This window comes from Lycium ferocissimum, chromosome 10, assembly GCF_029784015.1.
Source record: "Lycium ferocissimum isolate CSIRO_LF1 chromosome 10, AGI_CSIRO_Lferr_CH_V1, whole genome shotgun sequence".
NCBI lineage: Eukaryota > Viridiplantae > Streptophyta > Magnoliopsida > Solanales > Solanaceae > Lycium > Lycium ferocissimum.
The window spans coordinates 26293375-26434761 of record NC_081351.1 but is presented as its reverse complement, the minus strand read 5'-3'; the positions used below and the strand labels follow the sequence as shown (position 1 = coordinate 26434761).

Sequence of the window (141387 nt, the reverse complement as noted above, 5' to 3'; positions counted from 1 at the left end):
AGGTTTGGAAAATTCCATAAACATCGACAAAGTGAAGAAAATCATCTAAAAGCTTCTCAACCAAATCAGAATGTCCATGTAAAGATTCACGTGTTTGTGGAAGTTGAAGCAGATCATCAAGACTCTCGTGAACAACTTTAAGTTGACTCAGCCCATCACAAAGCCAAGCACAAGTTCGGTTTTCGGGCTTACAAGCCCATGTTTTGAGCCCGTTGAGATCATCTTTGAGCTGAGAAATTAATGGATGAGATCGACATGGAAGACTAGCGGATCTAACGTGGAAGCTTTTTTTGGGTTTGTTTGAATGGTTTGGATGATTTGGAAAAGAAAGAGATCTGCGAAAATTGGCCACCATTCTTGGAGCCATTGTTCTTGATTTTGATAGTGTTTTTTCTTTTCCCATTTTTTGGAGAGAGATGGGAAAATAAAATTTGTGAGGAGAAATTGTAAGGAGTTGGACAGTTGGGTAGTGTTTATAAAGGAAGGCAAGAAGTGGATCTAAATTTTCAATTGAGTAGGTGCAAAATAATACTCCCGCGGTCTCAAAATATTTACGTAATCAATCACTTATAGAGTAACTTTTAATTTGATAAAATAACACGGATAATGTAATTATTTTTACATTTTGAATGGATATTATTTAAATTAAATTGATTAGTAAAAGAGCAGAAAAGAGAATAGATGAGGGAATAAATCCAGCTGTTTTTTGGGGAAGCAAAAAAGGCAAAATCCCGTTAGAAAGGGTGGCTATAGAAATCCCAAATAAATGATCTGTATTTTCTGTAAATCACAGGTTATTCTGGTTTTCCTGTTGTGCTGGAGCCTACACACCACGTGCCTCTCACACCCTGTCCTCTTTAATTTTACTCTCTTCAAAGTTAAGAGCCCAAGACTTTTGTTGCTGGTAGAGCAAACAAGTCAAATTAATTTCCAGTATGACATTCTTGTATTATTATACCACTCGTCTAATCATTATTGGCCTTTGCGTTTGTATAATAGTATTTCTGAGTTTTTATTTAGTTAGTGTGGAATATGGATACTGCCCATACAACTATGTACTTATAAAATTTATTTTGTCTTGATTTATTTGACATTGGATTTGAACCGGGTAGCGGAGCTATAGCTGGTGGAGAATAGATAGTTGAACATCATTAAATTTTTTCATATAAATATATAATAATATATATTTTAAATTTTCTTAGCGAAATTTCTAATTTCACAGATTTGGACAGTAAGAATATCTTAGTAATTTTTTTTATTTTTTTATTTTTTTGGTTTAACTTTCGAGTTGATTTCCTAATCACTAGTGAAGTTGAAGCCCCAATAATTTCAACCGAGAATTATTTGAGTCTTAAGGTATAATCTATGTGTCCTCTAGGACTTTGGTGTAAATATTTGCTCCACTAATTGATGTTGCAAAAATTTCTTTTAATTGAGCAGTGCTTCAATTAACATGGAATAGGACCGATATATAATTGATAGGAGAAAAAACTAGTAAAAGAAAATAATTTCTGTTTTGCACATAGTTAACATGGAATAGGACCGATATATGTTTAATTGAGCAGCGGTTCAAAATTAATGTCTTGATTGTGAGTTGTCTTTTCAAATTTGAATAAGCTTGGTATATTTACGGGCTCAAGACTTTTATAACCCAAAAATAAATTTTTTGAACTAAAATAATCCATTAAAAAAAAAAACCAAAATATGCTTTACGCACAGATTTTGTGCGTGAAAGGACCAAAGTGTAGTTTTACACTTAAGTTCTTTTATGCACAGAATCTATGCGTAAAAGCCCTGAAATAAATCGACCCCTTCCTTCTTCCCCATCACTGCTCCCCCAATTCAAAAAAGAAAAAGAAAATCAGCCATTAAAGGTCGCTTTCCAAGGTCCCACGCGATCAAAAACATCGTTTTCTTGTTGATTTCCAACTCAAAAGTCAATATTTTTGGTACATTGAAGTCTAGGAATAAGTTTCTTCGCAATAAAGCGGCGTATAATTCAATTCAAAAACTCAAAATCAAAGCTTCAATCTAGGTATTCTACGACGATTTTTCTATTACATTATTAACCTAAGCATTACTATTGTGTATTATTTGCGGATACGGACAAAAAAAAAACTTTTACGCACTTTTTTTTGTGCACAAAAGTGTGTTTGTTGCTTACTTTTTCATATATTTTTTTTATTTGTTGTTAATTTATTAATTGTTTATTTAGTATTTGTTAATTGTTAGATTAGTTATTTCAATTGTTAGACTAGCTAATTATTTATTTAGTTTTTCTTAAGCCAATTGTTTACTTGTTAATAATTTGTTAATTATTTGATTAGTTAGTTAATTGTTTATTTATTAATTATATGATAATAATTTGTTAATTATTTGATTATTTAGTTAATTGTTTATTTATTAATTATATGCTAATTGTTTGCTAGCTAATTGTTAATTTTTTGATTTGTTAATTATTAATCTTTATATCTTTAATTGTTAATTTATTTATTTGCTAATTAGAAATTGAAAATCCTTAGTTTAGGATTCAATCCTTTGTATAATTTCTCGGTAAAAAATTACATAACTAATACTACGTATTAGAGATTAATTAAAAAAATAATGATTAATTTAAAATGCGTAAAAAATATACCACTTTAATCCTTACTTCATGTATTAATGATTAATTTAAAATGCCTAAAATAGATAGGACACCTCCATGAGGCGGGCCCCGACGACGAACAAGGGTACTTTATCTACAGCATGAGCATAGGTCCCAGTATGTATGGGATGCATCGGTATCCTCTAGTAGAGTGGTTCGTACCCGTTCGGGGGAGTCAGCATGGGATATTCTAAAGGCTATTCCCCCACATCCTCGTGTCATAGATATACTACGTCGGGGCGGTATCTACCGGTGCATCGAGGTTGGTCGGCTTATGCACGATAGGGCTCTAGTGACGGCCATGATTGAGCGCTGGCGACCGGAGACTCAAGCTACCATCACCCTGCAGGATGTCGAGGTGATTTATGGTCTACAGATTGATGGACAGGCATTGTATATAGTGGAGCCTCCGCAGATGCTGCCGTATCGCTAAGAGTTGACTAGGCTCACTGGTTTCGTGCCTCAGCAAAGGGATGTATGTGGACAGAGTCGGTTGTTGCGGTCCTCCATCCATGCTCACTTGCGCCTCGTAGATCTATAGGATCCGATTGACGAGGCGACGCCTCAGGCTGATATTGACCGACGTGCTCGCTTATATCTTCTCATCATATTCGGGGGCATCATGTTCCCGAACACGTCGGGTGCGGATATGAGCATGAGGTATCTGCTTCTTTTATTGAGGATCTAGACCAGATGCAGGATGTTACGGTTAGGGGCGCCGCCGTCCCGGCTTACATGTACGAGAGGATTTGATTGAGCCTCTGCGGGCGAGAGGCTTGAGATCGCCGCATTTAGCCCTCTTTTCAGGTAATATATTTAAGTGTGTGTAATAAAACACTAAATATATTTTTTCGAAACAACGACTGATAAATAATTTTTTTGATGACTATGACAGATATGGGTGTGGACTAGGTTGAGACCTTTTCCCCCCATGCCGGCCACCCCTCCCGATGACTATGTTGCTGAGGATATACCATACGCGCGGAGATGGTCGCGAGGCCGTACCAGAGGTGTGGAGACGCACCATGTTATTCTCCCGTTTAGGGATCAGTTAGACCGTATGACGGCGCCCGAGGTATGTTTTTTTGATTTAACATTAGTTTGTTATTTTTGTTAGTCTTTTATTGTTAACTAGTTGATTTCTTTTTATAGGCTTTTCTATGGACGCCGTATGATCGCATTTTCGGTCGGTGCCGGCGTTTCCAGTGGGGCCGTGAGCACGTGTGGATGGCACGGTGTCCACCGATCCATATGGATATCGTTGAGCATCACGCGCCCGGCCGCGTGTTACGCGCGCATGTACGAACATACCGCGGCTACACGTCGGGGAGCACACCCACTATACCAGGGACGAGCGTTCGATCGACCAAAGGCATGGCGGCGCGTATGCATCGAAGGAGTCGATGCATGGAACGCGAGGACGACGACTCTAGCGGCGGTCTCTGGGACATGCACATTCCGGTCCATGAGTGGCACGACGTGGTACGCATATCACTCGCTCCTTGATTGCAACCCCCGACGCCTCATCCCGACGGCGGGGATACGCATCACTCTCGAGAGCGTGATGGCGGCGGCCAAGTTTTATTAGTCTTAAACTTAATCCATCGTCTTGTTATGTATTACTTTACGAATTTATTCAATTCTTAAAATTTGCAAATATATGTAGCTACGGATGACTCTGATAATACGCCATGAGAGCATTCCCCGTACGGAGCCCACCGACCCCTGGATAGCGGCATATGCAAAGACGGATAGTTCAGCTTACCGCCACTGGTATGACACGGGCATAAGAGTGGCATCGTGTCGATGAGGATGTTCCAGAGCCTGTACCAGAGGGTGTTCCAGAGGTTGGTAGGGCTGATAGAGGTGGTCGGGCTGGCAGAGGTCTAATAGATGAGCCTGACGATATAGCCCGTCGAGCTGCGTCGGCTACGGAATATCAGGGCGACTTCACGGCTGACACGGATATACGCCGAGATGCTCCCACATTATGATCCTTAGTCATCATTTCCACAGTGCCGGTTAGTGATCTCATATGGGAGACGGAGATGAGGACATAAACTTGGATATTATTTTCGATGACTACTTTCTTCGTCCTACAGCCAGGCCTACGACACCATCTGCATCTCCGGCTCCGCGGGCAGCTCAGGAGCCCGTAGACACACAGGTTTACTTTTTTACAATAAAATAATGTATTAATTGATTATTTTATTAATCTAAACTAAATTATTTACATGTATTATAGGTTCATTCTTCTGCGCCTGTGGACCCGTCTCCTCTTGTTCAGATTGACCCGTCTCCACCTCCAGCTATAGCTCCGAGTAGTGCTAAGGAGATCGTTGAGGAGCCAGCTAAGGAGCCCTCTAACCAGCCATCTCAGGAGGCCGTCGATACACAGGTTTGTTTTTTCACAAAGAAATAATTAATTAAATAATTGTTTATATGTTATTTCATGTTTAGTTTATGAAACATTAAATTGTTTATATGTTATTTCAGGTTCATTCTTCTGCTCCTGTGGTCCAGTCTCTTTCGATTGAGTCATCTCTTGAGGCATCTACTGAGGATACTCAGGCGGAGACCGCCGCCGTCTCCCACAGGAAGCATATTTTCACCCGAGGCCTGAAGAAAGGAAGAAAGGATGATCATGCCATAAATCATCCTGTCATTAAGAGGAGGAGAGAGGATCTTGATGATAGTGAGGGTGGTGGGGTTAGGAGGATCCTTAGGCCTTAGGAGATTGTGTATTTGTAAATAAAATGTACATTTTATGTTAATATTATATATATTTTTGGGTATTATTTTTTTAATGATAATTAGTTATTTTAGTATTTATTGTCAATTAATAATAACTTGTGCAACGTCCTATATTAATTAGAACCCTATAACGACAATCTAAATGTATATGTATAACAAGTTTTCAAACTTACTTCGGAGCACTTTACAACCCCTAAAACGACGATCTAAATGTATATGTATACTTGATGTAATGAGTCGATATTATTGTACACTAAAAAAAATATTAAGTTCTATATAAAATATTTATATTCCGGTGTTTTGAAACGTGACTAATTTTCGATCAAAGTATGGAAAAAAGCTTAATTTTGAGTTTGATTTTCAAAGAAAGGCTGGGGTGGCCCGGGAGAGGGTTTTACGCACAGATTCTGTGCGTAAAAGAACTTAAGTATAAAACTACACTTTGGTCCTTTTACGCACAGAATCTGTGCGTAAAGCCTATTTTGATTTTTTTTTTAATGGGTTATTTTGATTCTAAAAATTTATTTTTGGGTTAGAAAAGTTTTGGGCCGGTACATTTATGTGTTGAATGCGGTGAAATTGATTGCGGAAAGTAGAGTGGACACCTACCTCGCGTGTCTTTTTAGAAATGTAGCCGCAATCAAAGGAAATTGAACAGCATCATAATTCATATTGAAGCCCTTTTTATGAAATCTCTTTAAAACTTCAAATGTGTACTAACGTTGAGCAAACGTTTTATTGTTGAATATAGTAGGAGTTGTAAGCACGGCTAGTGGATTTCCGCACCACTTCAATTTACCTGTGTCAGTTAGTTCACATTGTCAAGGGGGAGAATTGCAGTAAGCTAATAACCAACATAAAATTAGTTAATCAAGATGATTTCTCATGATACAGATAATGAGATCGGTATGATGATAGTTGAATTTAAAAAGAGAAATATAATCAGTGAGAATTCATATAATCGGCTCCATTTATGAAAAATTTAGTCGTAGTTGCTATTTGTTTGGTAGTGGATTAGAACAATGCATGGAAATTAAAGAATAAAGACAGGGTTTGCGCTTTGCCGACGTACATATTTTAGGTAAAGTGTTTATTGATAGAATGTATTTTGTGTTATCAACAAAGTCGACCGGAAATATATATGTTACGTACTTACTTGTTTGAGAATATTGCGCTAAATTATGGTAAAAGTAAATGAATATCATTCCTGCTGCTGTTTGATATGAAAGAGAATGTTTAGCGAGAATTTTTTACCAAAAAATTTGACTTCACTTCTTTGCAATTTTTTATAAAACTAAAATTTGTAATATATCCTAAAAGGCAATTTCGTTGTTACGCGTACAATCTAGAATTTACAGCAGGGAATTTAGGACAAGTACGTCAAGCCATCATTTTATGTCTATTCATATGATTATTGGCTCCCATGCAATAACAGACGATGTTGCATGCAACGTGCAGTTTAATAATTGAGTTAGGTACGTAATAAAGACATTTTTTTTGGTTAAAAGGATCGTTCTTGAAAGAAATCAAGCTCTTTTAGAAGACATTCTTTTCTTCTTCTTTTCTTCTTCTAATTTTAAATTGCTTTGCCTAGTAGTTGAAATTAATAAGCAAATACTAGATGATAAAAAACCATAAAGTAAAGTTTTGGGGATCCAAAATGTAGAAAGGAAAATTTTCCGCCTCGGCAAATGATAAAAGGTTTAGATCACACAGGCAAATATAAAAAAAGAGCCATATTATTATAAGTAAATAAAATTAAGCGTGAAAATCAAGTAAGTTCTTCCTGATTTTCCTTGTCTGTACGTAGCCTGATTGTAATGCTCTCGTTTATTAAGTGTGTCAGAGTTTATTGATCGACATTTATGATGGCAGGAGACAATAGGTCCTACAACAACAACACTCAATGAAATCCCACAAAATGGGATATAAAAAGGTAAATTGTACATAGATCTTATCCCTATTTTGAAAGGTAAAGAGACTATTTTCTCGAATTGTCCTTTATTTGGGGTGGTCTTTAATTTTTGCCCTTCAAATTGGTGGTCTTTAAATTTTACCCTTCGCCTAACAATCCAAGGTTGTGGATTTGAACTCCAGTTAAAAAAAAAAAAAAAATCGTAAGGTAGAATTTTACAAATCTGTCCAACTTTAGGCCGCACATGCAGAATTTGCATGGGCATAAATTCTGTCTGTACTGCCCAAATTCTACCTGAAGGGCAGAATTTAAAGACCACCATTTTGAGGGGTAAAAATTAACAGGGTTGGCTCAAGACCAAAGCCACTAAGGCAATGGTTTTGGGCCCCTATTTTTTTGTTAAGTTTTATGGTTAATTTGTTAAAAAAAAAATTATGACTCATAGTATTTTTATGTAGTTTTTAAATATGTAAATTATTTTAAAAAAACTTAAAAATTGTATGTCCAAATTCACAATAAATATAAAGAAGTTTGACTCTCGAAATCCGAATTTTATCACATAAATTGAGATAGAGGGAGTGCACAATTTATATATATAAAAAAAGGAATAAATTATTTTAGTCGTGTGATAGATTAGCTATATCATTAGTTGAATTTTTTTTAGAATAAATTCATTTGGAAATTTTTTTAACAACTTTGCGCTGTTCTTGAAGATTGTAAAACGGTAATTAGTAACTTCGCATCTAAAAAAGTTTAAAAAGTAGACTTTAAATAAAAATATATATGCCGATCTTTCTTTTTAAAAAATTAAAAAATTTAGGACCTCTCTCTGAAGTTTGGCTTTAGGCCCCAATCTTGTTGAGACAACCCTAGAAAGTAAACACATATGTCAAGAAATTCTAAGGATTCAACACATTTACTACATATATTATAAAAATATTTCTTATCTCGTATATACGACATAATTTTCCATTGAAATGGTTCGGATGAGCCCTTGCGATGCTCGTAATCCCCACTCCTACGCACAAACTAATCCGAATACCACCATCATTAAAATAATTTTTTTTTTTTTTTTTTTTTTTTTTTAAAAACGTGTGTTTGGTACGTGGAGTCATGCATGAATTGCACACTTCCCTCCATCAGCCGAATGACCGTTAATGCACGAAGATCTTTTGGGATTATGTTAATTAATGCTCAAGTTGAGGCCATTAATTCCCGTAATTCGATCTTATCTTAGCAGCCACTTTTCATGCCTTTACTTCTTCTGTAGGTTTAAGTGCAAAGTATCAGAATAAGGACAACCTGTAACCTCAGAAATAGTACACTAGAAATTCTTTTTTTTTTTTTTGGTGGAATGATCATAGAATGAAGAGGCATGAAATATGATTTACTTGAATTAAATTAATTAGTTCGTTTTCAGTACAATATGCGTAAATTGTTGAGTACCACCTCTGTCAACACGTAGTAATTAATATGGTAGCAATATGTGCGCGCAAATTCTCTTACCAAATTCGTTGTAGAACGTTAATAGCCAGGGGTTTAATGTTTAAGCTACGGGGCTCGATTGAATTCAGTAATTTTTATCAAACTAAATTTCATCTTAACAAAGTTATTGAATATATAAATTATTAATTTAAAATCCATTAACTTAAAAGAACTAGACTCTTAAACCATAAGCTTCAAATTTCCAGCTCCTTAAAAAAGCTCGTGCATGCAATGACCACGTGAAATACTCGTGTTCCAAAAAGCATAAATAGATATATACTTCCTCCTATTCCAAATATTTGGTAAATTGAATTTATTTCAAAATATTTGACAATTAGAAACACAAGAAGCAATTAATATTCTGCTTTTCTTTTCAAGTTTAACTCACCCTTGCTCCTAGCTGATTACTCCTAATCAAGGGAGATATTTTTATATAAATAATGTTACTATTATAGTTATATTTTTATATAAATAATGTTACTATTATAGTTATATTTTTATATAAATAATGTTACTATTATAGTTATATTTTTATATAAATAATGTTACTATTATAGTTATATTTTTATATAAATAATGTTACTATTATAGTTATTTAAATATATTTCTTAAAGAATGTAAATGGGTGAAAACTTAGTGCATTGGTTTTAGCCTTAGGTAATTTTGACAGGAATTTTGTATATGTAATATAGATTTCGAGTTCAATAAATAACCAAATAAGCTGTAATAAAAATTTAAATCAAACACATAAATTACAAATCTTAAATTCGCTCGTCAAAATGTACAAATATCTTAAAAGTATCTTTAAAAACAGATATTGATGAGCTAACGAGAGGTTGAAATGAGAATTAGTATCAAATGTGTTCAGAAAGAAACAAGTGATACAGAGCTCAGCTGTCAATGTTGGCTAGTAAGCCCACATCTATTTAATGCACACATGGTGGATCACCCTATTTCATTTTGTTTAAATTAGGTGGTTAGAGTTTGGTTTTGTTTTGATAATTGAAAATTAATTCATAAAAAGGTAATTTAATTAATTTTCATGTGTGGATTAGTAATTGAGACAGATATTCACGTTAGTAAAAACTTTTTTTGGGGCTTTTCTTAGTTTCCCAGACAAACATAACTTGTTTCTTGAAAAAGCTAAGTCTCTTTTAAAATCAGTCACATTTTAGATTAATAGTATTTTTATTCCTCAGTTATTGGTAAATTCTTATTTTAATCTTTATGATACCCGAGTAAGCATAATTAACCGTTAATTTATTGAACTACGTACATGTTTTGATCCCTTTATCTGGGAAATATGTTAATATTTGGTAATTTTTAGAACTATACTACTGTTATTGTGGAGTAATATTACAAGCTTAATATAACATGTGTGGTAAATTAAATTGTGGAAGGATCGATAATTATGATAAATTTGTAAATATTCACAAGTACAGAATCAAAAGTGCAGGTTTCAATTAATTGCAGGGCAAAGCTTAGTAAGATATTACAAGGCTTAAAATCAAAATTTATCAACATCTATGGGCTAAAAGTATTATAAACCCATGTAAATTTGACCAAGATTTTTTTTGGAAAATGTATGATATGTAACCAATTTTTTCTTCCTCTTTAAAACAACTAATGCTAAGGGTAAAGTTGAAAAAACAAACCAATTCTCTCTTGATTTTCTAAAAAGACTAAAACAACTATTTTTAGCAAATATGATAACTTAATAGGAACAAAGGGAATATATCTAATCTATGTTTGGTAATAAAATATCATCTTAATCAGTTGTTGACCTTGAAATAACTGAAGAGCCGCATCGTCCACGAATAACCAAAGGTTGGAAATGCTTGGTAGTTGTTTGGTTTGCGTTATGCCTTAAATCCAATAATATTCTAAATAAGAAGTAATTTTTTCTTCATATAAGAAATACGTACGGTTGATAAATCACGTTTTTATTTCTCTCCTTTTCACTTACTTTATATTCTTACTGTATGAATGTTGAACGTGCGAATTACTTAGTTCCATTACTTTATAATCTTCTCAAAAGTCTTTACACTCTGGAGTAGTATGTAGCCCTTTTTTTTTTTTCTATATTTTTCTCAAAGTCATTATGGAGATGCTTTTGAGCCAGCTTATTTTTACTTGGATTATTGAGGAATTAGAACTGTCTTTATTCTTCTGGCGAGAACACGATGAATTAACTTGATTTTATTTCTTCATCTTCAATTCTATTTTAAAAACTTTTGACATTGTGAACCAATTAATTAACTCGAAGATGTTAGGTACTTGGAATTATTCTCCTTGGGAGAGTATGGGCTGGCAGCCTACCTGAAAAAAGGCAGGCAAATTTTTTCTCTCTTTTTACAAAGTTAATAGTAGAGAATAATAGAAGATTTAAGTAAGCAATAATGATTGGGAGACCAATACGATTTTTTTATTGTTTCTAAAATATCCATTACATAGTAGGATCGGGAAGGGAATAGTGGAAAATGAATTCACAAGCATTATTGTGTGTGAGAGAGGCGGAGTCAGCATTTTTAGTTTATATACATGTTTTGGATTATAATATTTTTTGTTTACTAGCTTCTAGATATATTAGTTATACATATCAAATGAATTTTTTAACACAAACACAAAAGTTGAGCCAAAGCTACTTGATTTTGTTGAACCCGTAGTTAAAAATATGGCTACGCTCATGTATGTGAGAGTAACATATACCGCTAAACTATAAATCTTGGTGGTCAGACCAATATGATTCAAATTAAAACAAAAAACAGAACAAGGTATACAGACTTTTTCTTTCACATAATTAACTAGGACCGTCTAGGAGTAATGAAAATTGAATAATTGAACAATAGCTCTGAGAGATTCCAACTTGCAGTTTACATTATCCTATTTTCTGCATGATGTGCAACTTGTTCGTAGTTTTTGATTATCGTCTATACCCCAGACTACACCTAGAAGGACTCGTCTGGATCCGCCCACCCTTATGGGTCAAAAGTATATCAAAATATTATACGGCTAGCATAAAAAAAAAATAAAAAAAATCCAGAATATTAAAATATACTGATCACTGACTAGGGATCATATAAAGCCCGGTGTTACCAGAAAGGGCAATCGTGATGCCCCTACATTGGTGATATATAGTAGTCTCATGTTGTAAAATCTGAATTCATGGAGCATAAGTTATCCATTGTTTCAAAAGATTTAAAAGGTTAAGAGAATGTTCTTCCTTCACCCTTCTTGCATAGTATCACCTTACGTCTTGGAGGTTTTGAATGTCAGATTTATACCAATTTCAAACTTGTGCTAGTGCCAACTACAGACATACGGCTCTGAAGTTAGGGAAAACTAGGCTCAGTCCAATGCAAGACTCAGATGTCTGAAGTTCAAATTGTATTAGCAATATGCCAAACTTTAAACTCGTATGTCTGAAATTTGTAACACCAGACCCGAATTTTAACTTCAATCTCGTAGGTCTGAATGAAGCAACTAAACATGAAATATTTTATAATTTTATGTTATGACTTCGATAGCGGTCCTCCAATCGACTATCCGTGCACTTGCCCACCTCCCCCCCCCCCCCCCTCTTTTTTTTTTTTTGTTTAAGGGAATTGCAGCACCTTTAACTCCAAATTGTAGGGCACAAGCCTTTGCTTTTATCGTTACAGCTACTAGTCATCGACTTAGAATAATCCTTGGAGGGCCTTCGAGTGGTTGGTCGAAGCTTTTGGATTCAAGGCCCAAATCAAATTATGAATTTAGTAGCTTTATGCATTGAACGGATCGACATGGCAAACAACGTTGATGCTAACATGCATGTCAAAACTGAATCTTTTCTCCATTTCTCTCTCAGCAAAGCTAAGCAATAGTATCCATGAGATATCCAAGAAAACCTGCGTCGTCTACAAAAACATCTAAGGTAATTTCTATGACTCTTGTTGTTTCCTGAAGAAGGAAAAATGAATAAAAAACCTGTAATGTAGAAAAAACTGCTTGGAAGGCTAGAAAACTATACATAGTAACCTATACTATAATGGATTTGCTTTGAATTTAAACAGACTTTGATAAACCCGATCGACAAATTTGAGACACTGGAGGAGCCTCCCAGTAAGCAGTCTTCTTCATCATTTCCGCAAAATCTTTCACACACTGCTCTATTTTTAGTTCTTCAACTCGTTGTCTCGCTGCAGCCAGTTTATTACCTGCTACGTCATCAAATATTTTCTGCCACCCGCCCTCCCACCCGGCATGAGCATCACAGAGCTGAAGGGTATTATTGGTCCAATCTGTCCAGCTCCATCCTTTGTATAATTTATTCATCACGAGCCCAACGCAGTGGTCAGTACATGAAGGCGTGCAAGGCCGGCACTTTGCCCCACTTAATGGGCCTGGACTAGACAGCGCTGCTACCGGAACACCAAAATGGGGTGGTGGAAAATCATAGCTACGATCTGATACAACACAAAACGGGAGGCGTTTAGTGATGTGGGGAACTCTGTGGATAGTTAGTTGGGCCTTGAATGCACTTTCGGAGTTGAGGAGTTGGTAGCCAGCTGTATCCAGCTCGGGAATTAAAGAGAGGCGAGAAAGAGCAACTACGGAAGTGTTGTAGTCGCCGAGGCCAAAGCGGTCATTTAACCCACCGTAGGATGAACCAGAAGGGACTAGGTAGGCACCCGGAATGAAGTCGTTGGGTGATAGTGGGGCGTTCCAGTAGCCATCAACTCGGGTACGGATTATCCAGTCATAAGTGAAGTTGTTCTTGCGTTGGTAGGCTTGAATCATCGTCAAGCAGCCCTCAACCAGGTTGAAATATTGCACCAGGCCCTGCCATACAGAATTGTAAAATTTTGGTTGCAATTTTTCGGAATTATAAAAGCTAGTGTAGATTATTAGCATTCAGGCCTAGGCGCCTTGCAGAGCCAAAGCATTATGAGCAACATATGAGAGCTTTTATTATTTACAAGGATAGTTTCCTGTTATTAAACTACATCCGTAAAATTTTATATTGTACTTATTAGTTTATTTAACTTAAGTCGATCTAATAAATCCTCCATTTTGACATATCACTAAGAAACTGCTGCCCACTTGAAGAAGTATCCAGGGTCAATTTGCTTATATTTGTTATCTTCTCTTTCTTTAAAATAAGCTATTTATTGAATATACTGCTTCATAATAAACTACCAACCAGCCGGAAAGATTTCCATATATCCCTCTTTGCTTTCATTCTTAATGAGATTCTAAACTCTGTAGGAAACTCGTGAACAACTTTTCAACCAGTATTTATCGATTTTCATTTTAGAAGATCCAAACATTTTTTTCACTTTGGAAACCATGCGGAGACAAGTATAGCGTATACTAGTGGGGCTCTCCTTTAGTTTATCTGCTTCTAAATGTATTTTTCTTTCTTTTGGTGAACTATACAGATGCAGTAAAAAAAAAAAAAAAAAAAAAAAAAACTCAATTTTAACCCTTGAATTCATGTCTGCAATATGAGCTAAGTGTTAATAAACTAAGAAGCAAGGATCTATCATAGTATATCTCACAATTTACAACTAAACAATGGGCCCGTAAATCTATACTATGAATGGCAAGAAAGACACAATGACACAATAGCAATTAAGTCCAACCAATGTAGACAACAGCACTGGTCCTGCTTTGGATAATTAGGTAATGGTATAGATGTTAGACTTGTAACCATATTAAATGTCAAGCCTACTCTTCAAGAGTACTTAATTATAACAGCGGATTATTCAATGGATAAAGCTCATGAATTGGTAGACCATTCAATAGTGTTCCTCCTGAATAATTTCATTTTTTCAGTTCCCCTTCTCAAGTAACTATACAGGGATTATGTCATCAGATTCTTCAGCATTTTCTTATTTCTTCCCCAAAAACCTGTAATGGTTTTAGGCTAGATTGTAGAGCCCACAGAATAAGTGAAAAAGCTGAGAAGGTAAACCTATAATACAATTTGTACCCAAAGTACTACGCCATCCAATCCAAATTTTACCAAAAATTACCACCTTTCCATTATTATCCGTCTTTCCTTCCCTCTGTTCACTTTACAAGAGACGAATTGAGGTTCTGTCCAGAGACTAAGCCAAGATTTGAATCTTATGGGTTCTGGATTATAGGACACGGCCTCAAGTGCTAGTAACAAGGTTCTGAATTAAATTTTTGTGCATATTTAATGATTTTTTAAACACAAATACATGATTTAAACCAAAGCTACTGGATCATGCCGAACTCACAACATGTTATATACTACCTCTGCCCCTGATCCTGTCAGCGGAACCGCAAACTGCTCCTCACCAATGATAATTCAATTAGGAGCCGGATTTCTTCAAACTATAGCTAAACTATATCACAATTCCAAACCTGTTGACGTTAGCTATATGAATCTATTTACTTACTCTACTCATCTTAGTATCCTGAGGATTCATCAAAAGTACACCTATTTTTGTACATGACTGTAATGCAAATCTCATCGCCTTTATTTGAACAAAAAAGGACAAATTTAGATTTCACCAAATCATAAGCAACCAAATACCAGAACAAGAGTCAACTATACTAACTAACATGAGCCGCCAGCAACAAATACTGCTAACAACTTCCCAAAATTGGCATCACGTTACAACCAATACACCATTAATATCTAAAGTATTTGTTACAAGGGAAGAATTCAGGTTCGGTCATGTTGGAACTACATACTTCTCCTCAACAATGTTCGTTATATTTTCTTTATAACTGTGGCATTCCAGCCAGCTTATGAACATCTCGACTAATAGGTGCCAGATTTCATCAGATCGTATATATCTCACTCTCACTACATCTCAACACCAAACGTGTCGAGGTTAGCTACATGAATGTATTTACTTACTTTACTCTATCTTAGGATCCTGAGGATTCATCAAACCGTAAACCTACTGGTATTTGAAATTATTAATAAAATCAGCTAGTAGGCTCACACGCCTATTAGCCAATTAATTTTATTATTTAAAAAAAAACAAAATTTCACCAAATCATAAGGAACCAAGTACCAGAACAAGTGTCAACTACTACTAACTAACATGACCCAACAGCTACAAACACTATTAACAACTTTCCAAAATTAGCATCAGGTTACAACTAACACACCATAAATACCACCATAAATACCAATTTGTTATAACACTAAAAAACAAAACATTTACTTCACATAACATTCCCTTATTGGAATTTTGCTAATTAAAGCTAAAAGACTAATTAATCCAATCAAAACAAAATAAACACACATATAAACAAAAACAAAAAGAGATTAAAAAAAAAGATTATACCTGTATACCGTTAGGTGAGCCACGAGCACTAAGAACTCGAACCTGAAACTCAGTCGTTTTAATATTTTTAGGCTTAAAAATTTTAATACCACAAATTCTTGGAGCAGCTTTTAACAATGAAAGTTTATAAGCATTAGAATCTAATGGGCTATGAAGATAAAGATCAGAATTTGGGTACTCTTTTAATATTTTCTGTATAATTGAAGGACCAGTTAGTTCAAACCTACGGGCCCCACCTACTATACATACAGCAATTCTAGACCGATCTAACTCGTTTTTAGTAACTGATCTATTCAAATAAACCGGCGAAATCAACGGCTCAGATTGATTCGTAAAAACCGGTGGTGGAGGAACAGAGGGAGGGGTATTGTTGTTAAAAAGAGAGTTGAGAGGGTTAAAAGTGAAAGTGTGAGTGGCTATGGTGGTAATGGAAGAAAGTGAAATGTAAAAAAGGAAAGAAAGTGGTGGGAGGATTAAGAGTAAAAGTTTCCAATCAAGATCTGAAGAAATAAATTTTGAACATTTTTTAAACAGTATCATCATTTTTGGGTTAACTTTTTTTTGAGATCTTTGGTTTTGTTTCTCCCATAAATGGAATAAACAAAAAAGAGAGAGTTAAATCTTGTTCTGCAACTTGTGCTACTGCTACTACTGATATTGTATAAAGATAGTAGCAGTTTTTTTAGGCCATGCAAGGCCAAATGAAGAAATATTGGAGTTTTCAACTGCTACTTTAGTAAGGCTGGTTGAATTTTGAATGAACGTTTGAGTAACTGTTTTTTCTTTTCTGGGTAAAGATAATTATCACAGTGTTGATGATGATGATGAATCTCGAATGTGAAAAAAAAAAAAAAAAAAATCAGAAAAGAATATGATACTACTATTAATCTGTATTTATTTTATATAATATATATTACTCCATCCGTCCGATAATAAGTGTCTTAGCCTCATTTTTTTTTGTTCCATAAGAAGTGTCATCTTAGGAAATCAAGACATAAATTAGCTATTTTTTTTTTAATTCTACCCTTAGACAATAAATAACATCTATATGATGATTGGAAAAAACACATAATAACTTGGTATTATTGAATTTTCAATGTCAAAAAATTTACTTCTTGTGCATACTTTAATCAAAAGATAAAAGTTATTTATTTTTATTATATGGGAGTAATTTAGTAAACTTCACAATGTATTATTAGTTTCTTAATATGCGTATTTTTGGCTAAGTTGACACTTATTATGAAACGGAGGAAGTAGTACATAGAGAAAAAAAGGGAGTGCATTGCATCCTATAAATTTATCCTGTGCTCGGTTGACTGTATAAATTTAGAGTTAATCCCTTGAAAGGTCACCCATATTTTGACAATTATCTATAAATATCACTTATGTTTTTTTTAGGACTAGAACATCACTCAACTATTACGATTTTTCGCAAAATATACTTAACACCACAAAATCTTCATTCTTTTCTGGCATATCATGTCATATTAAAATTTTATTTTTTTAATAGTAAATTAATTTAACTCATCAAACCCATTTAACCCAACTCAAACCATTTTACCAATCTAACTCATGTCTCGTAGCCATTTAAACTCGGTTAAAAAATATCTAAAAAAGCGTAACTTTCATACCCAATTTTCTTTTTGGTTCTTTTGTCTACCAAGGACTACATTTTATTCCGAGCTTAATAATTTTTGGCTTGGAATATGTAGCTGAATTGTCAATCATATAATGACCTAATAATGGGTTTAATTTGTAGATTGATAGATCAAAATTTTACGTTGACAGATGCTTCAAAACCAAATATAAGTACACAACTAACTGTTTTATAGTGGACTATTAACCTCTGCTTATAATGACTAAACTCGTTAATGTGATAACGTAAAAATTAGTTACATTGTCACAGAAAAAAATTCAAATCATATGATAATTTGCTGTATTATTTTTTATCCAAAGAGTTGGAGTATATATGGTCACAATAAAGCTTGTTCTGATCTTGATTTGGTTTGTCTACAGTATTTATACAATTTGTTTTATTAAAAAAATAAAACATACAATTTAGTTGGATTAAATGGATTTGATGAGTTAATAATTTATTATTAAAAAAAAACAAAGTTTTAGTATGACATGGCATGCCAACTAGGAGAGAAAAAGTGTTTTGTGGTCTTAAATATATTTTGAGGAAAATAGTGATATTTTAGTCCAAAAAGAAACATAAGTGATATTTGTAGGCAATTATCAAAACATGAGTGACCTTCTAAGGAATTAACTCTGTTATAAATTTATCCAACCAAACACAATATAAATTTTATTTCAAACTTAATCTTGAATATCTCATCAAACTTGAGATTATTTTGTTCCATCACCCAACTCCCAAGTGAGATAAAATTAGTCTCACAATTATAATCTCAGGATTATAATCACAAAATAATTTAATTCGCCAACCAAACAACCTCTTATGCTATTAGGTAAATACTTTTTTCACCCTCAATGTTAATTGTAAATCACTTATTATATATATAAAATTTGAACTAAAATGTATAAATATACATATTTTATATTTATTGTAGTTTGATATGAATATCAAGTACGAATAAATTTTTACGGTAAATGAGTAAATAAGTTTGAAAAGACTCTACACATTAGTAGAAGTACTCATGCTAAAGATAAATAAAATGATTTATTTTTTTCTAAAAATTATTACTCCTTTTGTTTTAATTTATGCCGCGATATTTGACTTGACATAAAATTTAAAATAAATTAATAAAAAAATATTATCACATAAAGTAGAATAAATGTAACACTCCTTTCATTCACTTTTACTTCTCCACTTTGGACTTTTCACGCTATCTAAGAAACAATAAATGAAGTGAATAATTTATCAATGTGCCCATATTAATTATTACATATTTTTATTGGATTTAAAAAATGATTTGAAGTGAGTAATTAATACTATAGGTAAAATCGAAAATATAAAATTGTCTTCTTTTGATATGCTAAAAGTGACAAGTAAAGGTGAAAACTATTTTTGAAATACTGAACAAATAAAAGTGAACAGAGGATTATTATATTTCTTTTCTTATATTTATATTATATTTTTCTATTATATTATATAGAAAAGTGGAGGTGATCGTCCAAGGGCATTCCTGTCATTTTGCTTATTTTAGTAGCCACCTCTATTTTCTACTTTACGTGTTCTCTTTAAAGCATGGATTTTCTCAGTGGGGCCACTTTTGTGGCTGACAACTTTTTGTGCCCCTAAGTCCCAACTTATTCAATCCCATTATGTATTAGTTAATTTTTAATACTATTACTCCTAACATCTAAATGTATTTTCTTGCCAACTTTTATTATCAAAACTATAAAACTTCTTCAAAATTAATTCTGTAAATCATATACTTAAAATATATATACTTAAATATATATCTACTATATATGCTAATTGATTTTTTTACTTGAAACTTAGTGGACTAAAGGTTTTACTCAGTTGTTAACCTATTTCAAGATATTTCTTTATCAGTTATAATAAATTTTTCAGAAAATATCATTAAATCATTTTGTAAACCTTTTACTATGGTTAATTTTGTTCTTGTAGCAAATATATAATGCTCCTTGTTTACTATTTTGCGAGTAGTTTGGTTAAGCAAGTTATCAAAAAGTTGTTAACCTATTTCAAGATATTTCTTTGTCAGTTATAATAATTTTTCAGAAAATATCATTAAATCATTCTGTAAACCTTTTACTATGGTTAATTTTGTTTTTGTAGCAAATATATAATACTCCTTGTTTACTATTTGCGAGTAGTTTTGTTAAGCAAGTTATCAAAAATAGCTCCTTCTTTCATTTTAGCTGTCGTTTTAGTTCTTCACGTCCATTAAAAAATAATAAATAATAAGTTACCTTATTTATTATATGATTTTTGAGAATAAAACAGTATTAAAAAGAACGATTCAGTGTTAAGAGTATGGTTGAAAATAATTAACAACTTTTATTTTGAATTGCTAAATTGATAATTATTCTGAAACAAATTTTCTAAACTAAAAATAACAACTAAAATGGGACGGAAGAAGTACTTTGCAAAAGCCAAAATACTCTTATATGGGCACTTCCATTTTTTGTGATCCATTTAATTGGTTAGAAAGATATGCTTAGTTAATCAAAATGAGTTTTCCCATGTTTGATGCTTTAAAGTTTCGATTAATTTTTTCATTTTTCACAAAAGATAGTTCTCCATAGTTGATCCCTTGCAAATTTGAACAGATAAGTTTCTCTGTACAAAAGGTATTGAGAAAGTCTTATCGCATACAAACCTTTATCAGAAATGGCCTATTAAAACTATTGTCAGACTTCTAGATCAAGTATATTGTGCCTATTTTGTTATTTGTAAAGCTACTAATCTTCATATTAACGTTTTCATAGCTAAATTTTAATAGTTTAGTAGACAAATCCACCTCAAAATTTATCTATTAAAATAGTTCTCATTAGATAAATGAATTAGTATTACATGTTTACGTTTCATAATTTAATGCTCATTTATGTTAATCTCATATGATTATACAATAGCTAGCATAATCAATAATTTTTTTATACTCCAAATTAAAAATTCGACAATAAATACAATACTGTAAATATTATTAATCAACTTATTCTTAGTTTAAATATAATTTATGTATATTTGCTTGTAAATCAAATAATTTTTAAATGTTTCATAACGAGGAACCTACTTTAGCGTCCTTCTTCCTCTATTTTAAATGCAATCTATGACTTTCTTTACATGTATAGGAAGAAGGACGAAAAGTGAAACGCCACTATTTTCCACCTTTCCTTTCCCTTTCCACTTGCCACCTTTGTTAGCGATTATCTTCTTTAGACCTGATTTACTTTCGTCCATAGACCAAATCCTTAGTACAAAAATTGCCATAACTACCATAATTATTAATAACAAATTGAGTCAACATCCGGATAAAAAAAAGAAAAGAAAGAATGGAACGAAAACAAAGGACAATAGTATTGTAGCAAAACTTTAACCTATAACTTTCCTTTATCCTCATCATTACTACCTACCTAACAAATTTATTACTCCCTCCGTAAAGTCCAAACAGTAGAACCAAAATTGTACACAGCAACATTCGCTCTATTATTTTTTCAATTCCTAGCAAATCCTCATTCTTTCTGTCATTATTACTCATCATTATACAATGATTCTTCTACCTTCTTTAGTAAACAAATAAAACTTAAATCAAGTATTATCATACTTTTGATGAGCCTTACTTATTTGATGTACCCCTAAAATTGATCCAAGAAAAATATATTTCCTTCGTTTGTTTCGTCTATTGTTATGCCCGTGGAGGTAGGTTTCTATTAACTTTGCTTCTTTCTTTCACAAATTAAGAAAATCAATTACCTTGATATTTTATTTCCACAACCACTATAACATGGTTTCAGCCAGAATAGGCAATGGGCTTGGCCCACTTCTTTACCAGAATAGCCTCCCTAATTCACTTATTCAATTAACCGCTTTGTTTTATTTAAAAAATTAAACACTTCGTCAAATACTATATTTACCAACTTATACCTTAAATGTGTAAAACTCATATTCCTATAAATAAACTATTCACACATATTAAATAAATATTTTTCAAAAAAAGTACTCGCCAATTAAATCACCGCCACCATTCCCTTAGTCAAGAATACCCTTTAAAACTACGAAAAGGGTATTTTAGCGAAACGAGTTCAAAAGTGCTAAACGACCAAACGGGTCGTTACAAGTGCAAAAGGGAAAGTAACAAGTAACATGGGACAGAGAAAGTATATATTTTACCATAATATTCATATTTATTGGTTTAAGTCTCAATAGCCTTTGAAAATAATTTGAAAATGAGTAATTAAAGGGTAAAATTACTAGTAAGAACACACAAATATTCAGTCATTAATTCCATGGAAATTAATGGCCAGCCCTTTCTGCATGATTCTCCCCACTCTTCTTGCGTTTACTTTGAACGATGGTCCCATGATAAATAAAGGAATATAAGAAAATGGATGACATGTATACAAATATGTACGCCTATAGTATATGCGTAGTCATTATCTTTATACACAGTCAACATAATTGAAGTTTCATACTGATTAATAATTACCATATTGGTTTCTTTCTCTTGATATGTTAATGTGGACAAGTAAAAGTAAACAGAGGGAGTGACTTTTATCCCCATTTTACTTCTTTGTCAATTCTTTAAACGTGAAGAGAGGACGAATAATAGAAATGCAAATTTGCACAAAAAGTTATTTTAATTCTTCTACACATAAGTTGTTCACTTTTGACTTTTCACATTCTTTGAGAATTAATAAATAAAATATATATTCTATCATAATGTCCATATTTATTGGTGTATAGTATCACATCAATAGCCCGTAAAATGATTTGAAAATGAATAATTAATGTGAAGGGTAAAATAAAAAGAAGAATTTTTTTTCTTAATATGTTATCGCCTATAAGTAAAAGTGAAGGGAGAGAGTGACTTTTATCCCCGTTTTCCTTCTTTGTCAATACTTTACTTATTTACTCTCCTTTGCAGTCTTTGATTATTGTTTCTTTACATTTGTAAAATGTATTACTTTATATTTTCATTTCAGAATTAAAATTTAGTGATTTATGATATAACATATATCTTTCTAATTTTGATTTCTTTGTAACAATTTTTTTTTATCTATAATTTTTAATATAAAAAACTATAATATATTTTTAATTAATTTAATAAAAATATTTTATTAATTTTGCTTTCAAAAAATCCAATATATACAACAATGATTCTTATGTTTGGATCTGAACAGTTACTTAATTGAAATAGATATCAACCTGTCGGTATACATATAAAATATTAAAGAATTTAAAAGAAAAATTTAGAATCAACATATTAATTTTCCCTCATATTCTTACTAATTTTCTTTTAAATTGATAAACAACTTTTATTGTCATGATAGGAAAAAAGTCCAACTCTTTCCATCTCAAAGACTTAATTCCATCAACTCCATTTTTTAATTATAACTAAAGTGATGATACATAAAATACATTTTATATATGTTGCTATATATAATAACAATTAGAATGTTTTTAAAAATTATTTTCAAAATACAAACCTTAAAGATTGGCTAATTAAAGTGAATAGATATGTTTGGCCCGTGCGCATATCGAAGGCATGTATTATATATATTATGTATATATATGGATATATACTTTAATTCTTCATTGCCTTTTATTCTTCATTGCCTTTTTATCCTCAAACTTTTCATACTTGTGTAACCTTTTTATAAAGACACGTATAGTGTACAAAGTGTATTGGTACACGTGTTCCATTGTGGATGGCCTATTTGCTTCACTTCATTTTTCCATTGCTCCTTCTTAGCTTTGTTAGTAGGTTTTCTTTTCTATTATTATTATATATAAGTGTTCAAGAGGGACGAACACAGCAATGAATGCTTGTACCAAAAATTATATAAATTATACACTTTAACCAATTATTTTTTTATCTCACGTGGACATATGTCATAATACTGAATATTTATTTTCTTCTCATGTATACACGTATGTAATACAATTTTAATTCTCCGACATATTTATTTCCTCCGTACACTTTTACTTGTTCACATTTGACTTTTCAAGTTCTTTAAGAATATATAAATGATGTACTCCCTCCGTCCCATATTATTTGGGCACATTACTAAAATACTTTTTTATCCAACATGGACATATGTGATAGTACTGAATATTTACTCTCTTCTCATGTATACACGTATGCATTTCAATTTTAATTCTCCGACACATATTTATTTCCTCCATGCACTTTTACTTATTCGCTTTTGACTTTTCACGTTCTTTAAGAATTAATACATGAAGACTCCCTCCGTCCCATATTATTTGGTCACATTACTAAAAATATGCACTTTTACTTGTTCACTTTTGACTTTTCACGTTCTTTGAGAATTAATAAATGAAGTACTCCCTCCGTCCCATATTACTTGGCTACATTACTAAAAATATATGTCCAAATTACTTGTTCATTTACAAAACCAAGATATTTTTAATTAAATCTTTTCTATCTTACCCTCTCCATCACATATTACTTGGCCACATTACTAAAAATATATGTACAAATTACTTGTTCATTTACAAAACCAAGATAAAATTAATTAAATCTTTTCCATCTTACCCTTAGTAATAAATGTTCTTGAAAATAGTTAATTTTAATTAGAATGTATTTATTGGAGAGAGATAGGAGTAGTAAAATACATCTTTTATTTATGATTTCTTAAGGGGCGTGCAAAAGGGAAAGTGGCAAGTAATATGGGACGGAGAGAGTATACATTTTACCATAATATTCATATTTATTGGTGTAAGTCTCAATCGCCTTGGAAAATGATTTGAAAATGAGTAATTAATGTGAAGGATAAAATTAATAATAATAACAAAAATTTGTTTCTCTCGATATGTTAACATGGACAAGTAAAAGTGAATGGAAGGAGTGACTTTTATCCCCGTTTTCCTTCTTTATCTATACTTTAAACGTGAAGAGAGGACGAACAATAGCAATGCAAATTTGTACCAAAAGTTATATACATTGTACACTTTAACCAACTACTTTTTAATCCCACTTGGACATATGTTAGAGTACCGAGTATTTATTCTCTTCTCATGTATATACATATGCACTTCAATTTTAATTCTCCTACACATATTTATTCTTTCCGTGCACTTTTACTTGTCCACTTTTGACTTTTCATGTTTTCTAAGAATTAATAAATGAAGTATATATTGTATCATAATATCCATGTTCATTGGTGTATAAGTCTCAATAGCCTTAAAAAATGATTTGAAAATGAGTAATTAATGTGAAAGGTAAAATAAGAAGAAGAAAAATTTCTTTCTCCTGATATGTCAACGTGGACAAGTAAAAGTGAAGGGAGGGAGTGACTTTTATCCCTGTTTTTCTTCTTTGTCAATACTTTACTTATTTTACTCTCCTTTGCAATCTCTGATTATTGTTTCTTTACATTTATAAAATGTATTACTTTTATATTTTCATTTGAATTAAAATACGGTGATTTACGATATAACATATATCTTTCTAATTTTGATTTCTTTGTAACAATTCTTTTCATCTATAATTGTTAATATAAAAAATTACAATATAATTTTTAATTAATTTAATAAAAATATTTTATTATTTGCTTTTAAAAATCCAATATATACAACAATGGTTCTTATGTTTAGATCTAAACAATTAGTTAATTGAGATGGATATCAACTTGTTACATATAATAAATTAAAGAATTTAAAAGAAAAAATTTAGAATCAAAATATTAATTTTTCCTCATATTCTTACTATTTTTTTTTTTCACATCGATAAACAACTTTCATTATCATGATAATGAGAAAAAAGTCCGACTCTTTCCATCCCAAAGACTTAATTCCATCATATGTTTTTAATTTTTAAACTCTTTTTTCTAATTATAACTAAAATGATGGTACATAAAATACATTTTATATATGTTGCTATATATAATAACAATCAAAATGTTTTTAAAAGTTATTTTCAAAATACAAATCGTAAAGACTGGCTAATTAAAGTGAATAAATATGTATGCACGGGCATACATTGCTAGTACATGATCTAAAGGAGAGAGTAGAAATGCTTGTTCAAGAAGGGCCACAAATTAGACCATTATATTACCCGTTTGAATCCACTAATCTTCTAACTAATGCTGTCTAAATGGAAATTACCTGTGTCTTTTTTTAATTCTATTAAATAAAACTTGAGTAAAAGAAGAAGAAATGAAGTGGGTGCACATACTGAAAGCGGTAAGAGGAATCAATTATCGAAATCGAGGAGGATTTGAAAAGTGAAAACATGTAAAGCAGATCGAGCAATTGGCATAATTCTAATATCTATATCTACTCCCTCCGTTCCATATTAATTGGTCACATTATAAAAAATAAGTCTCAAAATATTTGTCCATTTATAAAATCAAGATACAATTGATGAATTTTTTCCTATTTTATCCTTAACATTAATTGTTTTTCGAAGTAACTAATATTGATTAGAGTGTAATATTTATTAGAGAGAGATAAGGGTAATATAGTAAAGATACACTTTCATTTATGATTTTTTAAACGGAAAAGGGCCAAATATACCCCTGTACTATCGGAAAAAGGTTAAATACACCCTTCGTTATACTTTTGATGCAAATATTCCCTTCATTTTAACAGAGAAACACATGTTATCATCCTATTGGTCCATCTTAATTATCTCATAATTAATAAAATCTAACCTATAATTAATATCTAACCCATACTCCATATCCAATTAAAAGGCCTATATCCATTTCTGAAAATTAAGCCAAGCTTCGTCAGCAGCAGCTTCCAATACTCACTGACCATCTGTGGCCATTGCCGATAACCGGAGCTAGTTACAGTTTCCCAATTCATCTGCCATATTCCTTTATGCTGAATTCTCAAAAACCCCGAAATCAACTTTGATTATTTATTTAACTTTGATTATTTATTTATCTATAGTAGTTAATCTTTCTTTTTTTTTCATGTCTCTTAGTATTTCTACCTTTTGGTATTAGTGTTATCATATTGTTTTTGATATCTTGGCTTCGACGCTTTTGTCTTGTTTTCCTCTTGTCTTCCTAACTTCTCTATAACTTGGCCGGTGTTTCAACAATAGCCACTCGCTTTCGAATTAGTGGGGGTTAGGTCTCTTGTCTCATTCTCTCACTCCTCGAATACGCATGGTGGGGGGTATCTGGACTTGTTCTTGTTGTTGTTGTTGTCGTCGTCGTCGTCTCAAAAACCCCGAAATCAAACAAGATTGAAATGATAGCGAAAACTGCAAATTGTTTCACTAAAAAGCAGAAAAGATAGCTTCAAGTGATCATTTCGGGAAGAAAATCTAGATAAAAATCACAGCAAGAAGTAAAAAAGTAACAGAAACAAATCAATACAATAAGCTTTGACATTTGAACAGACCCAAATGGATAATAAGATGAAAATTCCCTTCTCTCTATCTCTCTCTATTACAGCACTTGTTCTATATACATGCGGCCCTACGGGTCTTCGTCTTCAATTTGTGCAATTTTAATAAAATGATTTTTCGCTTGTAATAATAAAAATGTATTGTTAGTTTTATAGGGCTTTAATTTTTTAGATTACACAGTGAATAAATTAAAACGCAGTTGTTCCTTTTACATTCTAATTTTGCTCTGCCTTATTTTTACAGTTCTCACAGAGGGAAAAAGAAGCTTTCATGTTCCGATAGACTCGTTGGGATTTAGCGTTTGCCTCGACGGATGAATCACTTGCAATTATCGAAAATTTACAGCAGCATGGGACACGTTTCAGTTAATTTACATTTTCTGCTGTCACTAGCACCGGGGACGGATGGTTAGTGAGTATTGGCAGCCACCATTGATGAAGCTTTGCTTCAATTTTCTGGATACGGGTATGGGTCTTTTTTAATTGGATATGAGTTATGTGTTAGATTTTAATTACGAGTTAGATTTTAATTAATCAGGAGATAATAGGCCAACAGGATGATGACGCGTGTCTCTCCGTTAAAATAAAGGGTATATTTGCATTTAAAGTGTAACGGTAGGAGGATATTTGAATCCAAAGTATAGCGAAGGGTATATTTGACCCTTTTCTGATAGTTCAGGGGCATATTTGACCCTTTTTCATTTTTTAAAAGGTGCGTAAAAGAGAAAGTGGCCAACTAATATGGGACCGAGGGAATAGCTAATCTCTTCTTAGTTAATTTAATACTTATTTAATATTTTTTTTAATCTCAATGAAGACGACACTAGTCATGGCTTAAGACGTGTGACAAATTTGGTTTGACCAAACACCATAACTTTATTGGTGGATCATAAATCTTATACTTGGTTCTGCTCCCACGTGTAGCTTTTCATACTGGACGTCATTTTTTAGGCAAAATACATTTAAAACTTGTAGCTTATCAAGAAATATCGATATCGCGCGCAAGTTATCTCTGACGACAGCCAGCTGTGTCTTAAAAGTAAATTTAACCACCACAAGGTATTATACTGCTAACGGCGTGTGATGTTCCGCGCGTCATGCTGTCATCGTGCGTGAAAATAAAATAAATTTTTATTTTCAGTACTTTTCCTTTTTTCTTTTTAATTTGCACTATTTTTCTTTTTCCTTTTCTTCTATACTCATTAAAATCTACCACCCGCAATTTCACCCGCTGTATCATCATCGCGCCCAATTTGCCACCACCCATTTCACCACCACCATATTCATAGCTACCACCACGTCAATTTCACGCGCGTATCCATCACCGCAATCAAACCCGACCATCGAAACCCGTGGTAAAAATAAAAAAATTAACCACAATTTCACCGCCTGACCAATCAACCGTTAAATGGAAACTGTATACGCCACTATAAGAAATTGCAAACAATCATAAATTCAAGATCATAACTAAATTCACCACCAAAGTACATCACCCGTCAAAATTCAATTTCTTAACAACATTCATTGCAAATATTGATGTCTTGTTCTTTATTCTTTTAACTGCTGCCCCCCCCCAGTGTTGTTGTTAACTGCGCCCCCCTCTCTCCTTCCCCCCCCCCCCGACCCTTCTCTTCCCACAACCATTCATTCTGAAAACCTCGATTATCTTGTTGGCGTATCACCGTCCCCGAACCCGATCATCAATTCCATCACCACCATCAAATTTACTAGCTATAAACAAAGATGTCATCACCACCATCGAGATTCATGTTTTGATTTTTTTTTTTTTGTATTACTATCCTAATCAACAAAAATTGATTAACATATTTATATTAATGGTGTTGGGTTTTAATTTTTAATGGTGGGTCAGGTGAGGATGGTGAAATTGATGGTGGCAATGTGATTATTTGTGATGGAAGGTATGACGAAGAAGAAAGGGAGGGGTTTCGAGGGTGGGGTGGTTTGGCGTGAAGATGGAGGGACGGCGCGGGACAGCGGCGTGGTGAGGGGATGGAGCAAGCGTGAAGGGAGGAGAGAGAGAGAGAGCGAGGGGTGTGAAAAAAAAAAAAAGAGAGAGAGAGAGAGAGAGAGAGAGAGAGAGAGAGAGAGAGAGAGAGAGAGAGAGAGAGAGAGAGAGAGAGAGAGAGAGAGAGAGGGAGAGAGAGAGGGGGGGGGTTGGAGTGATAGAGGGCGGGGCGGGTGGGGGGGTACAAAAATATTTATTTTAATAAAAAATGGAATAAAAAAATAATTTTTTTATAAAAAACGCGCCACTTATTAATTATTTTTTATTTTGTGCCGCATCAGTTTGTAGGGGGGAATTAAATTCACTTTTAAGATATTAAGGTGTGTAATAGGTCGCTCGTATAGTTTAGGTGTAATATCGACATTTTGGGTATAGTTTAGGGGTGGTTTGATGTATTTTGCCCATTTTTCATAAAAAAGAAGTTTCTTCAGAAGTGCTTAGTCATGGGCTCGTGGCTCACATGTTTCAATCACATCTGGGCAATTCGCAGAATTGCCCTTCTTTTGGGGTGGTCTTTAAATTTTGCTCCTCATATTTGAAATCTTTAAATTTTGTCCTTCGGTTAAAATCCATAGGTTCCAGGTTCGAACCCACACACAGTCAAAATTTTAAAAAAAATTCGCAAAGCAGACTTTAAATTTCGCTATGCTTTTTGTACACACTTGTGTAGGAATTACAAAGTTATCTTTGGACCCGACATACTTATGCCTTGTAAAGCGGAGACTTGGCATAATTATCACTTTTTGGTCGCAGCAACTGATAATTCCTTCACAAGTTTATGCGGTCCGACATAAATTTTGCCCGTTAAAAGCATACCCCCGACATAAAAGTTTGCCCATTAAAAGTATGCCCTACCGGCGTAAACTTGTGAAGGAATTACCAAAGTTATGCGGACCGGCATACTTATACCAAGTCACGTAAGGCATGGTATCATAGGGGCCCCTAAATTTTGTAATTCCTTAACAAGAAGTATCGGTCGTCTCCTTTCCTTTACATGAAACAACGGAAGCCTTGTAGTCCGAGTGTATATTAACCCATAACCTTGCCTTGTAATTTTTTTTTAAATTTATGCTTGATCGGGGGTTCGAACTCGGAAGCATCATGATTTTTAAGTTGAAAGTTCAAAGTTGCAAAAGGCATTTAAAACATGTTTTATTGAAAATTTAAAGCCTTTGAAAAAAAGGGCAATCCGCGCAAAAAAATGATCACATCTTCCATTTCAAATTTGTTATTTTTATTATATTTTATTCACCTATACATGCACTCCCTTTGTTCGCTATCTAAATTTGGAATATCCTGAATAATAAATTTTAATAATTATATAAAATACCAGTAACTATTTCATAATAAGATCTATTTTGTACCTAAACTTTTTGGGATTTGATTGAACCCGTAGCAAACATACTGCATTGGCCTCTACATTTATAATACAAATAAACCATCATATTTCTAATATAAAAGCTCATTGATTTTTTATTAACATTTGCTACTATTAACAATGAGGATCTAAAAGGAATGCCTATTACTCCAAATGTAATAAAACTGCATACCTCCTTTCAACCACAAGCTTTGTTAATATATTCATAACTTGAGATCTTTAAGGGTCTATTTGGAAAGCCACCCAGGTAATTGGAATTGGGTGTAATTATACAGTTTGGCCTATTTGTTTGATCAAGTAATTACACAGTTAGATGGGAATTGGGTGTAATTGACAGGGTGTAATTACACACTCCAATTCTCAAGGGGGGGGGGGTTGAGAATTGGGTGTAATTACACCTTGTAATTACATGGTTACTTTTTAGTTTATTTATTGATTTTTACTTTAATTTCTTTTTATTTTAAATTTCTATTATTTTAGTTTTTTTTTAATATTTTTTTATTTCTATTATTTTAATTTCTTTTTTATTTCTACTTTTGAATTGTTTTTATTTTTTAAAATGTATTTTTCTTTTTATATTATTTATTTTTCATTTTCTTTCTTCTCATTCCCAACCTTTACTTCTCGTGGTTCCATATAATTGCTCGTATTTTTTTATTTTTTTATTTTATTCATTTAGCATAACCTTGTTATTATTCTAATATTTGAAACTACACCTCTTAATATTGGAAAGAATGAGTCATTAACAAACTTGACATATAACGAGTGACGTTATTAAAATAGAATTTCATTGTGAATGAGGTTATAGACTTATATTTTTCCTTTCTTTTGAATTATTTACTTAAGTTACGTTGGAACTTACTTATATAACGTTGGAATTTTACATAAGAGTATTATGTTGAACTTTTTCTTTTGGATTTTGAATTTAGGTTATATTTCCAATTTTAAGTTATTTGCTTTCACATTGCATGTTGTTTATTTTTCACTTACATTTGATGGATTTTTTGTGTCAAACATTTGAATAATGTTATGACATTATATTTATTAATATTAGTTTTTTATCAAACATCTAATCCATGACTTTCTCACAAAAAAAGTCTTCTTTTAAGTTTTATAATTAATTAAAATTAAATATTAATTTGAAAAATATATATCAATTATTTTTGTTACAATATTAGTTACAAATATATGATTATTAATTAATGTATTTTCAATAAACAATGTATTATTAAATAACTAATTTAATATCATTTATAAAGGCAATATTTTTTAAATATTAATTTTAAATTTTTATAACTAAATTTTATTTTTAAATTAAAAAGTTGTTACGTGTAATTACACCGGTACAACCAAACAACGAAAGGTTATAATTACTTTGTAATTACGTTATAATAAAAGCGGATCGTTGTAATTACTAGCCGTGTAATTACTACCCTAAAATAATTACACCAATTCCAATTACCATGTGGCTTTCCAAACAGGCCCTAATTAGTTCTAGCTTATTTTTTTCTTGCCGAGTTAGTTTTTGGAACTAGACCCAAGTTTACCAGTATTATCATCTTAATACAATTTCATCTAAATATGCTCTACCAAGTTAACATTATTTTCATGTGACACTATTTTCTTAACCAGAGATTTTGGGTTTGAGCCCCAAAAACAAAATCTCCCAATAGATCCCGAAGACCAGCCCGTGTGGGTCAGTATAAAAGTTGCAAACTTTTTGCTAGTAACATGCCAATCAATGAAGCAATGCAAAAATAATTCCTAAAAGAATGAAATAAATGAATAGTAGCAAAGCAAGTTCTGTTACACAACGAGTTGCCAATTACAATCAAAGTTGGAAAATTTGCCAACTACCAACATTCATTTATCAACCTTGTTCCAAAACAAACCAACTTGTCATTGTGACAAGGAGGGAGGCAACTCATCTTCTGGAGGCAGAGATGGACCAAAATCCATACTTGGGAATACACCAGGCGGTCTTTCTCGAGGTTGGATTGACAATAATTGGTTTGAATCTCCTACAACATCTGGCCATCCATAGTGAGGTTCAGCCCTATAAATATTAATACGTAAAATCATGTTAGTTCAATATTGTATAAAAACTATTCATGACATATGTTACTCTTATATATGAGTTTAACTTCTGTGCACTGACTTGATAGACACAAGTAACTATCTCACAATAAATATATATTGATAATGTCAGTGTATATAAATTAAATCCTACTTATATTAGAAGTAACTATGACTTACTCGTAATAAGTTCCTTCATCCACAACAATGTCCCAACTTTCACCTGTTGTGCTCTTGCCATACTTGTGCACTTTGCTGATTCATGGAAAACAACGTTATTTCTTTTTAGGTTTCTAAACTGTAAAAAGTACAACCAATAAATTGTACTTTAATTGACTGACTTTTATACATACCCATTTCCAAAGTGCTCCTCTCCCCATGTCCTTGACCATCCTGGAAAATTGGGAAAAGAAAATAAGTACAAGAGAATTGGATGATTGATTACCTTGAGACTCAACCAAACACAGTAATACATATTTTTTGAGAAGTGGTAAATGTAATATTCGCACGCAGGTGCTCTTTCCACATATGTTTGCAAAAATATACCATTTAAGATTAGACAATTTATTGTGCAAGATAGTTCGTCAAAGTAATTGTATTCAGAAAATACTACTCTTTTGTTATGTAGTTGCAGTAGTTTTAAGCTGCAACATGTAGTTGCTTACTTATGCATAATTGTATTGTTTAACCTTTACAATAATTTTCAAAAAACTATTTCTTTCTACTTGAGGGTGATGTACAGAGTGTTGTAAATGAGTAAACTGATCACTGATTCTTCTATGATAGCTGGTAAATTTCTCTTTGTGGCTGAACTTTGACCAAGGAAAACTTTGTAGTAATTGGTTTTTATGTTTTAGCATGTAAGTCCTTTTGGAAGGTAAAGTTGTAATTCAATAACAAAAGGTAGACATACTATCACCGCTGGGTGACATGTGCCACGTCTCCCCTTGTCGCGAACCAATTCCAGCAAAAAATTTCTCTTCCCATTTGTCTCCCCATTTTGTCCCAAGCTCAGTTTCTGCCCATTTGTCTGTCCTGAGAAAAAGGAGCATGGAATGATAAGCAACATAAACCACCTTCTCAATTGCAATTCAAAAGTGTTAAGGATCTTCTTTTTTTCCAAAAAAAAGAAAAGGAGTGCTAAGGAGGTATTAACAAACATTTTGTCCCTTTCAGAAAGGGAACTCTCAAAAGGTCATAAACAAGCGGTTATAAAATCATGAATAGGAGAGAATAAAATAAGGTGTTCAACAAACCTCATACTACGACTTTTGTTTAATTTCGGTCAGTTGTATGAAAGTCCAATTCTAGAGGGTCCATCGGTTAGGACATACAAGGATGACTAATGTCCAGATCATCCCACTATCAAATTCTGGAACTTGATATTATGTCCAATAACTAATGCAGTAGCAAAACCAGAGTTCAACATAAACACAAAGCTTTACTAGTATGTTTTGGACAAACATATTTTAAAGATTTTTTGCTTGCTCAGGTGACAGGATGTATAACACCATTTAAAGTCAAAAACTGGTCGTAGGACTTCAAAGTGCCAGCAATTTAGCAGTACAACATTATTAGTAGTTACAAAAGTGCATCCACCAAAACTCCACTATATCAAGCAGGCAGGAGTCCGGCGCTGAAAACTTAACACAACAAGATAAAGTACGTACCATTTAAGAACAGATCCTCTTCCATCATAATGTTCTCCCCATTTCTCCCACCACGACTGTTCATTTAATCTGCCATACTTGTGGGCCCCTTTCTCTGTCCAACCCTTCGCATCATATTTTTCCCACCTGCATATAAAATATCATGTTTAATTAAATAATGTGCAGGTAATTTCACTGTTCATGACTATGTAAACTAACTATTCCCTCAAAATCTCTTACCAATTTTCGTACCACCCAGCATTCTCTGTGCCTGATTTCGCTTGTTTTTGTGCACTCCTTTCTATTCTAGCAAGATTACTGCACATAGAAAATGTTGCATAACAATTTTAATAACTCTTCCAGAGCAATAAAGCACTACTAGACAGCTTATAAGATCACAAAATCTGAGATAGAACATGTATAACCTCCATTCATCTTGGTGAAGAACTTCCCGCCATGTTTCCCACCATGAGTCCCCTTCAGCATTTTTACCGGATTTCTCTACACCTGTCAATTATCCAAAAAGAAACTTTAATGTTTCATGAAGTGCAAAATATAAAAAACATTTGTAAGATAGAAACTTAAACCAAATGCAGCGAGGTGATACATACTTAAAAATAAAAAAGTCATACCTAGTTCTTTGTATCCGGTCCAATCACTCTTCTCCCACCACTGTCAAGGAGATCAACAAATCCAATTAAAAGCATCCACCTGGGATGGTACTTGATAAGGTTATAAAATACTCCCTCCAGATCAAAAAAAGTGTCCACTTAGCCTTTTTTTTTCTTGGGTCAAAAAGAGTGTCCACTTATCAAATCAAGAAAGAATTAACCTTGTTTTTCCAGATTTTCCCCTATTAAGTGTTATATGATCAAATCCCAATGCCTATTTAATTAGGGGTAGTTTACTCAAATTACCGATTTTTGTCTAGGAGTTAGTATTTTCTTAAGGGGTGGGCAAATGGCTAAGTGGACACTTTTTTTGATCCGGAGGGAGTAATGTCTACGATGAAACTTAATATTCCAAACAACAATGACGAATGACAAGCCCTATTTGCTTATCCTCTTGCATGCTCCACGTACTAGAGTTTAAATTCGAAGTATTTCTTCAACAATGGTTTGTCAAAGAGGATGCAAGAACTAATTATCAGGGTACTTCATCAATCAGAATTAAGTATTCATGGTTAACCAGGTAACCTTATAATAGTCCATGTATCATATTATTATAGCCAACAAAATAAAATCTTAGGAACTAGTTTACTGTAAATAGCCACGATCAATAATCAATAATCCGAGATGCATACCACTTCGAACTATCCATGGGCTCGATAAATGATAATACAGAAGTTCCTTATTTAAAAAATGATTATACACAAGCAGGCAGCAGCCCCAAACTCCAACCAAAAAAGTGCACTGCATTCAAGTTCATGACAGAGTTAATTTTCTGATAGCTAAACATTCCTCATATTCTAGATGCTTATCACTGGATCAATAATCCATAAGCCTAGCCAGAGGAAAATATGTGCATTCAAGTCCAGCAAAGAAACTTAACTTTCTGTGATGACTAAACATGAAAAAACTCCAGTAGTTCTTCATTGACTAAACCTCTACTTATCTTACGCGCATCGATGTAGTTAAAAGCATTACAGTTCTGTGTTAAGTTATTTTTTTTGATGAAGTAGTTCTATGTTAAGGTTTTTGCTTCAGTTTAGTACGTGACATTTATTCTTGAAAAAAAAAAAATCAAACTCTTGCTTCAAGTATAATAAACACAGATTTTGCCATGACTCGGAAATCAAAGAAGATAAAGCATTACTCTTAATGCATAACAGCCCATCAAGTTAAATTCTTTTGAACTCTGATGTGTACAAGCCTACAAGGCACCAAAATTAGAAGGATCTCGGAATAATACTCTTGAGATTGTACATCAGGTAAATATTCATGTATGCAAAAAAAGTGAGATTTAGTCCTTGGAAAAGGTGTTTTCATATAATAGGTTTTTGAGTATAATTTTACAATACAATCTTCAACATTGACAACAACACAACCATATACTAATCACAGGATTAAGAACATGTGTACCGTTTCTTTCCATTCTAAGGTACCATCACTGCTCTGACCACCCATCTTTGTCCATCGGCATCGGTATCCATTGTCACCAAGGTCTTCCCCACTCTCCCGATACCATGTACTACCATCTTCGTTTATTCCGGTTTCATTGACATTATCATTTAATAGACTGATGCCCCAATCTTTCTCATTAGCAATACCAGTGTCTATAGAACGGAAGGATAATCAGGAAATTTATCATCAGGTGCACAAAGACCATTACATATGTAATGCAACTAATTATTAATATCATCTGAAAAGAGCAAGGCTCTTATAAAAGCCAAGGTAGGAACTACAAATACCTCGTTTTGGTGGAGATTCACGAGACTGAGGGCCTGGATTTCGTGGGATGCATCGTGAAAAGAACTTTTCTGGCTTTGAAACAAATCTAGACCTGCATAACGAAAGTTGATGACAAGCACAAAGTTTTTCAGAAATAAAAGGAAAAAGAAACAACCACTTTCAAACAAGTATGAAGGAGGCACAATGTGGAAAAATTGAGTTGGAAAACCGTGATTTTTCAAGATATTCTACGATACTAGAAACTCAAGCACTAATTTGGAATTCACATCATGATTATCAAGCCTATAATGAATGGCTTGTTATTGGCGTCCAACAACAATTAGTAGCGTAAACTGAGAAGCTATATTACCAGGATGTAGAAAATATTAACAGTAGGATAACTCTTTTTTCTTCATACCTTTACAATGAGATAAAGAGAAATCCAAATAAATAGTAAAATTCATCGTACGAAACGAAACAAGCATATGTTACAAACTGCTTAGAGTTTCCATTGGTAATACACTCACTTGAGATAATATAAGACTTTAGCTAAGTTATGTGGTAGAAAGGATCATGGACCCAACTTGCAAAGTTCAGCCATTGAAGAAAAAAGATTATCCTATACATATCGGTATAGAGATTTCTAAGAACATCATATTTGAGAGGGGTTCAGGTGTTAATAAGCAAATACATAAACAATTGTCTTTTGTATTGAAATCATAAAGAACAAAAAATGTAAATACCTATACTGTATCAATGCAGTTTAAGCATGTATTAAATCCAATGCAATAGAATGTCTTACTTTGAGTATGAAATTGTTTAAAAGTTTTGCAAGTGGACATAACAATAACCTACTAAAGAGCTCAAAAGAACCCCAGTATAATCCTATACAGATTGGTATCCAGATTGCTAAAAGCCTCATATTTGATAGGCGTTCAGGTGTTAATAATCATATACATAAAACTTCTCTTTTTTATTGAAATGGGAAAGAACCAAACACAAAAGTTCTCTACACCGTATCCATGGCAGAAAAATCTTTTCCTATTGTTTCCATTTAGAAAAACTTGAATGCCTATCCCGTAACATATAAAGTTAATATCTTCTTTTGATAAGGAACATGTAGAGTTATTTTCTTTCATAAACATATATCACAATACTTCTAAAGCATCCTAAAAAGCTAATAAAGGGTGCTTGAAGTAATTCAACTTAACTTATTAATCAGTCTCCAACGTTGAGCTTGAAGTAATTCAGCTTAATCATGTATAATGCATTACTTTGAATATAAAATTGTACTAAGGAGCTCAAAATAACCTGAGTGTAAATTCAACAACAAAATATAACCACCACCCCCTTTAAGGTCAGCTATATGGATCTTCAATATTCATTTCATTCCATTACTCATTCAGCGTTCTAAAAATATTTCAACAAAATCTAGTGTTTCCTTTGAATTCAACTCTCTACCCATGTTGTTTGTAACAAATTGATGCCGACCTACCAAACAATAAAGAATGGTCGGAAAAAATGTACCCCCTCCCCTCTCGAAATATTTATCGTCCTTACTAAAAAAAAAAAATACTTATCTCAAAATATTTGTTATTTTATTTACCCGAGATAAAATTAAGTAGCTTTTTCCCATTCTACCTTGTATTAATTACATCTGGGCTGATTTTGTAAGTTCACATATCTAACAGTTAAGAAGTTTCATCATTAATGCAGTAAATATTTATTGAGAAGAGATAATGAAATATGTTAAGAGGGTGTTTGTTATTGAGAGTCTAAATGAAAAATGCGACAAATATTTTGAGACGGAGGGAGTACTAACTATTAAAATGATAAAATTTTATTATGTGCGACGACTTACTGAGGAGATGCAAAGGGCATTGCAGAAGAAGCTTGAATCCTCATATAATTAGCACTAATCTTCTTAGCATCAAACCTCCAATCATCACCTTTATCAACACCATTCCTTGAACCACTGCCGCCTCTAATTGGCATTGTCGAGTCTGAACAACAACATTTGACACTAAAACAAACTCCACTAATCAACCTCCTCTTCTTCTTTCGAAATTCCACAAACCCATTACGGTAAGCGTGTGATACATCAACCCTTGGCAGCATGGACGTTGTAAATTCTCTAGAAGAAGCCACCATTGTTGTTCAAGAAAATGCAAGTGAGGTTTTTCAGGAGAAAACGGAGAGTTTAGTTAGGTGAAGAATTTGGAAGTGAAATTGAATGGGAGTGGAAGAGAGAAATTAGGAGGATTTTTAGGTACTTATAAATAAATATTGTTGACGGTGAAGGGACCAAAAAGTAAGAAAGGATAAAGTAGGAGGGATGATCTAGAGAAAATGTGGGGTCGTTGCGAATTTGCGGTTGGGTCCATTTGTCTTGTGATTTGTATCCATTTTGACACAGTGGATTTGCCACGTGTCTTTCATAATGAATCAGCTTTTTGGGACCCACTTTATATTTCAGGTACAAATATGAATAAATAACTCTGAGTCTGTGACCATTCACCTGTTATATGTACTAATGATTGCTTTTTTTTGAAAACTTATCTTTGTTATACGAAGATATGTTATGGTTTTTTAGGTAAGAAGATGCGGTGTCGATTTTTTTTCACAATCGTTGTCCATTATAGGTATTGGGATCCCAACTCATTTAGTAGGCGTTTGGCCATATAAATAAAAAACTTTTTCATTTTTTTTGAAATTTTTGAGTTAGAATTGAAATTGTGTTTGATCATAATTTTTGTAAATAGTATTTTTTGTTGAAATGTACTTTATTTTGATTGTGAAAACTTATTTTCTTATTTTTCAAATTCCAAATTGTCTTTGGAATTTGGAAAAAGTGAAAAAAAATTTGGAAAAAAAGTAAATAATTCTTATGGCCAAAAAAAGCGTGTTACAAGGTCCATTAAAGGGGAGAAGCTCCCTATCAATTTTTTTTTCATACTCAAGGTTCGAACTTGAAACTTTTAATTAAAAGTGTAGGGATATATATGTGTGTGTACACTTGTGTTTTGTTCATTGAATATTAGAATAAACAACAATTTTGTGCACTTCAGATGGTTTTCTTTTTTTTCTCTTTATTAGAAAAATATACATATAAAAAAGGTTGACCATATAATGGAATCATTCATTTTTTAGCCGAGAAATTATTTGAATTATTTTAAACTTTTAAATTTAAAAATATAAAAAAGAAATGTATATTTATATTAAAGAAAAAGTAGGTTCTAATTAACCAAGTGTAATTTTTTTCTTGGGCATTGTGATTCGCTTTTCCCATAAGTTTTCTTTTACTTTTTAGTCATGCCATTTATGCATTAGGAGTACTCACTAAGGTGCCGTTTGGCTATAAATACCAAAAATAAATTCACTTTTTTTGAAATTTTTGAAGTTGGAGTTGTGTTTGGCCATAGTTTTTGAAATTGTAGTTTTTAGTGAAATGTAATGTAAAAAAGTAAAAAAAAATTGAAAAACAAGTTTTTCTTGTTTTTGGTATTCCGGAATACAACTCCGGAGTTGTATTCCGAATATTTATGGCCAAACGCCTAAAAGTAAAAAATGTGAAAAAAATTTCTGAAAAAAAGTGGATAATTTTTATGGCCAAACGGCTACTAAATATTTACCAGAACCAAGATATTATTTTCACCTGATAAGAAATGTGAAAAGTGCTGTAATTTTTTCTTCGGCATTGTGATTCGCTTTTCCCACAAGTTTTTCTTTTACTTTTTAGTTATGCCATTTATGGTATTACTCATTAAATATTCACCAGAACCAGGATGTTTATATTTACCTGATAAGAAATGTGAAAATTGCCTTACACGTAGAGAGTGAGACGGAAACAAAACTAAAAATACTAAAGACAAGAAAAATAATCCCTTTAATATTGCTTCCATTTGTTCATGTCATATTTGCTTATTCAGGCAATTAAATAAGGCATACGCGAGTTATTGCATGTGAGAGTTGGCAAAGCATAATATTGTAACCAAATCAAGGCAGGCAACAATATAACAAATGCTGAAACGGTAATACATTTCTTTGAATTATCACTTCCTGTGTCTGCTTTCACAAAACTAATCAAGCAAGATACCATCAGTAACTGAGATGTGATTTTAGTTATCAATGAAATAAAATAAAAATTATAGGAGAATAAAATTAATTTTCGGTAGAGACGAAAAATAGTCATTTAGCTAAGTCTTACTGGACAACAAAGGCAAATCAAAGATTTAAACTTAATAGGCTCAATCTTAAGAGTTTAACAATAAACTCATTTTATGTTTAACATTATATAGTTCATAACTAATATATGCTGAATTTTTTTGGGTTTCCACGTTAAAAATTCCGTTAAAAATACTAATTTCAGTTCAACTCGTAACTCAAAAACTCCACCCGCCACTAGGAGACAAAGTTGTCCTACACCCGCTTCCTCGCGGTTGCTTTCTTAATTGCTCATTCAAAAGTCTTCAGACTTTTTCTAAACAATTGTATGAGGTAATCCATTCCCATCCCGATTCTTCTTTAAATAAAAGATCTGATTTGAATTTGGTCTCACTGTGACCTTCATCAAGCTAAATTGGTATACTAAATTTTGAAGAGAATACATACTTAACAAGAGCATGAACATGAATGGACGAGCCGTCAAAGCTCAGGGAGTTTGTTTTACTTTTCAAAATATGAGTCACCCACATGCAGGATTTGAGACCAATACAACTTACACTAGCCTATTTCTGGTAATATTCGCTGTTTCGCATCTCAAATGGTACATACTCCAAACCTCACTTTTTACCCCTCTATTCTCGCTTTTATCTATCCCTCTTTGTTATAATAAGAAGGCCTAAAAAAGAATGTCAGTATTATTAACTTTGAGGGAAGAAGTATTTACTTGGGGGTAAAAACCAATGAGATTGAAAAAAAGGAAATATGCTAACGAGACAACAGTAGAACCATACGCTGCTCTTCACGTGTCGACAAGAAAGTGTCCGATGACATGGCAAGAGGTACATGCTGACGTTGAAATCTGAACATTGCGGATAAGCTGACTCACCATATCATCCTAACACTTGACTACTGACACACCTTTCATGGTGGAAAGCAGCTCCACGTGTACATGAAAAGACGACTTTTCTTTTAAAATGATTCTGTCCCTAACTTTTGCTGTTGAACTAGGAAACCGAATCACTGTTGACAAGTTGTAGATATGCTATCCCTGTATGCTTGGATAAGCTTAGAGTCAATTCAATAACTATTAAGGGGCAACACATTTCCAATTTGGAAATCTAATGATTAAAACTTTTAGAGCCACATCCTCCCCTCCATTTTCAAACATTATTTGGCAGTTTTGCATCATCCACGAATCATACACATTGTTAACACAAATCAGATGGTAAAAACGTGTTGGACTCAATGTTTATGCCAAATCGATAAATGCATACTCAAATCATATGATAGACAAATCAACTAATCAGCCTGAAATACAAACTGCAATCACAAGGGGAGGGTCTCATGTTTTTACGGAATATTAGCATAATATATTTTCGCAAAACTAAACGAGTACAGTAAAAGATTAGGGCGTCATGGACCAGGTTCTCTGTGTGTTCAAGGAAAAGTGATCGTCAAAATAGAACTTAATACTTGGCCACAGAAGAATAGTCTACTTTAGTGACCTTGTGACATAGTTGGATAATAACATTGACTCATTGAGTGGGTCCCATTATGAGTACCTTGGTCAGAAGTTCATTGAAAAGAGAATCGAAAAGATGCGAAGATGTGACATTACTCTTTTCTGACCCTCTAAAACGTGCAAAGATAAAACGACCACAAACTAAAGTGAATGAAAAATGTAAATGACCATGTGCCATACGTTTAAGCAAATTCAATCTGGAGTGAAGTTGCAGGCTTAGAAGCTCCCGCATAAAAATGAACTGCAAACGTCATACTGGATAAAATCAAAGAGATCTCCTGCAAGATTCTACAACACATGGTTCAATTTCAAGAATACAGGTTTGGAGGGGGACATAATACTGGAGTGACACAAACATAAAAAGAGATGAGTAATGGCAAAGGGATAGTGAGGTCAAAAGATGGATCAAGAGTCGATACTTACTTCGGCTTGTTCTGATTCATTTTCTTGGAAGATGAGGCTTTGTTGATTCTACAACCACCTGCTCAGAAGCTACAATTTCAGTTCCTCATTGATAACAAGACAAACTCTTAAAGACTTTTTTTGAAATGGAAGACAAAACTCTTCGAGTATTTAACATGTACTACAAATAATAAGCAAATTACCAAAGTACACATACACTATCGTGGGAACATTTTCTATGTCATCCTGAAATCTGGACTCAAAACTCCAACACAAGAAAAGACACAGATGCAACCAGAAGGAAAATTATAACTTCACTTCATACTCATTATAAATATTTAAATAATAGAACGATGATATTAAATAAATGTACTAATTGAACAAGCTAAAGACGGCTATCAAAACTTTTTTTTTTTTTAATTATCATTAAAAAATTTATTATCGCCTATTGTCCAAAAAACCCAATAGCATTTGCAGCAATACCTCCTATTGTTAATGCAAATCGAAGCTAGAGTAGTTCAAGACTGCAAAAATATGCTGGTTAATTTCCACAGACATGTATATTTTCTTCTTGGTTCTGACAAATACCAATAAGAGGTCTTACCCTTCCATCATATGACAATGATGCAAATATCCACGGCTCTCGACAGCTCCAAGCAAGTCCTACAACCAAGAAGGACTAGTCAAGTGCTGCTTAGAAGTTAGCTGATAAGACAATAGCAAGTGCGTACTTACCATATACACTGTCTTCATAGTCACTATATGAATTAAGCAATGGATCCACTGGCTTATAAGGGGAGTCAAAGCTGAAAATCCACAAACTTTATGAGATACAGTGGGAGAAGTTCTTTTTCAAGTGCTTTTTTTTTTTGGCTTTTCTTTTTGCAGAGAAAGGATGGAGGGTTTACGGAAAGGACCTCTCTGTAGTTGGTTTGTCACCACTAGGAGGAGAAGCCAGCCACAGATTGACAGCAGAATCAGTTCCAGCACTCTACCAAAGATTTTGTATCAGCAACAAAATATCAATGATGAAAGTAGAACGCGCAACTTGTTCTTAATACTAAACCATATGCATAGTAGATAAGACATGGCATATGCTGCCATGAGCTTTCAGTTCAAGTTACAAAGCTAAAAGAAGTTAGACATCCTATATCTAAAGAGCATCAGATAGGCTGCTTTTATTTTCTGGAAAATTCACCACAGAAAACTGTGGCTCAGAGGGTGTGTGCACAAATATGCTTTGTACATAGATAGGATAGACAAACAAATACAGGAAATGGAGAGAGAGAACCAGAATTAAGTCTTCATATTCGGGATTGCACTTGACGGTCCATGTCCTGTGAACAAAGATCAACAGCATTTACTCAATATGGAAACGGAAAACCAAAGAGAAATTTCTAAAGTAACCAAAAAAGTTGACATCCATTAATTTGTAGGGCACATAGTGAAAAACATACTGAAGGACCAGAGAATAATCTTATATCAAGAACTCAACTGATTAAAGAAATGGTAAGCAGCTTCATTATTGCCACAAAGTAGTACCAGTGAGTATGTCCAGGGAGGTCAAGGACTGGAAACTTCAGCATTCTAAGATCCCATATATGTATCCCAGATTCATCTTCAGCTGTTATCTGCAGAATTCAACACATCTTCACTGACACCGAAAGCCTACTTTCTCCCAAGGAAAAGAAAAAGAAGCCAAGACCGAACTAATTTGAACCTTTTAAACAGACAGTTCAAAATTAAGATGGCAAAGTTATGATAACAATACCTTGCACATAGAGTACTATTACCACTTTCTCCTGTGTGTACCCAATTTGAATCTTATTAAAAAAATGGAGAACCAAAAGCATACAGAGGTGACAAAACAAGATTCATTAAGTCCAACTAACAACTCATATTTCACTTTGATGTCTTACTTGGTATCTTCTTATTTTCTCTTAAAGAAACTAAAAGCAGTGTTCCAAAAATGACGGAGAAATTCATCAACTAGGTCATTGTTAACGCCGGAAAAAGTTAAAAGAACACATAGGATAATCATCTTCATATTCAACTGAGCATGTTAAAGGTAACATACTTCTATTTAGGTAGATGGAGATATTAAAAAACACATGTGACTTCAGAAGTCTACAACAAATCATTGAGCAAAAACCAGAAGCCTGAAAGAGAAGTAGAGCCATCCGAAACACCAGGCCACAGCCATACACTTCAAAGGAAGTACTTTCCATGTCTTGACATTCATCTCATGCAATCTGTCTCCATATAATGATCGCTAGTAGGAAACAGAAATTAGAAAGTTGAAGACAGTATACATTAAAGAATAAAAATAAATTCTTTCCTTCTTGCAGCAACAAGAGTACCTTTCCACTTTCCATATTGGAATTGAAATGTTAGTATGAAAAATCAAAAAGGAAAACGAAAAAAAAATGTTTCCTAAGATGGGTCCACATTAGAGTGTCAACTCCTAACATTGTTAATGTTAACACATGCGCATACAGGCAAAAAGCTGAGATACTTCACACATTCAAAGACAATTACTCAAAAAGGTCATTTCATTTGCAAATGGCCAACAAATCAAGGGAACGATGCAACTTAATAACATCACAAAGCTAACTACTTACTAGCATATACTTTCTCTTCACATTGTAATCCAAATTACGGACATGGGGATGATCAATTGAATTCGTTTTCCTGCAGTAGAATTAACAACAATGTAAAATTGTGCAAACATTGTGGGATTCAACTGGGTATTTTGTTGTTGTGGTAAAATTGTGCAAACAGAACCCTTACTCCTTGATAATCATTCAAGTAATAGGACAAAGCAGAAATTGCTTTACACGTACATAAAAAAGCAATTACATAATGAAGTGGGCAAATTTTGTGCCTTAAACTCTTACCCTTTTTGTTATAAGCATGCACTATGTTATCTTTAGGCCCTTGAAACTATTCAGTCTCTTTCTTAATCTATGACAAATGATTTGGACCTATAGTTTATAACACTGGATTCTATGAAATAGATGGGAGTCTGTTGTTTATGTGGCTTTTTTTCCTCTTATAGATTAAGGCATACCAAGTACATGAAAATATTCTCTTTTGCACCCTATTTCAAAGTATATTTTGTCCTAAGAGACATAGTTGTCCATGCCATGCTAGCTACTTACCTTCCAAGTACTTTTTACATTCTTTTCATGTATGATTTATCTTGAGCTTATTCACAAGTGAACAGTGACTTAACAACAACCGATGAAACAGAATATAGAAAATTAAGTACCATGTTCACTTACTTCATTGTCCGTAGATCCCAAAGTTGGACTGATGATTCAGATGTTAGTGCTAGAGCATTATAATCATGAGGATCCCAGGCGCCCCCAGATAAAGAATGTAGCACACCTGCTGATTCTTGTGATTGTACCTAAATTTTGCAGGAGACCTGAATAAAAATTAGCCCCACAAATCAGAAGTAACAATACTTTTACAACTACGCTTGAAGTTCTCTGGAAGCAAAGAACAGTGGTATCCGAAGATGAGACACATCGAAACCTAAGGTAAGTTACAGACTACCTTGCAGTTCAAACAAGGGCACGATGATACGCTAACCAAAAGATCAACAACAACCCAGTGAAATCCCACACCGTGGGGTCTGGGGAGGGTAGAGTGTACGCAGACCTGACTCCTACCAAGGTAGGACGGCTGTTTCCGAAAGACCCTCGGCTCAATAGAAAGCATAAAAGAGGTCAGATAAGGCCAAGAAAATTCAAAGCGATATGGAAATGAAAATAACGAAAGCGACTAAGCCATGATGAAGCAGTTTGCAAAGGGGCAGTGGCTATCACAGATAAAATAAGATAATCAAAGTACAGAATAACAGATAGTAGCAGAAATCAAAGCATAAGAACTTATATCGCGATAATGTGACTACTAATATGAAAGGATAAACGATACTATCTACAAGCCTTCTAACCAAAAGAACATCATCAAGATAATATTATTTCCAGGCCAATAATCTAGGTTTTAGCTGTAATGGAAGCACTCTATGGAATGCAAATGACATGTTTATTTTGAGCAATCTACTTCTAGTAATCAAACAGATCAGTACTTAGAACCTCTAACGATGACCAGTGAACTTTTAGCCAACATATATGCCATTTGATATGATTCATCAGCTTTCATCCTATATGTGCTCACAAGAGCATTAGTATGCCTAAGTTCCTAGTTCACAGCATTTTCAAACTATCAGAAGGTAGACACTCATGCACAATTGTAGTATAATGTACGGTGGCTTTGCTTCTCCAACCCCTTCTCATGCAAAATAATGATATACTTCTTGTAGTAGCATAAAAGAAATGATTGTTCAAGAAAGCATGTCCGGGTCAAAAAATTGTAAACTGGAATACCAAACAAAAGCAGCACTAAGTATAGCCATATTCTGGAATATACCTGTGCATTCTTCTTTGAAGTATCAAAGCTCCAGAGGAAAAGATTCTGCTCATCAATGCTAACCAACTTGTCATGCCTTCCTGTTGGCCACCAAAGTGTGCTGCCCATCATTTGCAATACATTTTAGTGTCCGAGTAAATGCAATAGATAATTCTTCGATTTAATATGTAACTCCGTCAGGCTCACCATTTTAATAGAAAAATTAGGAATAAAAAGCATGAGCCTTTGAAGCATGATAAACCAAAAGGGAATTATCTTAAACTGTTAACTACTTAAAACATCACAATCACGAAATAAAGAACCAATTTGTTAGTAATTTACAGCAATCGAATTTTAATTACTTGACCACCATCTCAAAGAGCTCACGGTACTTTTAAGATTATGCACTGATTTGATTATGCAGTAGAACTACTAGTTGAGACCAATAACTTTTGAATTGCTTCATTTCGGAGAACAAATCAAAGAAAGGGAATAAACATGAAATGAAACACAGAAAGAAATTATGACTTTGAAGTATTTAGGATTTTCCTCCAAAATCAAAGGACTGCATTTCTGAATATATTTGAAGCACTCATGAATCATGGCATTCCACAACTTTTGGAGATAGGTTAGCTTTGTCGAAAAGTAGTGTTAGAATTAACATCAGCAATCAATGTAACAGCTGGAAATCATATCATCAATATATCCAGCATAGGAGCTAATGTAGCATTGGAAATTAGAAGAGTTAAGGTAGCACAGGAAATGATAATAGTAGTTTTTTTTTTCAGAAGGAAATGATAATAGGAGTTAATGCGACGTGTGAAATGATAATAAGAGTTAATTAGCATAGGATTTCATAGGATCGTAATTTCAAGCTTCTTTTTTCTTTTTTGTAAAGTAAGATACAATTAATGTGAATCTTCCTACCATCCCCAGACCCCACTTGTGGGATTACACTGGGTATGTTGTTGTTTAATATGTGAATCTGCTGTTGGTTGAATAAGTTCCAATATTAAGCATTAAATATTACAAGGGCAGCATCCACTGGAATGATTAAATGAACAAGCAAAGTAGAGGATGACCAAAGTAAAAGTAGAGTTTAGGGATGACCGAAGAAAAAGCAGAGTTTAGGATGACCAAAGCAAAAGCAGAGTTTAGGATGACCAAAGTAAAAGCAGAGTTTTGGACAACAATGCGTCTTGTATTTCTTCTCTTAAGCATTCATACCTATTTTTTGTTACAAGCATGTAAATCTTTTGAGCTAAGGGGCCATGGTAAGAGGTTCAAGTGTACCATATTAAAAAAAAAACTTACCACTTTATCTTCGAACTATGAGCATCAAGAGACGCAATCCTCTCTAGTTGTGGAGAATTAAGCTGGCCATACAACTCAGGGATCTGCCATATTGCTGCCCCGTATGTTTCCCCTACAAATAAAAAGAGCATATCAAACCATCAACACCAACTGCAGTAGCATTCTAACTTTGAATGAACACTGTGAAAGGCAATTCAAATGCAAAGGACTTCCTTGTGATCTTGCTTAAACAGACAGTTACACAAAATCAACATATGATCTGATTATAAAAACGCTACAAAATCAAAAGAAACAAACGAATACTCCTATTATCAAAAATATCAAAACACGCAAAACCAAGAGCAGTGTAATTCAACCAATCAACTTGAATTAACTATGCATCAATCCCAAATTAGTTAGCTCAGCTATATGAATCCTTTGTATCCATTCCACTCTATCGACAACATTAACTTCTAAAACAACAAAGATAGAACTTCCTCATGATCAAGCTTTACAGAGAACTGTCAGGTGCAGATAATTATTCCAATGCTCTTAAAATTAGACAGCAAACTAAGAAGAATCATTAATCTAAGATATTGTAAAAGTTACCGGAAGAAAAAAAAAGTAGAGACTCATTAACTATGCATCAATCCCAGATTAGTCAGCTCAACTATATGAATCCTTTGTATCTGTTCCACTCTATTGAACAACATTAACTTCTAAAACAATGAAGATAGAACTTCTTTATGATCAAGCTTACAGAGAACTGTCAGGTGCAGATACTAAATTCCACTTTTAATCTAACAAATCTAAAAGATCAACAGAAGATACAATAAACTATGTGCATTCAGATCAACTCATTCACAATGCTACAAAAACGAGACAATGAACTAATTAGTCAAATATACGCTAAACTTACCAGACGAAAAAACAGTAGAGAATATACGTTGATCGAATGGACACGAAGCCAGGTCCCAGATCTCATTAGGATGAGAAAACAGACCTTCACAGATCAATTCAGTGCCAGTTGAAGAAAGCCTAATCAAATGTACCTATAAAATGCCACATGACAATGAAATTAAAAATAATTATGGAAATTAAGGTGATTCAGTGCCAGCTGAAGAAAGCCTAATCAAATATACCCATAAAATGAATTAAAAATAATTACGGAAATTAATGTGATTCAGTGCCAGTTGAAGAAAGGCGAATCAAATGTACCAATAAAATGCCACATTACTATGAAATTAACAATTAATTAGGACTAATTACAGTTATTAAGGTGATTCAGTGCCAGTTGAAGAAAGGCGAATCAAATGTACCTATAAAATGCAACATTACTATGAAATTAACAATTAATTAGGACTAATTACAGTTATTAAGGTGATTCAGTGCCAGTTGAAGAAAGCCTAATCAAACATACCTATAAAATGTCACATTACTATGAAATTAACAATTAATTAGGACTAATTACAGTTATTAAGGTGATTCAGTGCCAGTTGAAGAAAGCCGAATCAAACATACCTATAAAATGCCACATTACTATGAAATTAAGGATGATCTAGAAATAATTACGGTAATTAAGTACCTCATTTTCTTCTTTGAGGCTGAGAGTTCCGGTGAGAAAACTGGTGTGATCCGTATCGGCTTTCACATCAGCGATGCATCGTGCCTGAACAGAAAAACGAGATTAATTAGTGAGTAATTAGGGTTTATATGAGAAATTAAAGTATGAGGATTAGGGATTTAACCTGATATTTGAGACCATAACCAATTCCATTAGATCCTCCTTGCATTGAATCGCAGTGTATAGAGCTTTTAGCGGTTAAAATTTTTGGCAGATCTTAAAATGACGATATTTTGGAACTTCAACTGCAGCTCTAACTCACTCGCGGCAACTTGCGATATAGTTAAATACTTCTCCAGTTCAATTTTTTTTTTTTAATTATTTCTTCATTTTGTTTAATTTTCTATTTTCTATTAATCCACTTTCTAATTTTTTGACCTCTCTTCTCAATTTATGTTACTCTCTTTTATTTGATGCTTCTCAAATTTCAGTTTCACATAATTTTTCTATTGAAAGATGAAAAAAGCGGCGCATTTGTTATATTTCTTCTTCTTTTTTTTTTTTTTTTGGGTTAAATACTTTAAACTTAAAAATCAAATTAGAAAAAAGAAATATCGTTTCCTTCCTACAAACTTGGCTTGTTTGGCGTTTTGAGGCCAAAAATGCTTATTTTTTTTAGAACAAACACTTTTTTAATATTTGAGGTGTTTGACCATTTATTAAAACTGCTTTTGAGTAGAAGCATAAGCAATTTTCCTGAGGTTGAAGAGAAGTAGAAATTTCTGATTCTTGAAAAAAAAACAGAAGCAGAAAATAATTTTTTTCAAGAAAAAAATATCTCTACCATAAATACATATTTACCAAGTATATCCCTCATTAATCCATTAATTTCTAATTAATTATTCTTTGTGTTGAATTAAAATTTGTGGAATGACTTTGATTTTTATTTTGGTTGTAGTTTTCTAGTATATTTAAATCATCCTATTGATATTATATCAATATCTAATTTTTTTTTTCTATTTATCTATGTATTATATTAATTGAAAATTTTAATATGTACTTTAAAATTTTAATTGAATAAAAGTAAAAACTTTTCATAATAGAAATTCAAAATAGTTTCTCTCTCAGAAAATAATCTTGATAGTAAACATTCATTGATACTTGTCATTTTTTGTAATTTGACACTCAAAAGTACTTTTTTAGAAGATTAGCCAAACCCAATCTGCTTGTTAAAAGCACATGTATGACTAAAGTTGACATATCATTCGTGCAATTCGAATTTCAAACATTTAGATGTATGACGTCAAGTAGTACGTAGTCTCCAACTCCAGACTTGTATATATGAACTTTGAACTACTAAACATAACTTTATATATAAATGTCTAAAGTTACCATGACGTAAATCTTAAATTGGTTTAAAGGAGATAAAATATTTAATGTGTCGACTCCTAATTTGGTTAATTGCATAACAATCGTTATGACCTACTTGAGTGTTGCTTGGCGCCATGCTAGTTCCCAATTTTGATTTAATACGTTGTTCGTTTTACGGGCTGTTGCACTTCTTAAAGAGGTAATTTGCTTCGTCTTTAGTATGATATGTTGTATTCTTGGCGTCGTGGAAATTGATGATATATGTTGGTTTTGCATAAGTGAACTTGTATTCCTACTTTGAAATCACGATTAGTTTGGTTTGTTTGAGAATGATTCTTGCTACTTACGCTTGTCTGAATGCTAGGAAAAAAAAAAAAAAAGGAAAAGAAGTAGAGCAGGAGCAGACAGAATTTTGTTTCAAGTGCTTAAATGTAATAAACAATGTTCTTTTTGAAGAATTTGAAACGTTATGCTATTTACGTGCTTAATTTTAATATCGTGACTTGTGGTGTAATTTTAACTTCTTCTTTTTTTCCTTGTGCGGATTGCCCTTCATTCGGACTGGTCTTTGATTTTTGCACCTCAAATTTTGGTCTTTAATTTTTACTCAGCTTCTCATTTAATGAAAATTTGTAGGGTAAGTATCCTTATTCGGTGGTCCGCGAAACTAGAGATTCTGAGTTCAATCCCCAACAGAGTCTGCATAAAAATTAGCAAGGGTCGGGAAAAGTTACATATAAACTTTGTCTTGTCCGGCATAAGTTCTGTAGAAATGAAGTTATCCAGCATAAGTTGTATAGTAACTTATTTGCTCAAAGATAAGTTTATAGAAACTTTTTCTTGGTCAGCATAAGTTCTGTAGAAATGAAGTTATGCGGGATAACTTAATTCCTACAGAACTTATGAAACTTTTCCTTGCGAAATTAGGTCAAAGGTAGAGCAGATTTTTTTTCTTTTCGATGTCGGGAATATTTTCAGCTACTTTTTTATTACTTAAAGTTAGGGGCGTTCATGGGTCGGTTTTGGGTTAAAACCAAAACCAAACCAATCTAGTCGGTTTTTAAGATTATTAAACCAAACCAAACCAAATACATATCCATCGGTTTGGGCCGGTTTTTCGATTTTTAAGAAAATTAACGGTATTTCTCTCTTTCATGATTTGTTCCTACAATTAAGAGAGAATTTTCTATCATTTTCCAATTTACAATCCGTTATCACCTTTTTATTGTGGTAGCTATAGTTTCTTGCATTATGGAGAAAAAATCTTAGGATTTACGAGTTTAATAAAGTGAATAAAGTTTATAAGAAATACAAAAAATAAATTTAGGTAAATCTCATATAGTTGTTTCTTTGAATAAATGAGTTTGAATTCATGAATTTCTTTTTTAAAATCGGCTTAAGTTATAAAGTTCATTAGCTTATTAGAGATAAATAAAATTTTGCTTAAAAATTATATAAATTTTTTTAAAGAATTATAAAAATTATGTATAAAATTTGTCGGTTCAGTTCGATTTTTTCTTCGGTTTGCTTTTAGTAAAACCAAAACCAACCCAAATATTATCGGTTCTTAAAAATTCAAAACCAAACCAAATCTAACCCATAAGTAAATATTGGTTTATTTAATCGATTTGATTTTAATTTTCGATTTGAATCGATTTTTAACCAAATCGTGAACACCCCTACTTAAAGTGCTGAAGAATAAAATTACATACCAGCGATTTGAGGACAAAAATTAAAGAGTAATTCGTGCGAATTGGCCATAACAAAACGGATAAGAGTCCAAAGTCTCACATAGTGGAGTGAGCCCAATACAAATCAGAAGGCTACCTGGATGACCCGACAGGCCCAAAATCATCACTCACTCACACAGTAATACTACTTGGCTCATTCCTCTTCCAATAAGCTTTTCATGTTATCGTTAATGGAGATAATAGGGTTTTAACGACGGACAAAACAATATATTATCCAAAAAGAAACAATTGAAAATGTCGTCGCTAACGTTGAAACCAACGTTTCTCTTACAGTCTTATGTTTCTTCGTCATCTGTCAGTAATCGAAGGCTTTGTTCTTTAATTAGCTTCCAATCGAATTTTCGCAAACAAAAATTCTGTTTGAGAGCTCAAAATAACAACGAAAGTGACAGTAAAAATGATTCTAAAGCTCCCAATGGCACTATGGTACACTCAATTTCTCACTCTTTGTATTTTACTACTACTCCCTCCGTCCCAATTTAGGTGGCACAGTTGAAATTTTGAGAGTCAACCATTTGACCGGAATATTTTTAGCTGTCAATTATTGTGATTTATAGTATATAGAATTTTTATTTCGAAAAAATTAAAGCTTTATGTCCAAATTCACGGTCAAAGTTTGAATCTCGAAATTCCAACTGTGCCACATAAATCGAGTAAGAGGTAGTACTTTATTTAGAATTAGTGGAGTTAGTGACAGTAATTTTTTGAAGATTTTTTACTTTAATAATGTTATTGGCTTATTGCAGCAAAAGAGCAGAAGGGAAATTTTATTGGAGTATGTGCAAAATGTACAACCAGAATTCATGGAGTTGTTTGTCAAAAGGGCACCGCAACAGGTATTAGCAAGAAAGTTTCATACTTTGAATATCTTTGTGTTTCTTAGGGCCCGTTTGGACATGAAAATTGTGACATTAGAAAAAAGTAGTTTTTGTTTTCAAAGTGAAATATGGTATTTGGAAATTGGAGTTGTGTTTGGCCATGAATACAATTTGGAGTTGTTTTTGATTTTTTGTGAGTGATTTGGAGTGAAAAAGGTGAAAACAACTTTTTGGTGTTTTTCAAATTCCTGAAAATTCTGGAATTCAGAATTTTATGGCCAAACATGGTTTCCAGAATTCGACTATGGAAAAAAGTAAAAAATTTTGTGGCCAAACGGCCACTTAGCACTAAAGTTTCATACTTTGAATATTGTTATATACAAAAACAAATAAGTTTTGGCTGAATGTGATAAAGATACTAATTAGTGTTCCAAAGACTTTACCCCTTTTATTTATGCCAAATAGCTCAGGAACAAATATGTATGGAATAGAAAGATTCCAGCCTGCCAAGTAAAGAACTGTTACAAATAATGAAGAAACTGGTAGATTCAGATATGAAGCAATGTAAAATAAACCAAATTTATTTTTGGCCATTACGTAATTGACCCAAATATAGCAGAATGGATATCGAGGACTCATATTGGGAACTCAACTAGTTTCAGATTGATGAATAGCTATTGTTTTTGTCGTTGTAGTTGAAGTATACATAACTGCAACAGCTATTGTAGCTGAGAAACTTGCCTGAAATTTGAGGTGGTAATGTAAACATGTTCTGATAATTGTTATCTGTGGTAGGTAGTTGAGGCAATGCGCCAAACAGTGACAAATATGATTGGAACATTACCTCCACAATTTTTTGCCATTACTGTAACCTCGGTAAGTAGTTATGATCTCAAGGCTTGCAAGCCATGATATTTGAGATGAGCCGTCCTTTTATTAAGGATGTATATGTCATCTCAGGAGCTGATGCTAATTTTGGGCGATGGTGACTTTTCCTTAGGTCGCCGAAAATCTTGCTCAGCTTATGTATAGTGTGTTGATGACTGGATATATGTTTAGGAATGCTCAATTTCGGTTAGAACTGCAACAAAGCCTGGAACAGGCTGCTCTTCCTGAAGCACAGGAGGAAAAGGTAAGTTCTCTCTGGTGTGTGTGCTGCAAATTGATTTTGTTGCCATTTTCTGGGACTAAATGAATTATTCTGTTTACCACCAATTAATGTATCATTTTCAGTTTAGATAGTTATCTTCAACCTGTCTTGGTTTTTTGGAGTTACTCGTGCCTTTTCATCATGTAGAAGCCTCTTACATCACTTGGAGGATAAAAGACATTTAACATTAAATAGTAAAAAGACAAAACAGGCAAATGAAAGTTTAGTGATATTACCCTACATACGGCTGATAGGAAGAGAGCATCCATTGTCTTATTTTAGGAAGGTGCACATATTCCAACTCAGAATGGTAGTCAACTTGCTCTGCCTAATGCAAGAGACGGAACGGTAAATGATATCAATAATCAATCTGTTCATAGAGCTATTTCTTTTTTATCTCTCTTTGTTTTCCGGAAAAGTTTGATTGGAAAATCACATCGTTTTGATTTAAAGATCACGATGTCACAATAAAATGGTGATTGAATATCAGGGAAAGGTTTTATTAGATTTTGAACTTTCAAACCTATTCATAGAGAGAGGCTATCAGTTTGTCCCCACGTCTATGTTTCGCTTATTTATTGTATTTTCCCTACCTTTTTTTTTTTTTTTTTTTAAAAAAAAAAAAAAACTTATGTTGATGGAAGGTAGGGTGTTATAATCTTTGTTCCGTTTGTTCTAAAACTAATCAAGTCGAGAAATAACTGTTTGGGTTATGAATATGTTTGAGAATCAAGTCCCGACTCTTCACATGTCCTTTGAGCCAGGCTGCCCTTTCACTATACTTTTCGAACCTTAAAATCCTTATGAGTGGGGTTGCTGCTTGTCCATCGTGCTTCACAAACTTACTTAAAATGAATGCAGTTGAAGCTATAATTCCTTGGACTTGACATATCATACTATCAACTAGAAGTCTCTAATGAAGATGTTCTTACATTACTGGTGATTTTACATTCATGACTCTTCTTTCCCGCCTTTTGTTTTCTGGTTCATCTGAATACATTTGCTTTGCTTGAAAACGTGAAGTCCCTTCTGCCATTATCAGAACATCTGCTTAAATCCCTTTTGTCGCAATGCCAATATTTCTGCTGAGTAACTTAGCACTCTTTGACTGATCAGGATTCACCAGATTATGCGTCGGGTACCCAGAAAAAGGTGACTGGAGAAGTCATAAGGTGGAATAATGTTACAGGTCCTGAAACAATAGACGCTTTGAAGTATATTGAGTTACTTGAAGCAGAAGTGGAGGAATTGAATCGTCAAATGGAAAGGAAATCTGGTAATGGCTATAATGAGCTGCTGGAATATCTAAAGACACTTGAGCCCCAAAATCTCAAGGTAAGAGGGCTTGCTACTTGAATTAGGGGAGAGGGTATTTGAACATTCTAGGATGATTTAATGTAGTTGGGGAGGGTATTTAAATGCTCCAGGATGCTTTAGCGTAGGTAATTATTGCTTAAATGTTGTTTGTTTTGTATTGGTTTTTCTGATTTTACATGACCACTATAGACGAGTTATACCTATTTCACAAATCTTGAACTGCTGCTGAACCCATGGACAGGAAAGATACAACCTAGTAATTGAGTGTGTTTATTTATTTGTATAAATTGTTGATTCTAAATGGAGGAGGTTATTCATTTTTGTTGTATAATGATATATTGCAGGAGCTAAGCAGTACGGCTGGAGAAGATGTCGTGCTCGCCATGAATGCATTCATTAAGCGTCTGTTAGCTGTTTCAGATCCTAGTCAAATGAAGGTATGACATTTTCATAGATTGCTTGTTGAACTTAACAAATGGTATATTTGTGTTACTGCTTTCTTTCATTTTTAAAGAAATATCAGTTGAACTGGTCATTGTCTTGACTCATATCTGCAAAGATTCTTAAAAAATTCAGGCGGGCATGGCTTTTGTACGAGAAAAGGCCATAAATAGTCCTTTATCTATGGGAGTAGGTCTAAAATGGTCCCTTAACTATACACTTACCGATTTGAGTCCTTTAACTATCCAAAAACTTGCCAAATTTGGTCTCCGTCTATTTTTTTATACAAACAGGTACAAACTCATAAACCTTCATGAGATTAATCATTAAACCATTCCTCAGACCTATATTTCTCTCTCCCTGCTTCTTTTTCCTCAAGTTCCTCTTGTTTTTTTTTTTTAAAAAAAAAAAAAAAAAAAAAGAGCATTCTGGCACTGGTGTCGCTCTCGAGTCTCTAAAATTCGAAAAGACAAACTCAGGCACAAAATTTCTATAACCATTCTTCTCAAACACTACTAAAAAACTGGTAAAAACCGATGGAAAAAACCAACGGAAAGACCGACAGATTTTGTCGGTTTTTTCAATAATTTTTTTAAATCTTTTTTTTTTTTTTAAGAAAATCGACGGACTGCGTCGATTATTTTTTGCACAAAAATGCGCGAAAAAATATAATTATTTGTTATATTATTTTCTAAAATAAACCGATGGAGTCCGTCGGTTTTTTATTTTATTTTTTATTTTTTTTATAAAAAACCGATGGAGACGGAGTCCGTCGGTTTTTAGAGCGAAAAAACAAAGATAAATTAAATCAATGTAAGTATATGAACAAAAAATATCAGTGGTCTAGTGGTAAAGCCCTTTAATGCCAAGGAACATACCCGGGTTTGACTCCAAGTTCCTATGGAACATAAGGAATGTAAGTCCGGTTTTTTTTTTTTTTTTTTTTTTTAACAAGAGGAACTTGACGAAAAAGAAGCAGGGAGAGAGAAATATAGGTCTGAGGAATGGTTTAACGATTAATCTCACGAAGGTTTATGAGTTTGTACGCTATTTGTATAAAAAAATAGATGGAGACCAAATTTGATAAGTTTTTGAATAGTTAAAGGACTAAAACCGGTAAGTATATAGTTAAGGGACCATTTTAGACCTACTCCCATAGATAAGGGACTATTTATGGCCTTTTCTCGCTTTTGTACATATGAAGGATGTTTACATATCAGCCTTATCAAAAAAAAAAAAAAAAAAAAAGATATTTAGTTTTCACTTCAATCAATATGATTAACTTGTGTGTCCTCAGATCTTCTATGATGGAGACATGTTCAAAACTTCCCTCTTCTTGTGCCTATTTTGAGCAAAGCAGATTAGCTATCAACTATTGAGATTGTTATTCATAGGATCCTACAAAGAAGTGTCAAAGCCTAATTAACAAAGATTACAAAGAAGTGTCAAAACCTAATTAACAAAGATGTTCTCCTTAAAACTTTGTAAAATAAGACCAAGCGTATTTACCATGTCTTATTGTAAGATAGCAAAGGCAAAGCCCGCACAACCCAAGTATGTATAGTTTTGCTTGTTCTAACTTCTATAATATGCAGCAAGTATTGGAATGTAGATATAACAAGGGTTGTTGGTGTGCTTCTCTTTTTCTTTCATATGGAATGCAGACTAGTGTAACGGAGACAAGTGCCCCAGAACTTGCCAAACTGCTTTATTGGCTCATGGTGGTTGGTTATAGTATACGGAATATTGAAGTCCGCTTTGATATGGAACGGGTACTAGGTACTCCTCCAAAGCTCGCTGAGCTGCCTCCCGGTGAAAATATTTAGGCACCTCTGAGAAGTGTCTATATAGCTAGCATATCAATGTTGAAGCGACATGCATTTTCCATGAGCTTTTGTTGGTGGAGGGGGGTCAATAGTAAAATGTTATCGAACTTGTACGGCTATCTGGGAGGACAAGCGGAAATTGCTTTTAGTGCATTTTCTGCATTCACCTCCCAGCCCCACTCCCCCTATTATTCTCAGGTTGAGCGCGTCATTTAAACGATGATACAAAGATAACTGTACTAAAAATTGATACACAATACAACTTATGTGAGTTATTCTGATTCCTCGCCCTCTAACATGCACCTGTTGTTTACTGGAATTGAAATTTTGTGGTTTCCAATTCATTGTTCGACAACTTGATTTTTTCAGACTTTGATTAGGTTTTCAACTCATGTGAGTTGTGTTCAAGAGGCATTTGGACATTTTTATTTTTTGAAGTTTGAAAAAGAAAGATATTTGGAGTTGGAAGTTGAAAAGGAATCCCGTGTTAACCTATTTGAGTTACAAAAAATAGGTGCCTTATATTATATATATATGAATAGTTTGCACGTCAACCATTACAAGTTTTCAAATACAGGAAATATTTATTTTCCTAATTCTTCTTACCGTTTCAATTGGTAAAGTGTTGATTAAGATTTAAGGGAGACATTTTAAAAATATATACAGTAAGGGATATTTAGATAAGGTTTTGGCACACACCATTAAAAGAATCATTCACTAGCATTAATAATAAAATTATTTAACTAGATTAACCTTATCTCTTCTTCCAGTAACGAATGACAATAGCAAGGGTGGAACTCAAAAGAATAAGTAATGCTGGGGTAACAAACATTTTGAAGATTAAAAGGACAACAGAGACTATTATTTACTTGGTAAGCTGCTAAAATGAGGTATTATTGGCTGTTAAACACTAATGTACACTACCTGTTGGTACAACAAAATAAAGGGATCAGTCAGTAAGATCCTGCCAAAACTAGATTATTTCACAATCAGAATTTTCTCTATTTTTCTGCTGAAAACCTTTAGCTGCTATTGCTGTACAATCAGCAAGGCATAGCCCACAAAATTGCCAGGATTTCATACTAGGGAAGATTCTGACTTGACTACCTGGTATTGAAATGAGGACCATATCCTCATTAACCCATTCCGATCATTAAAAATGTCACGAGTTAGCACATCAGAACTGAGAACTGTCATACCAGGTGATTTGCAAGATCAAAAGAGTCCATCAATGTGGAACCATGAAACCTTCATAAAGCACCGCTTGTTGAAGCAAGATTACTCGAAAGTCTCCTGGCCCATTGACTGTCCGAAGGTGACCAAGAGACTGGATATCCAAGTATTGCACACCATCTTAATTGTAGTAAGGCAACAGTAAGATATTCCTTCGAGTCTTTAAAAGGCTCAAGAATCTGGGACTCATCTTCCAAGTCTTCACCAAGAATTAGATTTTCAAGTTCAGTTTGTTTTTCATCATTATCTTTGTCACTCCCAGCAATCATTCGCACACTCAAAACTTGAAGGGCTTCCATGGCAGTATTAAAGAATCCATTGTCTACATAAGCAGTGAAAACGTGACTGCAAGTTGATGGATCTGGTAGAACTCTATTGAGGTGCATCTGCTCCACAATGAGCTCGATGACATCTATTCTTCCCTGTAAAAATAGTTTCATGACCTAGTTAGAAAGAATACTGATTTTCTTCGAGCAGTAAAGGGTAATGAATACACCTGTACTTTTTATTTAACTTTAGAAGCGGATGGGTTCACGTAATTCTCCTTGTTTCCTCTTTCAGTTATTCAAGAAGTCCTCCCCTTTTCTAGTACCCTAAACTCGAAACTGCATAACAGGGTAAACGGGGCCTTTGTATCATTTAGTACCTCACATTCCCCACTGCAACTCTTCAAAAATTTATCCCAACTCCTCTATGAGGATTTCCAGTAAAATTAACATTCTTCTCCGCTCCCTGCTACCCGTCAAACAAGTTTCTTCCCCCCACCCCCCTCCCCCCCGCCCCCCCAACCCAAACTCCCCAGAACCCTCCTTCCCATTTCCATCTATGATTAACATTTCTATAAAAGTGATCCAGCGCTTTTCTGGAGAACAGCAATTATCAGCAAAAAGAGCAAATGCAAACAAAAGCTAAGGGTCTTTTGCAAATTTAATCATGAATTGATCAGCTTTCCCATTCTAAAGTCGGCAAATGTTGACTTCGATTTTGAGAATTTTGACTGAAATATGTCAATTCTTCTGTCTTCTCCACAATTTAGTTCATACTTATTCAATAACATGATTTTTTTATTCTAGCTAAATTTTACTATTAATAATGTTACAATATCTCGATGGTTGTTTTTCTTTGTTAGTTACCTTCTCCGAAGCCACGCGAAGAATGGTGTTATATAGTTGTACATCAAGCTGTATCCCTTCTGAAATTCCTTGATTCAACAACTTTAATGCTCCATCAAAGTCCTCCGATCTCAACAATATCTACAGCAGGAAAAAACTCAGTTTCAGTTGGAGCCATTTGCTAATCTAATAATCATAGAGGGGTGAAAATAAACTGGTGAAAAATAACTATGCTTCCACGAAAATAGGATTAACTATCTATTAGTTCTGTTACTACATTCACCTGAAGAAAGGCAATGCTTTTTATTCACCAACAGCTAATATTTTCATCCAAAGATAACTCCTTCCAGCTCAATATGCAGTGTCCAAAAAAAAGAAAAAAAAACCTACCTGTGGTGGTTTTGGATTTCAAGGTTTAGTAAATTATTTGACTGATTTTCTTGGCAAAGTTTCTAAATGGTCAAAAGTTAGCAGAATGAGTGCTAGAAAACACATACAGTCCACTTCATGAAAAGCCCTTTTAACCAAATAAAGAAGGCTAAGTCAGGCTCAAGTTTGTGTAAGTTTTACTTTTTATTTTTCAATGATCCAGCTTCCACAGATTAGTGAGAATAGCTACACAAGGCTAAACTAATACCTTTAACAGACCAGTTAAAGTCACTGCTTGAGGATTGAAACCATTGCGGAACATCATAGAGATCAGGGCAAGTGCAGATCTGAAACATCCAATAATGCTGCAGCAATCAATCATGATATTATATGTTGCAGCATCAGGTGGAACTCCAGAAGACACCATTGATTTGAATATCTGTGCTGCCATTTGGCTCTGAAAAGAAAAAACTGAGACTCTCAGTCAGCAAACAAAATGTAACGGATATAACTATGAAATAAATGCTTATATAGCAGAAACCCTAGGTTGATTACCTCTTTAGCCTCAACAAGGGAATGTAAAACTGTATTATAGACAGGTGTGATCATATAAGTGTCATAACGAGAGAACCGATTCTCCGCAGCATGTAAATATTGAATCAGCTCCTTTATCATCCCTTCTGTTCCTAGCGCTTTCAACTGGAAAATAAAGAAGAGTAAAAGCCATGGATATTAAACTGAAGCATGCAGTCAATATAATAACTGGCACTTATGTCCTTGGGCTTAGGGCACGAAATTGTACAGCAATCTGCAGTAGAAGCATAAAGAAATATTGCAACCTGAGGAGCTGATTGATAAATCAATTCAGCATTTGAACTGAATTTCAGCATTAGTTGTGTTGATAAGGGAGAGAGAATCACTTCAAAGATTAAGTGGCACTTAAAATGCTTTACAAATCTTAAGTGAGAAGACATTTACTTATTACAGAATCTGAAAATGGTGAAATTATTCATGTCGCGCTTTCGGTCCGGAGTTGCGGCGCTACTTCTCATTCTCGTTCTTGACTTTCAGCTCCATTCGAGTGAAGAAGAAGACTCCAAATCCCCTCCGGTGGTCATTTTGCTTTTAGATGTCACATCAGATGTTTCAATAAACGATAAACTAATATCTAAATGGTGGGATAGCCTAGCGGCAAGGGCCTTCCATCTCAACCATGAGGTTGAGGGTTTCTAGGCACTAAGGGAGCAAAGTCTGAATAGAACACTGTTGGTCTCCTAAAGTAGATGGATTTGGAGGAGGTGAAGCTTACCATATTAAAAAGATTAAAAATAAAAATAAAAAAATTAAACATAAACACATACAATAGTCACAATAGTACGAAATATTTCAATAAAAACTTTAAAAAAATTTAATAGAGATATACTATTATGAAAATACACATAAGCTATTAGCATAGAAGATATTAGCTTGAATAAACTATTACATCTTCAAATAAATCAATATCTAAATTTGTCTTAGTTGAGGAAAAGTATCATTTACCACATTCTTCAATGACAGATGACTGTGCTGAAGGCCATTTTTCATCATATCCATTTCTATAGCATTTATCCTTTTAGCAACATCCACTTGTGACAGCATGTTGCCCTCTTCATAAGGTGCATTCACATTACCAAACAGTGAGAATAACAATTCATATGTCCTGATATTTGGCTGGAGATTCAACTTTTTCATCTTAGCCAATATCTGCACTGCTCGTTCAGGTCGATCCTACAATTAATTTGTACAAGAATTACAAACTGGGCATCTTAGTCTAATACGATTGACAAAAGAGATTTGTAAGTCTACTGAAAGATGATACAAAAACAAAGATGCTGGATATTGCAGAATTTAAATGATGATAAAGCAATATATCTAGGCCTAGTTACAACAAGAGGGTGTGTTATCCATATTTGAGTTCTAAGATGATTAAGTCAGAGGGTAGTGGCACCTTTTTAAGCTTGACGCATAAAACTCTTGCTGAGAGCTAGCTCAAAAATCTCATATTACTTACAACGTAACTCATGAAAGAGCAAAAGATATGATGGTGACATCAAGATATGAAAAAGCAAAAATATGCTGAGAAAGATAGTTCTGACTTGCAAGAAAAATGATAAGTCTAGACGAGCTGATTGGCCTTATTGAACTATCCAGGAACCTACTTAACTGACAGTCAAACCCTCACCATTTCTGATTGTACTGATCTAAGGATGGGACCAGTGATGATTACATGCTTTCAATTATATTGTTTCTATTCAAAACAATTATGTACTGTCTTACCAGGACATCACATGCTTCAAGGAAAGCGTTATAAGGACGAGGTTTTCGGATTTCGGATATCCCATCCAAGAAAACCTCTGCCAGATTGAGTTCCAGCTCTCTGCTGCAGATGACTGCTAAAACAGCAAGAGTTGAATCACGAGGCTTAATATTTTTCTCTTGCATAACCTTTAGCTGCAAAATTAAACAAATTATATCATGTCAAAAGTGAGAAAACCAAGAGCAAGTACTACTCTTGGAGGAAAAAATCAAGATTCCCATGAAAATAAGAATATATTACCACTTCCACTCCATCACTAGAGCCTCTTGTGGTAACAATTGCCCTGATGAAGCCATCGTATGTACTCCCTGATGGTTGCAAACCAAGAGTTTGCATCTAAAGAAAAGAGATAACTTAGTGAAAAACAGGCAGGAAATTCCCTTATGAAATTGAGACAATTGCTATTGGCATATTTTTGTGTTAAGCGATGATATGTGCCTAGCCATATGGTTCTAAGGACTATCCTACTGATCCCTGCATAAATTTTCTAACATTAACCAGATGGAGACATCACAGCAACTGGATATTGTAGTAATACCTGTAACATTAACTGCTCAGCCAAATCACAATTTTGAACTTTTGCACAAGCATGCATGACATCATTGAAGGACCACCTCAAAAGCTTCAAAACAGATGTACTTAGTGTTTTTTTTACTGTGCTTATTTGCATGCTGCTAAGACTTTGGCTTTCCAAGTCAAAATTGCTGCTACCCTCAGTGTCGAGAGATGCATCGATGAAACTCCAGTTGCCAGTGGAAGGTGCTGGAATATCCAATCTTAAGTCACAAAACCTTCCTTCAGCAGTTCTACTTATGTAAGAGTTTTCCCTAAAAGCCAATCTCACCATGTGCTGTAAGGTCGTGTAGGCTGATTCCAGATCTCTCAGCTCCGTGAAGGACCATATAAACTTCCTAAGAGAGATAATGCTGAGACTGTAAAATTTACTACATTCCTTCCAGATTTCATGGACAGCAGACAGGTTTTGCTGCAAAACTGCAAGCTGAAACAATGAGCTTAGAACAGCATTAGTCGGACAAACAATTAAACTGCTGTCTTCAGAACTATATTCAACTTTTGAAAAACCTACTTAGCACAAAATGAAATAGAAATTATTGATTGAATGGTGCAGACTAGCTAATTTGGTAAGGAATGAAGAGGGAGGAGCTGATTGAAGGAGGTGAGTAGTTTATTTGCCTTGTCCCTGGTGGAGGAAAAATCTGATTGCACAGTTCTCAGTTGATTTTTATTAAGACAAAGAAGAAATGATCTCCAAAGCACTTCTCCCTCGAACAAGAGATAACATTTAACAGAAAATAGATTCTAAGGATTAGCAAAGGCAATACACCAGAAAGTATGACAATATTATCCAAATAATTATTGCAGGAGAAGATTAACTTAACCAACCAATGCTAAATAAGAAGCACCTATACTGCGTATCATATAATCTCATGTTTCACAAGCAGCTATCACATTATATTTCTGTTAGACATCAGAGATCAGCTGGAGTAATGAAACCTACTGGATGTTCCACCTTTCAATTACCAGCGAATAGTTGGTTTTATATCACAGCATGGATTATTGATCTACCTATGACTACATAGGTGGAGAATGGATTAATAGATTTCTTTAACAGGGACTGTTGAATACAAAAAAATAAAAATAAAAAAAATAAAAAAATTGTTACATGAAGTTCTATGGTTTTTAGGTGAGTAGAAAAGAAGCAGCAAAACTGGGGTTTATATGAATCAGTTCAATGACCAGAAGTGGCATGAAATCACCGAAAATTATTCTTGGGAATATAATAAGAGGGACAACTAGAGAAAAATGAAGCTTTTAAACTTTAACTACAAGATGATAACATTTCAATTGAAAGACCTCTAGACACACCTTGAGAAGCTGACCATATGTTATCTCATTCTTTCCCACCATCTGATGCTCCATCAAACCGATACATGCATTAGCATAATCTAGTGTTTGTGTTTCATAACAAGCAGCCAAGAAGTTGTTATAAATAGGCAACATAGAATAAGAATTTGGGTTTTCTCCCATGATACTCATCAAACTGAGCGCCTGAATGAAAATAAAGAAAGAAAAACATATTAATATGGAACTTATGAACAAATTTACAAAGAGAAGTATAGAAATAAATAATTAGTGTCTTGATACAGATATATCAGACAGAAACACATAAAACGACAGACAACAAAGAAAAGACAATTAAATTCCTCAATAATGATGCAAGTAGTACAATGGGTAATTAATCATTCGGACAGGATGTCACTTGAACTTCCAAAAAAATCAACAAGAAGTCAGCTAACCGACCATGTGATAAGCCAAGTATACCCTGCAACAAAATATCCTCTTGTTATAGTATTAAGATCAATCACCTAGATCTTAGTTGTCCAATTAAAGGTCTGGCAACTCATAAATTTCATCTTTCTGACAAGTAAAAAGCATACCATTAAGACTTGAATTTTAACAGCTATCTATAAGTTCTTTGTATTCTAATCTGGAAAGCAAACCAGGATATTGGTACCTCCTTTAGGTGGCCCCCTTTACAGAGTGCTCGAACGGCGAGAGAATAGCACTTGTCACTAATGTTGATTTCCTTCTCCTCCATAATCTTCCAAGTCTCCATCACAAACTACAGCCGGGAAAAAAAAATAGAAGAAGAAGAAGCACCAAACTTCAAGTTATTGTTCAGATGGAGACAAGAATACGTGCCAAATTGACATTTCAGAAAGTCTGCTTATTCATTCTTAGTAAAGGTAAGAGACTTCAAGGTAGTTGACACTGGATGTATCGATAATTCTTTGGGTATCTAACCTAGCATATACAGCATAGCTGATTGACCATTTAATTATCAGTGGCGATTAATTTGCAATATGTGCTCATCTTAGAGCTTTTCTCTAGCACAAAGTTACCTGTCATATGAATAGAAACAAAATGGACATCTATTTGAATACTTACTAATGGATCAGGCAACCTTGCACAACTTTGCAGTATAGAAGCAAAATCATTGGCACTCAATTTGTTGTTTCCAAGACTAAAGTCATAGAGAAGACTAACAGCTCTGCTTCTCTCTCCTGAGACAAGTGCATCAACAATTTGTTTTTGCCCTGATCTTGAAACTGGCTCCCCTACATGCCCTAAACAACCAAAGGACCAAAAGATTAACTCTTTCCTCCTCAACAATCATTTCCTATTTGACCTTAGCAAATTAACATTTGAGTAGGACACCTAAACGCAAAAACAACTTACAGTATTAAGGGACAGTTTAGTTCACAGACTAGTTATGCAAGCTAATATAGGGATTGTTATGTTGTGAATATCGATACATGAATTGTCATGTAATGAATATAATACAAGCATTATTTTGCAGATATTACAAATCTGCAATACCCTAAGCAAGAACAAACCTTTTCCCAGTATTCCTAGTACACATTCTTATTCCATATTTTATCCCATAAAAATAATACTAGATTCCTGCATAAGTTCTGCAGGTAGAGTTTTCTACTAGAAACGAAATGTTGTATTAATAATTTAGAGTATCATGCCTACATTGTTTTCTTATACAGAAAAAACAGTTAGGCTAAAATACGTCCTAAACATATCCTATTTGCATATCTACATAGATAAACCCATCCTGCGTACCAATAATTATGGATATTCACATTCACAAATATCAACAAGTTGATGACTCATACCAATTGAGGTAGTAAAATTTCTCATAGCTTGGTTGTAGCCTCCAACTTCCTTCTCTCCCTACAGAGCAAAACTCTATTATTTAGAATTCCATGCTTCATCAATTGTAGCACAAACTAACATTCAAGCGAAGAAAGAAAAAAAAGAAAAAAACCCAGCTTTTACAGCAAAAATTTCAACTTTATGCCATAAAGTTTCCTTCTGAGTGACAAATTACTTAAATTTCGAATTGCATTTGATTTCAAAAATCTTTGCACAAGTAAAACTCTATTACTCCCTCCGTCCCAATTTATGTGGCACCGTTTGACTTGACACAAGGTTTAAGAAAGAAAGGAAGACTTCTGACATGTGGTCTAAAATAAACCTTAGACAATTGTGTGGCTATAAATCATGTTACTAAGGGTAAAAGAGAATTTTAAAATTACATTGTTTCTAATTATAGTAAGGTGACATTCTTTTTCGGACAGACTAAAAAGGAAAGGGTACCACATAAATTAGGACAGAGGGAGTATTTAGAATCCTGTACTTCATCTAATTCAACAAATTGTAGCAAAAACTTAAACTTTCAAGCTAAAAAAAAAAGCTTTCACGGGCAAAATATCAATCTTTATGCCATAAAGTTTTCTTCTGAGTAACACAGAACTTACATTTCGAAAATCATTGCACAAGTAAAACTGTAGCAAAAACTAACTTTCAAGCCAAAAAAAAAATAAAAATAAAAAAAAAAAAAAAAAAATCAGTTTTTACGGCAAAAACTTCAACTTTATACTATAAATTTTCCTTCTGAGTAAAACATTACTTACATTTCCAATTGCATTTGATACAGAAAATCATTGCACAAGTAGAACTCTATTATTTAGGATTCCATGCTTCATCTAATTCAACAAATTGTAGCAAAACTAACTCTCAAGCAAAAAAAATAAACAGCTTTTAGGGCAAAAATTTCAACATTATGCTATATTTTTTCCTTGTGAGTAAGACAAAACTTACATTTCGAATAGCATTTGATTTCGAAAATCTTTGAACTATCGAACTCGCTTGAACTTTCGACCTGGTAAGAACACATATACAAGAAAAGTGATGTATCCGATAGAAATGCAATCAATTGAACGAGTTTCACGTGATATAGGAATTGTACTTACAGTAATTTAGGCATTTTGAAATGCTTTCTGTGAAATAAATTAATACTTTGGGTTCAAAGAGTTCATACTATTAGCACGGCTTGCCGGATAATCTACAAAGTCCGGCCACTCCGGCGACTTTGTTTTGTTTGCGAATTGGAGAAGAAGGTGGGTTTCTACTCAGGTAACAGTAGTTATGGGCTTTTGCTTTTCATTCTCTACTTACATTATTGGGCTGAGGCCCACTTAAATTTTGGTCTTTGGTTCTTGTGAGTCATTTGCACTTTCAACCCTATTTTGTGCCGGTCTTCAATTTTTGTGCTTTAGCAACCAAACTTTTGCCTTGTGGGACATAAGTTCTTAGAAAGTGGAATATTATGAGAGGACGGAAATATAAAATTATGACCTCCTATTTTCTTACAAAGGAATAACTCAGACAGTTTTCGGATTTTAGTTATATTTTCTTTGAGTATGAATTCAATGTTCTTATATCTAAACAGTATCCAATATTTGGCATCAACTGTTCATTGACATTGTCGACTATTTGTATACAAATGAATAATTGTTTACTATTGCAATTGATTGAAAAAGCTAAATAATCACCATAAATTTAACTATTCAGAGTTCTTATGAGGGGATCAAAACACCCGCATATAGTTTCTTTCAGTGCCTAGAAAGAACTATAAGAGAAACGAAATTGCAGGAAACAAAAGAGACACCATAATCAAAACATGGTATAAAACTCGTTAAGGATTCACATTTATGCGCACAAAAAATTCATGCGCGCAAACTAATTAATAAAACTGATACAGGATTGTTGTGGCACCAAAAAATGAGCTACCATATATTATACACTATAGACTTGTTTCTGACAAACTTAGGGGAAAAAAGTTAAAATTTCCCCATAAAAAACTTAAATATAACCCATTCTGAACCAGAGCTTCATTCCCATGTGCAGCAAATATGATTTCTTCCCGCTTCACACTTAGGAGAAACCATAGACCATGGCCACCTCTTGACCTTTCTCTTAAGCATCTGTCATTGGGAACCACTTTTCCGGCCACTTGGGGTATGTGCGTTTAAACAAACTCATGCATACTGTGTCATGCTGCTGGAGGACTCCATTCAAGATGCACTTCATCGCCCCTGCACAAAAATGACGACAGTTTTAACTTTTATATACTAACAGTGCAAGATTGTTTACATTGTCAGGTCAGCAAAAAGATAAATACCACAAGCAACCGTCTATAAAAAGTGGGATTAGTCTTAGGCAAATTACCTGCTGCTATGTATACAAGTTAAATCTATGACAAAATACATCAAAAAGAAATAATAAATCCTACAACAGACTGAAAACAATTGTGCTTGTGCCAGTTAGTAAAGCATGCAACAAAAAGGTGTTCATCTAGAAAGGGTCAAATTGTTTGGGCACCCACAAATAGTAGAAGGGCAATGGAATGATCATACGAGAACATGCAGAGCTTTTTGTTTTCAATTCATTAAAATTATATGCATCGCGAGCATACACGATGAACAAAAATTACTGCATCAATTAGAATAATTCAAGCAACACAGCAAGTGCAATATTTGCTCTTTCTTTTTTTCCCTCTGATAGGCTTCCTTAGCCAGAGGCCTCATAATCAAGGGGGGAAATGACAACCTTATGCATGATTAGTACATATAACATCACACACTAAAGCGCACAACGCCGGGAAATTGTAACATCTGGACGAGCTCTGTTTTTTCATTTTGGAGAGAGAAGGAGGGGGGGGGGGGGGGGGTTCACATTTCAGAGACATACCATGTGTACCGACAGGTTCCCTGATGCGACCACGACGCCCACACTTTGACCAAACTTCAACAGGCTAGAAAAGGTCCAGGAAATTTGTTAAAAGTGAATAGCATCACAAATAAGAAAACAGAAAAGTCAATTGTTTATATACCTTGAACCATCTGACATCCTCTGGGTTATGAAACATGTATCTTACAGTCGCTTTCATTTTTGATACTCGTTGAGGGTAGCTGCAACATAGATGACATATCTTGTGAACAAAAGGTCAACCAATAACTTAACAACATCACCTACTAGCTCTCTCTGCAATCAGTTTTTCCGTTTCTAGGACTAACAATATCCTTAAATTCTAGAATAGAAACCATGCATATTATATCATCATGAAGAATCAGCTTTAGAATATGATGTCCTAACACTACTGATCCTCAGACAAGTTTTCTACCATGCAAGTACGAATAACTAGAATGATACACTTAACTTTTCCAAGACTACAGCTTGCACACACAATTAACAAGAATATTTTGGTTGACAAATTACATGTCATGTTATGCCTAGTATAAAAGCAATCTGTATTATGGCACTAAGTAGGTGCAACCTATAAACCAAATTTGACCAGAAGAAAGACAAAAACATAAGTCCAATTTGTTCAAGAAAGAAAAGTTCCAGAAATAAACATCTAAACCATCTCTTGTTGTAATTGAATGCAGAGCAAAAATCGAACCGCGATAAACCTAAAATAGAAATATGATCCCAACTCAAGTTGAGTGTTATAGGTAGAGACGCTGGTTAATGAAACCAATCTAAACTGGCAATACTTCATTAGCCTGCAACCCTAAAAAATCAGAACCCCTCCCGCATAAACGAGGAATTGATTATCAGAGCCACGCCTTAAAATCTCAGAGACTTACCCGGTTAAAATAATTTTCTTTAGAATAATCCTATCTGGGTCAATACTTCTCAAAGAGCCAATGGCAGCAACAGTGGCAGAAGTTGCGTCGTCTTTCATCTTCAAGGCAATTAAAGGAAGAGGAGGAAATGAAATTGGAGCATATATTGAAGCTACTGAAAAACGCCCGGGATGGAGAAACCTCTCCATTTTTTGCTTATCAGCATTAAAACTATCTGAAGAAAATATTGGCCTGCAAGTGGGTTGGGGGGGGTTGGGGGGGGGGGGTTGTTAGAAAGAAGTCAATGAACATATAGTAACTTAACCTGGCAAAAGGCTACAAAGTTTATTATGCAGAAGAAAAGCACCTTGCAACAAACTGGCGAAAGCCAATATTGAATATCATTTCTTCTTTAGCTTTTATTGGAGCAGTGTAACTGTCATGCTTTTTTATGCTGCAAAACAAAAAGTTACTAAGTCCTTTTACAATTACATATAAAAACACTAGGGGGAGAAAACTACAAAAGCATATAACAAGATGAGGTACCTGAAGTGAAGGACAGAAATTTTAGACTCATGCTGCATCAGACCACACAGGTTCACAGGCATTGTCTTCGTTACAAGATTTAATTTGTTTGCCACACCAATTGGAACTTCCCGGATATGGAGTCTTGCATATGAACCAGCTGGTATACATTCATCATCCTTCTGTTCCATCTCTCGAGCTCTAGACAGTACATGCTTCTGTGTCCTAGTAAAATTATCAAATGCAAATATTCTAGCATATTCTTGAGGTAGAGATTCCTGCAATTAGAATCCAAGATATTTCGTGCAATTAGATCACGTCGAGTGAGACATCCTTTTTCTAGACAGAAATTATTCAATTAACAGACGAAGATACTTTGGGGTCCCAGGAGGAAGTTCTGAAAGACTTAAGGCCTCTGTACTTGGCAAAACGCTTCCTAGCAGGAACATCGAATGGAGTATCCACTTCATCAGGGAATTCTGTAGGCAAAAGCCGCAACAAAAATAACTCAATAGTTCCCTGAATAAAAAAAAGTGTAGGAAGCTGCTAAGCGGGTGGAAAGTTAAATGAGTACCTTCATCCTCAGCATGTGCTTCTTTGATTTTTCTTATCTCGTCTTCTATTTGCTCCTTAGTCAGGTTCTCAGGATCCTACACAATACATAAGTTCAACATCCAACTTCAGGAAAACAATACATGTTTTCTCTTTTTATATTGGTAAAGGTTTCAAAGGGTTATTTTTTAAAACACAAAGTCTAAATTGCACTAAATATGGTCTAGTTTTCCAAGCAGCCATGAGGTCGTCTTCACAAAGCTTTTAGTGTACTAAGGGACTCTCTCTCCTGAGGCCAGAATTGTACTGAAGATATCATTCAAGAACTATTACTTCTGAGACAGATATTCCCAAGAGACCATTTGGCTGCGCAACATTACTTCAAAAGCAAAAAACTAAAAGCGATTACTTTCTGGGCAAGAATTGATCAGGGCACCTAAAATGTTTTGTTCCTATTATGCCGTAAGAGATGTATTAAATAGCTTTTCCTGTGGGAGAATATAATTCTGCATTTTTAGGCAAAATATTATCTGAAACGTGCTGTATATGGGAATAGAAATAGGATGTACAGTACTGTGATGGTTATTCTAAAGTAGCATAAACAAATCCTAGTAACTGGTGACAATAGATAGGGACAATAAGGGATATATCTGATTAAACCTACGGAGGGAGAATATAAGTCCTTATTATAACTTCCTTGGCAAATATTTGTATTAACATTTCTCAGAGAGCTGAGTGCTCTTCATATTCATAAGCCAATTCAACGGCCAAAATCAGCTACAGCCGCAGTTAACACTGTATGAAAAGGTAAAATAAAAACATTGTGGACTAAAAAATAACTGAAAAATTAATATTTCAACAACGTACACATGACATGTATGTCCATCACCTTAGAACACCTTTATTTACAATAACAAGTATCACTGAATGTAAAGATTGATTCCATATTTTGTACAGTAAATTGTATATATTTTTGTTGTCCCTCAAAATCTACTTACAGAGAGACCATGAGGCTGCTTATCCCTTCAACTTAAGATGATAGGCTTGATCGCCAAGAATTGAAAGTAACATATATATGATTCATGGAAATAACAACCATTAGCTTCTTTTCAATTCGGTTTCTTCATGAGACGAGAAGTTAACAACCAGAATTTTCTTTTCCCTTTTTGATCATCCTGATTACTCAGTCAGCTACTTAAATTCTACAAGGCCATATTAAAACTCGATAGTCCTATCTATGCTGATATATAGGTATACTCACCATCATCATAGAATGAGTCTCAGTTTCTCCATCCGACTGGAGTGATAGAGAAGCCTGATCATCATCGAGCTCAAAATCATCCATACGCCCTTGGCTATTAAAGGTATTCTCCCCTTCGTCCAAGACCATACCATCATCTTCCTCATTCTCGCTCTCAGAAACATCAGCGTCTGAATCTTCTACAATCCAAGCAGCCTGCAAGTCAACTAATCATTTCTGGTATAAACCAAATATGCCCGGGTTACAATAAAGAATACATGTTTGGGGAACTATTGGCAGAAAATGAACCTGGTATTCAGAAGTGCCCTTAGGAAGAGTTTTCCTTTTCAGCCTTCTTTCCTCATTATTTCTTTCTGCTTCAGCCATTTCTGCCTCAGTAGGCCATGTCTGATTAAGATCAAAATAGACATCAAGTATTTGTACAAATTACAAATGGTTCCAGAAGAATGGTTTAAGTAGGTACAATGATGAGACACGTGCATATCGCTTTGAACCAATAATCCAGTAGTTACAAAATAGTTGCACAAGGTAGAATAATATAACACATGCATTTCATATATGAACTTAGTCCACTCCCGCTTTCATAGAATGAACGATAAAACAGTACCAAGAATTGTATACCTGCTCCCCAGCCAATGGATCAGGGACATTCTCAACAAGTAAAGGCTCTTGCTTCATGGGGTCAGGAGTTAAGCAACTGATGACCTGAAATACATCGGAAAACATAGCGGGGGTGAGGAGTGATGGAAAACAAAAAGTATTCTGTTCAAGCAACCATGAAATGTACTACAGCATGCCCGGGAGGAGAATAGATGTCTGCATATCATGTTGCACCACTCAAGGAGAGGGTTTGATGTTTTTTGAAGAAACATCATCCAGAAAAGGGGGAAGAAAGATGACGGCTGCACTGGGAGCCCATAGCTACAATGTCGTAAGTCTCCCAATATTTTATTACCAGTGTATAACTAAACTTATGGTAACTTGAGCTTATGCAATTTGCTTCGTCTCTATACAACTTTGGGATGTTGAACTTCGTGAGTAAAATGCCTTCTATGAAGAGGATTATAGCTGACCATTTGGACAACAAAGCTGATCAAGTTCATTAACGAATTGTATTTTGGTGTATGCCAAAATGTTGCCTCTAGGTCCAAAGAAAGGGAAGAATTGTGAGACAAGAAATGAACCCAAAGAAACTCAAGCATAAATGAGTAGAATCAATAGGAGATCACTATTTTACAGTTTTTAAATCTTATCTTTATCAGATAATTCTTCAATACCACAAAGAGTTTCTCTTTAAGTAAACAATATAAAACTGCACCTGTGCCTCATTCATGTCATCAGACTCCATTAAGTCCCCTCCTTTTCTCACATTCAGGGGACATGGATCCTTGAGAAGTTCAATCTTGGATAACTGAAAATCTCCAGCACCTGTTATGTGAACCTGATCCAAGAGTATCTAAAGTCAAGGACAATTCTTTAATATCTCAAAGTCATATGCTGATGTAAAACAATTACCAGCTGATTCACCGACAGGCCACGAGCACGAACATAACCAGAGAGGAGGAGTGTACATTTTCCTGAAATGGGATTATCAGCTACCATGTCGACCTGAAACACAAATAGATGCCAAGAAAGAAATTAATACTGAATCCTAAACTAACAAATTATCTGCAAAAGGAAGTACAAAAGACCAAAACCATAGTTGAGAACAAAGTCAATTCAAAGTCACCTGCATTGATATTAAAGTTGGTAGAAGAAATCATGGCCTAGACATTTTAGCTTTTGGGTAGTCGAAACTATGGTCTAGGGCCCTAGGCATGAAGAAATGTCTGTCTTACAATCAATCAATTTTCCCTCAATCCCAAACTAGTTAGAACCGGCTATATGAATCCTTTGTATCCATTCCGTTTTTTTTTTTTTTTTTTTGGCCCATTCAGAAGATTCATCATAGTTAAATTGTATTAATGCTGACAGTCAACAAATGTCTGCCTAACTGTTAATAATGAATAAACCGATATGAAATACATTACTTCCATAAAAGTAACCAAGACAATTAAATTTCCCCAAATGGTAAAAAAAAAAAAAATGGACAAGCTATCACTGTCATACTCTCTAGAAATGTATTAGGAGGGACAGCATACACATCATCTGAAGTTCAGGAAAGCAGGTGCTAAATTGTCGAACCGGATAAAAGAATTTAAAAAAGAAAAAAAAAAAGTTAAACGGATAAAATATCAATCAATCAATCAAACTACATTTCAATATCAAATTAGTTGGGGTCAACTATATGGATCACATATATCCACTCCATTTGTTGAAACATTCACAATCAAACAATATTGGAGAAAAATCATGCAAGGTCAACATACATAAATAACAACCAAATTCAAGTCTGATTTAACAATGTATTAATGTTGGAAGAATGATTGCTTTTGCTCCTTTTTTCCTGGGTGAATAGAATTCAACTAAAAAGACTAAAAGAAAGTTTTACCAGCCAAGGGCCACAAAGGAGATAAAATATGTCAAATAAGTGGGAATGGAAGGTCTGTACCTTTTGAGCCATTAGATATGGCCGCTGAATACGCCAATGAGGTACTGAGAGCCTTTGCTCCTTAAAAAGCCACAAGAACTACAAACAACAAACCATGACCCAAAAGAAAAAACAATGATTTCAACCAGACTAGGAAAGAAATATATCAGAAGACATCGTAGCATACAAATATTGTAAGCAATAAGACACAATCTCCAAATAATTACCTTATGCAACTCATACTTTGTATCTGCTGGATAAAACTTGCAATCCTCAGGAAATTCAGAAGCCAGGGTAGACGCACATGCCTTCTTTGAATCATTTTTCTTTTTTAAGTCACCAGGAAGATCCTAAAGCACATAAGACAAATTACTCCAGTCTCAAATTCTTAAATATTTACAAAGCATTCCCAAGAAAATGGCAAAAGGATTCTCTTCTTTTCAGGAAAGTATCTTTATTCTTACACGAATCAGGACAGCAGTACTAGGAAGACCAAGGGCTCTAAAGACCGAAAGGCAATGAGATCCAAAGGCATCTATATAACAATCTTTTTCATTAGTGGAACTTGCAGATGTGACAAAAGCAATCAAATCAGCGACCTGCAAATGCCAAAGCTTCTAAGTTGAACATCCTAGATGCAAAATACTTAAGAGCAATAAAAACCGGAAAATCATTCTTCGAGCATATACCCTACCTTGGCCATCTCCATACAAGCCAAGATATCACCATGAGGCGCTTTTAAGACCTAGATAAAATAACTTACAGTTAACTTCTTCGGAACTCTGTGTGAAGAACAAACAGGTCAAAGCAAGGAAAACTATTTAACTATCAATAACTGACACAATTTATCGTATGCTGCTTCTGGGATCAGATTTGACACCAGAAAAATAGCGATATGAAAATTCATAAGAGTAATGATGTTGTTTCTCTGTCATTTTGGTGTGGCAGACACACGCCTGAGCCCTAGACTCTTACTAGTAATCGTAAGTGCAGTCGAAGCTCCTTCTATCCTATAATTTACTGCTAACGCTTATAATCCTGTGTATTACTCCCCTATCTTGCTAAAGTTCTATGTAAGGTTAGAAAGGAAACTGAGATTTTGCTTTTCAAACTCTGTACATATTTCAGAATCTTCTTAATACTATTCAGTAATATGTTTTACTTATTGAAAGAAAAATCTGACATATCACTCCACCATCCCACAGATAATCAAGTGACTGAAGTCAGTTGATTACCAAGGTTAAGCCATATACTTCCTCTTAACATTATTGATTTATTATATATACTTAACATAACTATGCTTTGCAGAGATTATAGAACTTTTGTTTCTGTTTGCTCATAATATTATACTTTCATCTAAATCAGAACCTGAGACCAATTCAAGAATGCAAATATTCTTCTTCTGTTCGTTTAATAACTAGTAGTAATAGATAAAGGGAGTTCCCACAATGCACTTCCTACCGTTGCTCTCAACTTATATTCCGCAGAAGCAACTGCTGGGAAGGCAACGCCAGTTCCATCTGCAGACAATAGCTTCAGGAGATCTTGTTCAAGCGCACTAAGGTCAACTGATCCTGATAGACCAAACAGAACCTGTCACATAAACAGTTGTTAAGAAACACTGATAACAAATATCTTCCTTCTCCTTCACTCCAGCTGACCATGCCTCTTCCAGTAGAGATTACTTACAACAAGGAGTCGTTTGGTAGGAGGTAATAGAGAAAATAATACTGGTATTAGCTTGGTATTATTTAATCCCTTGTTTGGTAGTGTTTTCAACCTATGTATAACTAACACATTTATTAGTTATACGCCCTATTCAGTACTATTCTACATACTAAACCATTGCATTAGCACTACCAGTACTGTTTCTATTCTAATACACCCTATTCATTTACACAACAAACCAAACCATCAATAAAAATTAGTGCCTGCATAACTAATCTCAGCAATACTAATACACCCTACTCAATAACATCTACACACCCTAACAAACAACCCCTAACTGCTCTGACACCAATTTGGTATTATTTTATTAATTAAAAAGATTGACTCAACAAAACAGAGGGGAAAAAAAAAACTTACAATAACTCGGGGAGGACTATTTGACCCAGATGAAGCTCTTTTCTCTTTCAAAAGCTCAGCTCTTTTCTGCTCTCTCATCTACAAAATTGCATTTTTCAGCATATAACAATAACACAATAACTCAATAACCCAGAAAGCAATAATCTTTCTTACTTAAATAATCCAAATATCAATCCCAAACTAGTTAAATTCAGCTAAACAGAAAAGTGATAAATTTACCATCTTATTACGCTGAAGCCGAGCTGCTCGAGCTCCCTTGGTGAGATTGCGATCAGGTTTCGCAATTCTGCTCTTATCTAAACATAACCAAAAGATTACTATTAATGGGAAAACTTCAAAAATATACAGCCCAACATAAAATAATACACCACATAGCCATATTTTCAGTTTATACAACATTATACCTGGGGAAAAGCATTATACACAACGTATCAAACTTGTATTGAAGTGTATAAAAGGTCTTTATACACAAATATGGGCTAAACCTGGTAACAAACTCCAAATATGGGCTAAAGCATGTAAACATTTTCTCCCAGTAGACATAGAGCTTAATTTTCCCTAAGCAAAATTTTCAAAAATATACAACCCAACAAAAAATATTACGCCATGTAGCCATATATTCAGTTTATACAACATAATACCTGGGGAAAACATTATACATAATGTATCAACCTTGTATAATCGTGTACAAAAGGTATTTATACATAAATATGGGCTAAACCGGGTCACAAACTCAAAATATGGGCTAAAGCATGTAAACATTTTCTCCCAGTAGACATAGAGCTTAATTTTCCCTAAGGGAAATTTTCAAAAATATACAGCCCAACATAAAATATTACGCCACGTAGCCACATTTTCAGTTTATACAATATTATACCTGGGGGAAGCATTATACATAATGTATCAACCATGTATAAAAGTATATAAAAGGTGTTTATACACAAATATGGATTAAACCCAGTAGACATAGAACATAATTTTCCCTATTAATACATAAATTAAGCAAAACTAACACAATTAAGAGTAAAAAATTTTACCTTTAGAAGAAACTTTGTGAACATTGCGAGATGATTTGGATGCAAATCGAGTTTTATGAGCTTTGTTTACTTGATTTCGAGAACCTCCCATTTTTCACTACAGTTGTGTAAACAGCAATCAATTTTCTTCACAATAATAAACCCTAGCAACCCATTATAAGTAGGGTTTAAGGTTTTTTTGAACAAGATTGTTTTCATATATATATGTGTTTGGGAAATTAAGCTTTCTCCCATCTAGTTTGATGACTTTACGAACGACTTCCTTAAAGTTTAATAAATATGCAAATGCACCCTCCTTTTTTTGAAGATCGGGCCAATGTGCCACAATTCTATTTTTAAAATCTTGTATTTGCGTTTCTCTTCACTTTTTTTCTTTCTTTATTCTCGACAATATATTTGGATCACTTCCTTATATTTCTTTCTTAGTAAGAAAAATGATATTATTTGTTACCCTTTTTAAACAAATAAAGAATCCTAATTTAGTGTAAAATCGAGTATAAATGGTATATATCAAAATGATTATATGTTGGCAATTTCTTCATTGTTTGAAATGATTATATTTGAATTCGGTATTTTTCGGTACGGTAAATCGGTAACCATAGTTTATTCGACTTCGACCCACATATACTTATATAATAGATAATTACGATTTCGGTTATTCAAGAAACGTCTCAATTATATTGTACCAACACCTTACACATATAAATACATTCAAAAGAAGCACAATTAATCCCCTTCGTAAATCAATTACACAAAAGAGCATTTCAATTAACATAGATTAATCAAAATTCCAATGTTTAAACAATTAATTTTGTATTAATACTTGTTTATATATTTGTTAGTATTAAAATACTAATATATATGACTTGTATATGTACCTATATACTTCAGTATAATATTCGGTATTTCGGTATATTATTATAAATACCGAGTACCGAACTTTTTTAAAATGCATATCAAATACCGTACCAAATAACATAATACCAAAATCAAAGTATAAAAAATTTCGATTTCGATATGGTAGTCGGTATATACCGTACCATGCCCCCCCCACTTTACCTTGTCCATATCACTTTTTTTTTTCTTTTCGTAATCGCAGGTTCAGGCTTGCGTGCACTTCTATTAATTTTCGAGATACCTACTACTTCCCACCAGCATAAGGCAGGTAGGAAGACATCACTTTTTTTGTTTGCATTCGATGGGATTTTAGTTCTCTGATTTTCTAATATTTCACAAGAACATCAAATATCATTGTTTAGTGAAGGACTTTCAACCAAGAAGGTGACTAGTAAGTTATCATGATATCAATATTCAAAAATCACAAGGCTAGGTGGTTTAAAAGGCCTCATTTGGTTCAAGATGAAACCACAAAAAGGAACAAGACAAACTCCTAGGACAAGGCAAAAATCTATATTGCCTTTCCGCACTCCCACCAAACAAAGTTAACAACATGGATAATTCAACATTTCAACTCCTAACTGCAATAAGAGCCTTTCTAAGCTCTACCATTTCTATAGAGAAGAAGAGGAAAACAAATTAGGGAATAAATTACACAGCTAAAGAATAATTTGGGCGTGCCCTTTTTCACCTTATAGCTCTCTCAAAACTGTTTAGCTAAATCTCAAGGGCAGCAAAGAATACCCCTTCACAGAATCACAAGGACATAGCAGAAACAATTTGCCGTCCGCTCTTTGAGATTCTTGAACAAAACATAAACATCAGAAGTACAGATGATAACAAGAACAATCTAAAGTATGTCCTAATCTCCTGCATTCCCAGCTCAAGCACCTCCATTTTCTTCCCATACCTACTTTTCCTTTCCATTAAATAACCGTTTAGATAATCATCGATAGAGACCCACTTCTCAAAACTGGATCCAGTTGCATTTGGATGAAGTTCCTTCATCTGGACTCCACCCAAACTGAATAGTGTAAAGAATGCTGCAGACCAATCGTTAAGAACTTTCTGCAATTCAGAGTGAAAATGGCTGAGTGTTTTGACAGGAATCGAGGAAGACGGTTTTACTGCTGTCAACACTTTTTGTTGGGAAAAAAAAGGACACATGTCAAAGAAAGATGTACCATCTACGAACGTAATACTCATTCCCCTCGTACATTATATGTGAAGGCGTTTGGCTATAGATTCCAAATATTTTTCGCTTTATTAGGAATTTATGGAGTTGGAGTTGGAGTTGTGTACTTGTGTCTGGTTATACTTTTTGCAAAGAATATTTGGAATAATGTTAATGCTTGAATGTACTTAAATACAACTTCAAAAGTGAAGAGTGAGTTGGAAAACAGATTATAAGCTATTTTCCAAATTTGAAATACAACTTGTGGCCAAATGGGTCCTTGGAAGGAAGGCTTTTGAAACTTGTGGTCTTAGTCTTATACATATGACATTTTTGCAGCTATAAAATCATGTTATTAAGGGTAAAATGCAAAGTTTAAAGTTAAATTGTTTCTAAATATAGAAGGTGTCCTCCTTTTTGGAACAAACTAAAAAGGAAAGAGTGTTAGATAAAATGGAACAAAGAGTACAACTTACGTTAAAAGTAGTGATGTCAGTGGGATTGAACATCTTAAAGCAGTCCTTTGAGGAGGCTGTGCTATCACCATAAATCTGCCAACCAACATATACATGCATCACGTATACACATCAGATATCGAATTATTAGTAAACAATGCTTGACACTGAGCAAGGACTTTAACCATGTGTATAAATTGATAAAATACGAAGACAAACCTCGAAAGTAAAAGACATGGGCACTCTTGCAATATCATACATGTAATCTGTTGCTGTCCCATGAGCTAGATACCTGTTTAAGTGACATAATTTTATACTTAGGGTAAGGAAAACTTACATCTAAAGCTAGACAATAAGTGAATTGTGACCCTAATATTTACTTCAAAAGGGGGAAACTGAGATCATTCTGAAAGAAAAAAGGGTAGGCAGAAGGAAGACTTCAGATGTGCACGTTTTTCATGCCTAACATTGTGATGTCAATTTATCATTATTCCTTTATTCATACGTGGCTTAACATCTATTTTTTTTTTTTTTTTTTTTTTTTTTTTCAGTGGCTTAATTCTCTACTTTTAGTTAGTAAAACAAAATACATTGAATTTAACAGGACAACAATCGTGATAGGAAAAACTGAATCAGAAATTCCTTTCTCAAGTCAGTTTATAGAAGAAGTGATACAAACCCGACTGAGCCTCCGCCAGATCCAACTAAGCAACGATCTTTCAGTTGAAACCGATTTAGCTTTTCGAGCATTAATCTCATTCTCTGAGAAGGTAATCCATCCGGAGTCGTGTTCTTGTGATCATATGGCATAAATAAAGCCTGAAAAAAAATTACATAAACAGTACAGAATGCGTATTTCATTCACAAAAGAAACTAGAAAGAATTATTATTCTTTCAAAAGAGATGAAAAAGAGAATTTCTGTGATCCTGAAATTTGATTTTTAATATACCAAAAACAGTAAAAGCGTCATAAATATGAAGAAGACAATTAACTCCTGACATAAATCTATTTAGTTCACTTTTACCAGTTAATTTATGGGAGTCGGTACGCACAAATTTTCATATGGAAGTATGCTTCAATTGGATCATCCTATTGTAGTTTGAATTAACATCTTTACCTAAGCAAGAATCTTGGGAAGATCAGACAAAAGCTATAATCTATAAAAAGGAGCTGAACCATGCAAAATTTCTGGGAGAGTCCTACAAGGTCTCCTCTATGCCCTAAATTTAAAACGAGACACGGGGAAAGCTTGTAAATAGTATCCTTTACATATGCAGAAAATTTTAGTAACGCAAACAGCAGAAAGACATACTAATAGAAGTTACACTTGCCTCCATTCCAGAATGCACGTTAACCCATATATGGGGTTCAAATGATGCACATATTTTCCGCATAATTTGAGTCTCCGGCTCACTAAAAGGGCCAGTCCCTGGATTTTCTTCATATGGATCATAATCCTGAAAACGAAAGATCGAACGGGGAAGAGTTGTATCAGCACATAGCTGCATTAACTTGAACTTGTAAACACAAGCAACATATTCACAAGAATCCATTAAAGCAATGCTAATTACCTTCTCTTTCTTGCCCCAATCCACGCTCCAGTTCCGATTAAGATCAACTCCTCTTCCTGCCAAAAAAAAGGTTTGAAATTAATTATCTCGGTACTTATCTTGAAGGTCAATTTATGTGATTAGACTCAAGAGAAATAGTTTTACCATTTCTTCTTTCACAGAGATCCCCTGATTCTACAAGTTTACGCCCATTCACATTCTCCATTGGAATAACCTGATAAGACGAATAGTAGAGCATTCCCAAGTAACATTAGCTTTCAAAAGGAATTTGGTTACTCTCTAAAGTGATAACCATCTTTGTTTCCTTTTCTATTTTCAACCCTTGGTATACCGTAATTATTAATTAGTTGAAATTCCGTGCCAGCACGAACTGAAAGAATTGACAAGCAATATAGAACCTACATATGCATTCAATTTTCATACTTTTTGACTGCGAGTTCCAAATAGACTAGGATTTACCTTTATGACAAGCCTATCAAGCGTGTTATTTAAATTAAGTGGGTACGCACTGGATAAGAATTCCTCTTCACTTAAAATGGAAAGAATCCTCAATGCAAGCTCCGTAGTTATGAGCTCCCTCCCATGCTGGCCAAAACTCTGGAACACAAGCAATTTATCTGTCAAAAACACCAGCAATGACCAATCTGAGATTTTCTAACACTAAAGACCAAATCAGTATAATGTCTCGGAAAGCATTTGTCCCAAAGTCTTTTCAAAGATAACACTTTATCACCCCCCCCCCCCTCCCCCCCTCTCTTTTTTCCTTACAAGTTAACTATTTTTAAAATATATTCCACTGGACATGAAGAAAGCAAATAACGGACCAGAGAAAATAAACTTACAAGAAGGATCTTAAGCTTCGACTTGTCATCACAGTCTTTCCTATTCCGACAATAAGTAACTACAGTCATCTCTGCATGATAGCCTTTGTTTTGAGTGGAAAATGTCTCCATCTGCATAAACATGAATTAAGATGAGACATTAAGAGAAGATGTATGTTTGTGTAGTTTCAATTTTTCTCAAAGCAGAAGTTAGAAAAGGTAGAAGATAGGGGAAAACTCACAGAGAGCTTGCTTGGGTGTCTATGGACCAATGTTTCTATTTCTTCCAACAAAGCTCCCCTAGAAGATACCATAGATTGATGTCAAATAACCCGAAGTATATAAATATAAAGGAAAAACAGAACAATGTTGAAAAGTGAAGAACAATCACCTCACCCCCCACGCCACCCCCACCCCGACCTTCCCATAACAACAACATGCCCAGTGTAATCCCACAAGTGGGATCTGGGGAGAGTAAGATGTACATAGACCTTACCCCTTCCTTTGTGGGTAGAGAGGTTGTTTCCGATAGACCCTCGGCTAAAAAAGGTGAAATCAAAACAGGATAGGAAGGAAGATAATGACACCAAAATAGCAAGATTAACAAAGCAATTGAAGTAACAAGTAGTAGTAGAAGCGAAGAATATGACAAGAAGATGAGAAAAGGAGACTCGCTCCCTGCTTCTCCCCCGCCACCCAATTTTAACCCAAAAAAAATAATAATAAAGCAGAAAAGCAGTGGAGCAAGTAAGGGCCTTTCTTGATCCGCAACATATAAATCCTTTATATCCATTAAATTCAAATCCTCTATATCCATTAAATTCTATTCAGGGTCCATTTCAAACCAATACTAGCTAATTTTCCTTTTTAACCCATAATTTTTCTAAATTCAGAAAAAACAGAACACTAATGCAAAAAAGAAAAGAAGAAAGTCATCACCTTTCTTAATATAGTTCCATCAAATTGAATTAATTGCACAACCTTAATGAAACTGATATCCATAAAAGTTCATTTCCACTCTAAGAAATTAATATGCTAACCTACTTACATCAATCAACAGTCCTAGTTACCACAACTTGTAATAATAACCTTCAGCAAAGACTCACAAATCACTACCCAAATTGGATCACAAAATCAAATTCAACAAGCAAGAAGAAAAAAAAAAAAAACTCAAAATATAGTTCTATCAAGTTGAATTAATTGCACAAACCTTAATGAAACTAATATCCATTAAAGTTCAGTTTCACACTAAGTAATCACTATGCTAACCTACTTACATCAATAAACATCATCCAAGACTCCTAGTTATCACAATCACTACCCAAATTGGATCACAAGATTAAATTCACAAAAAAAAAAAAAAAAACTGAAAATATTTATTTACCTGGTATGATAAAGATCGTGATTGATGGGAGTAAGAGGAATCTGCGTGGCATTATTAGAATCTCCATTAACTAATAAAGCACAAATTACAATAAACACAGCTCCACAAAGCAAAATTAATGGCGAACTTGGTGAAAAATACAAACGTCGTCTACGACGAAACCCCATTTAAATTACATAAACAAACACCAACAACATACGACTTTTGTTGTTTAAATCAACCCCAAATGTCTCTTTTTCCTTTTTTCTTTTTTTCTTTTTTTCTTTTTTTTTCTTTTGACAATTCCAAAAAATTGCGATGTAGGAATTGTTAAAGAAAATGTATGTGCCGGCAGTGATGGGGTTGTGAGAGGGAAGAAGACAAGAATGGAGAGGAAGTCGTTGATTTTGTAGAGATTTAATTCAACGGCTATGATTGATGGGTCTTCTTCTCAAATTATTTAACTGTTGTTATGTTCCCATCATCCTTGATCCAATCCAGTATCATTGTCAGTTTGTATTATTTGCCTGTTTTGGGCAATTCTGTCATTTGCTATAAAAGTTTTAAAATTGTTTTTTGTAATTTTTGAAGTTCTTTTTTTTTTTTGGGGGGGATTTTGCGCCTTGAATGTATGTGCTCCTTGAAAGTGTCTTGATTTTTTTTTTTTTGTCTGTCTCAAAAAGAGTGTTTTTTTTTTATATATATTTAGTGAATAGACAATTCAAACATCATATATGACAAGTTTATAAATACAAAATTCAAATGATATTTTAATACATTATACGCATCTTTAATTTATGACTACAAAATTTAAAAGTCTCTCTTTATTTCTTATATTTCGTGTCTACTCAATTTAATAGCCGGTTTGGCCAAGCTTATTTTTCCCTCAAGAGTACTTATTTTTTCAATAAGTGCTTATTTTTTTAAAAAGTGAGGTGTTTGGCCAAGTTTTTGAGAGAAAATAAGTGTTTTTTTTTAGTAGCAGAAGCAGTTTTCTAGAAGTTAAAAAAAACTTTTGCCCAAAAGCACTTTTTTGAGAAGTACTTTTGAGCAAAATATACTGAGAAACACTTTTTAAAAGCTTGGGCAAACACTAATTGCTGCTCAAAAGTACTTTTTAAATCGATTGATTAAACACAAACTGTTTTTCGCCGCAAGTACTTTTCAAAAACACTTTTTAAAATAATAGTGATTTTAGGAGCTTGACCAAACATGCTACAAGACACTTAAACTGAAATAGAGGGAGTACTTTTTATTGGCACCGTATTCTCCTGCTTTTTTACGAGTCCCGGGTCCAAACTTAAAATATAAAAATAATGAATTTAATTGAAGAAGTATAAATTGGCTATGATTACTTTGTCTTCTCAGATATTCCCATCATCCAAGATTCAATCCAGTGTCGTTCTCAGTTTGTAATATTTGGCTGTTTTGGGCAATTCTGTCATTTGGGATAAAAGTTTTAATTTTGGGATCATTGATGTATTTTATCATGTCTAATGCAATTGAATTTCCTTTTTCAGTAAGCATTTGTCAACTGCGATCTACAGTCTAAATTCCCCTGAGCCTCGGTCTCAATTTAAACCACATTTTAATAATTATTTAGATGCAAAAGAAAAGGAGATGGTATCTGCTCTATCTTTTGGGCTCTTATATTGTAATTTCTATTTTCGACAATAAAAAAATTATGATAATTTTCACACTAAGTCAAGTTAATTAGCAACAGAAATAATATATTCAGTTTAATTCTACAAGCATAGTACGGGAGGGTTGTGAAGCCAGAGAGGTTATTCCGATAAGTCAAAATTAGGATGTAATAAATTAAGCAATAGATAAAAGAATATTAACATTAACTCGTATAGCAATTTCACATATCAATATAACAATGGCACAACTCAAAGCAAACTACTTTCCACTGTTCACTTTTACTTATTCAGTTTGGACTTTGCACAATTTTTAAGAAATTAGTTACAAGAGGCTCGTGTTAAGCCCGAGCCCAACTCAAAATATAAAAATAATAAATTTAATCAAAGAAGTATAAATTGGCTGTAAAAGATGTTAAGTAGTGCATTCTCGAAGACATTTGATACTCTGAGCTAATCTATTAAAGTCATCCCATTAATCAAATTCAGAGGAAAACAAGATCTAATATAAGCTCTAAAGACATAGATTTATTTTATTTTATTATAAAAATGACTTGTTTGTGCATAAGAATAAAGTTCACACTAAATCTTAGAATTGAAATATATATTTTCCAAAAAATGTGTTGCTCAAAAAAATCGTAGCTGATTTTATATATTTTGGGCCAATTATTTTTTTATTATATTCAATACAAAAAGTAAAATTTAAATTTATTTTTTGATAAAAACAAGAAGAATGATGTATCAAGAAATTAGTGGTAGATAAAGTAAATAGTTCAAAAATAAATAAGTAATAAGAAGTAACAATTTCATGACATAACAACTAAAATTTTACAATTTATATTTCAAATATATAAAAGCAAAAATTTATTTTAGGCATTTAGTATTGTATTTTTCGTTGTAGATACAGTTACTATTTCAGACTCGTTTTATGTTTATTTAAGAACTCATGTATGACTTTAAGTTTTAATATGTGCATTTATTTTCACTTATATTAGCAAAGACCCGCGTTTTCATTTTCAATAATCATCTGAACAAATAAACGGTAAAAATATATTTGCCCGCAGTGTTTACCCAAATTACTCTACTTTAATATGGTCAAGTCAAAAATTAAGGTTAGGATATGTATTAATTAAAGTATAGTTTAGGATATATATACAAAGCTTAGTGTAAACTTTGCATAGCGAAATTTAAACTTAAACGACGCCAATGCTGAAGGGCAAAAATTAAAGACCAACACGTTTTCAGGACAATCTGTACAAAAACTTCTTTGAAATTTAGTCCAAAAATCTTATGGACTGATCACACAAAATTATAGGAAAAATTGCACGGTTTGTCCTTCAAATGGGTTGGTCTTTAATTTTTGTTTCTTAAAATCGAATTTATGCCTAGCATGACATAAGTTCTTTAAGGGCCCCAATATAACTCGTGAGATATTATGATACGAAAATATAAACTTGTACTTAGTAAAAAAATTATTTGTAGGCAAAAATTAAGGGGCAATTTGTAGGACTGGTGTGGTCTTTAATTTTTATCCTCTGCCTTTGCAAATTCTGCTCATGCAAGGCAGAATTTGCAAAACTAGCCATGCAAATTCTGTCTTAAGGCCCAAAATTTGTAAAATTAAATGTGGTTAAGACGGAAATTTGCAAAAACGAGTAGGATAAATTTTAAAGACCACCAATTTCAAGGGCAAAACTTAAAAGATCACCAATTTGAAGGGCTAAAATTAAAGACCACCCCAAATGAAGGACAATCCGCGCAAAAAACAAAGACCAACACAAAATAAGGACAAATGACCCAGAATTTATAATGTTCCACTACATTTTTTTGCGCGGAGTGCCCTTTTTAAATTGGTCTTTAAATTTTGCCCCTCATATTTGTGGTCTTTAAATTATGCCCCTCATATTGCTGGTCTTTAATTTTTGCCCTTCGCATTGCAACTTTGAGCTTTCGCGCCTAAATAATGAGGTTCTGAGTTCGAACCCCCGCTCAAGCATAAATTAAAAAAAAAATCGCAAGACAAGGTTTGGGTCGCGTGTATCTTTGGACTCGGCATACTTTTTGTTAAGGAATTACACATTTTATGCGGACCACATACTCGTGCCTTATGGGCGGACTTGGCATAAGTATCTTAGGTCCGCATAACTTTGATAATTCCTTCACAAAGTTATCTTGCGGTGGGGGCATACTTTTAATGGGCAAACTTTTATGCGGACCGCGTAACTTTATGAAGGAATTATCAAAGTTATCATTTAGGACCGGATACTTATGCTTAGTCGCCCATAAGGCATAAGTATCTTGGTCGGCATAAACTTTGGTAATTCCTTCACAAAGTTATGCCGGTGGGGGCATACTTTTAATGGGCAAACTTTTATGCCGGATCCGAGCATAAACTTTTGAATGAATTATCAAAGTTATGCTGGACCGATACTTATGCCAAGTCTGCCCATAAGGCATACGTATGCCGGTCCGTATAACTTTAATTCCTTCACAAGTGTATCTTAGATGTAGGCATAGCGAAATTTAAACTTGCCTTGTGAATTTTTTTTAAAATTTTTGACTACGCGTGGGTTCGAACTCAAACCCATGAGTTTTAATGAAAGGCGAAAATTTAAAAATTTCAAATATGAGGGGCAAAATTTAAAGAACACCCCAAACGAAGGGCAATTCTGCGAATTGCCCGTTCCACTACATGGACGGGGTTAAAGATTTAGTGGGCCCTACAACGTTTATATAAATGGAAAAGTGGAGCGCCCTTCATATGCTCGCTTGCTTGCATTGCACCACACTCTTATTTCAAATTTCAATTTCAATTTCTGCGTCATATTTTAGTTGATGAAAGTTACTGTTGATTCGAAACCTCGATTTTAAGTGTTTTCCACTAATATTAATTCCCCTTTACTTGCAGAGTAATTGGACAAGTGTGTTCTGTGAGTATTACTAATCTAATTTGCTGATTGCTCTTTCATATTTTCCATAATAATAATAATAAAGTAGTAGCATTTTTATTGATATGTAGATGTCCTGTTTAATATCCTGCTCTGCTGTTTAATTTCCTTTGCACATCACTTGTTTGATAAAAGTCCCCTTCCATTCAAAAGGTAACCTTCTACTTTCAAAATATGGAAAGTTGACATTCTGTTTTGGACAAACTAAAAAGGAAAGTGTGCCACATAAATTGGGACAGAGGGAGTAGTATTTTTATTGATATGTAGATGTCTTGTTTACTATACTTCTATGCTGTTTGCTTTTTAAGTTTAGCTATTTGCTTTAATTTTCTTTGCACATTACTTGTTTGATAAAAGTCGCCTTCCATGTAGAAGGTAAAAGGGAAAAGGGTTAAATTTACCCTTCTACTTTTGAATAATCCATAAGACACTAAGTAGGCGTTTCGCCATAGAAACCTAATACTTTTCACTTTATTTGGAAGTTTTGAAGCTGGAGTTGAAGATGAAGTTGTGTCTGGTTATAGCTTTTGCAAAGAATATTTGGTTGTTTGAATGTACTGAAAGTGAAAAAAGTGAAAACAGGGTTTTAGGTGTTTTCCAAGTTGTATTTGAATTTTTCATGGTCAACCAGCTGATTTTTAAATAAAGTGAAAAAAATTTCAGGAAAAAAGTGAATAATTCTCATGGCCAAACGGGTCCTAAATTTCAGATATTACGTACATGGTGTAGAACTAAACCAGAATTACCGAATGTTCAACTTCCTAAATTATAAGAACAAAATTAGACAAAATTGAAGTTAGCAACACCATGGTGAGAAAACTCTAAAACCCTGTAAGTTCCCTGTAATTATAAACTGGATCTCAACTACAACACAATCAAAATACGTAGTATCAAATTTAGAGGATGTATTGATGTTAGTATAGATTAACGAAATCAGAAAAGATATCATTTTAAGTTGTTAACTTTTATATGAAAATATCAAAAGATATATATGGATAATAACCTCCATTAGTCGAACTTCTTAGTTTATGTTGTGAGGACTCAATCCCGCTTCAGTTAAATATGGTAATAGCGATCAAAATATTAATACAATATTTACGGTGTAATTAACAAAGGAACATTTTGATGCATTCACTGGCAGAGTAATTATTACTGTAGTAATACAAAATTAGATGTACACACATAATAGTTTAAGACTAGAACATGAAAATGAATTGTGTCGTGATTCGTTCTTAATCACTATGACTAACGAATAGCTTTGGCACCACCAGATTCCTCATCGCCCAGCCTTCCTTTGAACATTAAAAGGGACAGATTTCTGATGTAGAAGTGCTCCAAATAGAAGGGATTTTGGGAATTGGGGGAGTCTGTTGGGGTTAAGGGTAAGATTGATAGCTTTGTCAACCATGGGGGTAGATTTAGCCACATAGTATAACGGAGGAGAAATATGACCAATATTTGAAAGTAGAAGGGTAAATCTGGCCCTTTTGCCTTAAAAGAATGGTCCATTGATCCTAAGTAAATATGATTCTAGACCATTTTTCAGTATAAACCATATCTCCATATCTATACCTACAACCCGGTGCGTGATCATCCAGGGAGCGAGAAAGGTCGCATCCAGAGGGTAAACCAAGTGAAGTATATAACAACTAAAACATACTAACTACTAAGTTATAATTGTAGTAATGGGGTTCAACGGCCATATTACAAAGATTGAGAGACTCTAATACTTGGCCTACTCAATTAAAACTAAACAAAAAAACTGAATTTGGTTTTGTCAAACTAGTTTTAGAATGCAGCTTGATTCAAATTAAGACAATAATGAAAAGAACGTCTGAGAGGGGTTCCTCTTTAGTAATCTAGATGTCAATATAAGCCACTTAATAGCGAGGTAAATATTGGGCAACCGTTAGCCTTAAAACACAAGCAGGTCTAAGATAGTTTATTTTCCTGAAAAAATATATCCTTGAGTGATCCATGTAAAGTAGAATATTTCAATCATGGGTTACATCCTACTCCAGCAATTTCTAGTGTGTCAACTAAAGCTTTTCTCACTAACCTATCGTCTTCACAAATTAAGAAATACTGACATCTTTATTGTGCAGAAACTATTCTTTTAGGTGTCGTTTGGTTTGTAGATAAGTTATACAAAGATTATAATGCGGGATTAGTAATGCAGAGATTAGTTTATACCGGACTTGTAGTACATAGATATTTCTTGTTGGGTGTTTTTTTCATTGTACTAAAAGTTGAATATACAAGATATTTTTTAAAATATGTGTTTACTTGTTAAACTAGAAAGCAATGAGTTTAAAATTATTTTAGAGTTTATTGTTAGTCCTTTCAAAGAAATAAATACGAATGGCGGAGAAGTAAGCAATGCTGATATGAACTCAACCAAAATACTATGGACAAGGTATTGCTAGCCATTTAACTTAGAATAGTAAGAGCCGTATAATTTCTAAAGACAACGTCAATATAATTAAAGCTGAATCTTGTTTTCCTAGATGGTTTACTGGCCCTTCTTTTGGTTTGATAGGTTGCGTGACTCTTAGTTTGGTATTACTTTTCTCTGGTGCTAAATAGATACTTGAAAGGAAGAGCAGAATTAGTAGCGGTATGCCATTTCTTTCTCTCAAAAAGATGTCGAGTTTTTAAGAAACAAGTTAGCTAGATGTGACCTAGTGGTCAGTGAAGTGAGTGACAAACTATGAAGTCTCAGGTTCAAATCTCAGAGGAGACAAAAACACAGGTGATTACTTCACATCTAGATCTATCCAAGTTTTGGTGGACAGAGTTACCCATTACGTGCTGGTGGGAGGTAACATGCACCGCAAGCTGGCCCGAACACCATGGTTATAAAAAAAGTAAACAAGTTAGCCATTTAAACTTGCTCTTTCTTGATTTCTTTGGCATAGTTATTACTACTATACTCTGAACAACTCTCATTTGAACAACCATAGGAAAGAGAGACATGAGATAAGCCAAGAGAGCCTTAAGTTTTGGAGTCTTGGACCCACTGAGAACTGCTTGATATGCTTGAGCTTTCTTGTCCAGGACCTTTTCGAACTTTCATCTGCTGGAAGGCCACTGGCTTCTTTTGTTGAATACTCAAAATACTTTTCTGCATTGGGTTCTCTACTAGTTTTGACTACTCTCAGAGGTAGAGATGTTGCAAGATCACATCGTTGTACTTTCTTGATCTGATAATGTACTTGAAGATTTTTTTTTTTTTTTTTTTGGGGGGGGGAAATGATTTGAAGAAATCTTTGGATGCTTTCTTAGTCTTTTTTTCTTGTATTTGATCTCTTTTAACAATTCTCTGTAAGTGTTCAAAATGATTGTATTTATCTCTTTCTATTAACTTTGTGGATGAAACTTTTCTCTCGATTAAATGAGCTTTCTGTGCCCTATGTATGTAGGAAGCATTCATCCCTTTTTTTGGGAAGTATGGCGAACTGGTCAGAACTTCCATACGAACTACTTGTTGCGATAGCAAAGCGTGTTACAGTGATGGAGGATTTCATTAGATTTGGTGTTGTTTGTAAATCATGGAGAAGTGCTGCTACCAAAGAAAATTTTGATGTGTTAGCGCCTCAAGTTCCATTGCTTATGCTGGCTGCTAATGTGGATGACGATTATCGAAGATTCTACTCTCTTTCCAAGGAGAAAATTTCTTGCAGAGTGTTCCTCCCAGAAGCTAGAGGGAAAATGTGTTTTCCAACGCAGGGATGGCTTTTTGCCGTGAACTATACAACAGGTATAGGAGAGATGATGTTGTTGCACCCTTTTTCACGCACCCAAATTCAGCTTCCTCCACCTACGGGCTTGAGAGATCAGGAATCAAAACATCTCTCTGTGACCATCAACCATGCTGTGTTATCTGCTAGCCCTTCCCTAACATCTGACTATGTTCTGACGATTTGCTATGGTCGGCCTAAATATCGTTTGGCTTTTTGGCGACCTGGAGACCTCTACTGGACCAAAATTCATATTGAAGAAGAAATTGGTGCATTCGTCCATATCCACTACTTTAATGGACAACTATATGTCATCCATGGGTGGAACCTAGTCTCGGTTATTGACATCGCAGAGCCTAGCACTCCTCAGCCTGTTGTAAAACCCCGCCTGGTTGTTGAGATGGACGATTTATCATTTGATGTAAGCCGGTACTATCTAGTTGACGTATCAGGTGCACTATTATTTGTTCAACAATTGTTGATTACAGACAATGAACCAAATGGATGGAAGACCACTAGATTTCGAGTATTTGAACTAGATGTACTCAGAGGAAAAGCAAAAGAGATTAAAAGTTTGGGAGAGAGAGCAATATTTTTGGGGTGTAATGCATCAATATCCATTGACTCTTCTGAACTAGTAGGAGTGAAGCCTAGCCACCTCTATTTTACCTATGAGTGGACATGTTTATTTCACCAAGGATATGATTGGAGAGAGATAGGGGCTTACAGTCTTGAAGATGGAACCATTCAATCTTTTGATCAAGGCACTGCTGGTGTTGTTACTGTTTCCCCGGCAATTTGGGTTGCACCATCATTCTGATATCAAAAAGGAATTGCACTTACCTTCATTACGTTTTGGATTTTAACACTCTTTAATCATTTTAGTTGTACATTTCTCTGAACGTTTTGGTCTGTGATATTCAGTATGCAAATATGCCTCTTTAATTTGATATTCCTATCTGGTTTTTTTCCTTCCATCACATAATTTTAGCTGTTTGTTGTGTTTGTTTCCCTAATGCAATAATGAATCTCAGTATATGTCATTGTGGAGGCTGAGTGGACTGCAGTGAGGGCTTAAGTGCTTCTCAACATAGCTTAAGAAGGGGTAAACCATTTCCATTTTTCTCCCTCATAAAGACTTCCTTCTTTGTCTCTCTTTTTCCTTTGTTATTTTTCTTATGTGCCAGGGCAGGTGCTCTTGTACCATTGAGTATCTGAAGTATTTGAAATTGTCATTACTTGTTTCAGTTTTCATGTTGAGTGCAAATAACCATGAATCTTTATGGGAATTACAGAAAAGAACTTACTGAGTATGTACTCAAAAAGAGAAATACTCTTTTTACTATTAGTTGTAGTTAGATATTGGAAGGAGGGAGAGGAAACTTAAGTGCTTCTCAACATAGCTGAAGAAGGGGTAAACCATTTCCATTTTTCTCCCTCATAAAGACTTCCTTCTTTGTCTCTCTTTTTCCTTTGTTATTTTTCTTATGTGCCAGGGCAGGTGCTCTTGTACCTTTTGAGTATCTGAAGTATTTGAAATTGTTATTCCTTGTTTCAGTTTTCATGTTGAGTGCAAATAACCATGAATCTTTATGGGAATTACAGAAAAGAACTTACTGAGTATATACTCAAAAAGAGAAATACTCTTTTTTACTATTAGTTGTAGTCAGCTATTGGAAGGAGGGAGAGGAATATTTGAACTGAGTTTGCTACATTACTTCGTTTGTTTAACTCCGATATTCTTCTATAACTCATTTTTTGCTCTTCTCTGTTTCATAATGTTCTGCACTCTACGCGCTTATACATTATATATCACTACTTATTGGTCCCCTTGGAATGAAGGCCTTTTTGGTGTGGTCTGCATTTAACTCAAATGTAATCAGTTGTCTTCTTTAAATGACTCTGATTTAGCCTCTATATTCTACAGTAATAGATTGTTGGTTGAATCTCTGTCCAGATATACGGAAAATTTGAGGAAATAGATTGTAGCATACCTGCAATCTTGGAAGGACAAAATATTTATCTGCAACTGGTTCACGTATCAAACTGATAATTGAATAAATAGTATACTTAATATTTTCTAATGCATACACGGGATGTAACCAATTTTTTCCCCCTTTAATTGGTTGTTCAAACGTTGAGTGCATGACTGAATGTATTGTTACTTGTTTTTTGAATATATAACAATCTATGACGATTTTAAAACCTCATCATCATCTGCGTGCACTAGATTTTAGAGTCATTCTTCAAGAAAATATTCATCCAAAATGATATTCTGTTGTGTAGATTGCACTAAAAGCTCCCTCAAATCTTGAAATGAAGGAATGGTTTTCACCATAGAGTTGTTTAAACATTTTCTGGATGTTTATAAATAAATAAAATAGCTGAAAACAGCCAAAAGATGTTTGAAAAATGTCCCTTCTACTTAATTGAAAATACGTTGCGTTTTTTTATTAATTATTAATTAGAAGACTCAAGTCTTCCTTACAAGAAATCCCTTACAAACTGCGGACCCCAAGTTTTAACACGAACTTTGGGGTCCACAATTTGTGAAACGAAAAAAGAAACGTCATACAACTAGTTATAAATTGAGAGAGGCACATATAATTTTTTTTTTATGAGTTTGTAGTCTTTTTTCACTATGATAATTAAAACACCGAATATGGTCGAAGGAAAATCCAATTATATATCCTAAATATGTTAGGAAATTAATGCAAATCCAAACATAGAAAGGAAACCAAATTGGCATACATAACCCAATTGAACACGAAGTACTAAACAAACCTACATACAAACCATTGCAACCAGTTACTCCAATTTGATGAATATGGAGCTGCATGAAGATTTAGTGGCGAGTATTATCTCCTTTTTGCCATTGAAGAAATTAGTCCAATGCAAAACCCTAACAAAGAGATTCAACCAATTACTTTCTGACCCAAAATTTGTTGAAAACCATGCATTGCCACCAGTTTGTAGCATTGTATATTCATCCAGCCCCTCCCGTACGATTTTCAAGAAAATATCACAGGTCTCTAATATTGCTGAAACAGATTTGCACATCAAATTTGATGTTCTTCTCTCATGCAACGGTCTCCTCCTCTTGCAATTCGGGAAGGATAGTGGAAATTTTTGTGTTTTGAATCCCCTTACTGGGATGAACCAATTAATACGATTTCCTAAGTTATTTATTGGGGTAAAATATCTGATTGAATATTTTATAATTAATCTTTGTGCCTGCATTACTAGAAACATATGTTTTTCCCACCTACAATCAGTAAGAAATTTGTGTTATAAAATATGATTTTCTCATCTTATTTCCATCGATCACACATGATGGGAAAGAAGTTCTCATTAAAAAGCTGAGAAATTTCCCGATGAACAATTTTTAGTGGGAAAACAGTGATTTTTTTAGTAGTGCTGCTCGTACTATTTTATATGACGAAACTGATTTATATATATTCCAATGTAACAGATGTGTACTGTAGGCTTCGCCTATGAATATCCTACTTCAAATGAGTACAAGTTGGTGGTGGTTGAAAATTTCTGTGGTGAAGATCCCTATATATTCCACATTTTTTCATCGGACGTAGGGATATGGCAAGAATTCCAATGGACAACGAGCTTCGGGGACTATGTAAATTTCCAGAGTAGATCTTTTTACTTGAATCATACTTTGTATTGGCTAATGAAGGATGGTAGGGTTCTCGCTTTTGATACAAACCAGAAATATGCAAGAATCCTTAAGAGTTCGCTTGAGGTCATTAAGCAGCACGTCGACCTTCCAGGTGGTTTTTTTTTTTTTTGGCCAAACCCATCGACAGACACCTGTGGTCATCCACTTCTTTCACTTGAGCACCTAAAGTGACCCTTATTTCATTTAGACACTTCAGGTGAGTCATTCCTATTCCACTTAGACACTTTTTGCACCGTTATCGGAGCAAAACCAACATCAAAGGGGGCGCCACCTCATTGCACATCCAACCGGCCCAAAAGCCCCAATTTTTAATGGTCAAAACTCCATGAATTTACAAATTAGTGAATTTACAATTAAAATGAGTTGGCACAATTTAATTGAGTTGGCACAATTTAAATGAGCTGACACAATTTAATTGGTCACTTAATCCACGTAGGAGAAAACTGGTGTTGGTTTTGCTCTGATAACGGTGCAAAAAGTGTCTAAGTGGAATAGAAATGGTACCACGAAGTGTCTAATGGAACAAGCGGACCACTCTTTCCAGTGAAGAAGTGAATACGACCACGTGTTTGTCGATGGGTTTGGCCTTTTTTTTTTTCCTTCCACTAAACATATTTATTATATATATATATATATATATATATATATATATATATATATATATATATATATAGAAATAATCAATGGCGAAGTCAAGAATTTCATTTAATAGATATTTGATATATACACTTTATATCAAGGTTATCAAGTGTGGTTTCAGCCTACCGAGGACATGACCTCAAATAGGAGGTTATGGAGGATACAAATTAGGATAGAAGATTAGTAAGTAGTTGAGTGTTGTCTCGCTTATCCTTCCATACAAATTAGTCATAGTATTACTATTGTAGTTTCTTGTCCTTCGATTTCTGTTACTATCTGTTGTTTCTTGTACTTTAATTATCATATTATTTTGTTGTAATTCCTTTTTTTCAGACTGTGCTGTCATGCTTTCTATAGTATTTCTTATGGCTTCTTCACTTCCGTTATTTCTTTTGTCAAACTGCTTTGGATTGCTTTTCCTTGAGCTGAGGGTCTATCGGAAACAACCTCTGTCTGCGTACACTCTACCCTCTTCAGTCCCCACTTGTAGGATTACACTTATATGTTATTATTGTTGTATACACTTTATGATCTTCTGATAAAAGGGTGTTCAATTGACAATCCTTCATCATTTGTGGCTGAGATAACACAACATGGAAAGAGTAAAAAATATTTCTTCCTTTCATTTTCCTTCCACGTATGCTATTTTCACAAGTGCATGCATCTGCTACTATTTGTTCTCTTCTCTAAAAATATATGCTTTATAATAGGACCTTTCAATAGTCATGAAGTACTTGCAGTCAGAAATCTAATCTCATGTAAATACTTTTTATTGTTATTTTCTAATATCATGTTGTAATCTTTGGTTTTGTTAAATTTCTGCAGGTGATAAAATTTTTCATCATGATTCATGGTTTGGGGTGGTTCAAGGAAAACTTCACCTAGTCTGGGCCTTGAAGAACTACGTTGTAGTTGTTACATATGATGATGAAATCAACAGCTGGGAAGTTGTACACATTAATAACAACTTTCTCACTGGTTTAACTTCGGATTGTTACAGGTATGGTCGTCCTCTATGGATCAACAACAACAAATGGACATTATTGTTCCTCCTAGTACATCCATTTTCAAAAGATGGAACTATATACGAATATGATTTTGAGACGAGACAGAATAGAAAGATAATAGATGTGCCAGTAATGAAAAATCCGAGATCTCAAATCTTTGTTCCCCTCGTTCCAACGCTAGCCAAGGTCAAAAAGACGCATTTGGATTCACTTAGTAATATAACGGAAATTACCAAAGCTTTAGATAAGCTGAAACAACTTTTTAATTTAGATAATTAGCTCTAGTTATGATTTCCATATTATTAGTTAAGTACATTTGTTTTCTTTACTCCTGCAGTGTTGCGATATGTAGGTCCAATTTGATTCTTTTACTTATTATGTTGCTTTCTGAACCATTTCTCGTATGTTAGTTATTGTCTAACATTATAATTTTAACGTGTATTGGTACAAATGAAGGCAATTGATGTGTCTACCTTCATTAATTGTATGCTTGCAACATGTCTCATAACGCGTGTAGGTGAACGTTTTCTTCTTCATGAGTTAAGTATGATGGAAACTCACTTGTTTCTGAGAGAAGGAGACTCGAATTCTGGAAACTATATGGTCTACTACCATAATTAAATGTGTGAATTAACTCATCATCTAATAGCTTATATTATTAAAGTAGTTGCATTTTTGTTCATTTATTTTATGTTAGCTAAAAAAAAGGCTACTTCCAACATCTTTACATGCAAATCATCTCCCCAATGATAGCATAAGGGGGAGGCGACATAATCTTTTATAGCCATTCTCGATCACAGGAGATTTAGAACTCGATATGAGTACAATATTCCGACTGTATCAGAAAAAGAAGTTGTACATGAAACAATACTGAGAAAGAAAGTGAAGTAAATAGCTATTGACCTATTTACTAAGAGGGCTAGGGTCTATGCAAGCAAGAGCCAACAGTTCTTGATTGCCTAGTAACATGTTCATTTCTTCCTCATCCAATGTCACCCATGCTTCAATTCCATCAACGCACCTAGTTTCCATAAGTATAATAAGATTCATGAAAAAGGAACACCTTGAACTTATACTACTCACCCATATTGGTTTTCCAAATCCAAAATCAATGTCATAGAATCCAAACTTGCACCAACTACTAAAACCATAGTGACTTGCACCTTTTGTGCAAAAATCTCCAATTTCCTTAAGAGATGATCTCATCAAATTGCACCTTTCATCGCCTCGTAGCCTTTGAACATAGTCACCGTCGATCCTCGATATAGATTTTCTTACTTGATTCACCAAATCAGGCAACTCCATTTCAGGTTTTTCTGTGTTCTTTGCACTTGATAACCAAAGAAGATTCCCAAGAATGTTTTCTGGTAAAGCTGGCGATGCTCTTTTTCTCAAGTTCACAATGTGTGTTAGTAGCGAATTATTAGGTCTCTTATTAGAGGCTATTGAACATTTCCATATGAAAGATGAGACAACTTCAACTTTTGTAGGATATTTGACATGTGAATTTGTTGACATAGCTTTAAGGTTGTCTATAGCAGAGGCATTAAAAACAAACCTTTTTGTGACAAAATTACCCTTCTTGAACATTGAACTCCACATTGTCATAGATGTGTCTCTTAACCACAAATCCTCAGCAGGGAATAAGTAATTTGCCATTACATTAGGACATTGGACTAATCCAGCCCAATTTTTCAGAAATGTACTAAGCCCTGTTCCATCAAGAACCTTATGTGCTATACATAAACCAATTGCAATGCCACCACATTCAAAAACATTTATTTGAATGTTAGTGACACAATCCCCTGCAGCTAATTCCTTAAAAGGAGGTTGACAAGGAAGAAATTGACCAATCGATTCGAGGTTTGGTTCGTTTAGAAACTCCATTAGATGGCAATTAACCTTGGCCGTAACATAATTGACTCCTTGATCATTGCAATCAATGGAGAGTTCATCTTTGAACCTACCTGCAAGGGGATAAAAGGATGACAACGTTTTAGTTAGTGATTTCTTTAATAACGCTGATTTTTCGTGGACTTTAACGTCGTCAAGATTTGGATAAAATAGTACAATTGGTGCATAAGGAGCTGGAATTAGTTGATCTAAGAGAGAAAGATTAAAGTTTTTGAGGTGATTTGGTGTTGGAGATGACGGTTTAATGCTTTCTCTGGAAATAACTTGAACTTTCATCATATTTGGTTTATGAAATTTAGTGTTTCTTCATGTAGGAATAATGGAGAACAATGCAAAAAGCCTATATAGACAGTTAGGGCAGACATAACAGATGCCTAGCATCTTTAAGCCTTGTCATGTACCTATATGCTTGTTGGGAATAAAATAGACCCGAAAAAATAATATTTACAACATTGATGATAAACGTGGAACACTAAGTAATGATTAAATCAATAAGAATAAAATGAAGCAATAATGACATCAAAATTTTACGTGAAAACCCTTCTGAATAAGGGAAAAACTACGGCCAAGAGGAGCAGTTAATATCATTGTAGTAAGGATTTTTTACAATATTCCAAAGACCACTACACACTCAAAAGAAATAACACTTTTTTGGTTTTTCTACCTCACTACAATATCTCTCACACTCTATTTTTCTTCACAGATTATTTTCTTACGGTCTATGGAATATCTTGCTCTCTATATTTTTTTCTCTCTTTTCTGGTGTGTTTAAAAATGATAGAGAGCTTTCTATTTATAAGGATGAAAGGTGCCATTTTTCATCCTTGCATTTAATTTGGCCGGTGCCAAATTCAACCATTTGCAAATATCTTTGAAAAGCGTTGCAATTTGACTGGTGCCAAATTCTTCATTTATGTTTCCCTATCAAATCACGTGGATGGACCCCACAATGCTGAAAAGCAATCATGCATTCTAAAAATCTTAGAAATCTATAGTTTTAGTTTTAGTTTTAGTTTCTATCAAGAAGTTATTCGTTCTCAAGACTAAAACCTGGCCAAAACCTCAAATTAAGAAAGGAGCGATTCCAACGATCCCACAACGCCTATTAATGGTAAGAATTTAAATTATATACAGTAATAGTATAAAGAAAATAATAATGGTAAGAATTTAAATTAAAGTAGAATATAACAAGTTATTACTCTCTTCTTTTCATTTTATTTTTTAATATTTTCATATCAAGCTTGTTATGAAGAGTTAATCAGTATTGTAAGTCAACATAATTTGATGATATAAAAGATGTATAGACTGTAAGTACACAAAATTCGAACTCGTTTATTAATGCTATATGGATAGCAATAACATGTTGATGATAGCGACTATCACACAACAATTTAGTAGTACTATATGCATTTGATGGTGATGTCTATATACATTAATGCAATTTTTATGCCTAGATTGATGTTGCAAGCTAAAAGTATCCTTTCAAGAGGCCTCTCAAGTAGGGGTGGGCGTTCGGTTTTTCGGTTCGGTTTTATCAAACTTCAGTTTAGCTATTTCGGGTTCGGTTTTTTGAAGGTAGACACCAAACACCGAACCAAACTTGTTCGGTTCGGTTCTTTCGGTTTCGATTTTTTAAAGTTCGGTTCGGTTTCGTTTTTTTCAATTCGATTTTTTTAATATAATATTAGAAGCGATTCCATTGACACTAATTCATATTCTCAAAAGCAATAAAACATAAAACTAATAAATTGAAATCAAAATTAAAAAAAAAACCAGGATATACAAGAACAGAAAACTATAATCATGACATAGGATTACTAGGTGTTATATACATACTGTAAGAATAATTAAGAAAACACATAAAGGACATACATTAATCCTAAAGAGACATCCTAGTTACCTTTCTTTGTTAAGGATATTTGATTTTTTTTCAATTGAAGTGGAAAATTAGGGATACAAATGCAAAAGAGGACTTATTACAATTGGGTTTTTTTTGCTTTAAACTTAATGGATCTGGACTATTTTAATTTTTTTGGGTAATGTATTAAATTTCGATGCGCGTTCGGTTTTTCGGTTCGATTTTATCAAACTTCGGTTCGGCTATTTCGGTTTCGGTTTTTTGACGATGGACACCAAACACCGAACCAAACTAGTTCGGTTCGGTTCGGTTCGGTTCGGTTCGGTTCGGTTTTTCAGTTTTCGGTATTTATGCCCAGCCCTACTCTCAAGTCTAACCAACCAACATGACACATTGTGCACCAACAGGGCCTTCTTGTAGTGCGATGAATAAGATTATTCTTTTATTTTTAATTAAATGTTCCCGCCGGTTCAAGCCATTTGAATGAAAAAAATACTGTTAGAGAGCGTTTCTTCCTTTAATGAATCATACAATATGAATCCGGATTAGTTGGGGCTCCAAAGCGAATAGCGAACGCTATATGAAAAATCCAAAAAGAAAGGAAAAAAAAAAAAGAGAGCATATTGCCGCTGCACCACGAGCAAGCTACTGCAACTTACGACATGGCAATTGGCAAACTGCAGAATCCCTTAGTCTTATTCTTTGGCATTTTCATTACCGAACATTAAACACGACATATATTAATGTTTTCATTAATCCATGACTGATTATGAAAGATTTGGTGCTTTGATATATGCAACATATATAAAAATAAATAGTTTTTAGGAAAATCTGTATGTTTCTTGATGAAATTATAACATTAAACATGAAATGTAGTATTAAACATTTCATAATTAACGCATGACAGATGACGGAAGATTACGCATGTTTAATGGCTGATGACTTCTCCAGTCCTTATTGCTAATTAAGCACCTATATATTTGGTGTTTTAGTATATACAACACATATTAACCTGCAATTAAGTTACCGAACATTAAACATCAATGCATTAATGTTTTCATACCAATCGAGGGGATTATTTTCGTACATACCCGTAGCAAAACCTTAATACTGAACTTATTATACTACATTAAAATGATGACTTAAATATATAATATCTGTCATGAATTTTAGTGTTTCACATAGATAAATATATTCATGTACCATATCAAAATATGAGATTCGTTGGAACACGTAGCTAATATGCGCATTATGTAGAGTAGATTTTGATATTCACATGTACCATATCAAAATATTATAGTTTGACAACTTGTACCGATTCAAATTAAGATTTATCTCTAGCTAGAAAGGTTATTATACTTGCATTCATTATTGGCTGGTGTAATTTTTTTTTTCATGAGTCAAAGTACGATGAAAACACATTTTTGCTATGAACGCAATGAAACTTGAATCTCGAATATCTATATGCTCTAGTAAAATGTGTGCATTCTAATATCTTAAACAACTAAATATACTTTTTGCTTCCTTTAGACTTGGATGTTTTCATGTGCTATGGTAAATGTATCAATTTGACTAATTTACGCAAATGTCCCCTTTTTGGTCATTATTTAAATTTTAATTCCAATTTTTCCTTTTAAAAATTGTGCAAATATAATACTTGAAAAGTTATTCTTTTAATGTTTATTCATATATTATTCAATCTCAGAGGAAAATTATTAGGTTGTCGTCGTCTAATATTTGTAAATAATTTACAAACATTTAGATGGTTGTCTAACCTTTTTTCATAAGATTTTCATTTTGTCAAAAGAGATTTTTAGACTGTGATCTAAAAGGTCCATAAATTGCAAGAATAATATAAAGATGGTCATTTACTAAACAAATGTCCGTAAAAGAGATGAGCAGCGAAAATTTCACATCAATTTGTATTGTTAATGAATTAGGCTTTTGTTTGGTCTGCATTTACTTCCCAAAAAAAAAAGATTGCTCCTATAAATGACTCTGATTTAGCTTATATATTCTTATAGAATTTTAATTAAATCCATCACCCCCCCCCCACCGAGAAGTCGGACGACTCTTCAGTAACCCAGGGTGATCCGACCCCTTCGACGCGCCCCCAACGCACCCACCAATAATATGAAAACATTGAAGAATTAGATACGGAGTCTTCAAAGGAATTTTTTATATTCCCAACTGGTTCACGTATCAAATTAACAATGAATGTACATCATGTGAATTTTTACAAAATGCATATACGGGATGCAATCAATTTTTCCCTTTATTTGTTTGTTCAAACGTTGACTGAAAATATTTTGCTTTGTTATTTGGATATGACAAACGAGAGTAAACTCCACTATTGGGAGAACTAAAAAAAAATATCAAGTTTATGAAACCTTATTATCTACGTATACTCTATCCTTCCCAGACTCCATTTGTGAGATTTCAGTGAGTATGTTGTTGTTGTTGTATATGGTAAGAAAATGATAAAAATGGCTACTACAATTTTTCTTAAATAAACGAATCTAAATTTGCTTTGTGTGCCTGCACATATGGCGATGACACCAAATTTCTGCCGATGTTAATGCACTATTAAAATTTTACATATTTAATTTCGCTTTTTGTTTGGTTCAATTCTGTAAAATGTTCTTTTTTTTTTTCTTTTTCCTGAAAAGGCTCAAATATGCCATTTAATTATCGAAAATGGCTCATTTATGTCACTCGTCAATAGTTTGACTCATTTATGTCATCGTCGTCACCAAAATGGCTCATCTATGCCATCGTCGTTACCAAAATGGCTTATTCATGCCATTTTTCATTAACACCGATTTTACAATACCAGATACCAAAAATCATTTATGCCACTCGTCAATAGTCACGTATCAAATTAATAATGAATGTACTTCATGTGATTTTTTGAAAATGCATATACGGGATGCAATCAATTTTTTCCCTTTATTTGTTTGTTCAAACGTTGACTGAAAATATTTTGCTTTGTTATTTGAATATAACAAATGAGAGTAAAATCCACTATTTGGAGAAATTAAAAATAAAAATAAAATCAAGTTTATGAAACCTCATTATCTGCGTATGCTCTATCCTCCTCATACCCCACTTGTGAAATGTCACTGGGTATGTTATTGTTATTGTATATGGTAAGAAAATGATAAAAATGGCTACTACAATTTTTCTTAAAATAAACGAATCTAAATTTGCTTTTTGTGCATCCACAAATTGACAAAAGATGGCGATGACACCAAATTTCTGCGGATGTAAGTGCACTATTAAAATTTTACATATTTAATTTCCTTTTTTGTTTGGTTCAATTCTGTAACATGTTGCCTTTTTTTTTAATTTTTAATTTTTTATGAAAAAGGCTCAAATATGTTATTGAACTAGCGAAAATGGCTCATTTCTACCACTCGTCAATAGTTTGGCTCATTTATGCCATCGCCATTACCAAAATGGCTCATCTATGCCATCGTCGTTACCAAAATGGCTCATCTATGACATCGTCGTTACCAAAATGGCTCATTCATGCCATTTTTCATTAACGCCAATTTTACAATACCGGATATGACATGTGACCTCCAATTAAAGGTCCACGTTGTTTAATTAAACTAACCCAATTTTAAATCTCAAATTAATAAAAGAAATTCGACCCAAATTAATGAAAAATGATATGAATGAGTGACATAAATGAGACATTTCCTATAACTCTATGAAATATTTGAGTCTTTTCCTTTTCTTTTTTTAATACTACGCAATTTTCCTTTTGTATTGCTGTAAACTATAAAAATCTGGAATGTCTAATTTGAAAGGTTTCAAATTTGATACCAATCAAAGCACATCATTTTAAGCTTTGACATTATCGACAACCTACGTGTTATGAATTTGTCTTTTTATTTTTATTTTTTATTTTTATATTCAGTTTTTTAAGACAAGTCACATCAGCAACTACGGAGCAAGGAATTATATTTCAATAAGCGGATTTAAACTATAAAAAATAAATATACAAAAAAGTCAAGGAATTCAACACATACTATATATACATAAAAAAAATATAGTAGTAATTTTAACATCGTCACCAAATCCGTCCATCCCAAGACAATTTATAGCTTGTTTGGTCAAACTTCCAATTTTTATTTTTATTTTTTTAAAAAAACCTTTGTCAGAAGTATTGTCGAAAAAATTATTTACAAGGGAGAGACATTTTTAGTCCGAAAATTAACGTTAAGGAAAATTGAAGTCTAACAAATGGAAGGAGGAGCATTTTAACTCGAACATTAACGTTAAGGGCAATTTAGATTCAATAGATAAAGTATTGACAAATTTAAGCCATTTTCAATACGTTAGAAGCAGTAAAAAAAATATAAGTTTTCTCGAATAAAAGCTTTACGTTTGAGGTAACAAATTTATTACACTGACATAAAAATAAAAAAAATAAAAAAAAACATCATCATACTACTAAAAGCAATAATATCCGTGAATCCTTACCTTTTATTTCAGACGATTTATAACCGTCCGATCTTTAAATTTGACCGTTAGAACGCTCCTCCCGACTTTTCGGCTTAAATTTAAACTCATCTACAAAGCTCCCAAAAAGGACAAAAAATTAATAACAATAAACAAATTGCCATTTCAAGAACGCTCAAAGCACTACTCTTTTTCTTTCACAACACAATTTTTCGCCGCTTCTTGAAGTTTTTTTCATTTCTCATATTTTGTCAGATATATTTTCAAGATTTGATATTTCAAAGATGATGATGAGAAGCCGTAAACCCCCACTTGCTAGATCACCTGTTGGAATTAGGAATCGACGTGTTGTTCAATCTACTCCAAATCCCATGAGAACCCCACCTGGTATTTTTCTTTAATTAATTACTACTCCACTCTATTTAGAGTTGGAAGACAAATAATCAAGACCCCTTTTGGTTTTTTCCTAGTTTTGTAATGGAAAAAATGAAGAGAAATGGGTGTTGACTGTTGTTTATTTGTGTAATTAGTACGGTATTTAGAGTTGGAAGACAAAAATTTGAGACCCCTTTTCGTTTTTTCAGTTTTGTATGTATTGGAATGAAGAGAAATGTGTGTTGACTGTTGAGGTTTTTTTTTTTTGGTTTTTTGACTGTTGAGTATTTGTATAATTATTACTGTATTTAGAGCTGGAAGACAAATTTGAGACCTTTTTTTTTCCCTCAGTTTTGTGTATTTGTATAATTAGTACCGTATTTAGAGCTGGAAAACAAAAATTTTGAGACCCATTTTACTTTTTTTCCCAGTTTTGAAGAGAAATGGGTGTTGACCGTTGAGTCTTTGTATAATTAGTACTGTCTTTAGAGTTGGAAGACAAAAATTTGAGACCCCTTTTGCTTCTTTTTTTTTGAGTTTTGTATGTATTGGAATGAAGATAAATGGGTGTTGACTGTTGTTTATTTGTACAAAATAATATAATTAGTACTGTATTTAGAAGTGGAAGACAAAAAATTGAGACCGCCTTTTGCTTCTTTTTTATTTTTTTAAGTTTTGTATTGGGATGAAGAGAAATGGGTGTTTTTATTGTTGTGTATTTGTATAATTAGTACACTGTATTTAGAGCTAGAGGACAAAAATTGTGAGACCCTTTTTGTTTGTGTACATCCTACGCTCTCCAGACCCTACTGATTACACTAGGCATGTTGTTGTTGTTGTATTGGAAAAAAATGAAGAGAAATGGTTGTTGAATGTTGAGTATTTATATAGGGGATTGGGTTGTGTTGTGTTGTTTCTTTTCTAGTTTTGATTGTATTTTAGGGAATTTCTTTTGGTTAATAGCTTTAAATATGAATAGGGACCAATTTTCATTGTTAGTACAGTAGTTGGAATGAAATACAAAATCTAAGGCCCTTTTCTATTTCAGTTCTGTTTTGAAATAATGGATTTTTCAGACATAGCTGATTTGGGCGTAGTTGTTATTGTGTTGTTTTTCTTTTCTGGTTTTCGAAGAATTTTTTCAATTATTGAATATAAACAGGGAAAAGTCCCATACTTTGTGTTACTGTTAAACTGTATAACAGACTTTGAGACCCCCCTTTTCCTTATCAATGTGATGTTCTTTGAGAGATTTTTTATCGGGCTAAAGATTGTAAATGCAGGTTCTATGACAAAATCTCAGTTGCCTAAAAGGGCTGGCAGCAATGTTGAAGAATGGGAACTTCGTCCAGAGTACCGTACCATTTCTTGTGAACTAAGGTCTTTGGCAAAAATGGTGCAGAACGACTTTGGCAGGGATGTGAATGCTGCTGATAACTCTGATTCGTTGAATGCAAAGAGAAGTCCTTTATTTGAAAGGGGCAGGTTTTATGAAGAGTACTCTGCTAGAAGGAATGAGAGATTGAAGAGAAAGAATGGTGGTGGTGATACTGGTGATGAGAAGAAAAAACCGGTGTATGATTTGGGAGTTAGAGTTGAATCTTCCAAGAAAAGAGGAGAGCCTAAAGTGTACCAAAGCGCGAGGAAATCAGTTGTTGCTTCTACGCCAGTTGCAGAGAGGAGAGAAACTCCGAGGTATTTCTTGAGGAGCAGCACAGCTAGTAAGGAGAACAAGAAGCCTCCTTTGCCTTTGCCTTTGCCTATCAGCATGGACAAATCTGTGGGTTTTTCAGAAAGGAGACCTGCAGCCAGAAGAGCTAGGAAAATTTGAGTTGGAATGAACTTGGAGATGCTTGATTTTCCCTTAAGACTTTTATTGGACAAAAAAAAGTATTATTAGCTTCTTGATGATTTGGGATGGCAAATGTAGTTAGTTCTGTGGCAAAATTCGTAGATTAGGGTGTTTGATATTTGAAGTACAATGAAGAGGCTATGTGGCTTGTAGCTTCAGTTCAATTTCATGGATGATTGTGATATGAATCTTTCCCTTTTGCGTTGCTTATCTTTAAGCTTATATTTGTGCATTTAGTCATGCACTATAGTCATGCCCTGTTTATTTTCAATCAATTTGTCTCATAGGTAATATGTCCTGTTGATCCAAACTATTTGGTGTTGTAAACACCAGCAAGTTTAGACAAAAAGAAAAATGAGAAGCCCCACTAATCTAAACAAAACTAACCAATATATTCTTCTGATACCATTATACTTGGAGATGTCCGTGTCACCAAAACAATTTCTTGCGGGTTTTATAGGTTGTGATGCGGAAGATTAAGCTGGAACTATAAATATGCTTACCAAAACAATTTCTTGCGGGTTTTATAGGTTGTGATGCGGAAGATTAAGCTGGAACTATAAATATGCTTAGCCAGTTTCCCTTACTAATTGAACAAGAGGTAGACATTTGCATAAGCTGGAAAATGCAAGTTAAAATGGATAGCTCCTACTCAAGTCATCGAGTGATATAAAACAAGGAGACATTTATGCATGCACAAAACGAGATTAATCGAGATAGTATAAAGGTGACAAAGCATGCGTGAGGGCAAATACATCAATAGCGACTAGGATGGATATCTCGTTTCCGAAAACTAGCAGTGCGCCCAGTCAGTCATCCGGGCCCAAATAACTTAATTTTCTCCCATGAACTATTTATGTCAATGGATTAGTTTGTTCTGAAACTTGAGATAATGAGCGTAAACCGAAAAAAAGATTCATAAGTAGTTGAACTCACAGATGTTGGATCAATGTGCTTAGATCCCACATAAAAATGACCTAAGACTAATCCAAAGAATTCAAACAAGGAAGTTCTTAGACGACATTTTCACTTTTCATTTGATAACAGATAACTTGCACAAGTGTACTAGCCAATACTGAAAAGCAGCATCCACAAAAATAAGCCAAAGTTGCGTTGAAAGTTACTTCAGTAACACTCTTTTCCAATACAGTATAGCTCATTCATCAAAATTTTGGTCAACTAAGCTGAAGCAAAAAGAAAAAGAATTCGTTCTACCGGTGTCCTAGTTCAAGTCTTAAGAATGTCACAGGTTGCTAAACATCGTAAATCTTCTGATCTCTGGACATGCAGCTTGTTATCCATATCAAGTTGTAACCAGAAGATACAGAAGGCCCTTCAGATACTCCACTATTTCAGATCCTCCCAGCTTGGAACTTCCAAATACTCTATCGACAAAAGTAATTGGAACCTACAATAGCAAAATCCGAACTTGAATTCAGGCTACCCTTTAGAAAGATGAAAAGTACAACACACAAATAAAACCAAACAATGACGTGGTTGCAGGTGACTAATTGTGAAGAACTGAGATGACCTACAAATAGAAAAATCCGAAGTTGAATTCAGGCTAGAAATATGAAAAGTACAACATACAAATAAACCAAACACTGACATGGTTGCAGGTGACTAATTGTGAAGAACTGAGATGAAAAAAGAAACTGGGGGAGGGGAATGATAGACTGAGGAAAAAATAATAATAGAATAATGAAGAGAGCTCTCTTGGGAGCAAAAGAACCAGAATATATTTCTGCAGGTTGAAACTCAAGTCGATATATTCCTGCAGGTTGAATCATTCTTTTTCTTGAAATGAAGGTTATAAATATCAAACGGGTCACAGCCGCATAGTACAAGGTTAGGATCCGAGAGACAACCGGGGCATAGCAACCAAAGAAGCTCCAAGTCTCCATTAGGCTGAACTTAAGAGGTTCATAATATGTACTCTATATGCATATATTGCAGATAATATCCAACCTTCAACTTTCACTATCATCAAACCTCAATGTTTCTCAGCTGATCTTAATCTCTTGGTTGCACAGGTAAATTCGACCACCACTTGTACCTCATCAACTCGCTGTGCCGAGCAGGCGAGAAGTGCTGTGCACCGCTTTTCCTTTTTTGGGCTGGGGTTATTATGTGCAAGGTTAGAGTTTAGCCAGCACCTCCATAATGAACCAGTTCTTAGTTTTTCCAAGTTCAACCTCGGCTGCAAATTGTTAGGTTCAACTTCTCTACAATTGCCACGGTTCATTATCTTTGCTGGTCCAGATAGCGTCCAAGTCTAGCATTTTTCACGTCTCGACAGCTAACTAATCACAGTGACCCTAATGAGTTTACCAACAGAGATCAGACATAATGAGCTACTGGTACTCTGCAACCAAACTATAGAGTTTCTACATGGCCGGTAACCCTTTCTCCCTTGCTCCTCATTCCAATCACACGAATGAAATAAACAAAGCACCAACATCAGCCAACTCTGTAGCAGATCTAAGCCAACTCTGCAGCAGATCTAACTTCAAATTCGATGTCACTTGGACCAACTTCAGATACAGAACTCAATCCCAAGAATCTAATTTCAGATGTCTGTCATAAAGAATCTCCATCGATAATTACAAATTCACCTCAAAATGGAAGTCTAACGCAATGCAAGGACTGCTCACTCAAAAGGGTAACAGATCCAGAGGCCAAAATAAAAAGAGAGAGGACAAAAAATGCACGAATTTTCCCAGAGTATTCCAAAGAGAGAGGGAGAGAGAGAGCATACACTAAATGCTTCACAGCTATCATTATTTCTATTAGAAAAGCATTTCGGAGATCATAAATTATGCAGTGAATAGCAAGATGCGGAAAGAGATCAGATTTTCTGATCCAAACAAATGTTAATGCAGTGGATTAATTAATATTCAATAGTAAATCCATGTCTGTAGCTACCTCTTCAATGTGGTAACCTTTTCTTGAAGCTCGAACAATCATCTCCATCTGAAAAACATATCCTTTACTAACACAAGAGCTTATGATGTCTTCTAGTGCAGACTTCTGATAAAGCCTTCAAAACAAGCAATTCAGTTTCAGACACTGATTATACAAATTACAGAAGTTGTGACTACCATTGTATAAAAGGGATATGGAAACTCTAGCATAAGAGTAAAATGCGTGATGATCATTCAGTTTCTTAAGCACAATTTCACACACAAAACAATGATTCCTGAGACCGAATCAATTTTCCATATAAAACTATGGTGTCTTTCTTCCTTTTCTATGAGGACTTCCCTCCTTTCTAGTTTTAAGTTCGTAGAATAATAGGAAGTCATGATCTATTATTATTATTATCTCCCATTCCATCATATTATTAGATTTAAAATCTCCATGCCAGAGTCCCAGACACTAAGATCCTAATCTAAGCAACACCTTATGCAAAGTACATTTCCTAAATACATTCATTACAATTCATAGAACCACTGATTTCCCTCTACTTCCAAGTTAAAGCATACCGGAAGGATCCAGTTAAATCTGATACACCCGGCCAAAGTAGTGTCTGTGCAAGAACATTTGCTCCCCTACTCGTCAATTTGCGCATAAGGTTCCATCCGTGGACACCACCACTAGAAACATATCGAGTTCCAGTAACTATATTGGCACCTGTCTCCATTTGTTTCCTAGACATAAAAAATAGAATTATAGTTCTAGTGCTCACCATTACAAGAAAAGTAAAAATTAGGAAAATAGATACTCACTTGATAAATCTTGGCAGGTATTTTGGCTGTAAAAAGAGTATTAAAGAATCAACCATAAAATTTAAAATTCAAACAGAAGAATAAGCTTTGTATAGAGATTCTACATTCACTTAATAAGGTATCAGTGCCCAGAAAATGCTTCACCCCACAAACCAAAAAAAATGTGAAGACAAAGGAAAGATGAGGAAAAAACAAAACAAAAGAAAAAGAGAATCCTTAATGGGGTCACATAATTAAATTCAGAAAGAATGAAAGATCACTGATATTTTGGTCCTACATTATCAAGTCTCAGTTGTCCAAGGAACCAATCATCCCTTTTTCTTACTTTTGAGGGGCGATGGATGTGAGAGAAAGTACATCAGTGCAGGCACAGACAAGTTATGCAACAATGAGGGCGTGAAATAACGCTAATGCACAAAATAAAATTCCAATTTATTCGATATACACACTCAAAACAGTGGATGATCTGTGAATTACTCCATGATATCAAACACAAAAGAAACCACTATATACCACATATCCCCTTCTGTTCCTTTTCCAACAAAAAATAATTGATGTTCAAACAAATAGATAAAGGACCTTTTCCAACAAAAACAAAAAGACAAAATATAGAAGGAAACCAAACGAAGCCCATATCTTCAATCATACTTACATGGTGAGAAAGATCCGCATCCATAATAACAACAAAATTGCCTGAGGCATGCTTCAAACCATGAATATATGCAGTGCCTGCGATAAGAGGAATGTCAGGGACTATTCATTCTTATTAAAAAAAAAAAAAAAAGATCGTTATCATATCAAAATGGAAGTACCTAAACCAAGTTTCCGAGGTCGAGCTCTCAATAACTGTAGCAAAAAAGAGAAATGAGCAAAGTGAGACGATAAATAGGTATGACCAAAGAAGCATAATGTGCAGCAACCGGGTGAAGTAAGAAACTACTAACAATACGATCTTCTCCATATACTTTCTGCAATTGTTTGACAATATCCTGTGTTCCGTCTGGACTTCCATCATCCACTACTATTATTTCGAAATCAACATCCCTGAGTCAGGAAAAAGATAAATTTTGCGATAAGAGGCTGCTTATCCATTTTACATGATTTTATCACCTTCAAATACTGCACACGAAAAAATACAAGGAAAAGATGACTTTTGGTCCTCAAAATGGGATCATCCCCCTCAAAGACACTAAATGGCGACGTGAACATGGTGTACATTATTTTTCCGTCACTATAAACAACAATATTGAATAAAACAGGATCCAACATCTAGGTAAATCAATCTCTATAACAATGTCTTCTTGGCGAAAGCCTATTGTCTCGTGGTTGAATATCATAACCTTAGCAATGAGCAAACAAGCATGAAAAAATGGTAAGGATGTGAAGGACAGAAACTAACAACAAGCATGAAAAAATGGTAAGGATGTGAAGGACAGAAACTAACTACCCGTCCATACGACAAATAGTGTATAAATCAAAAAAAAAAAAAAAATCTTCCAAAATAACTTAAATGGTTGTACATTGCTTCCCAGAACTGTTAAATGCTTTAACGGAGCCCTTTCCCAATTAACTCCTGATAAGTGACATCTGCCAGCAACCCTCATTATTTGCCAACTTACCAATCAATGAATGTAATTGAAAGTTACAAATTTCAAGAAAATTTCCAACCATCTACATTAAATTCCGCAAAAACCAGCTAAAAAGATACAATCTTCACAAATCCTCCTGTATAATCTAACTTACATTTCGATCAAACTGTTACGAACCCACATATAGTTGTGATTTGTCAGAACATCGGTGGCACACCTCTGCTGTAACTGACCATCTCTCTCTCTCTCTCTCTCACACACACACACACACACACACAAAAAGAGAGAGAAGCTAGGGTTGAGAGATTTTTTGGAAATGTGGAAATTGAGCATTCCTCTGTCCGTTCCCTTCTATTCCTATACTGATTCTCTCTTCAACCTTCTATCTAACCTCTCTACCACCCGATCTTTCTCTCTGATCTCTGTTTCACTTCGTCTCTATACTCTCTTGCCTTCTTTCTTTATTCTCTCCTATTTTTCTTCTCCATTTATACTCTATTCTAATTTCTCCCCTATAACTGTTCAAAATTAAAGACTACCTTTTTTCCTGATTTTGTGATAAAGGTAACCCTTTTCATATGGATCATAGCTTAATCGAATACGTCACTGCTGGGAATTGGGATACAAAACAAACCACCTTAAAGTAACAATTTTTACACAATTCCAATTAATTTCCTCTACATAAATCCAAATTTAAGTTGCTTACAGAAGAACCAATATGAAAAAACAATTCTTTTTTGACATATCACAAACCCCAGCTCGGATATTACAGAAACCACATTAAAAGTAACAAATTTCACACAATTCCAATTAATTTCCTCTACAAAACTGCAATTCATGCCAAATTTAAGTTACTTACAGAAGATCCAATATTAAAAAGAAAAAAAAAACAATTCTTTCTTGACATATCACAAAACCCATTTTGCAAATATTTTCAAAAAGACAGAAACTTCAATATCAACGATCACACACACACACACACACAAAAAAAAAAAAGAAAAAAAAGATAAAGAGTGTTTACGAGAGATGTTTGAAGACAAGGTAAATGATGAGAGCAATGTTGAGGCGTTCATTGTAAGTGGGTATAATTATACTGTATTTGTTCTTCTCCCCCATTTTCTTGATTGATCTCAAACTTGAAAATTTTCTTCAATGGTAATTATACCATTTACAAGATTAATCCACCATTAACAAGACCGACCCGACCCGAGGATGGTATTTTAATTTGGAAAAAACAAATGAGAATGTATTTCTATATCGCAATTTATACGCACGCATTAAAATTTCGTTTAATTTTTATCCGTCAAGTTAAAGGTAACACGATCCACTATTTAAGAGTAAAGAGTTAAAAGCTAAATAGGTATTATAGATGCATTATTCATAGTTCACTAGTAACTTAAAAGAGTAAGGGCTCATTTGGTACAAGGGATAAGGATAAACAATCTCAGGATTATATTTGAGATGACTTTATTTCACGTTTGGTTCGGATAAAATGGTAGTATAACTAATCGCGGGATTATAGTGTTATTTTATCTCTGTGAAAGGATGAAATAACTAATCCCAGGATAAGTTATCCTGGAATAACCTGTTTCCAACCAAACGACCCTAAAAGTCTAAGTTGTTACTCACCAAAGGGGCTTCTTTTGCTCTTTCCTTACTACTTTACTATTTGTTCGAGATTAGTGTCACAAAATGAAACCTAAGGAAGATCTATGAAATTATCCCTAAATAGTATTATAGATTATTATTTCAAGCCTTGAAGACAAATAAATCTCAATTTCATAATTGTATTTTTAACTTTCACTCAACCAAAGTAATTTACGTTGGATTTAAAAGTTATGGAAGAAAACTGTCTGTTTCCGGTAGAAACTTTTTGCGAAGAATGAAAGCTTATTTAGCCCGTATTTTGTGTAATGTAAAGAGAAGACCGGAGCCAGATAAGTTGTATCAGTACCATATAAAAAGAATTCCATGATTTCATCGATAATATTTATAGGAAATTAACTTGATGAGTCGATCCACCTACACGTTTTACTTTTATGGTTACATCAGGAGTTACTCCACATTATTTGACGCAAAACAGATAGTGGATTTGTTTGTCTTTTGTTGAATCTTTTTCGCGGCTCACAATAAGAGGATGACTTTGGAAAGAATGAACCAAAAAAAGAAATGAAAGAGTGTAATCTACTGTTATATATATGAATGCTCTTACATATTTTATTGCAAAACTCAACCAGTGGCATAAGAAGTGCTAGCACCAGAAACAAATAGAGACTTGGCTCCAAGGCAAAAGCACCAAAAAGTGGGGGGGATAATTCAGAGAAACACTATTTACAACCAGTACATTTGCTGGATGCTAATATGCACAGAGGAAATGCTAAAAATAAAAAATAAAAACCTATAATGCAATCAGTCAATGCAACCACCCTGATGACATCATACGCAGACCAAGATCACCAACATAGAAGGGTCGGGTCGATTAATCATCTGACTGGTCATCCTCCCAGACGTTTGCATCCTCATTACTCTCCTCAACAGAAACTACAACAGTCTGACCAACGTCGCTGATATTTACAGATGGTGAATCTTTAAGATTCTCGTCACTCTCCTTGATATTGGTTGTTGGTAGTAGCTCACTAGAACTGATAGTCTGGTCATCTTCAATTTCTGACATGCTTTCGTCAACTCTGTAATAAGCCTTCATAAAACAAGGCAAAGAAGAAGCAAAAGACAAAAAGAAAGATCAATGAAATTGCTTTGCTTTTCTTTCCCTACTATTTTTCTACTAGCAAATTCATTTGTTATTTAACTATTCCAGAACACAGCTGCAAAAAGAATAGTAAATCTTTTGACTTGCACAAATAGTTGTATTGTCCCATATAAGTGAAAGCTACACGCATTGGTTCAACAACAACTACTATTACGCGCAGACGCCAAAGATGGATATGATTATGACTATTCCTAGCTTTACTTCAGGGTGGTTTTAAGTTCCCATCAACTTCAACTTTGATCATTTACCTAATTTATATGTAAGCACAAGCTACATGGGAAAAAGAGAAAACAGAGATGATTTATGGAATTTATTTTATACAGTAGATGCCAAAGGCAGATCTGATTATGACTATTCATACCTATCAAATTAGTATTCAGAGGGCTTAACTAGTGATTCTTATGGTAATCAATAGTTAACATGTGCACACTAAGGTCTTTCAGGAAGTACTTTCTATGCATTCAAATAACTAATGAACAAAACCATATTAAAAGGGAGGTTCTGGCAAGAACTGTACCACACATGTGCGCGCAGGAGACAGCACTTTGAGGGAATTTGGTCGACCATTGAAATTTGTTTCTGGAACTCCAGGTATTCCTTCTGGCGATGTGAAATGGTCAACATCATGACCAACCTGTCATAAAATATATTGCACATCATCATGAAGACAAAGATCATCAGTAAACAGTTTTTTCATTTTTTTCAATTAACTAAACACGCAGGGGTAGGGCAGGAGGCTCAAAGACTCCCAAGCTTAGAGAGTCAGATATTTTATCCAACTAAAGGTTGAGACAATTATAGTTATTCAGGCAAACTCCTTACTCTTCCATGGCCACCAAATTCCCAAGCATCACTATCCAGTGCAACTCTGTACTTCCCTGGCAAGTCGCATCCAACTTTATACCTGTTTTCATCGTGTGAGGATCAGAAAAAAGAATTAAATCAGACAATGTCAAAACGATTCATTTTGGTTACTTCTCCATAAAGCTTGTTAAGAACATTAAAAAACAAAATTTCACGAAAAGTAAAACATATATACCCTTCATATGTGTTATCTGGGTGGAAGTTGAATACAAATACGAGGTCGCCACGTTCAAACACAACAATCTGCAAAGTGAAGTAACTAAATAAATATGAAATCCATCAAGAAATGGAAGGTGAAAAGGTTTCTACGTGTCCTTGGATAGAATCACAGCATTTATAAACCCAACATTTCAACTTCAGATTATTGTACCTTATTATCTTCATCCATGCTGCTTACTATCTGTTTTCCTGATGCAAGGAATGAGAACTTTTCGTCGAGCGAATTCATGGCTCTGTCAAATGCATTCATGAACTGCATTTCAACATGAGAGGGAGGAAAGATTGAGAAAAATAGATATCAGATTAGGCCATTCAATTAGTATCACTTCATGGGAAAAAAAAAAAAGAACATATTCGACAAATATAGCAGGACGTGGATTGGTAGCCTGAAATTATAGCTTCAAAGAATCAACTTAAACTGCTCACCAAAGCCTTACTGGCAGTAAATGAGGCGGTAATTAAGTATGTAGATGAATTTAACACTGGGACCTCTAAAGAAAATAAGAAATTTGTCCTTGGAAAAATAAGTAGATAAAGATGAAATGAGCTATCCTCCTCTGGACCAAGTAAGCAATCTAAAAATTAATAGACATTTAACAAGCTCCAATGCAAAATACTGAACCTTGTATCTCAAGTGTTCGGTATCCACGAGGTTCCACTGGCGTCTACATTTGTCATAACTCCAATTATTGCCGTCTCTAGGGAAGTCAATCCAGTCAGGATGGCCAAACTACAATGAAATTCATCAGACATATCACAATTACTCCAAAACAGACACACTTGCAAATTCTATACCTTAATCTTCTATATAGAAAATGTAAACAATGTACTTTTCTAAGATGACGTTTTTGTTGCAACATAATAGAAATCCCTAGACAATGGAAACACTGATTGTGCTGTTTATCTCTATGTTTCAACCCATTTGCATGCACAACAGCTTCGGCCATATTTGAGGAATGTGTCTTGTTCCAGTAAGCCAAACTAATTGTAATTATCACAAAATATCTAAGCTGTAACTCATACCTCGTTACCCATGAAATTGAGGTACCCCTCTCCTCCTAAGGCCATCGTGAAAAAGTGGATCATCTGTGAGTAAAAGCTAAAAGTGAATAGATGGAAAAAAGACCTCCAAATGAGAAGGATATTGAAAAAGAAAACAAAGCATAAACAGAAAAGACAAATGATAAACGGAAAATCGAATGGTCAATCAGAAACTATGTCTAGTGACTACCTCATAAAGAGTGCCAGAATTCTCATGACTAACTAATATAAACCTTAAAATGCAATAAGAGCAGACAAACCTTGTGAAGCGCAATCCCTCGGTCAACAACAGGAGAAGCATCTGTCAAGCAAGACATGCCAGAATACATCTCTTTGTCCATTAGGAGAAATGCAATGGTCTTGTCACCCACAATAGACTGTTTCCAGCAGACAAAATAGGAGAGATCATAAAACTAGAAGTCACCGGATAAATAACTAACCATGAGATTCAATAGCTACCAATATTCTGAAGCCCATGGCAAAAGAAGTCTTTTACATTTTGGGACGTGTATATTTGAATTCTATCTAACAATTTCTCGAAGAATTGTTAGTGTTGATGTAAACATGTAATACCTGGTCATGGCTCTCTGCGTAAGCTATACATTTCTCTGTATATCTCCTATTTGTCAAACTTGATGTTACTTCCTTCATGGACCAGTCTAGATCATTCTTATTCTTCAAGTAATCTATCCACTTATCTGGGATTGCCATTGCCAGGCGGTAATCAAAACCAATTCCTCCCTCAGAAACAGGTCGGCCAAGGCCGGGCATACCGGAAACATCTTCGGCAATAACAGTTGCGTCTGGGAAGATCTTGCGAATCAGATTATTGGCCAACATTAAATAGACCACAGCATCAACATCTGTATCCTCGCTGAAATACTCATTGTAGTTCCCTGTAAATCCCATATTGATTCCATGGTGAACGTACAGCATAGAAGTTATTCCATCAAATCGAAATCCGTCAAATCTATACTCTTCTAGCCACCACCTCAAGTTGGACAGAAGGAAACGAAGAACCTCCCAATTAGCATAGTTGAACAGCCTGCTATCCCACAACTTATGGTAACCTCGCTCTCCAACATGAAAGTAAGATTCTTGAGAACTTTGGCCAATATCAAAGCCGTTGAGGCCATCATTGATATTGCTGCTTGCATGACTATGCACTACATCCACCAGAACTTGTAAACCCAAGCTATGTGCTTTATCTATCAGATACTTTAAATCTTCCGGGTTTCCAGATCTACTGCTCACAGCAAAAAAGTTTGTAACATGATATCCAAATGATCCATAGTAAGAATGTTCCATTATGGCCATCAACTGGACAGTATTATAGTTATTTGCCTTAATTCGAGGCAAAACATCATCTGCAAACTCACGATACGAATTTACACGTGGCTCAGAGCTGCTCATGCCGACATGTGCTTCGTAGATTCGGGGGGCTTTGGGTTTGGGAGGGCGAGGGTATTTGAAGTGGTACCTGTTTAATTGCCGAATTAGTAAGTTTTCAAGCACTAACAGATTGACTCATTTTGTTAAGGGGAAAAGTATGGATCAAGTCCAAATTAGTAAAGACAGATTATTTTAGCTTTTGCATTTCAAAATATCTTACATAAAGAAGATGAGTTAAAAAAAAACATGTTTAATGCCTGTGACGAGGTGATGACAAGTTACTGAAGAAAGGAGTTCAATATTCAGCTTCAAGATATGAATAACAAAACCTTTCTGAAGGTGGTGGGTCCCAGTAGACACCATCATATGGTGCTGCAAATCTTGTAGTGTCTACAGTGGCATACTTTATCCAAGCAGGGATACGATCTACCCAAACTCCATTACCATGCTTGAAACGGAACTTGACTCTGGAGTTGTGTGGAATGGCTGGGTTGCCGTCTACATCAGGAATTCTAATACTCCAAACACCAAATTCGCCCTTCTCCATCATGTGGTTGGAACCATTCCATCCATTGAAATCGCCAACAACTTCTGCTTCCCTGCATTGTGGATGAGTTAATTAGAAGCAGAACCTTCGTAGCAATCAGAACATGTAAAAAGTAAATTGTTATGATGATGGAAACTGGTATTTCGTAGTTGAAAAGGACCTACTGAGCAGCAGGAGCCCATTCACGATAGACTATGCAACCTTCTTCCCTGTTGAATCCAAATTTTAAATAACCTGGGAAAAAAGAGAGCAATTTACACAAGAAAACCCTGCTAAATCTCAACAACAGTATAATTGTTGAATGTAATATTAAGAAGCTATTTTGAACAGAAAGAGTAACTCATGATTGTTGAAGGAAATTATGAAGCAACAGGAGGAAGATTTTTTTACTGTAAAATTGCTTTAAGATTTTTTTTATGTTTATCTAGTAGATGTTGAATCCCCTCGGCTTCTTTGTGTGTATTAATTTTTATCTTTTGAATTTCCTTTGTGAAAATCATGGCCCCGCCACTGACATCAAGGGTGTTTCACTTCTCCAAAAACTTGTTTACTTTTTTGATGAACCAAACAAACAGCTTTTTAAAAGTTTGAGAAGTACTTACTCCCCAGTAGGCAAACTTCTCTAGCAAAGTCAAAGTAGGTATAAACAAGTTATCTTCAATAAGGTCAAACTGCCTAAAGCACAACTTTTGGCTGTTACCTAGAGCAAATTCCTCAAGAGCTCCCTCATATTTTTCAATGAGCTTTTTCTGATCCACATATCTCTTCATTCTGTATCTGAAGTGATCGAGATAAGGTTCCAAAGCTGGATCCAAATTTAGGAGACCAATATTTTCAGTCTCAATGTCTTCCTCTGGGGATGCCGTTGTCGAGTTGTGATCGGTCAAAACAGCGGAAATAGCTGAACTCTGCTTCATCTAGGAAGGCAATGCACCACAGTTAGTTTATATCCAAGGAGGAAAGGTATTAACGGACCTAAAAACGGATTTGGAAACACCATGCGCATAAAGATTGTAATGAAAATAATAAATGCACACAGGAGTAAAGAGCTCTTTTTCCCAAGTTTAGGTACTATAAATTGGTGGGACCAAGTAACACATCGTACAGATCAAATATAGCATGAACACCAGTACATAATTTTTCTAGCTATTTCTGTATTCTCCGCGCAACCATATCAAATTATCAAACATACCCTGTCATCTTTTCTAACTCTTGATTTTGGGGTGGAAGAAATATCCCAAGACCGTTCCTGAGATCCAAACTTCAGTCGAGTATTATGTTGAGAAGGAAAACATATCTTATTTCTAGAAGCCTGTCAAAGAAATTCTTGAGGTTACATGGATATTTTGAGAATTTAAGAAATCTTACACTATAATTGAACAAGTAAATGCAGCATATCCTAATCTTTGGACTCAGTGGTAGCTAAAAAAACTGAATCTGAATTCAGTAAATCTGACAGAAGTTTGTAAATTAATGTAGAAATTATTGTAGTAGCATTTGAGATTCTCAAGGTCCATACAAAGAACACATCCTCAATTATCCATCTCACATGATACAATATTTTAAATTGCAATTTAACACAAAAAAAAGAAAATGTAAAAAATAGAAACATCACGACCGGGTAATCAGAAGATACTCGTCTGAATCTATTATTGGAACATTTAATAAGCTAGGAAAAGCAAACTTCAGTAGCTATCTCAGCAATTAGAGCTTATTCTATTTCCACCAAAACCCGTAACAAGTTTAACTTTCATAAAAGAAACAATTGGTACCAAGTATACCCTCCGTCCATTTTTACTTGACCTCTATACTATTTATGTCAATTTTTACTTGTCCAGTTTAGAAAATCAAGACATAATTTAACACTTATTTCCTAATTTACCCTTACATTTACTATAATCACTTCTCAATGCATTTCCCAAAATATTGCATTTCATATATTCAAAGGGTGATATAGTAAAATTGACATTCTATTTTTGGCTCCTAATAGGCATGTCAAGTCAAAACGTGACAAGTAAAAATGACTGGAGTGAGTAACTACCTCAAGTATTAATCCACTAAACCTAGAACACTCTTTCTAAATATCCCCACCCACCCCACCCCCCACTGTCAATTTATACACTCAACCCATAAACACTCAACCACTATACAAATTTGAGAATAAGATAAATGCACTTGCCGCAAGATAGAAATATACTTACATAAGGCTCTATCACTATCTTTTTTCTTCCATATGGATGTGGAAAAAAAGCACCCTCATTACCAAAATGTAAAGAGATGATCCAGAAATATCAAGAAAGATGTAATTAAAAGGCTAAGTATAGTTGAATTAACATGATATTAGTAAAAATTACCACTGGAAAAACTTGAGGTGAAAAAGAGGCTTGAATGGGTGTTGATAAAACCTTGAAATTAGTCTCCATGATCAATGGTTCTTTGCTTCTTCACTGCTTTTCTTTGTTGCTTCAGTTTTCGTTTTCTTATTTGTTTAACACACTTACTGCACTTCTGATGATTTCGTCTTTTTATAATGGCTTTTATGATAAAAATAAATAAACATATGCCCCCTCTACTTTCTGGATATCTCTCTCCGACCCCACTGGTTTGTGAAATCAAAGAAAAACCCCTTAAACATTTCGCTATTGAATCATGCCCGTATTCTTTACTTTTCTTATATTTAAGTTGTGTAGACTGTAAAATTATTCTCTGCGAGTTGTTTACCCAAGTCATATATTCAAATCTTAATTACAGAGAATTTTTTGGTTGAACGTGTTGATAAATACAGCTTGTATGAAAACAACTCCATTTGTTGTAATGATTATGTACAAGATTTCTGCATTGAGCATGTTTTTCTTGCTTTGAAATGTATTTTTGAAGAATATGTCGGGGCTATTTAAAATTGTTGATTTTGAGATATGTCGTTCTTAACATATTTATGATATGAGTTATTCATTCTACATAAATTTTAGAATGCCAGATGTTTTTAATAAACCTAGATATGATTGAATAAAAAATGGACTGACTTGATTACGATATTAATCTATTCCTTCAACATATACCCGTCGGACCGTGAATTAAATTATCTAAAATTTCAAAATAAAGCTTCTGATTTAGATTAAAGTCCACAGGAACTAAGATAAACTTTGGGAATGACCAACCATTTTCAGAACATCATGGGCGATAGTGGCAATCACATTGAACTTAAGGGATGAGAATTGAATATTTTTCAAATACGAGGACACAACTGGACACGTGAAAGAAAGAAAGAAAAGCACTTTCAGTAGTGGGCCAAATGAAGGAAATTAATTTGTCAGTTTTCTCTTATACTACTTCTTTGGACTTCCACGTGATCAAAGGTTGTCCGTCAAAAAAAAAAAAACAATTCATGCAGATTCACGGTTGATATGAAGGCAAAGCGTACTGCTTTCTTTAATGCGTATAATTAAAAAATGTGACATATTTAAAAAAGTTAATTTATTTATGTATTGAGTGTTTAGTCAAATACATAAAAACCTTTTTAAAATTCAAGTTGGACTCGTCTGCTAGAACATTATATGTTCAGATGTTCAATCGAAACATATTATAGTTTGAATGTTCAAATAAAATTTACTGCCATATCTTAGTGTTGTGAATATATTCGACCATTTTTGTTTTTAAAAAATTTAATCAATATTATTAAATAAAATTATTTGTAATGATAATTTAACTAATTTGGTTGTGTAAAGACTTTTACACTGTTAATGCTTACGTCACTAGAATAATTCCATTAACAGTCCACATTACAATAATTAACAATCTTAGCTTGAAACGCAAAACATTCAATTATGAACCATCAAATCAATATAGCTGGCAAAGTTTACAGTTTAATAATTACTAATCTTTTACTTGAAATGAAATTTTTTCAATATCGACCGTCAATCACTAAAGTACCAAAAACTGCAAGTATTTGTCGACTTGTAGTTGCATCATACTAATAATTTGCTGGTGCGAAGTAGTATATGACAAAATGTAATGCCCACTGTTCATGTGGTTTATCTTTCGAGTACGGGCGGAGCTAGAGTTTTAGTTACTGATTTAACCACATTTGAACTCAATAATTTTGGCCAAAACTTTCTATTTCTGTTAGTGAATCAACTTAGTATATATAAATAATTAATCCCAAATCTAAGAAGCAGCTTTTTCTAAAATTCGAAACTCATAAACTTAACATTTTAAATTTGCATCTGCTTCCAAGAGTTGATTATATAGACCGTCCAAGTTTTATGTACTTGTTATTTTCCATGTGATGCTGCAGATCCCTTCAATATGATAATCTAAAGTTCAGTGACAACTAAATGTAGTAAGTAGTACTTAATAATCGATTACTTGAAAATAGAAAAAATTTCAATTATCAACTATAATTATAGAAACCGAACTGCTAACTCTCAGTGGCATTTCACTGATTTGGCTGGTCCAAGACAGTGAATGTAAATTACGACGATGTAAAATCACACTGTAAACATCATTGGGCAATACCAGACCATGTAACACTTTGACAAGAGTTTGTGGAAAAACAAGCTATTCATAACTACATGTTTAAACCGAGTACCAAGCTAACGAAAATAGCCATAGAGTTCTAAGAAGCAGATGCAACAGTTCCACGGGTTAGTATCGTCCGTAGTAGGAGCGGTCATGAGAACTCGAAAGAATCTGAAAGGAAGTAGTGCATTCGGACCAGTAATAGGCCATGATGCAAATTGACCTGGCTTGCAAATTGTTTGATCATTCTCATGTACTCTCAGGTTTGTCCAACTTTTCCCATCCAAAGAGCCCTGAAATGCAGTTCATAAAATTTTGTTATTTAACACCATTACCAGTGCTACAAAATGAGTATGTTGGAATGTATATATGTACAATCTGTGAGAAAATGACAAAATTGATCCCTTATGTTTGGGATAGGTTCAAAATAGTCCCTTAAATATGCTTTGAGCAGTTCTCGTCATTTAAGTTTGCCAAAAGTTTAACTAATTTTGGTCCACATCACATATTTAATGAACTTTGCCTGTTAGATTTGATGGCAACTATGAGAAAAAAGGGATGTAGCGAGAATTTGTAGTTTCTGCCATTTTTGGTCACTTTTTAGAGTCTGATGCGACTTTTTAGGTGTAATTTCAGCTATTTTGGTCTATATTTTGGTGTCTAGTACAATTTTCTGTGTTCTAGTTTCAAAGATTTAATGGGACTTCCCAAGTGTTTTTTATTAAAAAAATTTACACAGTTTATGTCAAATCTACTAGACAAAGTTTGTTAAATAATTGATGGACCAAAAGTGCTCGCGTTTGGCAAATTTAAAGGACCAAAACAGTTCAGAGTGTACTTTAAGGACTTTTTTGAGCCTACTCCCAAATATAAAGGACCATTTTTGTCATTTTCTATAGAATCTATTGACGAGTACATCCACTAGAGATGACATGTATACTGGTTCGTGAATACTGCGCGCACTGCTTACCTGAAAGTTCCAACATCTGATAAATGATCTTGATCCGTCCTGTCTTAATGTGTAGTAGTTACACATGAGCTGCATCAATTCATCAAAATATTATATGGATCAGATGTTGTATCTTCTAGTTGAATACCAAATGGAAAAATATCAATCAGGGATATTGACACACAATTTAGAATGATAAACTGAGAGATAATACTTTTAACGATACCAAAAGAGCAACCTCCCAACCTCAAAAAGTTTCTTTAAGAAAAAAAAAAAAGAAAAAGTAGACGAGTGTTCACTTTCGGCATCTTGTTCCACGAGGTATACTAACAAGCACTACTCTAGACAACCGTGATGTAGTGCAATGCCCTTACAATGAGAAATGTAAATTTTCGATCTTCATTTAAACGTTTATTTTCGCAAGTTAAATACAAAATACAACAGAATTTTGGGACTCGGCACGAACAAAGTGATTGTCCAGGTTACAACGTACATCCTATTTTACAAAAACTTCTTTCATCTCCCTTCTCGATGTCCATTGTACACAGAGACCAATAAATCTAACCTGGTGATCCGGACCAATATCAACCAGCCACCACGAAGTGTTTCTTCCGCCCTCCATCTGAGGTCCAGCAAGAGATGTACCCTGAAGAACAAAAGTGAGATTTCATTTTCTTTCAACTAATCTAAAAAGAAGAAAATCCTTTATATTAACTGAATGTTTAAATCCTATTCATACCTGGAAGTTCCTTGACACCAACACCTTAGGATCGGTGCATCTTGAAATGGGACTACTAGCAGTAATAGTTACTCTCTGAAACATGAATTACCCATGTTAATCAGATGACAAAACGAGGTGGCAAAAGAAGGTATATTTTTTAAGAATGGTAACAAGTCAAAAGAAGGAAGGTAAATTGCTTATTTCAACTGTTGATTTACCTTGGACAAAACAGGATTTACCCACTGGTGTTTGCCATATGATGTGCCAGCAAAATAAAGGACCCCGTTGCTGTCTCCATCGCATATGTAGAGCCGCTCCTTAAAACTTGATTTTCTATGCTGAAATCTATTATCACAAGATACAGCACTTCATCAGCGTCAGCTTTTAGACATTTTATATAGTCATCCTCCAATTGAAATAGACAAGTTAGCATGCATACAGACTGATAAATAGTTCCTTCAATTATTAGACGCTTTTTATACTAGGCCGTTCCCTTGAGGATATCGCAATACCATATCTAACTATGACCACAGGGTGGGTTTTAATTAAAACTCTTAAGTACACTCACCTCTGGCTTCCTTGAAAATCGGTGACCCCGAACTCCAGAAATTTTATGGCCTCTTTAACCTGTTAATAGTTTACGAGTTATTCTCCAGAGCTATCAAAAAATGATAAAATATACAAAAAATAAATGTATCCCTGCACGCTATGGAATCTTTCTCGAAAGGATTGCAACATACCATATGGTCAAAAGTGGGAATCTGCTGGCTAAGGCCACTCTCTTCAAACTGCAGGATTCCCAACAAAGCCAACAATCAAACCGGGCCAACTTTAGCATATATTAATTCTTTAATGACGGGGAAGTGAGGTGCTCCTAAATTTCAAGGTATTTACCTTCTTCAGCAAATCAAGTGGCAGTAAGGGGAACCGCACAAGATGCAGAAATTTATTTAAAGACGTAAGCCTCTCTCCGAAAAGCATTTCAGGTGTTGAATTTACAATCAATTCATTTACTGTTTCCCATCCATATAGTTCTCTTGCTTGTAAGCACCAAAGCAAGATGGCGTTGAGAACTCTCTCTTCAGATGTCACTGTCAAATCTGTGTGCTGCAAAAGGAATTGTTTATTGTGAGATATGTATACTGCCAATTCAATGGCGTATAAATTTTCTTAATTCATCTCTACATAAAGTGATTGTTACTCCCTCCGTCCCAATCTATGTAGCACTCTTTCCATTTTAGTCAGTCCCACAAGAATGACACCTTTCTACATTTAGTAACAATTTGACTAAACTTCCCATTTTACCTTTAATGAGATGATTTATTGTCATACAAACATCTATGGCTTATTTTAGACCACAAATTTTAGAAGTCTTCCTTTTATCCTTTAACTCCATGCCAATCAAACACCTTCACATAAATTGGGAAGGAGGGAGTAATATATTTTTCAGGCCAGGGCTTCGAACTGTTTTCCCCCAATTAAAGGACCAAAACCATGCTATGGAAAGTAATACCAGGTCGCCAATATTAGACAGTTAAAAGCATATGATTTCCTATTAATTTTCTACTAATATTAATGTTAAACCCTTGGATAGACGAGTATCTGAACTCTTCTATCCAAATGTTAAACCATTAAATATGACTCACAATCACACTACACTTTTGTGAAGTTTGCGAAAGATATTTCCTCCTTGCAGACACCTACTCCAACTAGATAATCCAAGTTTTTTCCCCAAGTGATGGGTTCTTGTTCAAGTATAAAAAATCACAACATTATCTCATGTTATTCATGTCTAAGGAGAGAATGATGATCACCTGAAGGATATTGCTAAAACTTGTTTCATCTAACATGACAAAGTCGATGCTTGCAGTTGTACAATAATCAAAGTGCATCGAGAATATCCTCTCACAGGTTTCTTCGATGAGTTTACATGAGGGAACAGATGATATCACTTGAAGAATTGGGCATACTGAGTCCTGCAACAAAGATCAACAGTTAGTGTTACAGATCACGGCCCAAAGACTTTGCCAAAAGTGTCTTCTTCCTCGTCCACTAAACTTGGCATAATAGAAAAAGTTCTTGAACCTTCTTCCAATAGGAGAACTCCATCCCTGCATATAATGTATAGATGAAAGGTATTAATATTAATATATCTCATTTTCATAAAACGGCTCTGCTCACGCTCACAACTCCAGACTGCATCACTTCTCCATTCTTTTAATTGTAGTCCGACATTTAGCACTTTCAACATGCATACGACAGATACAGGTTTAGAAACCAAAAGAAAGAAAGAAAGGAAAAAAAAGAAAAAAAAAAAAAGAGGGGAGAATCACAAGATTACCTCTGAGAGGCACTCCAGAAGTATTTTGCAGCACTCCTGATGAAGAAGTGTTACCTCGAACTCATCTGCTAGTAAAAGTAGCTCAAGTAACAAGGTATTAATTCCCTCAGTAGCTTCTTTATTAAGTTCCCCGCTATACATGAATTCTAGCATAATCTTGAATGCTTCACGAGGAACATCTTTTAAGCAGACCATCGAAGAAACACTCTCCCTCATTCCATTTGTAAACATCTGCCAATTCGAAATTGGCTCAGTATTCTAAAAGCCATGCAGAAGATAAACATAAACAACTTAAATAACACTACTAAAATTTTTGCTTCAAACAGAGTTGCATAAATGCAAGAAAGAAAATAGACTTACTCCCACAACCATTAGTTTTTAAGTCCATTCTGTTAGTTGGACCAAAAGGTGCTCCACTTTAGCAAACTTAAGGGACGAAAGATGCTCAGGATTATACTTAAAGGACCCCAAATAGACTAACCCCATAGATAAGGGACTATTTTGGCTAAAAATTCAAGTTATTAACAATGTTATTTACCTTTGTGAAAGGAGTACTCCATGACCCAAGGATCACTTTATGTGACCGCAAAACAATATCATGAACTCCTACATAAATGTCTATATCACTGTACTCTCCAGTCAATAGGAACCGTTCAAGCCTTTCTTTATCAATGGGCAACCCGTACGGAAAACTTTTGCTACATTGGAGCCAGCTTGGATAAGATATGTCTACAGGCTTAGCTGAGTCAACAAGTTGCTTATTAGACATAATTCGTTCAAGGATCTCTTCACATTGCATCACCAACGACATCACTTTGTATTCTAAGCTCAAAGACTTCAATGAGCAGAGATCAGACTCCAAAATCTACAATGTTCAAATATAGCAGCGGATCAGCAACTATAAGATAAATATTCATGTAAACTAACGCATACAATACTACTTTGGAAAAATATCTAATACTCACACATCTATACCTATTTCAGTGGAATGCATAATGTTTGATATTTGATATACACATGGTAGGTTTGATTTAAGATTTGGCTGAAGTTGAAAGTCTTAGAAAACTTTAGACAATAGAAAGAGGTACAAAGTAAAAAAGAAAAATTAGTCTCTACACAAAAATCACAACGAGCAAATTTGAAAATGAGTTCATGGTAAAGTCTGATAAATAAGTTTTGATTCTTCCATTTGAAACATTTGATTTAATTCCTTATTTGAATAGTAAAAAAACTTTTTTCTTCTGTTTTCTTTAGTTCCTGAAACTCAACAAAGCACTCCCTCCGGTCCAGTTTAATTGTCATGTTTGCCTTTTGCACGCCTCCTAAGAAAATATTAATTAAAATAGTAATTTGATTAAGTTACCCTTATTTATTCTTTGATCTCAATTAATACTAGTCTTCTTTTCACCATATAATCTCTCTCCACATTTATTAGAGTAAGGATAAAGGTGGAAGAAAATCATCTGATTTTCTAAAATGACAAATATTTTGAACCAATTATTTAGTAACCACGACAACTAAAATGGACCGGAAGGAGTAATAAGCAATAAGTATGTTATGCAAAGTTTAGCAGACAATATATTGGAAGGATAATAATTTGAAATTGCGCGAAATTTAGGACTCACCTGAGCATGTCCGGTGTAGATGTACTGAAGAAGTGCGTGAAGAACGGAATAACTTATGTTTGGCAACGGAACAACTTCTTCAACTGATGAACTAAGACCAAAATCTCCACATGCTTCTAAAATTAGCTTATGAGCTGGAACAACCCTTTCTTCCTTTCCAACAACGAAGAACATATCCGATAACTCCCAATTCTCAAGAAACTTCCCGAGACCCCAATTTTGATAGTTAATTTCATCTTCAAACTCTTGTTCTAAATCATCCTCGCCTAAATCATGCTCAACATAATCCACATGTTTCCACAAAGATAAATGATTTGGTGTGACAGGGAGTACATTAACATTCCTGTACCCTACATGTTTATCCCAACTGCTAAGACCAACGTACTGAACGGTGCAATTGGGATTCGAATCACGCCATTGAAAGCAAAGATTCTGAAAAGGATACCTTCCTTTTCCAATGCTAATTAATCCATCATAGATACTGATCCAATAGCTTTGAAATGCTGAAGAACAACAAAGACCAACACCAGAAGCGTCCACCACCGTTTTCCCATCAACCTCGATTTTAAATCTCTTATTCCTATGACTACCGATGATTACAGTATAGTGTGGACAGTTATCCCTTTTGTAGTGATAATGCTGACTCCCTACCTGCTCCCGGAAAACGAGAGTCACATCGTTATGCGCGAAAGCATCGAAAGCTACACAACCCCTTCCTGCTTCTCTAAATCTCAGATCATTAGGCCAGGCACACTCGAAAGGCGCCACGGTAAGAAACTTTTTCTGCTTCTTCTCCATCATTTCTCCAGGAGGAAACAATTCTTCTGTACTTACTTCACAATAATGCTGGAAGTGAACCATATTTTTAGCCAGAGGATCAATAGTTAATATGAGAAAAGATTGAAGAAAACTTGCTGTATATATAGTTCCTGACAGATAGTAACAAAAAAGATTCAAAAAACAACTTGCTCAATAGCCAACATGTTTATCCCAACTTGCTATCAAGGACATCTTTTTCCTTGTCTTTTTATATAGGAAGGGCTTTGACATTTGACAGCAAGATAAAAAGAAAAGGAAAAAGATGTCCTTGATAGCAATTTCTAAAGATATCAGGTGCAACTTCTAAAATCTCAAAATCTACACAGAAAAAAGATGAGATAATTGGAATGGTCACCATCTGAAAGTAACTCAGAAATCCCTAGACACCATACAATCAATCAAGCAAAAATAACTATCAACCTCCAACTTGCTCTCAATTTGCATCACATTTTTTGAATAAAAATAAAGGTCAAATCCAGTATCTATCAAATGGGCATTCCTAAAAACGAATAAAAATCTGATCTTTAAAAAAAAGTGTCCACAAAATTTCAAGAATAGTAGAAAATCACTAAAACCAAGCAGCCAGAAAAATGGTATTCCTAAAAACGGATAAAAATCAGATCTTTGAAGAAAATTATCCACAAAATTTCAAGAATAGTAGAAAATCATAAAAACTAAACATCATCCTATATAAAAACAAAATTCAAAATCCAGCAAAAGGGTATGTCCAAGAATTGAAAAAAAAAAAATCTGATCTTTAAAGAAATTTTCTCAAAATTTTCAAGAACAATACAAAAATTGCATGGTGGGGTTGAAGTTTATTACCTCATAATATCTTGATATGGAGCTATCTCTATCAGTAGATTGAAGTAAACAATTGGCCCATGTATGTAACAATTACATACACACAGACAAAGAAACAAAACCAAAAAAGAAGAGTTGGAATAGAGATTATTATTGGATATTTGGACACTGAAAGAGCACAAAGAGCCAGTATAGCTTGGTACTTGGATATTTTTAGGAGATGGGAATTGATTCTTTTAGTGGGAAAAATTCGTTGCTATTAGCCAAAAAATTTGCTATATATATAGTTCCTGACAGATAGTAACAAAAAAGATCCATAATAACAACTTGCCAAATAGACTGTCCTTGATAACAATTTCTAATGTGATCCAGGAAGGGCTTTGACATTTGACAGCAAGATAAAAAGAAAAGGAAAAAGATGTCCTTGATAGCAATTTCCAAAGATATCAGGTGCAACTTCTAAAATCTCAAAATCTACACAGAAAAATAATGAGATAATTGAAATGGTCACCATCTGAAAGTAACCCAGAAATCTCTAGACACCATACAATCAATCAAGCAAAAATAAATATCAACCTCCAACTTGCTCTCAATTTGCAGCACATTTTTTAAATAAAAATAAAGGTCAAATCCAATATCCAGTAAATGGGTATTTCTAAAAACTTATAAAAATCTGATCTTTGATGAAAATTATCCACAAAAATTCAAAAATAGTAGAAAATCACCAATATCCAGCAAAAGGGTATGTCCAAAAATGGATAAAAATCTGATCTTTGCAGAATTTTCCTAAAATTTCAAGAATAGAAGAAAATCACTAAAACTAAGCATCATTCTATATATAAACAAAATTCAAAATCCAGCAAAAGGGTATGTCCAAAAATTGAAAAAAACTCTGATCTTTGGAGAAATTGTCTCAAAATTCCAAGAATAATACAAAAATTGCATGGTGGGGTTGAAGTTTATTACCTCATAATATCTTGATATGGAGCTATCTCTATCAGTAGATCGAAGTAAACAACTCGCCCATGTATGTAACAATGATATACACAGACAAAGAAACAAAACCAAAACAGATGAGCTGGAATAGAGATTATTATTGGATATTTGGATAGTTACAGAGCACAAAGAGCCAGTATAGCTAGGTACTTGGATATTTTTAGGAGATGGGAATTGATTCTTTTAGTGGGAAAAATTCATGGCTATTAGCTAATTTGAGAGAAGAATAAAATACGTGGCATTGTACAGAGGGTCATGAGCTAAGACATTGAGAATAACAGTATAGATTTTCTATATTAGTTGTCTTTATCATCCACGTCAAGCTGAAGTGGCTCTGGACAGCTCACTAGATGTTTCCTTTCATCACATTATCTTCAACTAAAATATGCATTTAGGGGGTGATTTGGTGCACGCTATTAGATTGGATATTTCAATGCTAATTTTGAGATTAATTTTGTACCATATTTAATAAAAGATATAAAATTATTTCAGGATAAATTTATACTTTCTATCAAATAAAGTATAAAATGAAGCCATACTTAAAGATGGATATCCCCTTATCCTATTAACTTTGGAATTATTTTATCTCACCTTTTAGATGGGATCCCACCTTTTAGATGGGATAAATTAGTCCCAAGGATTATGATGATGATGGTGCCGAGAACTACTCTTCTTCCACCTTATTGTACTTCAGAGAAAGCCCGGAGTTAATAACGCAACAAAGCGGAACAACGAGATCGGTAGTGGTGACTAATAGAAGTTCTAGCTAGTTACTTGGTGAAGTAATTGTGAAAGGAAAGGCTGTGACAAAGGGACGTCAGTATGAAATAATGTCTGTACTTACGAGACGTAGCCAATAACATGACATCAAACTACTTAGATATTAGACATGCATAATTAGTAAGATAATATAGCCGAATATAAACGGATATATATATATATCCCCGAAGGCAAGCACGAATTTGTATAGCCCCGAGGGCAACTGTATACTCAATAGCCCCGAAGGCAATATGTGAGTAGATAGCCTCATAGGCAAGTGCATACTTCTATTAACTGCACCCTTTCTGACGTCTAATAGCCAATAACATGATATCAAACTATTTAGCCTAGTATAAGAGATCTAGACATGCATAATTAGCCAAAACAAGGCACTCAATATAGCCCAGCGAAGACAATCTTTATTGAGTGATATATATATATATATATATATATATATATATATATATATATATATATATATATATATAGCCCCAAAGTCAACTGTATACTCAATAGCCCCGAAGGCAATATGTGAGTAGATAGCCTCATAGGCAAGTGCATACTTCTATTAACTGTATAAGCACCCTTTCTATGTACTAACTACATAAGCAATAATGCTAAACTGAAAATATTTCTTTGTATGTAGTTGTTGTTGGAACATATTTGATTAGTTGTTGTTCCAGGAAATCCTCAATTGAGCGAGTCTGGAATGAGAAGACAAAGACGTGCCTCCATAAAGATTTCATCCCTATATGATTCCTGATAGCTTCGTAGTAGTTTCCCTTGTCGGGAGTTTATTTTCAGTTTAGCATCATTGCTTATGTAGTTAGTACATAGAAATGGTGCTTGTAGAGTTTATAGAAGTATGCACTTGCCGACAGGATGGTTCATCAATGTCAAATTCAAAGTGTTCATTTTTCATGAATCTTATTAGACTAATGGAAACTAGGAGTGGAGATGGAATTGAAGCATGGGTGACACTAGATCAGGAAGAAACGAGCATGTTAGTAGGTAACCAAGAACTCTTGGCTTTTGCTTGGATAGATCCCAGCTCCTTTACTACTTCCATAAACTAAACATGAGTGTTCTATGCTTTCACGGACAACCTTATATCCTGTTATACCCAAAAAACTGTACTCAAGGTTCCTGCCCATATAGATGGTTGTGTCGCGTTCCCCTTACTGGGGGGAAAATCATCAACCATATCAATGCCACAGTAACAGGGGAGATGATAGCATGTAAAAACGTCAGAAATATCCTTTTATTTTGTGTTTCCATTGTTGCTTAGGAACTTTCTTTGCCTTGAAGTGCTGTAGTTATGCAAAAGCTCGCTGAAAAATATAAGAAATTGATCAATTACTCCCAACTTATGATATACAACAACCAAAAATATCCCTGTACTATGCGAAATTCAAGTCATTTCATTTGTCCCTCGTTTAAAGTAAGGCCACTTTATGCCCCTCCGTCCAATACTTGAGTAAAAAATGCCCTTATTATTTACAGAGGCTAACAGCGGTCCAAAAAATGCCCTTATGTAACACTAATTCACCTAAGTTAGTTATTTGTTTAACATATTAGTTTGCCAATTTGTTTTTTGCTTAAACGAGGCCTTCCCAATTCCCATGTGGTTAGTTGCGGTAGCTTGGCTACAAACACTTTGGTTTGGGATAATTATTAGGAATTTCTATTGGTTAAACTAATTAATCAATTATTTTAGTAACATACTTACCTTTAAATCTAGTTAAAATTGATCGCCTATTTTACAATAACACACTAACTAATTAAAGTATTCAATGTCAAATGCGACACAAGAGGAAACGTCTTACCTTTTCATGGTGTTCCGGTTGTGATGAAGATTTTTAATAGAAAAAAAAGGTGGTGTTCTGGTCAAGTTATACGATTTAACTGATCTTTCAGTATGTATTACCTCCTAACAACACTTTTAAATCCCGTAATTCTCTACTTTCTAATATTTTAATAGATGTGAAGAAACAACTAATGAACTCCAATCATACAAGTGAAAATATTTGATTGATGGTCCGTCTTGAAAGGATGCATAATCCTGGAACATAAGGATACAAAGATGTATAGAGCTTTTCAATTATTATTTGATATCTGTAGTTGTGATCATCGACATATTATTGTTTTTTCCCCTTTTTGTGATTTTAGGTACAAAGTTAAAAGATGCAAAGCATTTGTTCTGTCGCCCAATAACTATTGTTATAAGCTCTTTGGATTGTTCTATTTTCTTACTACATCAAGAAATGATCCAAAAATGACGAAAATTCAAGTTATTTCCTTCGAAAGCATTCAACCTTGGTCTCCAGACCATATCACTTAGCAGAATCTAATCTTTGTCTCTTGGATCAGCTCATTCCATTGTCCTCTTCTATCCAAAATCTTGGAAATTAATTCAATAGATGTTTTCATGATTAGGTAATTAAATGGTACACAAGGAAGTATTGCTCTTCCCTTAATCAGCTGGAACAAAGGCATACTGCCAAACAAGACGATGGACTTGGCATAAAAGACTGGCCATACACGACAAGTGTTTATGTATACATGCATACATTATATATAAGCCAATAAGGCTGTACGAACACAGCACCAAAAGATTGTACTTTGGGCTGGGATTGGGGTGGGACGAACACGGTATTTTTTTTTAAAAAAAAAAAATTCATGTAAAGGCATATTGGTAAACAATAGTAGTGGAAATAGACGTTGTCCTGAAATTTTAAATTTCACAAGTTAAACTTGAGGATATTTAAAAACTCCAAAACAGTTGCTACTTTTCAATTAAGTAGATTGAAAAGTGGTTATTTGTGAAACTAGTAAACTCATCCGCCCTTCACGTGGTTGATAATAAGACCGTTAAACTTCAATTTATTACATATAAGTTTTCTTATCATTTTATTAAATCTTAATAAAATGTAGGTATATTTACAAAAATATTTGTAGCCTTTATATTTTCCTCAAAGTATTTTAGTAGATTGTTATTTAAAGTACTCATTTCGGATACATCTCAAGCAATTGCCTTTAGAATCATCAAACATACTGTAAGTAGCATGTTTATATCAACAAGTGTTATCTAAGTTTTAATAAAAATAAAGTATTAATAAATTCGTTTGTAATTAATGACTCACCTTGATACACCTTATCAATGAGTCTAAATATTTGAATCATGCATAATAATACCTCAGTTAATTTATAGAAAGAAACCAGACGATTATATAAGAAAAATAATAATGTTCAGTAAAGAAAATGTACTTGATGATAATCTTTTCCATTTACCTAAATCCGGATGATATCTAATATCATATTTTATCATAAAAAATATCATTCAATTTAGAAAATAAAAAACCTGTATATTAAAAATAATGGAGCATTTTTTTAGCTTCTATTATTGGTATCTCCTTTTCATTCCCTTTTCACTTCTACTAGTAATTATAGGCTCTAATTTGAGTTAAAAAAAAAAAAAGAAGAGTAATTACGTGTATCAAAATGAGGTAATAGTAAGAAAATTTACATACAGATGAAGAAAATTGACACGATACCTTTTGTAAGACCATCACTATTACTCTTGCACAATGATCATTAAGTTTGACCAGTCATCTCCAGCCCACTTGGCTTCCTTATATTTCTCGAATTTTTAACTCAAATTTTGAAAAAAGTTATGATTCTTAAGATGACACAAAATAATACTCTAATATTTTGAATTTTGAAATTTAATCGTTTGGTAACATATGACAAAGAATTTGGAATTTTGTAACTTTCTTACACGATAATGGTTAATTTACGTCCTAAAGAAAAAGGAAAAAGATCTACCTATTCTAAAAGACACATGGTTAATATATGAATGCGAGAATGTAGAATATAACATCTTCCAAGTTCCAAATAGCCATGCCAGTGTTGTCCATGCTCAACAACAGAACTCTTTACTCACTTCGAGCGTCATTATCATATTCATCCAACAGTTTTCACCTCCATCTTCCTTCAATAATGCCTTAACTCCTCCCATTCAAGACCCATCTCCTCGAGGATATAATCCCCTATTCCACACCACATTCCTAATCATGTTGTTGCTTGCAATAAAAGATATGCGACATTAATTAATTATTTTCCACACCACAAACACATAAAGCTATAATTTATTTTGCTGGTGGCATTGTAAAATGTGAATATTCAGCCTTTGATTTTTTCCTCATGAACGAATATGAAATGGTAGAAGTAACCTCTTATGACAATGCATAAGCATTAAATTTTTTAAAGTAGTAACTGTCACTTTGAAGCACACAGTACCGGTTATTTTGGAAGACAACCGTTGGCATACCTGGTAACTTTAATTTTTGTTTTTTTTATTTCTTAAATGAAAAATTACGATTTAAAAGTAAAACCAAAAAAATGAAAAAAAGGATAAAAAATTTTTACTTGCATATGATATTTTCAATTTTAAATTTCATATAGATATATAAATATAAATTTCTCTGCTAAGTACACATGGTTGCTTGTCGTTAAATTGGCTGATTATTTATAAAGAGATTTTGAAAGTGTTCAACCATTAAAAGTTACCAAGAAAATAGAAGAGGAAGAAAGATGAAAAATATTTAACTACCTTCTTATTATTTATCCAATTCAATTAGAAAACGAAATGAACCCGAACAATTAGGATATAATAACAAGCAAATTGATTATAGAATAAACTGTTAAGAATATGAAAAGAACCAACAGAAACAAATTACAATTACAATATTATCAACATACATAACTAGTACCACTATATACTAAACAATTAATAAAAGAAGGGGAAAGAAAGAAATAATAATGCATTATTCTATAATGTAAGGAACGCGAATTGAAGAGCTGCAAAAGGATGTTGGATTCACATTCTCGGACCTAATCAGACAGGAAAATACAAAATTACTGACAAACAAAGACTTTAAATTCAAGTATTACAGTAAACGACGATAAACGAAAATGAAAAAGCAAAATCATGTTTCAATTGATTCAAATTAACCTTTCATGGTCTATAGTAAATCCAGCTTATTCATCGCATAATATGCTACAATTCATCTGAGAATCAACTTTAAATTGATCATATACAATATTTTTCTTTTAAAAAAAAGTGAGCACTATGAAGGAGAAGACGAACCTGAACATGATCAATGATGCCGATTGTGGCGTTTGTATCCTTTCTTTCATACATGTGAAGAGATGCGGATTTTATAAAGTAAGATTTCAAATTTTAATATAATTATCAAACAATGTTGATATTCTCAAGAGCTCTCGAACAAGCACGTGAATGAATAACTTCAAAGGAAAAACAAAAACCATTAACTTACCATTAACTTCAAAGGAAAAACAAAAACCATCTTCCCAAAAAATATGCAAAGCCTTAATATTGTGCTTGTAAGAATTGAAATTAAAATAATCAAGCAATGAAGTGTGTAATTACCACTTGCCAAATCAAAAGCATATAGAGGAAGAAAAAGGAGGTGCAAGAGGCAAAGTTCAGTGCATTGGTTGCTGAAGAAACCACATTCTTAGAGTCACATTGTTTCTACGTTTTATGTTATTTCATTGCATAAATGATCATTAAATTACTGACACTATCTCTTCGGCTTTCTAAACTGATAAAGAGGTGGGTTACGTTATTAAGAAAATGTAATTAAGATTTTTGCATATTCTAATATAGGGGGAAAATAAGGAAAAAAAAAAGGAGAAAAAAGATAAATAGGATTCTAGGCTATAGAGAGGTGCCACATCACCTTGTCCATACTTAGCTTTATATTTTATATAGATTTTTCAGAAATATGAACGGAAAGATCATTTTTTATTTCTATTTTCTCCCACCAGTAGTGTACGCAGGATTTTTCATAAGCAGTGTTACCATGTAAAAGAGTGAACAACTTAATAAATCACTATAATGATATCATATTATAAAAAGACAACTCAAATCATATTAATAAAACATAGGTAAAGAAACAATAAAACATATATAAATTTAAATATCAATATAATGAA

At 34.0% G+C, this 141387-nt stretch overlaps 15 protein-coding genes across 23 annotated transcripts in view; 4 read left to right on the top strand and 11 right to left on the bottom strand.

Moving 5' to 3' along the window:
- Positions 1 to 502, bottom strand: part of LOC132035256 (uncharacterized) — a 1873-nt gene extending 1371 nt beyond the window's left edge. The window contains exon 1 of the mRNA XM_059425529.1: positions 1 to 502. This exon is cut by the window's left edge and continues 38 nt beyond it. Within this exon, the coding sequence (XP_059281512.1) occupies positions 1 to 403 (403 nt within the window). The 5' untranslated portion in view covers positions 404 to 502.
- A 12109-nt stretch (positions 503 to 12611) lies between these two features.
- Positions 12612 to 16935, bottom strand: LOC132033050 (uncharacterized). The gene is made up of 2 exons (XM_059422908.1): positions 16112 to 16935; positions 12612 to 13619 (listed from the first exon to the last, which is right to left on the bottom strand). The coding sequence occupies exons 1-2, from the start codon at positions 16652 to 16654 to the stop codon at positions 12843 to 12845; spliced, it is 1320 nt and encodes a 439-aa protein (XP_059278891.1). The 5' UTR covers positions 16655 to 16935; the 3' UTR covers positions 12612 to 12842.
- A 15376-nt stretch (positions 16936 to 32311) lies between these two features.
- On the bottom strand, positions 32312 to 38886 carry LOC132033048 (protein EARLY STARVATION 1, chloroplastic-like). Its single transcript, XM_059422905.1, has 11 exons — positions 38527 to 38886; positions 36686 to 36777; positions 36357 to 36550; positions 34908 to 34947; positions 34701 to 34782; positions 34516 to 34593; positions 34297 to 34422; positions 33540 to 33661; positions 32980 to 33019; positions 32807 to 32881; positions 32312 to 32606 (listed from the first exon to the last, which is right to left on the bottom strand). The coding sequence occupies exons 1-11, from the start codon at positions 38814 to 38816 to the stop codon at positions 32450 to 32452; spliced, it is 1296 nt and encodes a 431-aa protein (XP_059278888.1). The 5' UTR covers positions 38817 to 38886; the 3' UTR covers positions 32312 to 32449.
- A 3210-nt stretch (positions 38887 to 42096) lies between these two features.
- LOC132033047 (WD repeat-containing protein DWA2-like) lies at positions 42097 to 50534 on the bottom strand. 5 transcript variants are annotated; one of them, XR_009408655.1, is made up of 15 exons: positions 50211 to 50530; positions 50048 to 50131; positions 49382 to 49514; positions 48484 to 48595; positions 47191 to 47290; positions 46038 to 46165; positions 45375 to 45444; positions 44296 to 44384; positions 44045 to 44090; positions 43671 to 43744; positions 43489 to 43559; positions 43358 to 43416; positions 42775 to 42832; positions 42553 to 42629; positions 42097 to 42469 (listed from the first exon to the last, which is right to left on the bottom strand). XR_009408655.1 is itself a non-coding variant. In XM_059422904.1 (14 exons), exons 1-13 carry the CDS (start codon positions 50253 to 50255, stop codon positions 42791 to 42793), a joined length of 1053 nt encoding a protein of 350 aa, XP_059278887.1. In that variant the 5' UTR covers positions 50256 to 50530; the 3' UTR covers positions 42097 to 42629; positions 42775 to 42790. The 5 variants fall into 5 exon arrangements, 2 of the variants coding, with proteins under 2 accessions (XP_059278887.1, XP_059278886.1); XR_009408654.1 differs by having other exon boundaries at positions 42553 to 42639; positions 50211 to 50528; XM_059422904.1 differs by having other exon boundaries at positions 42097 to 42629.
- Positions 50535 to 53278: 2744 nt separating this feature from the next.
- LOC132033046 (uncharacterized) lies at positions 53279 to 58983 on the top strand. Its single transcript, XM_059422902.1, has 7 exons — positions 53279 to 53574; positions 53895 to 53984; positions 54762 to 54842; positions 54967 to 55098; positions 56233 to 56451; positions 56778 to 56870; positions 58539 to 58983. The coding sequence occupies exons 1-7, from the start codon at positions 53383 to 53385 to the stop codon at positions 58698 to 58700; spliced, it is 969 nt and encodes a 322-aa protein (XP_059278885.1). The 5' UTR covers positions 53279 to 53382; the 3' UTR covers positions 58701 to 58983.
- Positions 58984 to 59531: 548 nt separating this feature from the next.
- On the bottom strand, positions 59532 to 68773 carry LOC132033045 (pentatricopeptide repeat-containing protein At1g76280). Its single transcript, XM_059422901.1, has 14 exons — positions 68618 to 68773; positions 68466 to 68526; positions 67478 to 67535; positions 66741 to 66919; positions 66307 to 66414; positions 65658 to 65840; positions 64309 to 64770; positions 64011 to 64106; positions 63731 to 63904; positions 62954 to 63181; positions 61970 to 62113; positions 61683 to 61871; positions 61067 to 61186; positions 59532 to 60355 (listed from the first exon to the last, which is right to left on the bottom strand). The coding sequence occupies exons 1-14, from the start codon at positions 68629 to 68631 to the stop codon at positions 59951 to 59953; spliced, it is 2421 nt and encodes an 806-aa protein (XP_059278884.1). The 5' UTR covers positions 68632 to 68773; the 3' UTR covers positions 59532 to 59950.
- Positions 68774 to 69310: 537 nt separating this feature from the next.
- LOC132033044 (uncharacterized) lies at positions 69311 to 79452 on the bottom strand. The gene is made up of 21 exons (XM_059422898.1): positions 79266 to 79452; positions 78448 to 78524; positions 78229 to 78306; positions 77605 to 77736; positions 76838 to 76888; positions 76608 to 76742; positions 76371 to 76493; positions 76165 to 76242; positions 75129 to 75221; positions 74932 to 75054; positions 74235 to 74318; positions 73902 to 74000; positions 73614 to 73808; positions 72375 to 72450; positions 72176 to 72279; positions 71822 to 72078; positions 71643 to 71729; positions 71297 to 71527; positions 70540 to 70618; positions 70398 to 70461; positions 69311 to 69742 (listed from the first exon to the last, which is right to left on the bottom strand). Exons 1-21 carry the CDS (start codon positions 79354 to 79356, stop codon positions 69624 to 69626), a joined length of 2376 nt encoding a protein of 791 aa, XP_059278881.1. The 5' UTR covers positions 79357 to 79452; the 3' UTR covers positions 69311 to 69623.
- A 1264-nt stretch (positions 79453 to 80716) lies between these two features.
- On the bottom strand, positions 80717 to 86039 carry LOC132033043 (uncharacterized). The gene is made up of 11 exons (XM_059422897.1): positions 85569 to 86039; positions 84427 to 84484; positions 84206 to 84316; positions 83823 to 83960; positions 83508 to 83577; positions 83364 to 83419; positions 83124 to 83249; positions 82471 to 82610; positions 82011 to 82083; positions 81813 to 81887; positions 80717 to 81230 (listed from the first exon to the last, which is right to left on the bottom strand). The coding sequence occupies exons 1-11, from the start codon at positions 85733 to 85735 to the stop codon at positions 80919 to 80921; spliced, it is 1326 nt and encodes a 441-aa protein (XP_059278880.1). The 5' UTR covers positions 85736 to 86039; the 3' UTR covers positions 80717 to 80918.
- Positions 86040 to 90173: 4134 nt separating this feature from the next.
- Positions 90174 to 94827, top strand: LOC132033041 (putative F-box protein At3g25750). Its single transcript, XM_059422895.1, has 2 exons — positions 90174 to 93298; positions 93558 to 94827. Exon 2 carries the CDS (start codon positions 93586 to 93588, stop codon positions 94693 to 94695), a length of 1110 nt encoding a protein of 369 aa, XP_059278878.1. The 5' UTR covers positions 90174 to 93298; positions 93558 to 93585; the 3' UTR covers positions 94696 to 94827.
- Positions 94828 to 97275: 2448 nt separating this feature from the next.
- On the top strand, positions 97276 to 99621 carry LOC132032365 (uncharacterized). Its single transcript, XM_059421974.1, has 2 exons — positions 97276 to 97660; positions 99034 to 99621. Exons 1-2 carry the CDS (start codon positions 97348 to 97350, stop codon positions 99492 to 99494), a joined length of 774 nt encoding a protein of 257 aa, XP_059277957.1. The 5' UTR covers positions 97276 to 97347; the 3' UTR covers positions 99495 to 99621.
- Positions 99622 to 99847: 226 nt separating this feature from the next.
- LOC132035255 (stemmadenine O-acetyltransferase-like) lies at positions 99848 to 101872 on the bottom strand. The gene has a single exon (XM_059425528.1). The coding sequence runs from the start codon at positions 101406 to 101408 to the stop codon at positions 100119 to 100121; it is 1290 nt and encodes a 429-aa protein (XP_059281511.1). The 5' UTR covers positions 101409 to 101872; the 3' UTR covers positions 99848 to 100118.
- Positions 101873 to 107608: 5736 nt separating this feature from the next.
- On the top strand, positions 107609 to 109894 carry LOC132033040 (uncharacterized). Its single transcript, XM_059422894.1, has 2 exons — positions 107609 to 107844; positions 109116 to 109894. Exons 1-2 carry the CDS (start codon positions 107742 to 107744, stop codon positions 109661 to 109663), a joined length of 651 nt encoding a protein of 216 aa, XP_059278877.1. The 5' UTR covers positions 107609 to 107741; the 3' UTR covers positions 109664 to 109894.
- Positions 109895 to 110694: 800 nt separating this feature from the next.
- LOC132033039 (dolichol-phosphate mannosyltransferase subunit 1) lies at positions 110695 to 116217 on the bottom strand. Its single transcript, XM_059422893.1, has 8 exons — positions 116023 to 116217; positions 114357 to 114456; positions 114225 to 114258; positions 114065 to 114141; positions 113413 to 113438; positions 113170 to 113334; positions 112610 to 112724; positions 110695 to 111092 (listed from the first exon to the last, which is right to left on the bottom strand). Exons 1-8 carry the CDS (start codon positions 116115 to 116117, stop codon positions 110988 to 110990), a joined length of 717 nt encoding a protein of 238 aa, XP_059278876.1. The 5' UTR covers positions 116118 to 116217; the 3' UTR covers positions 110695 to 110987.
- Positions 116218 to 117328: 1111 nt separating this feature from the next.
- Positions 117329 to 124346, bottom strand: LOC132033037 (1,4-alpha-glucan-branching enzyme-like). 3 transcript variants are annotated; one of them, XM_059422889.1, is made up of 14 exons: positions 124189 to 124346; positions 123027 to 123146; positions 122535 to 122751; positions 121999 to 122068; positions 121617 to 121886; positions 120469 to 121375; positions 120156 to 120272; positions 119878 to 119940; positions 119477 to 119584; positions 119006 to 119107; positions 118811 to 118878; positions 118594 to 118675; positions 118289 to 118405; positions 117329 to 117699 (listed from the first exon to the last, which is right to left on the bottom strand). In XM_059422889.1, the coding sequence occupies exons 1-14, from the start codon at positions 124255 to 124257 to the stop codon at positions 117481 to 117483; spliced, it is 2529 nt and encodes an 842-aa protein (XP_059278872.1). In that variant the 5' UTR covers positions 124258 to 124346; the 3' UTR covers positions 117329 to 117480. The 3 variants fall into 3 exon arrangements, with proteins under 3 accessions (XP_059278872.1, XP_059278873.1, XP_059278874.1); XM_059422890.1 differs by having other exon boundaries at positions 122535 to 122742; XM_059422891.1 differs by lacking the exon at positions 123027 to 123146 and having other exon boundaries at positions 124189 to 124340.
- A 1825-nt stretch (positions 124347 to 126171) lies between these two features.
- On the bottom strand, positions 126172 to 134700 carry LOC132033036 (BTB/POZ domain-containing protein At2g30600). 3 transcript variants are annotated; one of them, XM_059422887.1, is made up of 13 exons: positions 134578 to 134700; positions 131989 to 132834; positions 130902 to 131228; positions 130364 to 130594; positions 129837 to 129998; positions 128917 to 129129; positions 128763 to 128810; positions 128591 to 128649; positions 128241 to 128367; positions 128041 to 128115; positions 127867 to 127947; positions 127323 to 127391; positions 126172 to 126645 (listed from the first exon to the last, which is right to left on the bottom strand). In XM_059422887.1, the coding sequence occupies exons 2-13, from the start codon at positions 132787 to 132789 to the stop codon at positions 126427 to 126429; spliced, it is 2412 nt and encodes an 803-aa protein (XP_059278870.1). In that variant the 5' UTR covers positions 132790 to 132834; positions 134578 to 134700; the 3' UTR covers positions 126172 to 126426. The 3 variants fall into 3 exon arrangements, with proteins under 3 accessions (XP_059278870.1, XP_059278871.1, XP_059278869.1); XM_059422888.1 differs by lacking the exon at positions 134578 to 134700 and adding an exon at positions 133633 to 133783; XM_059422886.1 differs by lacking the exon at positions 134578 to 134700 and having other exon boundaries at positions 131989 to 132924.
- Between the last annotated feature and the right edge of the window lie 6687 nt (positions 134701 to 141387).

What these genes read in the sequence shown, in the direction of transcription:
- LOC132033050 (XM_059422908.1), bottom strand. Translation starts at nt 16,654, where the DNA reads ATGATGATACTGTTTAAAAAATGTTCAAAATTTATTTCTTCAGATCTT. An exon ending in GCTCACCTAACGGTATACAG is followed by an intron (nt 13,620 to 16,111) that starts GTATAATCTTTT and finishes TCTGTATGGCAG; the next exon opens with GGCCTGGTGCAATATTTCAA.
- LOC132033048 (XM_059422905.1), bottom strand. Translation starts at nt 38,816, where the DNA reads ATGGTGGCTTCTTCTAGAGAATTTACAACGTCCATGCTGCCAAGGGTT. An exon ending in GCTGGGTGGTACGAAAATTG is followed by an intron (nt 34,423 to 34,515) that starts GTAAGAGATTTT and finishes TTTTATATGCAG; the next exon opens with GTGGGAAAAATATGATGCGA. An exon ending in GATGAAGGAACTTATTACGA is followed by an intron (nt 32,607 to 32,806) that starts GTAAGTCATAGT and finishes TAATATTTATAG; the next exon opens with GGCTGAACCTCACTATGGAT.
- LOC132033047 (XM_059422904.1), bottom strand. Translation starts at nt 50,255, where the DNA reads ATGCAAGGAGGATCTAATGGAATTGGTTATGGTCTCAAATATCAG. An exon ending in CTTCAAAGAAGAATGCACAG is followed by an intron (nt 46,166 to 47,190) that starts GTATATTCCAGA and finishes TGCAAAATTTAG; the next exon opens with GTACAATCACAAGAATCAGC. An exon ending in CATTGTCATATGATGGAAGG is followed by an intron (nt 42,833 to 43,357) that starts GTAAGACCTCTT and finishes GCTTCTGAGCAG; the next exon opens with GTGGTTGTAGAATCAACAAA.
- LOC132033046 (XM_059422902.1), top strand. Translation starts at nt 53,383, where the DNA reads ATGTCGTCGCTAACGTTGAAACCAACGTTTCTCTTACAGTCTTATGTT. An exon ending in CTGAAGCACAGGAGGAAAAG is followed by an intron (nt 55,099 to 56,232) that starts GTAAGTTCTCTC and finishes TTGACTGATCAG; the next exon opens with GATTCACCAGATTATGCGTC. An exon ending in TTGAGCCCCAAAATCTCAAG is followed by an intron (nt 56,452 to 56,777) that starts GTAAGAGGGCTT and finishes GATATATTGCAG; the next exon opens with GAGCTAAGCAGTACGGCTGG.
- LOC132033045 (XM_059422901.1), bottom strand. An exon ending in AAGGGGGCCACCTAAAGGAG is followed by an intron (nt 65,841 to 66,306) that starts GTACCAATATCC and finishes ATTTTCATTCAG; the next exon opens with GCGCTCAGTTTGATGAGTAT. An exon ending in TTCGCGTGGCTTCGGAGAAG is followed by an intron (nt 60,356 to 61,066) that starts GTAACTAACAAA and finishes CTATTTTTACAG; the next exon opens with GGAAGAATAGATGTCATCGA.
- LOC132033044 (XM_059422898.1), bottom strand. Translation starts at nt 79,356, where the DNA reads ATGGGAGGTTCTCGAAATCAAGTAAACAAAGCTCATAAAACTCGATTT. An exon ending in CATATCTAATGGCTCAAAAG is followed by an intron (nt 75,222 to 76,164) that starts GTACAGACCTTC and finishes TTTGTGTTTCAG; the next exon opens with GTCGACATGGTAGCTGATAA. An exon ending in GGAACCTGTCGGTACACATG is followed by an intron (nt 69,743 to 70,397) that starts GTATGTCTCTGA and finishes ATTTTTGTGCAG; the next exon opens with GGGCGATGAAGTGCATCTTG.
- LOC132033043 (XM_059422897.1), bottom strand. Translation starts at nt 85,735, where the DNA reads ATGGGGTTTCGTCGTAGACGACGTTTGTATTTTTCACCAAGTTCGCCA. An exon ending in CACGATCTTTATCATACCAG is followed by an intron (nt 84,485 to 85,568) that starts GTAAATAAATAT and finishes GGTATCTTCTAG; the next exon opens with GGGAGCTTTGTTGGAAGAAA. An exon ending in CGAAGCTTAAGATCCTTCTT is followed by an intron (nt 83,961 to 84,205) that starts GTAAGTTTATTT and finishes CTTGTGTTCCAG; the next exon opens with AGTTTTGGCCAGCATGGGAG.
- LOC132033041 (XM_059422895.1), top strand. Translation starts at nt 93,586, where the DNA reads ATGGCGAACTGGTCAGAACTTCCATACGAACTACTTGTTGCGATAGCA.
- LOC132032365 (XM_059421974.1), top strand. Translation starts at nt 97,348, where the DNA reads ATGTGTACTGTAGGCTTCGCCTATGAATATCCTACTTCAAATGAGTAC. An exon ending in GCAGCACGTCGACCTTCCAG is followed by an intron (nt 97,661 to 99,033) that starts GTGGTTTTTTTT and finishes AAATTTCTGCAG; the next exon opens with GTGATAAAATTTTTCATCAT.
- LOC132035255 (XM_059425528.1), bottom strand. Translation starts at nt 101,408, where the DNA reads ATGATGAAAGTTCAAGTTATTTCCAGAGAAAGCATTAAACCGTCATCT.
- LOC132033040 (XM_059422894.1), top strand. Translation starts at nt 107,742, where the DNA reads ATGATGATGAGAAGCCGTAAACCCCCACTTGCTAGATCACCTGTTGGA. An exon ending in TCCCATGAGAACCCCACCTG is followed by an intron (nt 107,845 to 109,115) that starts GTATTTTTCTTT and finishes TTGTAAATGCAG; the next exon opens with GTTCTATGACAAAATCTCAG.
- LOC132033039 (XM_059422893.1), bottom strand. Translation starts at nt 116,117, where the DNA reads ATGGGGGAGAAGAACAAATACAGTATAATTATACCCACTTACAATGAA. An exon ending in GATTTAACTGGATCCTTCCG is followed by an intron (nt 112,725 to 113,169) that starts GTATGCTTTAAC and finishes CTTGTTTTGAAG; the next exon opens with GCTTTATCAGAAGTCTGCAC. An exon ending in AAGGTTACCACATTGAAGAG is followed by an intron (nt 111,093 to 112,609) that starts GTAGCTACAGAC and finishes TTGCTATTGTAG; the next exon opens with GTTCCAATTACTTTTGTCGA.
- LOC132033037 (XM_059422889.1), bottom strand. Translation starts at nt 124,257, where the DNA reads ATGGAGACTAATTTCAAGGTTTTATCAACACCCATTCAAGCCTCTTTT. An exon ending in GAATGGGCTCCTGCTGCTCA is followed by an intron (nt 121,887 to 121,998) that starts GTAGGTCCTTTT and finishes TCCACAATGCAG; the next exon opens with GGAAGCAGAAGTTGTTGGCG. An exon ending in ACGCAGAGAGCCATGACCAG is followed by an intron (nt 120,273 to 120,468) that starts GTATTACATGTT and finishes TGCTGGAAACAG; the next exon opens with TCTATTGTGGGTGACAAGAC.
- LOC132033036 (XM_059422886.1), bottom strand. Translation starts at nt 132,849, where the DNA reads ATGGTTCACTTCCAGCATTATTGTGAAGTAAGTACAGAAGAATTGTTT. An exon ending in TTCTGGAGTGCCTCTCAGAG is followed by an intron (nt 129,999 to 130,363) that starts GTAATCTTGTGA and finishes TCTTTGTTGCAG; the next exon opens with GACTCAGTATGCCCAATTCT. An exon ending in TAAATCCTGTTTTGTCCAAG is followed by an intron (nt 128,116 to 128,240) that starts GTAAATCAACAG and finishes TTCATGTTTCAG; the next exon opens with AGAGTAACTATTACTGCTAG.